Source organism: Taudactylus pleione, unplaced genomic scaffold, assembly GCF_031769625.1.
Source record: "Taudactylus pleione unplaced genomic scaffold, aTauple2 ptg001654l, whole genome shotgun sequence".
In the NCBI taxonomy this organism is placed as follows: Eukaryota; Metazoa; Chordata; class Amphibia; order Anura; family Myobatrachidae; genus Taudactylus; species Taudactylus pleione.
In genome coordinates this window covers 42,788-186,966 of record NW_028286051.1, presented here as the reverse complement: position 1 = coordinate 186,966, position 144,179 = coordinate 42,788, and positions in this window count along the sequence as shown.

The window sequence follows — 144,179 nt, the reverse complement described above, 5'->3', positions numbered from 1 at the left end:
TCAGTTATTCTATATTATTATACAGAAATATAAATATATTACAGTGACATTGTAAGTAAAATGTAATGTGCTCTATGATAGTTACTGAGATGCAAAGATTAGTATATGAGTGAAATCCATAACTAGATATTATGGCAGAGGAGTATATAGATATTGTGGTGTCCTGTGTGAGAAGGAGCATCAGTGGCCCCTCCACCATGTCATCATTTCATATTACTGTTAGTTTGCAACACTGGAGGGGCCATGGCAAATGATACTGTACCAGTCTGGTCCTGGGGCTCTTGGCTGTTAATATTGTTTGTCCCCATTCTGTGTGTATAATAGCTGGAAGGTATGTACGGTACATAGGGCCTGATTCAGCTTGGATCTCAGTTGCTAATACACCTGCAATTGGCCGATTGTTGCGTTCTGCACATGTGTACGCATCGCAGTGTGTGAGCTGGACACTGCATTCGCAGAGGCTATGCAGACCATCACAGAGTGACTGACAGGAAGTGCTGTTTGTGGGTGGTGATGGGGGGGTGGTCAGGCGTGCCAGCGCATTTGCACACCGTTTCAAGTGCATGTATAAATGAGTCACTGCGAAGCCATACACAGCCTGAGGCCTCATAGTGTGCTTGGCTGTTAGCAATTTCTGGGTAAGGTCAGGGCTTGTGCAAGTGTTTGTATGGGTCCAATGGTACTCAATTGTACCAATGGTTTTGCTATTCTGCTGAGTATTATGGATGTGCGTATGGTAAAGTGGTTGCCCTTATGTAGTGCTGAGTATTATGGATGTGCATATGGTAAAGTGGGCGCCCTTACGTAGTGCTGAGTATTATGGAAGTGTGTATGGTAAAGTGGGCGTCCTTATGTAGTGCTGAGTATTATGGATGTGTATATGGTAAAGTGGGCGTCTTTATGTAGTGCTGAGTATTATGGATGTGTGTATGGTAAAGTGGGCGTCCTTATGTAGTGCTGAGTATTATGGATGTGTATATGGTAAAGTGGGTACCTTATGTAGTGCTGAGTATTATGGATGTTGGTATGGTAAAGTGGGCATCCTTATGTAGTGCTGAGTATTATGGATGTGTGTATGGTAAAGTGGGCGTCTTTATGTAGTGCTGAGTATTATGGATGTGCGTATGGTAAAGTGGGCATCCTTATATAGTGCTGAGTATTATGGATGTGCGTATGGTAAAGTGGGCATCCTTATGTAGTGCTGAGTATTATGGATGTGTGTATGGTAAAGTGGGTGTCTTTATGTAGTGCTGAGTATTATGGATGTGCGTATGGTAAAGTGGGCATCCTTATATAGTGCTGAGTTTGCATTGTGATCACGGTAGATTAGCTTGTTATCGCAGTTGAACTGTGTGTGTACGCAGTATTGCGATCTGTAGTGAATTAAGCTCATAGATGGAAGAACACAATATATTATTCTCTGTAGGACACCATTTCCTAATAGTAGAGGCTGGTAGTAGTGTCCTTACATTATATTACTGACAGGAAATCTGTAGATGAAATATATCCCCATGGTGTAAAGTAATATAGTATAATATATGAGGTTCCAGTGAGTCCCTGAAACTGCTGCATACATACTATATATTTGTTTTATTAGCTTTTGCTATAGTTAAAATGGTGTAACTGTCAGTAGTCAGTATGAGGGTACTTTGATATGTGTAACCTATTTACCTGCTGTGACTGTGCACTGGAGTCCAGTGTGTCAAAGTGACACTCACACTGGGCCCTTCTATGTAGGATACTGGTGCCGAACCTGTCACGCTGCCTGCCACTGCCGCCCTCTCCTGCACTCCCATGCTCCAACTTCCAACAAACAGCTTCTCTTGGAGCTGAGGAGAGACGTCATGACATCTCTCCCATCCCTGCAGATGGATCAGGAGGCGGAGCAACCTGAGAGTGACAGGCAGGGCTGCAGCTACAGTAATGTAGCCGGGTGCACAGCTACTAATACATAGCAGTGGGTGCCCAGTGGCATATAGAGATTGCGTCAGGTTCCTGCCTCAGGGCATGTTGCACTCTGTGCAGAGGCAGCAGCCGCACCACCCTAGTTACGGCCTTGTTATGGTATATGATGAACATTTAACTATAACTAGCTAAAAATATTTCAGAATAATCGATTCTTATCTATAAATGACACTATTTGTCATTATGTGAAATTTTTAGCCATAATTCCCATTGTTACATGTTGTTCATGCGATATCAGCACAAAGTACTTACGTGCATCTCATAAGAACAATGTCCCTGGAACTGAGCTGCTTGTCCTTCTAGTATGGTCCTATGGAAAAGAATACAGAAATAATACAGTTACTATTATGGCTGGTATATGATTTGCATCAGTTAGTCAATGGATTATAGGAGCTCATTCAGACCCGCTCGCTAAGATGCAAACGCTCGCTGCTGACGATGGTATGCAGTGTGTATGCAGTGTGCGCAAACCTTAGCGAAAGTTCCCAATGTGTTCGCTCGCTGCGCATAGACAGCACAGCAGAGAGAGTGACAGGAGAAGCCGTTTGTAGGTGGTAACGGGCTGGCCATTAAAAACGGGGGAGTGGAAGTGCAAACGTAGGCGTTCCTGAGCATCTCAATGACGTGTTAGAGGTGTGCATAATTATAAGAAAGCATCAAAGTACACGTCACCTGGCTTGTTTTTACACTGAAGTGCTCACAGTGCTTGCGGCAGGGTATGGTCAACCTCAAGCACTGCGATCGCATCCGATGTTACCCGATGTACCGATGGTTGCATACACTTCCTGGACATGACGTGCACAAGTGGGCGTCTTAAGACAGGCTGGTGGGTGTCTACATACACTATGTGATCGCTCCCTAAGAAATATTGGGCGTACTAATGCATTGCTGTGGGATAGTACTGCCTACGCAATCTGCATACACATCATGCGAGCGATCGCATCTAGCGAGCGGCTCTGAATCAGCTCCATAGCTAGTAAGTATAAACCTCTATTTGTTCCTATTGTTCCCAGATCAGTCACTTCCTTTGCCTAATCTGCATGCCAGGCCTATGCCATATAAGCCATATACACAACTCCATAACAGCATACCCCAAGGCAGCCATTTTTATTTTTTTTAAATACTGCACAGCTGTAAAGACCAGCATATGTACACTCGTCCCAACTGTCCCAGCATGGTAACTTGTGTGGTAAATACAATTTGTATTGCTGCGATAAGCTGTGATGCAGATTGTTAGTCAACAACTATGATAAACAGACCCCTTAAACTTTTAATTACATGGTACAAGAATACCTGGAGGACGAGTCTCAGCTGAACATTGATTGCTCTGGCACCTTCAGGGATCTTGTGGGCCAGACTCAGATGGTGCGCCTTCACCTGCAGGAGAAAGGGAGGACAGCAGAGAGTTAGTTACTGGGCACTGGCACACTCAGAGTACACAGGGAGAAAGGAGCATATGGATAAGTAACCTACATGTCCTCACACAGACATGTAATACCACAGGTGTAGCCAGGGGCGTTTATACAGAGGCTATTAATCATTGCTTTGAATTGAATCGTGACCATGGACTTGTCCACTACCAATTATTTTTATTTCATTTACAATTATGGACTAAGGGTCTGATTCACCTTTGGGAATAGAGTGAGCAATAGCACTTAACTGTGAACCTGGACAAACCATATTGCAATGCATGGGGTGTAAATACATACATTTTTTTGCATGCAGGGTAAATACTGGCTGCTTCTGAATGTAGCCTACAAATACTGCACAGCTTTATTATTACGCCACAATTTACATGTCAGTTTGGACACCTCCATCCCAAATCTAAATATCTCTGCACATTTTAAATTTGCCCCACCTGCAGTGCAGCATGGTTTCACCAATATGATCAGTTGAGTGAGATATCAAACTCTATTTCCAGTTTTTGCAAGATCATTTGTATTACAAGAAACCTATTTTTCCTTTCTCATATTGTGCATTGTGTATGTAAATGTCAGTGTAATAAGCAATACATTGTATGACAAAGAGATATTTACATACTAGGACATAAGGAAAAGGTTAGTAACCACAATGACACTGAGAGCACTTACCTCAGGTATTGCCAGGTGTTTTCTTGGCTGAGGGACAATGGCCTCAGGTACTGCCAGGAGCTTTCTTGGCCTAGGGACAATGGCCTCAGGTATTGCCAGGAGCTTTCTTGGCCTAGGGACAATGGCCTCAGGTATTGTCAGGTGTTTTCTTGGCTGAGGGACAATGGCCTCAGGTACTACCAGGTGTTTTCTTGGCTGAGGGACAACGTACTCCGGTACTGCCAGGTGTTTTCTTGGCCGAGGGACAACGGCCTCAGGTACTGCCATGTGTTTTCTTGGCCTAGGGAGAACAGCCTCAGGTACTGCCAGGTGTTTTCTTGGCATAGGGAGAACAGCCTCAGGTACTGCCAGGTGTTTTTTTGGCATAGGGACCACAGGGTGTGATATATGCAGCAAAGCCCTAAAAAGAGAAAACAGACGCATTTGCAAGATTAGTCTAATATAATAATGTACCCAGAGCTACATATTATGGTGTATTATGATTAACATTTATATAGTAATATCTAAAAAAATACTTCATAGATCACAATCTATTTATTTCTATAAATTACACTAATTTTCATAATTTCTATCCATAAATCACATTGTTACATATTGTTCATGTGATATCTGCACAAAGTACTTACTCAGAGTGTCTCATAGGACCAGTGTTACTGGAACTGGGTGCTTTGTCCTTATGGTCCTTATGGGCTGGCTCTATGGAAAAGAATACAGTAATAGTACAGTTACTACTATGTCTGGTATATGTTTTGCTTCAGTAATACCTCTTTTCCACCAAATACCCGGGTCCGACCTAGGTTTTGAGACATGGTTCCAACCCAGGTCAGACACCGTTTACACAGCACCATCGATCTGGGTTACTTTCAGGTCAGCCCCGTTCACACTGAACCTGGGTCTGCCCTGCTTAACTTGTGAGATCATAAAAAGTGGGAGGTGACTTCTCCACAACCACCAATCAGCTCATTTTAGGCATGACCCAGGTCGCATAACACGGGTTGCGCCGTTTACACTGCACCATTAGCCAGGTCCATTCTGGGTCTGACCCTGGTAGTTACCTGGGTTGAATTGCCAGGTTACTTACCCCGGGTTATTCTTCAGGGACCCTTTTACACTGAGCTGCGACCCGGGTAGACCCAGCAAAAACCCAGGTTTTTGGTCTGGTATAAAAGGGGTATTAGTCAATGGAATATAGTTTAGAAGTGTAAACCCCTATTTGTTTCTATTGTTCCAGGGTCAGTTGCTTCCTTTGCCTAATCTGTAGCTGTAATGACCAGCGTATGTACATACCTCCCAGCATGTAACTACAATCTGTTGCTGGGATAAGTGATGATGCAGATTGTTAGACCTCAACTATGATAAACCGACCTCTTAATCTTTTCATTATAAGATAAAAAAATACCTGGAGGATGAGGGTCTTTCAGCTGCACTTTGTCTTCTCTTGTAGCCTCAAGGATTTTGTTGGGGGCACACACACGGTTTCTCTCCACCTGCAGGAGGAAGGGTAATCAGCAGAGAGTTAGTTACTGGGCACCAGCACACTCAGAGAATACAGGGAGACAGGGGATTATGGATGGGTAACCTACGTGTCCTCACACAGGGTCCTATTCATGATGTTAATTATTGGGGTCCAAACGACCCCGATAATTAACATTCTAACACCGTGGCTGCCGCAGAAATTCATCATTGCTCCAGCGTGGTGACAGCTAATACGAAACCTGTTGTCCCTGCGAGTGGCTTCACTGCTCCTTTTCGGAGCAGTGACGGGACTGCGCATGCACGACCTACAGGATATGCATGTGCACAAGAGCCCCGACGTCCGGCAGAAGGAGCCAACAGGGGTGTAGTGAGTAACAATTTGCTGGGACAGCCCATTATCGCTTCAGCTGTCCCGGCAGCAAACTTTATATAGTAGGAAAATGCGATAGAAAGTAAAAAGTATGGAGAGAGAAAATTCAGTTTATTAAATATACCCCTAAATCCCTTGTTCTACCACAGTTATACCCAGTAACATAGATAAATATGTACAACTGTAAAGTCCAGCATATGTACACACCTCCCAGCCACCCCAGCATTGTAACTTGTGGGGTAACTACAATTTGTATTGCTGCAATAAGCTGTGATGCAGATTGTTAGTCCACAACTATGATAAACAAATCCCTTCAATTTTTAATTACATGGTACAAGAATACCTGGTGGACAAGTCTCAGTTGAACATTGATTTTTCTGGCGCCGTCAGGGATCTTGTGGGCCAGACTCAGATGGTGCGCCTTCACCTGCAGGAGGAAGGGTGACAGCAGAGAGTTAGTTACTGGGCACCGGCACACTCAGAGTACAGAGGGAGAAAGGAGATTATGGATGGGTAACATACGTGTCCTCACACAGACATGTAATACCACAGGTGTAGCTTTTATGACTGAGCCTGTAGTAGATATTTCTAACATATTTTAATTGGCATCTGAATATCTAATAGAATTTCAGTATTTAATTCTATAATACTACAATGGATGACTACATGTATTATACATAATTAGAATAAATTTGTTTTACTAGTTTTATCTGGAGGTTTTTCATGCCTTTGTTCACATTTCTTAGTTTTATACATTTAGCTTATCTTATTGGCCGCGATACAATTCAGCGCGTTGTTAATTCGGAAAATAGCTGTTAATTCGGAAACATGGGTGTTTAGTCGCGAGAACTGGCATTCTTCTACCAAAGTTCCGGCTGCGAGGCTGTTAGCGCACTTTTTTGGATTTCTCCTCGCACCCCTAGGAGGGTGCGAGAAGAAATCCTTAGTCGGGCCAAACATCAGGCTGAATGGAATAGCTCTGGGAGCTCCCTCCCGTGGCTACTCATCATTGCTTTGAATTGAATCATGGACATGGACTTGTCCTCCATCAATTACTTTTATTTAATTTACAATTATAATGGACTATGGCCCTGATTCAGAGCCGCTCGTAAGCGGCCGCTCGTTCGTTCTGACCGATGTTCGCACATCTGCGCATGCGTACGGATTTTAATACGCATGCGCGAACCAGTCAGTGCGGCCGAAAATCATTTGTTCGCTATATAGCTAATGCCTGCTATTTTGAGTGACAGAGGGAGGTGTATGTGGGTGGTAACAGGGGAAGGTGCTTGAAAACGGGGGTGTTTAATTAGATCGCAGGCGTGCTTAAAGGTCAAAACGGGCATTTTAAGGGAGTGCATAATTAATACAGCAGCGTCATTGACCACATCACTTGGTTTTTTTTTACTCCGAACTGCTCGCAAAATAGCAGTTGAAAAAACCAGCCACAATAATAGCGAGCAGTTCATACGCTGTTCGATGTACTCGATTAATCTAATAAATAGCGGACATGACGTAGGATGCGAGCGGCCAGGGGGCGTATTTTTCAAAATTACAACTGCAAGTTTTGCTTGCTCGTTCAGACTTAGAGGCGTGAACAGACCGCAATTAACGAACGGTTCATTTGAATAGCCACCCCTTGTTTTAGAAGGAACGACCGCAAATAGCGAGCGGCTCTGAATGAGGGCCTATGTTTTTGCAAGATCATTTGTATTACAAGAAACCTATTTTTCTCATATTGTGTATAAATTGTGACACTTGTGGAGTAATATAAGATGTAAATGTCAGTGTAATAAGCATTACATTGTATGACAAAGAGATATACAAATACTAGGACATAAGAAAAAGGTAAGTAACCACAATCACACTGAAAGCACTTACCTCAGGTATTGCCAGGTGTTTTCTTGGCATATGCACCACAGCCTCAGGTACTGCCAGGTGTTTTTTTGGCATGGGGATCATGGCCTCAGGTACTGCCAGGTGTTTTCTTGGCATAGGGACCACAGCCTCAGGTACTGCCAGGTGTTTTCTTGGCATAGGGATCACAGCCTCTGGTACTGCCAGGTGTTTATCTGGCATAGGGACCATGGCCTCAGGTACTGCCAGGTGTTTTTCTGGCATAGGGACAATGGCCTCAGGTACTGCCAGGTGTTTATCTGGCAAAGGGACCACAGCCTCAGGTACTGCCAGGTGTTTATCTGGCATAGGGACCACAGCCTCAGGTACTGCCAGGTGTTTATCTGGCATAGGGACCATGGCCTCAGGTACTGCCAGGTGTTTATCTGGCATAGGGACCACAGCCTCAGGTACTGCCAGGTGTTTCTCTGGCATAGGGACCATGGTCTGAGGTACTACCAGGTCTATTCTTGGGAACACTGATGACAATTTAAGCAGCAAAGCCCTAAGAAGAGAAAACAAACACATTTGCACCTAAAGGACTCCAAGAGAATGTAACAATAGCTAAGGTTAGTATAATATAATAATCTACCTGTAGCTACATATTATGGTGTATAACATTTATATAGTAATAGCTAAAAAAATACTTCATAACAATCTATTCTTATCTATAAATTACACTAATTATCATCACTTTATATTTCTATCCTTAAATCACATTGTTACATATTGTTCATGTAATATCTGCACAAGGTACTTACTCAGAGCGTCTCATAGGACCAGTGTTACTGGAACTGGGGGCTTTGTCCTTATGGTTCTTATGGGCTGGCTCTGTAGAAAAGAATATAGAAATAGTACAGTTACTACTATGTCTGGTATATGTTTTGCTTTAGTTAGTCAATGGATTATAGTTTGGAAGTGTAAACCCCTATTTGTTCCTATTGTTCCTGGGTCAGTTGCTTCCTTTGCCTAATCTGTAACTGTAATGACCAGCATATGAACATACCTCCCACCTCCCAGCATGGTAACTTGTGGTGTAACTACAATCTGTATTGCTGCGATAAGTGGGTGATGCAGATTGTTCATGCACAACTATGATAAACCGACCTCTTAATCTTTTCATTATAAGATACAAAAATACCTGGAGGACGAGGGTCTTTCAGCTGCACTTTGTCGTCTCTTGTAGCCTCAGGGATTTTGTGGGGGGCACAAACACGGTTCCTCTCCACCTGCAGGAGAAGGGTAAACAGCAGAGAGTTAGTTACTGGGCACCGGTACACTCAGAGAAAACAGGGAGACAGTAGATTATGGATGGGTAACCTACATGCCCTCACACAGACATGTAATACCCCAGGTGTAGCTTTTATGACTCATTGAGCCTGTAGTAGATATTTTTAACATATTTTAATCGGTAGCTGAATTTCCAATAGAAAGTAAATGATCACATTCCAACCAATCTTCTAATAAAACTGATTTTGAATGTTCATAATATTTGTTTTATTTAATAATAAATCCTTTATTGAACCACAGTTATACCCAGTAACATAGATAAATATGCCGTTACCCCTTGGGGCTGCTCACCAGTGTTTTGATGTGCTTGGCCTTGCTCCCGTAGGTGAGTGTGCTGCGAGAGTCTTCATAGGCAGCATCCGCAGGGCTGATGTGTGTGATCATCACCATTCTGCTCCTGCCACTCAGTGCGCCCTGTGATAGAGAAAGCTCTGGTTATAGGAGAGATCACTGAGTAATCCTTGTACATTGTAATGAGCAGCTTATAGATCTACTACTATTGTTTTATACTATGTTTGTGAGAAACAAATGATTGCACTAAATACTAATATCATGGTTGATTGCAGCCATTGTCTGAGATAACACAAAGCAATGATGTTTTATGAACAATATTCCAGATGACTGGGGTTCAGGCATAGATGCTGTGGCCACATTCCCTGTACACAGGACCTCAGCATTTACAATAAGCTGTGGCCACACCCCCATACACTATACCACATGGCCCTATTTGATAACTCACATTCATATTCCTTAATGCTTGTATCCCAACAAGATATCTAAGAGGTGACTAATGCTACTTATACATCAGCCATGGGTGTATCCAGGGGCGTATTAAGAGATAGTTCTCTGACAGCAGCCGGGGGAAGAGGAGGGGGCCCCAGACGCGGAGTGAGCATGGACCCCCTCCTCTCTCCATAGCCCCCTTCTCTCTCATCAGCTGCCATCAGTGAACTGACAGCAGCAGTAGGTGTGCCCGGAGTCTACTACGCATGCGTAAGTCATCGGGAAAATGGTGCGACAGCCATTTTCCTGGTGACTTCCTACTGCACATGCAAAAAACACCAGGAAAAAGGCAGCAGCGGTTATTTTCAAAGCATTTTGTGTAGCGCTACTCAGTGGGAGTGGTAAGTATAAATAAAAAAATATGGGTGCAGGGTGTGCGGTGCAGGCCCCCCTGAACTACACACCCTGTACCCATTATAAATACACCCCGGGGTGTGTCTATAATGGGTGCAGGGTATACGGTACACATGTCCACACCCTGCACCCATAACCTATACTGTAATCACTAATGTAGACACCGAGAGAATGACATGGGTGCCATATTGCCAAAGTCCTGCACATGCCCAGTAGAGAAAGTGCAGTGTCAGAGTATAATTAGTGCATGTGCCTGTAAGAGAAGGGGGAGGCTGGCATGGAGACTGCACACTGGGCCCTTCTCTCTCCTGACATCAATTACAGTTGTATGGTCCTATGTATGTAGGAAATCTCATAGTAATAACTAGGGGTGAGCGGGTTCAGATTTCTGAAATCCGAACCCCCCCGAGCCCCCCCGATCCGAGTCCGATCCGAATCAGGCTCGACTTTTCCCGCCTGACTCGGATCTGAAATCGAGGCAAAACGTCATCATCCCGCCTTCCGAGTCTCGCGGGTTTTGGATCCTATATAAGGTACCCACGTCGGCGCCATTTTCTCACTCGGCTGTGGACAGTGAAGAGGGAGGGTGGGAGTTAGGGCTGTGTAGTGTAGTGCTGCTGTTGTCCACTACTTCAAAGTCCATAGGGGCTGGCTGTGTTGTGCTGTGCTGCTGTTGTTAATAGGGGCTGTGTCCACTACTTCAAAGTCCATAGGGGCTGGCTGGACTGTGTTGTGCAGTCAGTTCTCCATAGGGGCTGTGTCCACTCCAAAGTCCTGTGCAGTGTCCCAGTCCTAAAGGAGTGCTGCAGTGTTGTCCAGGGGGTGCTCTGTCCATCAGGGGTGCTCCCCCCAAGTGCTAAAAAAATAATATATTTTCTGTGTTTGTGAATTGTGTGCGCAGTAGCCGCACGTGCATCAACAAAGTAGTGCCAAGCGTGCGCCTGTGTCATAAGTAAAGGGCCGGCTGGCTTGACTGTTAAGGGTGCTGTAACCCCCGAAAGTACACTCCAGTCCAAACCAAAAAAAAAATTATTTTCTGTGTTTGTGAATTGTGTGCGCAGTAGCCGCACGTGCATCAACAAAGTAGTGCCAAGCGTGCGCCTGTGTCATAAGTAAAGGGCCGGCTGGCTTGACCGTTAAGGGTGCTGTAACCCCCGAAAGTACACTCCAGTCCAAACCAAAAAAAAAATTATTTTCTGTGTTTGTGAATTGTGTGCGCAGTAGCCGCACGTGCATCAACAAAGTAGTGCCAAGCGTGCGCCTGTGTCATAAGTAAAGGGCCGGCTGGCTTGACCGTTAAGGGTGCTGTAACCCCCGAAAGTACACTCCAGTCCAAACCAAAAAAAAAATTATTTTCTGTGTTTGTGAATTGTGTGCGCAGTAGCCGCACGTGCATCAACAAAGTAGTGCCAAGCGTGCGCCTGTGTCATAAGTAAAGGGCCGGCTGGCTTGACCGTTAAGGGTGCTGTAACCCCCGAAAGTACACTCCAGTCCAAACCAAAAAAAAAATTATTTTCTGTGTTTGTGAATTGTGTGCGCAGTAGCCGCACGTGCATCAACAAAGTAGTGCCAAGCGTGCGCCTGTGTCATAAGTAAAGGGCCGGCTGGCTTGACCGTTAAGGGTGCTGTAACCCCCGAAAGTACACTCCAGTCCAAACCAAAAAAAAAATTATTTTCTGTGTTTGTGAATTGTGTGCACTGTGGCTGCACGTGCATCAACAAAGGAGCAGCGCCAAGCGTGCGCCTGTGTCCCATAAGTAAAGAGCCGGCTGGCTCATTTCTTAAAGGGTGGTGTAACCCACAAAGTGCACTACTCTCCAGCAAAAATAAAATAATATTTTCTGTGTTTGTGTGCGCTTTAGCCGCACGTATATATATCAATATAACATAAATGGAGGACCAAACTTTCTCCGATAAAAATAAAATAGGGAAAGATCAAGAACCACTTCCTCCTAGTGCTGTTGCTGCTGCTGGGAGTTGTTCATCATCCCAGAGAGGAAGTAGGAACATCACTACTTTTACTAAACAATTGACCCTCCAACAGTCCCTAGCGATGAGGATGAAGTACGACAGCAGTCATCCTGAAGCAAAACGTATAACTGAGGCCTTGACTGCTATGTTGGTGTTAGACGTGCGTCCGGTATCCGACATTAGTGCAGTGGGATTTAGACAATTGATGGAGGTAGTGTGTCCTCGGTTCCAAATCCCGTCTAGATTCCACCTGCATCCTCAAAGCAGCAGCGACAAGCGTGCGTCTGTCTGTTAAAGGGTGGTGACACCCTCAAAGTGTGTACACAAACAATTAAAATATTGTTCTTTTTTTTTGGTCTTTGTGAAATGTGTGGGCTGTAGCCGCACCTGCATCCTTAAAGCAGCAGCGACAAGCGTGCGTCTGTCTGTTAAAGGGTGGTGACACCCTCAAAGTGTGCTACACAAACAATTAAAATATTGTTCTTTTTTTTTCTGTCTTTGTGAATTGTGTGGGCTGTAGCCGCACCTGCATCCTTAAAGCAGCAGCGACAAGCGTGCGTCTGTCTGTTAAAGGGTGGTGACACCCTCAAAGTGTTCTACACAAACAATTAAAATATTGTTCTTTTTTTTTCGGTCTTTGTGAATTGTGTGGGCTGTAGCCGCACCTGCATCCTTAAAGCAGCAGCAACAAGCGTGCGTCTGTCTGTTAAAGGGTGGTGTAACTCTCAAAGTGTTCCAAAAAATAAAAAACTATTTTTTTAATGTGTTTGTGACTTGTGTGCGATGTAGCCACACTTGCATCCTCAAAGCAGCAGCGACAAGCGTGCGTCTGTCTGTTAAAGGGTGGTGACACCCTCAAAGTGTGCTACACAAACAATTAAAATATTGTTCTTTTTTTTTCTGTCTATGTGAATTGTGTGGGCTGTAGCCGCACCTGCATCCTTAAAGCAGCAGCGACAAGCGTGCATCTGTCTGTTAAAGGGTGGTGACACCCTCAAAGTGTGCTACACAAACAATTAAAATATTGTTCTTTTTTTTTCTGTCTTTGTGAATTGTGTGGGCTGTAGCCGCACCTGCATCCTTAAAGCAGCAGCGACAAGCGTGCATCTGTCTGTTAAAGGGTGGTGACACCCTCAAAGTGTTCTACACAAACAATTAAAATATTGTTCTTTTTTTTTCGGTCTTTGTGAATTGTGTGGGCTGTAGCCGCACCTGCATCCTTAAAGCAGCAGCAACAAGCGTGCGTCTGTCTGTTAAAGGGTGGTGTAACTCTCAAAGTGTTCCAAAAAATAAAAAACTATTTTTTTAATGTGTTTGTGACTTGTGTGCGATGTAGCCACACTTGCATCCTCAAAGCAGCAGCGACAAGCGTGCGTCTGTCTGTTAAAGGGTGGTGACACCCTCAAAGTGTGCTACACAAACAATTAAAATATTGTTCTTTTTTTTTCTGTCTATGTGAATTGTGTGGGCTGTAGCCGCACCTGCATCCTTAAAGCAGCAGCGACAAGCGTGCGTCTGTCTGTTAAACGGTGGTGACACCTCAAAGTGTTCTACACAAACAATTAAAATATTGTTCTTTTTTTTTTGGTCTTTGTGAAATGTGTGGGCTGTAGCCGCACCTGCATCCTTAAAGCAGCAGCGACAAGCGTGCGTCTGTCTGTTAAAGGGTGGTGACACCTCAAAGTGTTCTACACAAACAATTAAAATATTCTTCTTTTTTCTGTCTTTGTGAATTGTGTGGGCTGTAGCCGCACTTGCATCCTCAAAGCAGCAGCGACAAGCGTGCGTCTGTCTGTTAAAGGGTGGTGTAACCCTCAAAGTGTGCTCCACAGACAATAAAAATATTCTTTTTTTTTTCTGTCTTTGTGAATTGTGTGGGCTGTAGCCGCACTTGAATCCTCAAAGCAGCAGCGACAAGCGTGCGTCTGTCTGTTAAAGGATTACATCGGTGACAGCATCCAAGTAGGCATGTCAGACAGTCCGTACCTGTACTGGCAGGAAAAAGAAGCAATTTGGAGGTCCCTGTACAAACTGGCTCTATTTTACCTGAGTTGCCCCCCCTCCAGTGTGTACTCCGAAAGAGTGTTTAGTGCAGCCGGGAACCTTGTCAGCGAAAGGCGTAGGAGGTTGCTTCCACAAAATGTGGAGAAGATGATGTTCATAAAATGAATTATCAACTCTTCCAGGGAGACCAGCCTCCAGAATGTACAGAGGGACCTGTGGTTCCAGCAGGGACGAATTAATACTCTGTGAGGATGAGGATGTACACACTGAAGAGGGTGAGGAATCGGTGGATGAGGAGGATGAGGATGACATCTTGCCTCCGTAGAGCCAGTTTGTGCAGGGACAGACTAATTGCCAGCTTGTTTTGTGGGGGCCCAAACGAACCAATCATTTCAGCCACAGTTGTGTGGCAGACCCTGGCGCTGAAATGATTGGTTTGTTAAAGTGTGCATGTCCTGTTTATACAACATAAGGGTGGGTGGGAGGGCCCAAGGACAATTCCATCTTGCACCTCTTTTTTTTCTTTGCATTATGTACAGTTTGGGGCCTAGTTTTTCAATGCCATCCTGTCTGCCACTGCAGTTTCACGCCTAGATGGGTCACGTGTTTGTGCCGCCCACTTGTGTCGCTTAGCATAGTCATCCAGCTACCTCGGTGCAACCTTTTGGACATAAAAACACTATTGTGAGGTGTGAGGTATTCAGAATAGACTGGAAATGAGTGGAAATTAAGGTTATTGAGGTTAATAATAGCATAGGAGCAGAAAAACCTACAAATTCTGTGATTTTAGCTGTTTTTATGCTTTTTTTCAAAAAAATACAGATCCAAAACACAAAACCCAGAACCCAAAACACGCAAGGGTGGTTTTGGCAAAACCAATCCAGATCCAAAACACGAAGAAAGATCCAGATCCAAAACCAAAACACAAAACACGAAAAGTGGCCGGTGCACACCCCTAGTAATAACATACCTTTAGCAGCCAGGTCAATTTGCTGTCCCGATAATTGATATGGCCGCCTGGTCTCTTGCGTAGTGCCATAATGCAGATCCTTAGGGCCAGAAGCGAGCAGTTTATATAGCCACTTTCTCTCAGGGTTTGGCCAGTGTTCTTAGTCTGATATAGAAACAGAAAAGATAATGAGAACACATCTGGCTTCAGTCACAGTGTGGATGTGGTATAAACACATAAACTATTGTATGATAAAACTAATTACACAATTTACTTCATTTGTGTCCTAAGACAGTGACTCCCTTTCACCTTAGTTTTAGTTAGTGATATTGGCTGAAATGCTTTTCTTACTGCATGTAATTTACCCCAAGCTACTTAAAAAATATGTAATTCCATTATTAGTATCATTAATTTAATACTAGATTATGTTATTAATTAAAAAATTACTATAGTCAATAATTTATATACTTTGATAAGAGTAAGGTCTTAGTGGGTGGGGGTCACTGACATAAATGTATGTAACAAAGGGGGTGGTGGGCAGTAACAGATTGGGAATCACCGCTCTAAGGGGAGAAAGACCTCTTTTAGGGAGTACTTAGTGGCGTCACAAGGGGGGTGCGGGCCGCACCCGGGTGTCACCCGCCGAGGGGTGACACCAAAGTGCAGACTCCCCCTGACGACTAGTGGTGAAGCATGAACACTGCAGAAGGATAGCAAACTCTTACCATATTTACCCCTTTGGCATTGCAGGGGAAATACAAAGAAATGATAATGAGATGTAAAATACAAGTGATACCTGGCATGCTCGCTCTGATCCCGCCAGGTCTACCATGTACAGCCGGCCCGTGCACACTCCATCACTGCTCGTCTGCTTTACGGTGACTTGTACAACAGCATGGGAGCGGGATGAGTTCTTATTGGCAGCTGTGGCTGCCTTAGAGCGGCGCTTATTCCCTTTCATCAGTAATGCGATGGCCTGAAAAAGAAAGTAATATAGATGGACCAACACTCTTGTGGTTACACAAAACAACGCATAAAGTTACACTTGCCCATGTGTTATAGATACAGCAGGGTCACTACACCAGCGACCACATAGTCATGGGCTCTGCTTATTCATTCACACATTAATAGGTTCTTTACAGACAGCAAACATGTTTGTATTAGTCTGTACTTATATAACCTATTGTCATATGTATCCCCCTTGTTCAGTGCTGCAGAACCCTTGTGGTGCCTTATAACTAAAAGATGATAATAATAATAATATAGACAGGGATGATTAGTGGTGGAGCATGGATGCTGCATAAGGGTAGCACAGACTAATGATAGTCACCTCCTCAGGACTGCTGGGGAAGAACTCTGCAATCCCTTCTATCTTGGTGTTACCATAGGGATCCTCTCTAAGGTTCAGACATCCAGAGGACGGTCTTAGCAGATCCCGAACGGTTTCATTGTAGACCTGAAAATGTAATGAAGGAATAATCACTCTCTGCAATACAAGCACAAGTGTGTAATCCACATTTACTCTCTGGAAAGGGCTTGTGTTACTTGTGGTTCTCCAGATGCTGTATATCATAAAGAAAGTTTTTGTAAGGAATGTACATATAGGGCAGGGGCCCATCTTAGCTTTCAGTTCTGCACCAGTCCCATGAATTTTCAAAAAAAACAGAATAGAGGGTCTTAGTAGCCCCCTCAAACTTTGTTACGGCCTGGTGATTACTACTTATGCCCAATTACACATGTAGGGGGATCATTTATAGTTGGCCGCATATGTGCGCAGAATGTACATAAAGAGGACACAGAAAAAGCTTATTTCATGCATTTGTTGTTCCAAAATTATCTCAAGATGCTTCCAGCTAAAATACAGCATTAGCTGCAGGTGTATGTCAGGTGTGTGTATAGCGCACAATAACACAGAGATGGGGTAGAGATGCGGGTTATTAGTATATTATTAACCTCCTCCTATCTGACCTGCCTAACTCCTATCTCTCTCCTCTGCAATCTGTCCTCAATGCTGCTGCCCAGCTCATCTTCCTCTCCAAATATACTACATCTGCCTCCCCTCTCCTACAAGCCCTTCCCTTTCATACTACATCTGCCTCCCCTCTCCTACAAGCCCTTCCCTTTCATACTACATCTGCCTCCCCTCTCCTACAAGCCCTTTCCTTTCATACTACATCTGCCTCCCCTCTCCTACAAGCCCTTTCCTCTCATACTACATCTGCCTCCCCTCTCCTACAAGCCCTTTCCTTTCATACTACATCTGCCTCCCCTCTCCTACAAGCCCTTCCCTTTCATACTACATCTGCCTCCCCTCTCCTACAAGCCCTTCCCTTTCATTCTACATCTGCCTCCCCTTTCCTACAAGCCCTTTCCTTTCATACCACATCTGCCTCCCCTCTCCTACAAGCCCTTCCCTATCATACTACATCTGCCTCCCCTCTCCTACAAGCCCTTTCCTTTCATACTACATCTGCCTCCCCTCTCCTACAAGCCCTTCCCTTTCATACTACATCTGCCTCCCCTCTCCTACAAGCCCTTTCCTTTCATACTACATCTGACTCCCCTCTCCTACAAGCCCTTCCCTTTCAGAACCCAATTCAAGCTCCTCACACTCACTTACAAAGCCATTACCAATCCTCTCCCAGTTACATCTCTGACCTAATTTCCCTTCATACTCCTGTCTGCCCTCTTTACTCCACTAATGAATGCTGCTTCTCCTATCATCTGATTGCTTCTTCCTATGACTGCCTCCAAGATTTTGCACATGTTGCTCCCTACCTCTGGAATTCTCTACGTCTCCCTGTCAGACTCTTCACCTCTCTACAAAACTTCAAACAGACTCTCAAGACGCACATCTCCATCAAAGCCTTCCATCTCTCATCCTAACACTCTGTCCCATGCTCACTGTCTATCCATCTGTGTCACCCCTGTCTGTCTGCCCCTACCGTATAGAATGTAAGCTTCCACGAGCAGGGCCCTCTTCCCAATGTGCTTTTCCTTCCCTTACTATTATTTACAGCACCTAACCCTTGACTTCTGCAACCATGCTACTTATTTCAGTGTTATTATCACTGTTGCAGCAATAGTTATATACAATGTATTTGTCCAGCATTGTCTTGTACTGTAAGTCACTGTTTTCTTGTCTGCTCAGCTGTTAATGTACTTTGTTAATAATTTAGGCTAATAATAATAATAATAATACAAACATCTGTTGTTACCTCAATCTAAACTCAAATGAGATGATTGTGTCCTGCAGTAGTCCTAGTGGTATCAATTAAGTAATGTGAATATATTGCCGTGACTCCATATAACATAGCTGGGATTCTAATGAATCTACTACTATCAGCTGATGGGGTAGATACACAATCAGCCAATCAGAGGATAGCGCTGCTAACAGCAATCATCACTCTGTGTAGTTGCATCCAGCCCTCCAGCACCGGCATAATCCAAAATCTGCCTTTGCATCATGTCTAATTGTGCTGCAATTTACTTGGCCTATGTATGCTCACCGCTGCCCGTACATGCGCAGTATGTAAATGCATATCTTATGCAAACCCCCAGAGTTCCATCCACCTCTAAATGAAACACATATGGCCGTATTCAATTTGAGGCAAAATGTCCATGTCAAATAGGCGTCATTTTCGCCTATTTGAATTACCCCCGTATTCAATTACATTGACTTTTCGCCGGTGCGGAAAGTCAATGATAAAAAAAACAGGGATAAGTTTTCACCAGCATTTTGCTGGCGAAAAAAAGTGCAGAATTGGGGTTTAGGGGTGCAGGCTTACAAAAAATAGCCTGCACCCCTGGGAGTGTCATTTAAAAAAAACTGCATCAAAAAAAGTTTAAAAATAATCGGGACACCTCAAAAAAATAAAGTTTCATTTTGGGGATTAAAAATAAAAATAGGGGTACAAAGTGCCAAACTATCTAAATTAATTCAGGTCGGGTCCCCATGTATGCGGCAGGTGTTTTCTTCATTGCAGGGACAAACGGCAGGTGCACTTTTGCAGAATTTTAAAAATAACTTTCATGTACCCCAAATTTGATAGGAATAGTTATTTTCCCCCAAACAAAATCTAAGTGCTATTCTTCACCACTTCTTCATAGCCGCAAAAATGCACCTGCCGCGGCTATTACAAACTCCGACTTCCTTCAGCAGGCAAAAATGGGGGTACCCATAGTGATCCCCCATGTCTGGACATCTTTAGGGGGGTCCCAGGCATATTTCCTGAAAATTCACGTTTTTTTTCGTAGATGGTGCGAAAAGTCATTTTAAAAAAACAGGGATAATTTTTCAATTACCTTTAGCAGGTGAAAAAAAAGTGCAGATTTGGGGTTTAGGGGCACAGGCTTAAAAAAAAATAGCCTGCACCCTTGGGAATGCCCTCTTAAAACGAAATGTGCAAAAAAAAGTAAAAAAAAAAAATCGGGACACCCCCAAAAAAATTACTTTTTTGGGGGGTGATAAAAAAAACAACCTAAAAACCACTTCTAAAATAGACAAATTAAATCCACAGGGGTTCCCTTATATGCGGCTGGTGTTTTCTTCATTGCGCAGAGTAGCGGCAGGTGCATTTTTGCAGAATTTAAAAAAATTTAGTTTAGGAACTTAAAAATATGCTAGTACCCATTTTCATGTACCCCAAATTTGATGGGACCACTTTTAAAAATGAAAGAAAAAAGCTAAGTGCTCTTCTGCATCACTTCTGCAATGTTGGGAAAAAACACCTGCTGCGGCTATTTAAAAATGCAGATGTTATTCTGCAGGGCTAATCGGGGGTACCCAGACTGAACCCCCATATCTGGACATCTTTAGGGGGGGTCCCTAGAATATTTCCAGAAAATTCCCGTTTTTTTTCGACGATCCAAATTCACCGGGTCCCGTTTTCGCTATTTTTAAATTGAATAGGGGATAAAGCGAGCACTTGCCCGATACTTTATCCCCAGAAAATCAGCGATGTGGAGCGAAAAGTCCAGCACGGGCTTTTCGCTCTCAAATTGAATACGGGCCATAGAGTATAAACCAAGCACATATTCCTCATATATTTACCTCAGCATAGGACACTGACACTGAGAACTTATTCTGCCCTCTCTGCACCTCGATGGTCTTATATAGATCTTTCAGAGCGCGAAATATCACTCCGGGCTCATGACCATTGCCCATCATAGTAAAGGTCTTCCCGGTGCCTGTGATAAATATAAAGGTATTAGGCATACACTCACTGACATTACAAGAAAGAATGGCAGATATGTCATTATATACAATGTGTCATGTCAGTAATGAACAGCGACAGACATCATGTGACTAAGCCAATATTCATCAGGATGCTGCTCATCAGGTCACTCTCTCAGGGATGTCACTGCTTGTTAGTGAATGGATAGGCTGTGCACTATTCTATATTTGTTCTGCCTCCATATTTGGTGATGGGTGCACCTATCCCCCTGGTCAGTGAGAGTTAGGAGCAGTGGTAACCACAGCCTATCACAAGCTGACAATGTAACTGGAAACATCATTTAAGATGCTATATAAAAATCTAATATATGCACATTTTGGGGCATTTTATTAAACACAAAACAACATTGTAACATAGTTATATGATCCAATACCATTTTACCAGTACAGCTATAGTGTAATATATTGTTAGACTATATACCAAATCTATAACAATATTCTAACTACCACACCTGTAACCATTCTCATGCTATCACCATGCCCCAAATAGAAGAGTTATCCTTAAGAACTATGACGTGCCATTATTGGATGTTTTCAGTTCAAATATTCATCTATTATCCTGTATCTGTCATCACTATACTGAATATTCAGTGCTCAGACCCGGATTGTGCCATGTACAACCACCTGGAACCACCTGGATAACTGCACAGTCTGTAAGGAAACTACTAGCTCACAATTACTAACAGTACAGATGGTCACATGTTTTACCACCACTCATTTCACCAGCTCACTACATTTACACATACAATATAAACAAGTAGACTTATGTATTAATAACATTAATATTACCTGTTGGGCCGTATGCAAATATAGCAGCACTGTACCCCGAGATGATATCATCCACTAGGTTCTTCATTGTGGACTGATAGACATGCTCCTGAAATGAGACACATTTATTGATGCTACATAAGCAATCATGAAAATAATGTAACAATATGCCCTATAGTGAATAAGTGAATAAGGAGAAATGACAGCTGTACAAGCATTACTGGCTGATGCTATAGTCACATATGATGATAAATTGTTCTCATGCGCTATTTTACTCCCTTACAAGATGCAGCATGAGCAGCGCTGCCATATGTATAATGTATGTGTAGGGTGTGTGGTGCACATGGGCACCTGAATCCAGGGAGGCCCACACTGCACTCCATGCACCCACTGTATGTACTTACCATGCAGCTGCCTCAAAAGAAATATGGTTTGGGGGGGACCCGTTCAGAGACAGAACACAGGAACCCTCCTCTCATAAGATGTCTCTGATTACTGTATTATATATATTATTAACTTATTATTCATTGTAAATATCTCAGGATTACAATCACCTGGGTAGCTGCCTGGTCAAACACCTCATTAAAGGTGAACGTCCTCTCCCTGGTCCTGCAGCAACGCAGGACATCATCAGGATCCTCGCCAGGGTCCTGCAGTAGTACTGTCTGTAAGGAAAGAGAAGACACATGGTCAGTATATGTCACCAGGCCCTACAAGCACCTCTGCGTCTGGAGCCAAAGAACTTAAGTCCAGTTTATATTAATGGAAAAAAGTAAAATCACACATATTATACTAACATATTGGATTGTGTCTCAAATGGTTTGCTACCTATTGTGGAACTACAAGTCTCAGCATAACCTCTTTATTGGAGGGAATTGCATGACATCTTTTTTCCCTACTGAACCGAGAGCCCTGGATTGGTTAGATTGGGCAGATAGGGTGAGATGGAAGATGTTATCCGGCATCTCTGCAGTATAAACATAGATACATCTTCTCCTCACACTATCTTCAGAGGATATAGCAATAGCTGGTGCAGCCTAGAGGGGTGTGACCACACTGACCAATAGGAAGCCACAAGCAGAGAGCTCACCACTTCCTACTGGTCTGAGGGGTCACACCCCTGTCTGACAAACATATTCAGCTGGTTACTAATAGGGAGGAGCAGCTTAGGAGCCCTGCAATGGTGTTTTGCAGCAGGCCCAGCATTTGCATAGTCCAGCAATGGTCCATGATTTGCTCATTTCTTGTGCACAGAGAGGTAACACCTGGCACTATCTGTGCAGCAGCTCATTACTCTGATTTGCTTATGGGTATATGGGGACTGTGATAGCGTTCCACCTCTGATACATGAAGCAAAACATTTTCTTATCATATTGCTAAACACAGATATAAATATATATATATATATATAAATCGTGAAAAATCATATAAATAAATGTGCTATATAAAGTCAAATTTAAACAACAAATAAATGTAAGAATAATGTATTGGTAAGGAAACAATTGTATAATTAAATGTGTTTAATGTTAAATAATTCAGTTGGTTAAACTAAATTAATGTTATTAGCATTTTCTTACCTGCGGCCCGAGCTGGTGTACAATGCATCGGGCGCTGCTCTTGGCCTCTGTCCTATTAAATGGACGAATGCGCAGAGCGACCTGTGAAATAATGAAACAGACATAAGAACAATGCAGGATTTTTAATGCCCAGGTAATCTCCCTATAGCGGCAAAAACACTAATATAAAGCAAACCAAACAGTGATACAGATGCACATCCCCTTGTATAACAGCATTTCTCAATATTTTTGCTTTTATTTTCATTAACAACATTAACATAATATTAGAAAGTCTGGAAAGCTACTAAGCAAAACACATGAATACTCTATAGTAAATAATATAAATACAGAGAAAATGGGAGCTTTTAAAACTAATGTATCTAACGCTTCCCTGAACTTATATGAAATCATATGACAGTGACCTATTACCATTACCCATCAGTAATAAAGTGAGTCCATGGCTCTATAAGAGATACTTACAGTCATTTGATGGTTCTTAGGATGGTTATTTCCCGCCTTCTTCATCGGAAAATCATTTTATCCACTCAGAAATGAGAAGAGAAATATCTGTACTGTCACTAGTCCAGCAATATCAGATATAACACAGGAAGCATCCAGCTGCCTTGTTATACCCATCACACCTCCAATAGTGACATCATCAGCTGCCACTATGACATCACTAGGTGCCCTGGCAGGGGGCACTGCTATGTATCTCAGGCAGGGCATTGGGGGTTAATAGTAAATACAATGTGATGACTACATGTCAGTAAATAAAAACATAATTGGGATGAGCAGAATGTAATCATTACACACTGCAGTGATGTGTATTATCTGTGCGCTGTGATACATTCAGGCCCATACTATGCATCTGTGGAAACATATAGAGTGAGGCTCATGTAGTGCTGGATGTACAGCTATTGTGTTGAGTCAGATATGCATTTTCACACTGCATCTACATACTATAAAATGTGCATATACGTCTGTATTCTGATTTTGGCACCTCTTAAGCATACTTGCCTGCTTTTGAAAAAGCATTTCAGGGAGATTGCGAAAGTAGCACCTATAAGCACATGGTAAAGTGGGCGTGTACTGCTACATCTGAGGGGCGTGTCATAAAATCAATGTACATCCAAATGTAAATGAGCCCAAAAGCAGTTAGTAAGTTCTACTTGTTGATGAAAACACTGATACTTTTTAGAAAGTGCACGGGGATCATTGTGCCTTTTAACCAGGGCCGGATTAACAATGGGGTGGGTGGAGCTCTCAGCTACAGGCCTCCCATTGAAAATAGGCCCACAGAATACACTGCAGTGTAGATAGGAAAAATAATGTTTTTCCTGTCACCACCACCAACAGCCCAGTTCCCTCACCTCCCGGCCGCCCGTTACCACCTAACAGCTCATTGATAAATAGCACCCTCTCCTCTCGGCTGGTCAGTTGGCCCAAAGCTCCACCCACTTCTATCCCACTGAAGCCCCACCCCCAAGTAATCTGAAACTCCGCCCCCCTATACCGCCCTAGTCCTACTCCGAAGCTGTGTATGGCAGGCTGAGGTTCCTAACTACAGAAGGGAAACAGCCGAGCATGTCATGATCACACAGGTCAGTGTAATATCTGGCCCCTGAGTATATGTGTGTATATATATATATTATTTTTTTCGAAATAGATTATCTATCTAATAGGTGTTAAGGTGGGAACAGGAGCATATATATTTATATATATATATATATATGATTATATATAAAATGTAATATGTGTGTATGTATAAATATATACACATATGTAAGTGTATGTTTGTGTGTGTGTGTATATATATATATATATATATATATACTAGGGGTGTGCACCGGCCACTTTTCGTGTTTTGGTTTTGGATCTGGATCTTTCTTCGTGTTTTGGATCTGGATTGGTTTTGCCAAAACCACCCTTCCGTGTTTTGGGTTCTGGGTTTTGTGTTTTGGATCTGTATTTTTTTGAAAAAAAGCATAAAAACAGCTAAAATCACAGAATATGTAGGTTTTTCTGCTCCTATGCTATTATTAACCTCAATAACCTTAATTTCCACTCATTTCCAGTCTATTCTGAACACCTCACACCTCACAATAGTGTTTTTATGTCCAAAAGGTTGCACCGAGGTAGCTGGATGACTATGCTAAGCGACGCGAGTGGGTGGCACAAACACGTGACCCATCTAGGCGTGAAACTGCAGTGGCAGACAGGATGGCAGTTTGAAAAACTAGGCCCCAAACTGTACATAATGCAAAGAAAAAAAAGAGGTTCAAGATGGAATTGTCCTTGGGCCCTCCCACCCACCATTATGTTGTATAAACAGGACATGCACACTTTAACAAAGCAATCATTTCAGCGCCAGGGTCTGCCACACAACTGTGGCTGAAATGATTGGTTCGTTTGGGCCCCCACAAAACAAGCTGGCAATTAGTCTGTGCCTGCACAAACTGGCTCTATGGAGGCAAGATGTCATCCTCATCCACCGATTCCTCACCCCCTTCAGTGTGTACATACTCATCCTCACAGAGTATTAATTCGTCCCCGCTGGAATCCACAACCACAGGTCCCTCTGTACATTCTGGAGGCTGGTCTCCCTGGAAGAGTTGATAATTCATTTTATGAACATCATCTTCTCCACATTTTGTGGAAGCAACCTTCTACGCCTTTCGCTGACAAGGTTCCCGGCTGCACTAAACACTCTTTCGGAGTACACACTGGAGGGGGGGCAACTCAGGTAAAATAGAGCCAGTTTGTACAGGGACCTCCAAATTGCTTCTTTTTCCTGCCAGTACAGGTACGGACTGTCTGACATGCCTACTTGGATGCTGTCACTGATGTAATCCTTTAATAGACAGATGCACGCTTGTCGCTGCTGCTTTGAGGATGCAAGTGCGGCTACAGCCCACACAATTCACAAAGACAGAAAAAAAAAAGAATATTTTTATTGTTTGTGGAGCGCACTTTGAGGGTTACACCACCCTTTAACAGACAGACGCACACTTGTCGCTGCTGCTTTGAGGATGCAAGTGCGGCTACAGCCCACACATTTCACAAAGACCGAAAAAAAGAACAATATTTTAATTGTTTGTGTAGCACACTTTGAGGGTGTCACCACCCTTTTACAGACAGACACATGCTTGTCGCTGCTGCTTTGAGGATGCAGGTGGAATCTAGACGGGATTTGGAACCGGGGACACACTACCTCCATCAATTGTCTAAATCCCACTGCACTAATGGCGGATACCGGACGCACGTCTAACACCAATATAGCAGTCAAGGCCTCAGTTATACGTTTTGCTTCAGGATGACTGCTGTCCTACTTCATCCTCATCGCTAGGGACTGTTGGAGGGTCAATTGTTTAGTAAAAGTAGTGATGTTCCTATTTCCTCTCTGGGATGATGAACAATTCCCAGCAGCAACAGCAATAGCACTAGGAGGAAGTGGTTCTTGATCTTACCCTATTTTATTTTTATCGGAGAAAGTTTGGTCCTCCATTTATGTTATATTGATATATACGTGCGGCTAAAGCGCACACAAACACAGAAAATATTTTTTTTTTATTTTTGCTGGAGAGTAGTGCACTTTGTGGGTTACACCACCCTTTAAGAAATGAGCCAGCCGGCCCTTTACTTATGACACAGGCGCACGCTTGGCACTACTTTGTTGATGCACGTGCGGCTACTGCGCACACAATTCACAAACACAGAAAATAATTTTTTTTTTGGTTTGGACTGTAGTGTACTTTGGGGGTTACAGCACCCTTTAACGGTCAAGCCAGCCGGCCCTTTACTTATGACACAGGCGCACGCTTGGCACTACTTTGTTGATGCACGTGTGGCTACTGCGCACACAATTCACAAACAGAAAATATATATTTTTTTGGTTTGGACTGGAGTGTACTTTGGGGGTTACAGCACCCTTTAACGGTCAAGCCAGCCGGCCCTTTACTTATGACACAGGCGCATGCTTGGCACTACTTTGTTGATGCACGTGCGGCTACTGCGCACACAATTCACAAACACAGAAAATATATATTTTTTTGGTTTGGACTGGAGTGTACTTTGGGAGTTACAGCACCCTTTAACGGTCAAGCCAGCCGGCCCTTTACTTATGACACAGGCACACGCTTGGCACTACTTTGTTGATGCACGTGCGGCTACTGTGCACACAATTCACAAACACAGAAAATAATTTTTTTTTTGGTTTGGACTGGAGTGTACTTTGGGGGTTACAGCACCCTTTAAAGGTCAAGCCAGCCGGCCCTTTACTTATGACACAGGCGCACGCTTGGCACTACTTTGTTGATGCACGTGCGGCTACTGCGCACACAATTCACAAACACAGAAAATAATTATTTTTTTTGGTTTGGACTGGAGTGTACTTTGGGGGTTACAGTACCCTTTAACGGTCAAGCCAGCTGGCCCTTTACTTATGACACAGGCGCACGCTTGGCACTACTTTGTTGATGCACGTGCGGCTACTGCGCACACAATTCACAAACACAGAAAATATATTATTTTTTTAGCACTTGGGGGGAGCACCCCTGATGGACAGAGCACCCCCTAGACAACACTACAGCACCCCTTTAGGACTGGGACACTGCACAGGACTTTGGAGTGGACACAGCCCCTAGGGAGAACTGACTGCACAACACAGTCCAGCCAGCCCCTATGGACTTTGAAGTAGTGGACACAGCCCCTATTAACAACAGCAGCACAGCACAACACAGCCAGCCCCTATGGACTTTGAAGTAGTGGACAACAGCAGCACTACACTACACTACACAGCCCAGCCAGCCCTAACTCCCACCCTCCCTCTTCACTGTCCACAGCCGAGTGAGAAAATGGCGCCGACGTGGGTACCTTATATAGGATCCAAAACCCGCGAGACTCGGAAGGCGGGATGATGACGTTTTGCCTCGATTTCAGATCCGAGTCAGGCGGGAAAAGTCGAGCCTGACTCGGATCGGACTCGGATCGGGGGGGCTCGGGGGGTTCGGATTTCAGAAATCCGAACCCGCTCACCCCTAATATATACACAATGTATTTACACACACACAGTGGTAAGTAGGGTCAGGAGCTTGAGGCACACTTAAGGGGACTGAAGCGGGTGTGGTATGATATATCAACATAATGAACATATCACTCCTGTTGGCCCAGCAGTCTCTAACCTGCTCTTGACAGCTGCAGCTGTCTTCCCTCTGCAGTCTAATGCTGGGTACACACTAGGCGATACTGTATGTCGTCGGATTTGACGGATCAGACCGACATATTAGGCACACATACCTCCCAACATGACCCTCTCCAGGAGGGACACAATGCTCTGGTCCTGGACTTCCCTGGTAAGAGGTGAGGCTGCAGCACAGTTCAAAATTCAAATAGGGGAGACACACCAACTGTCATTTCACACACTGCCCAACATCACTGGGACTCACTGACTGTTGGTGTGACTCCCCTATTTGAATTTTGGACTGTGGAGAGGGTCATGTTGGGAGGTATGGGCACATCATTTAGTGTGTACCTACTATGATGCTCGCTCTGGCACGTCGTCAGCGACATCCTCTGTTGGCCCTACATGCAGGGCCAACGGGGGATGTCGTTAGCAAGGGCCATGCTGCCGAATGCAGTATAGCTCTCGCCGTTTCTGCCCGCATCGGCAAGTGTGTATGCACTTACCGATGCCGGCTCCCCCGATCAGGCTGGGTACACAATGTCTAGGCTGTACCCAGGCTAACTGTAACCTCCCCCTAGTACAACCCCTCCCTGCAGTGCCTACCCTATACTCCTCCACCCCCCACAGCCTAACCCTAACCATCCCCTAGATGAATGTTGACATTATGGGGTAAATTTACTAAAGTGAGAGTTTTTAGAAGTGAGTTTTAAAAGTGATGTTGCCCATAGCAACCAATCAGATTCTAGCTATTATCTTCCAGAAGGTGCTAGTTAAATGTTAAGTAGAATCTGATTGGTTGCTATATATATATCAGTTGAATGGACAGCACTCTGGACGGCTTATCTAGAACACACTAAAGTCCATTTAGGTTATCAACAACTCAGAACTTGTATTCATACTTCCGTCAGGATTACCTAAGGGACAAATACAAGTTCTGAATTGTTAATAACCTAAATGGATTTTAGTGTGATTTGTACAAGCCGTCCAGAGCTGCACATTCATCTGCTACATGGTCCTCTCCCTTCACAGGTAATTAGGAGGGCACCAGCCACCATAGCACCATACTTTGCCTATGAGTGCCACGCACTCCTGCATTTATAGGCAGCACTCCATGGATTTAAAGAAGCTTATTCACACGCAAGTTTGAGTGTGAATAAGCTTTATATTCCGCCTATCAATGCAGGAGTATATTACACACAGTCATCGGCATAGCAGAGCTAGCTCATGGAGCGCCCTTTGCCATCCACTATGTAAACCACACCTACATCACTATGGTCACCACCCCACATCACTACTCACACTGCTGCAGCACTTGTTACTCCCCTTGCAGCTCCACACAATAGGCCCATCATACATTTCAGCTCCTGGCCCATGCGGACATTATTCTGGCACTGGTAATGCAGGGAAATTATACTAATGATCCCATTTGAATGTATATACAGGTTGAGTCTCCAATATCTAAATGCTTGGGATCAGGGGTATTTTGGATAACGGAATATTCTGTATTTTGGAATATTTGCATATCATAATGGGACCCAAATATACACACAGAATGCATTTATGTGTTATATACACCTTATACACACAGCCTGATGGTAATTTTATACAATATTTTCAGTAATTTTGTGGCTCAAACAAAGTTTGTGTACATACATGAAATTCATTTACAGTATGTTTCATATACACCCTATACACACAGCCTGTAGGTATCCGACCACCAGATATGCTGGCTCCCCCCTCCTCACCTGCATAGCAATGCAGGGGATCGCACATCGCATCCCCAGATCAATTGATCCTGCAAGAAGATTTGGGGATGCGTTGTATGACCCCACGGGAGCGCGCTTTGTCCGATATCATGCCCATACAGTGCGATATAGCAGCCGAATCGTACCAATCCATCGGATCGGCTGCTTTATTGCACCGTGTATGGGGGGTCTTAAGAAATCATAAGTGTAAAGCTAGGACGATATCAGCCCGTTATGTTGTTTCCAGATGACCGCAATCATACATTAAGTGGGAAGTCCAGGAGCAGAGCATATTGTACCTAATGGAATGGATCATGTTGGAGGGTAGGCAGATGTCAGATCCCCTGTCGCCTCGCACGGTGCCATCGCACCCTGTATGAGCGCCTTTAGATCCTGGAGAAGAGGAAGGGAATGAAAGGGGGCGTGTTCTTATAGTTATGACTGCAGCAGACCTGAAGGCAGATACACCTGCCTAGAGATGTATCTCTTGCGGTGGCTGGAGTGCTGGTGCAACCAAACACAATGATGACAACCAGCAGCACCAGCTAGTCACTTCTGATTGGCTAATTGTGTGCACTGAGCTCTCCAGCTGATAGAACTTTAAACATTAGCATCTCAGCTGTTATATCAGGTCATCAATTTGCATTACTTATGCTGGGCATACACTATATAATTATCTATCAGCTATCTGTCCAAACTGGCTGGTTGGAATAAAAATCTAGTAATGTACTGGAGCAAATGACAATTGACCATTTGCTCACAAACGGGATACGTTTGTCAACCCGACCGCCGGGATACCGCAGGTAAGTACAGGGTTGAGTGGAGAGTTAGGTTTAGGGGTTAGGCACTTGGGGGAGGGTTATGGTTAGGCAATAAGAGGGGAGGGTTAGGTTTAGGGTGCAGGGAGGGGGAGGTTAGGATTAGGCACTAGGGGGGAGGTTAGGGTCAGGCACCAGGGAGGGTGGGTTAGGGTATCGAGAGGCGGAGAGTTAGCGTTTTCTAGACCATATGGTTGATTGCCATTTGATTCTTTGATAGTCATCCGCATAGCAATACCACCGCTGGCTAAATTATTGGCTGTGATACATTTATGCAGGGCCGTAGCTAGGGCAGTGTGGCTGGTGCCATCGCACAGGGCATCACAGGTCAGGGGGCGCTGTTTGGGCCTGTCAAATTTCTGTATATTATCATTCTTGCTTGTAGCTTCCTCTTATTTCATCCCCAGCATCCCCTGGCCTCCCCATCTCTTCCCTGGACCTTCCCCATGAAGCCATGGCCCTTTTTTGAGTGCATTATGTCCCTTTGAAAAATGAGGGTGGCGCCAATATTCTTTCAGGCACAGGACACCAAAAAGTCTAGTTACGGCTCTGCATTTATGCATTTCATATCTGGTATTATAATGCAGTTTGGCTGGTGCAGCAGTATAGGGGATTGCAATCCTCAGTCCTTAGGACCCTATTTTAATTTTCGGCCTCCAAACTGCAGGATAATAAATATTGTGGTTTAAATCTTAAAACCTCATCGAATTTATTGTAATTGTCAAACCACACAATAAACTGCAGCTTAGTAAATGAATCCCTAGGTCTACTAAAATGCCATTTTCAGTGCCGTGACCAGCATGGAGGAGCCTCATGTACAGTATGGGCCGAAAGCTGAGATGTCATTGCTCTGTGTACATCATGACATCGGCATGTGTACAGGGGCGTAGCCAAAACTTTGAGGGCCCCATAGCAACATTTCGTATGTGCCCCCAGCCCAATACTCCAAGAGAGACACCTCATTCCACATCAATTGTTAATGTTATGCCCCATAGTAATGCCAAGTTCATTATATGGCTCATAGTAGTGCCCAATTTTATTTTATGCCTCATAATGCCCTACTGTAGATAATTTATTATTATATTATTAAATTTTTATCCCATCATAGTGCCTAGTAACGTTAATACAATAGTAGTGTCCTAGGGCCTGATTCACTATGGAACGCAACTGCTAATGCAATAACGATTACGCACTCAGTTCAGCTGCGATAGTATGCTAATCCATAGCGATCACAATGCCATACTCAGCGATGCCCACCTTATCTTATACATTCGGAATGTTTAGCAAGACTGTGAAACCATAGATACAATCGAGTACCATCGCAGCCTCACGCACTTTCAGAAGCACTGACTTTTCTCAGAAATTGCTAACTTCTGCGCACTCTGGGCCTCATTCAGACCTGCATGCAATTGCTGAGCGCTTGCAAGAGGGTCGATGTTGAGGCCCTGCGGTCTCGCAGCGGCCGCACTGAGCGTGCGCAAGCCCCAGAGTGAGAGAGAAATTCTCTCACTCTGGGGCTTACTACAAAAGGGGTGGCTGTTGATGGTGATCAACAGCTCGCACCGTTTTGTAGGCGGTGTGGGGGGTGGCTGGCCAAATGGAGGCGTTCCCCTGCCATTTGGGGTCGGCCCCACTGATATAACTCGTGATGTCAGTGGTGAGCTTCCGGCTCTATTAGAGCCGAAAGTTCACTGGGGCTTGCGGCAGACGAGACCCTACCACAAGGGTCTCGTCGCAAGCCCCGATGGTCGCGATGGTCTTGACCATCGCGACCATCAACCTGGCCTCTTGCTAAAACTGTGGGTGGTCACCAACAGCTTAGCGAGCAGCCAGCAGGCCGGATTTTAAAAAGGAAGCAGCCACCGTCATTCAGAGCGAGCACTCATATTTGCAAGCGGCTCTGAATGAGGTCCTATATCAGTAGGCCATCGCAGTGGATAATTTAAGCACGCCCCTGCAACGGCGTTGAAACAAGAGATGAGCGGGTTCGGATCTCAGAGATCAGAACCCACCCGAACTTAGAGATCCGGGGTGACCAGATCTCAAACCGAGGCAAAACCTCAGAGACTAAATCTTGCAGCTCACGAGCTTTCATCTCTGCTATATAAGGAGGAGCCCTCGTCGGTGCCATGTCGCTCCGGCTATGGAGAGTGAACACGGAGGGTGGGTAGTGTAGGGCTGGCTGAGCAGTAAAAACCCACAAATTCTGTGATTTTAGCTGTTTTTATGCTTTTTTTAAAAAAAATACAGATCCAAAACCCAAAACACGGAAGGGTGGTTTTGGCAAAACCAATCCAGATCCAAAACACGAAGAAAGATCCAGATCCAAAAGCAAAACACAAAACACGAAAAATGGCCGGTGCACACCCCTAGTTAAGACCATAAGCAGTCCAGGGACACCTAAATCCCTTTGTCCTGTTGTATCCAAGCCCCTGCAAACCACACCAGCAACTCCCTCCTCATCAATTTCCTTCTCAATCAGGATCGGAAGTAAATGGAGGTAGTGTGTCCCCGGTACCAAATCCCATCTAGATTCCACTTCAGGCAATACCGAGAATGTACAGAGACATCAGAAAAAGTGTCCTCAGTGTCCTAAAAAATGCGGTTGTACCCAATGTCCACTTAACCATGGACATGTGGACAAGTGGAACAGGGCAAACTAAGGACTATATGACTGTGACAGCCCACTGGGTAGATGTATCGCCTTACGCAGCAACAACAGCAGCGTCACCAGTAGCAGTATCTCCGGTTTCAGTAAGAGGCACACCGCCGACAACCTCTTAGAGAAACTGAGGGAAATCACCGCCCAATGGTTTACCCCACATAGACTCTCCTGGGGATTTGTGATATCTGACCACGCCACCAATGTGCGGGAATTACATCTGGGCAAATTCCAGCATGTCCCATGTTTTGCTCACACAATAAATTTGGTGGTGCAGAATTTTTTGATAAATAACAGGGGCGTGCAGGAGACGCTTTGGGTAGGCCGAAAAATTTTGGGCCACTTTCGCCATTCAGCGACTGCGAGTCTGGAGCACAAGCAAACACTCTTGAACCTGCCCTGCCATCACCTGAAGCAAGAGTTTGTAATGCAGTGGAACTCAACCCTCTATATGCTTCAGAGGATGGAGGAGCAGCAAAAGGCCATTCAAGCCTATACATCCACCTAAGACATAGGCAAAGGAGGGGGTATGCACCTGACTCAAGCGCAGTGGAGAATGATTTCCGTGTTGTGCAAGGTTCTCCTTCCCTTTGAACTTGCCACACGTGAAGTCAGTTCAGACACTGCCAGCTTGAGTCAGGTCATTCCCCTCATCAGGCTTTTGCAGAAGCAGCTGGAGAAAGTGAAGGAGGAGCTAAGACGGAGAAATTCTGCTCAGTATGTGGGACTTCTGGATGAAGCCCTTCACTCGCTTTGCCAGGATTCCAGGGTGGTCAATGTGTTGAAATCAGACCACTACATTTTGGCCACCATGCTCAAACCGAGATTTAAAGCCTACATGGTGTCTCTCTTTTAGGCGGACACAAGCCTACAGAGGTGCAAAGACCTGCTGGAGAAAAACACTGTCAGCTGAAGGCAACAGCTCCTTCTTCATTTTCTCCCGCAACTGGGGCTGCCAGGAAACAACTTAGATATCCTAACCAACCCGCTGGCGGTGATGCAGGGCAGGCAGGACCAAGTTTGGACATCTGGTCCAGACTGAAGGACCTGGCAACAATTTCTGACATGTCTACTGTCACTGCATATGATGCTGTCACCATTGAAAGAATGGTGGAGGATTACATTGGTGACAGCATCCAAGTAGGCATGTCAGATAGTCTGTACCTGTACTGGTAGGAAAAAGAGGCAATTTGGAGGTCCCTGTACAAAAGGGCTCTATTTTACCTAAGTTGCCCCCCTCCAGTGTGTACTTCGAAAGAGTTTTTAGTGCAGCCGGGAACCTTGTCAGCGAAAGGCGTAGGAGGTTGTTTCCACAAAATGTGGAGTAGATGATGTTCATCAAAATAAATTATCAATTCTTCCGGGAAGACCAGCCTCCAGAAAGCACAGAGGGACCTGCGGTGGTGGATTCCAGTGGGGATGAATTAATACTCTGTGAGGATGAGGATGTACACAATACTGAAGAGGGTGAGGAATCGGTGGATGAGGATGAGGACGACATCTTGCCTCTGTACAGCAGAGCCAGTTTGTGCAGGGACAGATTAATTGCCAGATTGTTTTGTGTGGGCCCAAACAAACCAATCATTTCAGCCACAGTCATGAGGCAGACCCTGGTGCTGAAATGATTGGTTTGTTAAAGTGTGCATGTTTATTCAACATAAGGGTGGTTCGGAGGGCCTAAGGACAATTCCATCTTGCACCTTTTTTTTTTCTCTTTGCATTATGTACTGTTTGGGGCCTAGTTTTTCAAACTGCCATTCTGTCTGCCACTGCAGTGTCACTCCTAGATTGGCCGCGTGTTTGTGCCGCCCACTTGTGTCGCTTAGCATAGTCATCCAGCTACCTCGGTGCAACTTTTTGGCCTACAAACAATATTGTGAGGTGTGAGGTGCTCTAATAGTCTGGAAATGAGTGGAAATTAATGTTATTGAGGTTAATAATAGCATAGGAACAGAAAACCCCACAAAGTCTGTGATTTTAGCTGTTTTTATTCTTTTTTCCAAAAAAATACAGATCCAAAAAACAAAACCCAGAACTCAAAACACGAAAGGGTGGTTTTTTTCTTTGCATTATGTACTGTTTTTGGCCTAGTTTTTCAAACTGCCATCCTGTCTGCCACTGCAGTGCCACTTCTAGATGGGCCACGTGTTTGTGCCGCCCACTTGTGTCGCTTAGCATAGTCATCCATCTACCTCGGTGCAACCTTTTGGCCTAAAAACATTATTGTGTGGTGTGAGGTGTTCAGAATAGACTGGAAATGAGTGGAAATTAATGTTATTGAGGTTAATAATAGCATTGGTACAAAAAAAACCTAATTCTGTGATTTTAGCTGTTTTTATGCTTTTTTCCAAAAAAATACAGATCCAAAACCAAAACCCTGAAGGGTGGTTTTAGCAAAACCAATCCAGATCCAAAACACAAAGAAAGATCCAGATCCAAAACCAAAACATGAATAGTGGCCGGTGCACACCCTAATTTGGACCAAAAGTGTTCTTCATCATCATCATCTTCACCATTATGATCATCGCTCTATTGAGGACTATAAATTATACATAACTTACAATTGCAGGACCCCATTTAGGGAACCATTTAGTAAAAAGTTTTATTACCAGCAGCATATTTCGAATATGTCACTAGAATTCAACATTACTTACCCTTCCAGTGAGATCCAGCAACGCCCACTCTTCAACGGCATCCTCCCCTCTGTTGCTGGCAGCTTACCACTGCTAGTGACGGGCTGCTGTGTCATATGCATGAGTGATGGCCAGTCTGCCCATGCTCATGACACTTTCACCCGGCTGGGACACAGCAATGCCTGGAAGGCGATAGATGGTGTAAGCGATATGGTGACAAATAGCAGTAATCTTAGTTACTAGCGAGTGCTAAAGAGGTTATATCTCATTGTTAAAATGTGCCCAGTCAACAAATGGTCTGGCCTGGTCAAGTTGTAAGAGGGAGACTCATAGGGCAATGTGAGACAAATCCTGGTGACCATATGGATGAAATGCCTGGGAGAATCCAGCCTGCAAAAAACACCTACACTTTCTCCATTAGCTGAATAGTACTGGGACTACATATTCCTGCCATTCTTGTGGTGGTGAGTACCATGGTATGTTCCACCCAATTAAAAAAAGTGATGGAAGAAATATATAACTATATAAATAAACGGTATGCGACCGACGGCTTCCCGACTGTCATAACCAGGCAAGGTACTAATGATAGGCATCAAAATCCCGATGCCTATCATTAGCCCTACGCTGGGATCCCGACGCCCGGCATACCGAATGAAGGTAAGCCGGGCAGCGGGAGCGGATAGCCGCGCAGGGGGGAGGGTTAGGTTAGGGGCTCCTGGGGGCGGACTTAGGGTTAGGCACCCCCCAGGAGGGTTAGGTTAAGGGAAGGGGGCTTAGGGTTAGGCACCCCCGGGGGGAGATTAGGGTTAGGCACCCCCCGGAACAGTTAGGTTTAGGGTGCGGGAGGTTTAGGCACCCCTGGGGAGAGGTTTGTTTTAGGTACTAGGGGGGGGGGTAGGGTCAGGCACCGCTAAGGGAGGGTTAGTGTTAGGGGGGGAGAGAGCTAGCGATAGCCCCAATACTTTCCTCTCTTGTCTTGTCCTCTCTAGCTTCCGGCATCTGTATTATATCCGCCGGGCTTACGTCCGGCGGGATATAATACAGATTCCAACTAAACTACAGTAAAACAAATATATGTGTTAACCCCGGGTCTCATCAAGCACTAATACAGTACATGAACCAGCTCATATGCTGGATTTAGACCACACTGTAATACATGCAGTGGCGTAACTAGGGCAGGGCGGGCGGGGTTCGTGCCCTGGGCGCCGTTGGACCGGCGGCGCGGGGGGGCGCCGCCGGCCACAGTACCGGCCCACACACCCTAGTTAGCCAGTGTAGCGTTGACCGCAGTGAGTGCGGTCAGCTCTACATATTTACACAGGACCGGCGCTAGGCTTCCAGCGCCAGTCCTGTGCTGCACGCCTGAGCCCATTCCCTACCCCTGAGTACTTGCCCAATAGCGCCAGGAGGCGGGCTCAGGCTGTGCATAACACACGCATCGCCACCAGCGCTGGTGGCGATGCGTGTGTTAAACAGCAGCCAATGAGAGTCAGATAGATTCTCATTGACTGCTGCAGCACCCACTGCAAGAGCCGGACTTCCGTCCAGCTCCTGCAGTGGGTAATGGGACTGACGTCATGACGTCTGTCCCATAATGCTGAGCGCGCCCACCCGGGCAGGAGCGGCATCGAGAGCAGGAGCAGGAGCAGAGATTCAGGTAAGTATATATTTTTATATATATATATATATTTTATTTTTTTTTAACCTATCTGCACAACGGGGGAGGGGGGTGGCTACTACTGGGGGGACCTCTACTGGGGTAGGGGTGGCTACTACTGGGGGGACCTCTACTGGGGGAGGGGTGGCTACTACTGGGGGGACCTCTACTGGGGGAGTGGTGGCTACTACTGGGGGCACCATTGGGAGGACCTACTCTACTGGAGACTACTACTTGGGGGGGAACTACCACTGGGGGCATTATAAAAGGGGCCTACTAGAGGCACTGCACTCGGGGGACCACTACTGGGGGAAGTAATAGGAAGGGCCACTACAGGGGGCACTGGATAGGGGGGATCACTACAGGGTGCCTGCATAAGGGGACCACTACTGGGAAAACTGCATTGGGGGGGGACTACTGCTGGGTCACTATATATAGGGCACTGCATAGGGGGGGACTACTACTGGGGGCACCATATGAAGGGCACTGCATAAGGGGATACTGCTACTGGGCGCACTGCATTGTGGGGACTGCTACTGGGGGCACTGCATAAGGGGGAACACTACGTGGGGCACTGCATTTGGGGGCCCACTACTGGGGGTACTGAGTAAGGGGAACTAATTGGGGGCTGTATAAGCTGGACCACTACTGGGGATACTGTATAAGGGGCACTACTATTGGCCTGCATAAGAGGGACCACAACTGCATACTGGGGGTACTGTATAAGGGGTACTACTGGGGTTAAGGTGCATATGGATAGGAATGTTCAGCGTGAAAATAAAGGGGTGTGTCATGTTAACACGCCCCATTTTTAAGTGACCACGCCCATTTTTTCCACGCGCGCCTGAGTTTTTCCTAACCCTAGTTACGCCACTGAATACATGTGTAGTATATATTTTTCCTATTGCTAGGCTGACCTTTAATAGGGATCTTGATACTGTAGATTACTGATTCCCATTTCAAGGAAGGTAAAAGGTGACAGAGATTTATGTCTTGAAATTTTTGAGGGTTATTGAAATAGCAGCCGAGGTCTGATTCAGATGTAGAGGCTAATGTATTAGCAGCTATGAATTTGTACACAGCTGCCATGTGATAATATGCTAATGCTACAGCCAACTGAAATACACTGAGATGACTGCCGGCAGCATCGCAGAAGGGTGGGGGAAGGGGGTGTGGCCTAATCGCAGGAGTCATTGTCATGTCCCCTTAGGAAAAGAAAAACTGTTTCTCTGTGCGCCAGGGTGGGGGGCACTGTGAGCCCCTCAGCATGGCACTAATCCAAGAGGGAGTGAGATAGCTCTCCTGCAGGCAGAGGAGACTGCTGCAACACAGCAGTGTGTGCTGGGCTGCTGACAGGTGGGAGGGAGAGGGGTCCCCATGGGCCCCTCCAACAAACTCTGGCCAGGGTAATTAGTATCCACTGCCCCCCCCTCTGCTTCACTGGGTGTTCGCAGATTCTTTGATAATCGAGCATCTGAGTTAACCTAGGGTTGCGCAGAATGGCTGCGGGAACTGAGACCTTGGTGCCATATTTTCTGTGTACGGGATCCCGGATGGAGGCAGTTACACGCCCAATATCTGTCACAACATGCCCACGTTTTTGCCGCCACTCCCTGTTACCTCCCACAAAATGGCCCCTGTCTGTCAATCAGTTGCGGATAAATCCACGCTACAACTGTAGTTGCATTTCATCACAATTCAATCGCCACGCGTGCGTATTGTGGCTAAGATGTATGCGCAGTCCATCGATAATCGCTCAACTGCGTGAACATCCAGATACCATCCACATCTGAATCGGGCCATATGTTCAGCTCCACTGTGCCTCAGAGACACAACCTGTCACTCAGCACTAACGCTGATCAGCCCGTGTGTTGCTGGCTTATAACATGCACTTATAAATACATGTTACATATAGTAAATAGTTCATTCACTTTTGAAAAGCCAATGTCTGACTCCTAATACTTGTGTGATTTGTATATTACATATATTACACATTAGTTATACACTACAGTGTCTCTTTTACACTAAGACTCTGGGACATCGCTAGAGTCTATTGGTGCCCAAAATCTACTGTCCGGCACAGGGCGCTGCCAACCACTGGGTAGAAAGGAGGGGGGCCCTGAACGGAGACAGCACATGGGCCCCCTCCTCTCTTAATACACCCCTGGGGCCAAATGTAATAGCCTGTGCGTTGTGGCTAGTACTGACATGTTAGGAAGTTACTGTATCTCTGTGTTTTTAAGAGGCAACTTTTTAAACAGTAAAACCAAGTTGATTTTGCTTTCAAAAAATTTGCCACATTAATTCTCACAGCTAAATCAAGGAAATATCTCTGCTTGCCGCAACTCACAGGATATTACAGAATGTGACCCTACAGATCTGTCCTCACTCGTCTTTGCTGCAGTCACGTCTTGACACGTCCGGTCCCATGAGACTCTGCCAGGCATCTTTTTTCTGTCTTTTCTTTTTGCCAATGTGATGCAACTAGGACCCACCAAGAGACTGTGCTGATTACATTGATATGTGACACTCCTATACAGCAGAGTAGAAAATATAGATATATATATATATATATATATATATATATATACTGTATATATACACACAGTGCATCCGGAAAGTTTCCAGACACACAGTATATATATATATTTTAGATTCATACGAAAAAATTGTAATTTTCATCTATTTTTTTCCAGCTGGAGTGAATGTAATAATCTGTGGTTAATGGTTAGTGCAGAGGGGTTATATTATGTAGGGTAGTGTTGCTGGTAGCATTGCTGTACGGAACTATTGGCTCTATTCAGACCCGCTCACTAAGCTGCGTTCGCACGCTGCTGGCCAGTTTTCGCTATCTGCGTATGCATTGCAACGCGCGAGCCAGTCATAGCGATCGGGAAGCGATCGCTTGGAATACACAGACGGCCCTCTAGTTTGAGAGACAGAAAGTGCAGTCTGTGGGTGGTAAATGGGGAAGGTCCTTGAAAACCGGGGAGATGGTGGTGCGAACGCAGGTGTGTCTGAGCGTCAAAACGCTGCTCCTAGGGCGTGCATAATTAAAAGGCAGCATCATTGTACACGTCACCTGGCTGTTTAAAACACTGAAGCACTCGCAGTGCTTGCGGTAGGGTAGGGTTAACCATAAGCTTTGCGTATGCCTCCGATGGTTCTCAATGTTACCGATATATACACTTCCTGGAGATGACGTGTGCTGCGAAGGGAAAGTGGGCGGCATTAGACCTGCTTGCGATTGCATTGCCGCCACACACTAAGACATAGTGGGCGTCCTGATGTCTTCCTGTGCAAATGCAGGATTTGCATATTCGGCCCCCTGACGGCTGCGTGCGAACGCGTCTGAATCAGGCCCTATGCTTTAAGGTATGTAACCTGTTTTAACTTTCTCAATTGATTTGTACCATTCACATACAGTAGGAGTGTATTTGATCACTTAGTATACTCGTCTCATGGTTTGTCTGCTTATGTGGCCATGATGAAGTTTATTTTTTACGTTTACGTGTTTTTGTGTGTTTTACTTTTTGAGATTTTTTTCCCCAACACTTTAAGTTTGGTTTAATAAATAGTTTTCTACAGTTAATGATATTTATGTTGGAATAATGTATGACCAGCCTGATAATATTTTCTCAGAGGCGAGAAATCCCTCAGCAGTAAACGGGATAAACAGTTTCTGTTGATTATAAAAACAGCGCTGTGAAAATGAAATAAATATCCACAAATAAATATATATTTTCAGAAAACACGTTTATAGACTCTTATAGCGAAAGATATAAATATATGAAAACATATACACAGTAAGGTCATAATGAAACTTATAGCAATATTTGAAATGCAACAACAGTAGCAATAGTAGTCTTCTAAATTGTATCCAAATCCCCACAGCTCCAATTTATACTGCATAAAATGTAAAAGATCCTCACAGCTGCGTCCAGTATATATAAAAGTCTCTGGGCCTGATTCAGAGCCGGACGCTCTAACCACAGCGCTTGCTCTGAAGCAGGGCCAGCCTACCTTAAATTGGAGCGGCCTCCTGGCCGCTCGCATAGCTGTGGGTGACCACCCACAGCTTATGCGAGCGGTCAAAAAGATGGTCGCGATGGTCAAGACCATCGCGACCATCGGGCTTGCGATGAGACCCTTGCGGTAGGGTCTCGTCTGCCGCAAGCCGGAGTGCTTTTGGCTCTATCAGAGCCAAAAACACTCCCACTGACATCACTATTGATGTCAGTGGGGCCGGACCCAGACGGTAGGCGTTCCCATGGGAACGCCTCCGTCTGGGCAGCCATGCCCCCGGCACGCCCTCCAAAGGGGGCGTGCTGTCACTCACCATCGACAGCACGCCCCCTTCGGTGCGAGACCCCAAGCGACGGCTTCACCGTCGCTCGCCGGGTCTCGCGCATGCGCACGACGGAGCAGCCTCCGTCGTGCGCATGCGCATTTGGGAAACATCGACCCGCTTGCGAGCATACAACGCTCACGAGCGGGTCTGAATGAGACCCTCTGTGTGAAATAAATAAAAAATCCACACACCTTTAAGTTATAAATGATGTTTGAAAAACAGCTAAATATATAATCGCTTTATAAAAGATGTATTGAGTCAGCACAATGTTCAGAAAACCACCGAAATGATGACAAATCTCCACTCTAAACGGGGAAGGTCCTTGAAAACCAGGGAGATGGTGGTGCGTGCATAATTAAAAGGCAGCATCATTGTACACGTCACCTGGCTGTTTAAAACACTGAAGCACTCGCAGTGCTTGCGGTAGGGTAGGGTTAACCATAAGCTTTGCGTATGCCTCCGATGGTTCTCAATGTTACCGATATATACACTTCCTGGAGATGACGTGTGCTGCGAAGGGAAAGTGGGCGGCATTAGACCTGCTTGCGATTGCATTGCCGCCACACACTAAGACATAGTGGGCGTCCTGATGTCTTCCTGTGCAAATGCAGGATTTGCATATTCGGCCCCCTGACGGCTGCGTGCGAACGCGTCTGAATCAGGCCCTATGCTTTAAGGTATGTAACCTGTTTTAACTTTCTCAATTGATTTGTACCATTCACATACAGTAGGAGTGTATTTGATCACTTAGTATACTCGTCTCATGGTTTGTCTGCTTATGTGGCCATGATGAAGTTTATTTTTTACGTTTACGTGTTTTTGTGTGTTTTACTTTTTGAGATTTTTTTCCCCAACACTTTAAGTTTGGTTTAATAAATAGTTTTCTACAGTTAATGATATTTATGTTGGAATAATGTATGACCAGCCTGATAATATTTTCTCAGAGGCGAGAAATCCCTCAGCAGTAAACGGGATAAACAGTTTCTGTTGATTATAAAAACAGCGCTGTGAAAATGAAATAAATATCCACAAATAAATATATATTTTCAGAAAACACGTTTATAGACTCTTATAGCGAAAGATATAAATATATGAAAACATATACACAGTAAGGTCATAATGAAACTTATAGCAATATTTGAAATGCAACAACAGTAGCAATAGTAGTCTTCTAAATTGTATCCAAATCCCCACAGCTCCAATTTATACTGCATAAAATGTAAAAGATCCTCACAGCTGCGTCCAGTATATATAAAAGTCTCTGGGCCTGATTCAGAGCCGGACGCTCTAACCACAGCGCTTGCTCTGAAGCAGGGCCAGCCTACCTTAAATTGGAGCGGCCTCCTGGCCGCTCGCATAGCTGTGGGTGACCACCCACAGCTTATGCGAGCGGTCAAAAAGATGGTCGCGATGGTCAAGACCATCGCGACCATCGGGCTTGCGATGAGACCCTTGCGGTAGGGTCTCGTCTGCCGCAAGCCGGAGTGCTTTTGGCTCTATCAGAGCCAAAAACACTCCCACTGACATCACTATTGATGTCAGTGGGGCCGGACCCAGACGGTAGGCGTTCCCATGGGAACGCCTCCGTCTGGGCAGCCATGCCCCCGGCACGCCCTCCAAAGGGGGCGTGCTGTCACTCACCATCGACAGCACGCCCCCTTCGGTGCGAGACCCCAAGCGACGGCTTCACCGTCGCTCGCCGGGTCTCGCGCATGCGCACGACGGAGCAGCCTCCGTCGTGCGCATGCGCATTTGGGAAACATCGACCCGCTTGCGAGCATACAACGCTCACGAGCGGGTCTGAATGAGACCCTCTGTGTGAAATAAATAAAAAATCCACACACCTTTAAGTTATAAATGATGTTTGAAAAACAGCTAAATATATAATCGCTTTATAAAAGATGTATTGAGTCAGCACAATGTTCAGAAAACCACCGAAATGATGACAAATCTCCACTCTAAACGGGGAAGGTCCTTGAAAACCAGGGAGATGGTGGTGCGAACGCAGGTGTGTCTGAGCGTCAAAACGACGCTCATAGGGTATACCTATAATGTTAATAGTCGATATAGCCGACAATAAGCTCAGTCACTTGCCGGTACTTGTAGTAAGCCGCTGGTGAAACAGCCTCCTCGGTGTATCAACTAACACGGCCTATTGTATAACTCCATAGGAATATTAGCCAGGGGAGCGGGGCGATAGGTAGCTTGTGGTGTGGCCGCCGCAGCAGGGCAAACCCAACGCAGCGCCTTGATGAATCCCCCGCTCTCTGAGGGGAATTCAATTAGAGGCAAAGTTTTCGGCTATCCGACTCATTCGCCTGTTTCAGAGGCGAATTCATTCCGTGCTCGTCCCAGCTTTTCGCCTAATTCAATTGCAAAACATGCGAAAACAGAAATAGGCGAATGCGGAACAGGCGAAAAGTACTGAAAGAATTCGGGAAATCAGTCTGTACCCCAGAAAAAGATACATTAACATAGAGAATCAATATAGATGTGTACTAATAGCCCTAATAAAACTATTTTGGGTACTTAAGTTGTGTAAATTGCTTGCTATTAGCGTCTTTGTAAAAGTGGTGAAGAATGGCATAAAGCTGTATTTTTGGTGAAAATAAGTATTCCTGTCAAATTTGGGGTACTTGAAAACGGGTGCTAGCATGTTTTTATTCGTCTCTAAAGTTAACTTTTTAAAAACATGAAAAATCCACCTGCTGCATGCACCTGCAATCCCAAAAACACCTGACCCATACTTGGGGACCCCCAAGAAGTCTATTTCACTACTTTTTATGTTTATCCCCCCACTTTTTAAATTTTCACCCCAAAAATTACATGTCTTTTTTGGGGTGTTCTTAGGTTTTTGGTTTTTTGTACACTTGTCCTTTGGGGGGCTATCCCAAGGGTTCTGAGTCATTTCCCCATGTTTGCACCCCAAAATACAGATTTTGCATTTCTTTTCACCTGCTATTGATTGGAGAATCTTTTTTGGAGAATTGTTTCCGCTTAGGCGAAATTGTCCTGGAATTTAATTTGGCAAATTTTTTTTAGGCAAAATGTTCTCAAAAAAACAGGCAAAAATGGCTTTTCGCCTCTAATTGAATATAGTCCTCTGTCTCCTGCTGTCTCCGCCGCCAATCAACGTATCTCACTCACAGTGGGGCACAATCAACAGTCTGCCCATTCTCTGTCTCCTGGTGTGGTCAGCAGCACGCCGTCAATCAATGTGTCACGCTTACAGTGGGGTACAACCAGCGGTCTGCCCGTATAAATTGACGAGTAAAAACAGGCATACAATACAGGTGCTGGTCTTTGTGGAGAAGCTGTGCTTGTAAAAACTGTGCTATAGGGGTAATTTCCAATACCTAACGTGTTTCTTCCCGCATTGTCACAAGCCGCCCCTGCACCTTGTCTGACAATGGTGCTCTGGGTTATTTTCTCAGGCCCATTGCTAGCAGACAAGATTGCCATGCTGCTGCTCCACAAGATCTTTCTACCTGACTGTTCTTTCTCCACCTCCCTGCACTGATTGGACCACCTTTCTTCTTTACCTCTGCTGGTGCTCTACTCTGATGCCAGCTATAGCGTTTGTTGTGGCTTCCGATTCCAGTGAGAGGTTATCCTTCTGTGTGTTCCAGCTCCTCATGTTCAGTGTCTATGATCTCCCTGCAAGTTACATCTAAGCAGTGGCTGACGCTTCTCATCATGTGTGTAATTATCTGCAAGTGACATCAGAGCAGTACCTGCCACACCTCAGTGTCTGTGTGCTCCCTGCAAATTACATCTAAGCAGTGGCTGCCATTTCCCCGCGTGTGTGATTAACTTGCACATGACTACGGGAGCAGTACCTGCCACACCTCAGTGTCTGTGTGGATTCTCAGCAAGTACATTATAGCAGTGTCAGCTGCACTTCAGTATTGTGATCTTTTATTTATTCATTCCAGCTCTCTCAGCAGCCTCTCTGTGTCTGTGTGGTCAATCAGCTAATAACATCTAGCTGTCTGCACTACTATTCAGTGTTATGTGCACTATCTCCAATTTACAACTCCTCAATTTCAGTTGCAATTCAATGTCTGTATATTCAAGCAAGACATAACTTTTGAAGAAATTCATGATATCCCTCAGTGCATACCAGCTATTCAGGCTGCAACTAGCCAAGTGCATACCAGCTATTCAGGCTGTTACTATCCAAGTGCATACCAGTCCTCAAGACTGCAACTAACCAAGTGCATACCAGCTATTCAGACTGCAACTAGCCAAGTGCATACAAGCTATTCAGGCTGCAACTAGCCACGTGCATACCAGTCCTCAAGACTGCAACTAGCCAAGCGCATACCAGCTATTCAGGCTGCAACTAGCCAAGTGCATACCAGTCATCAAGACTGCTACTAGCCAAGTGCATTTCAATTAGGAGCCATGTTGTCCTCATAATCAACTCTTTTATCAATTGACTCTTGATCAATCAGCTCACAACATCTTATTGAGCTTCCTTTTCCTGAAAATTTTTTCACAGTGAATCACCCAGAGGTTCATAACACATATGGGATTCTTCTGAAGACAGTCTCTACTTAAGTAACATCCAAGAACAACAGGAGCCCCCAAAAAATATCTACCATACAATCGAAATAATATTTCATATTCAGGAAATAATCCATATAAATTAGTAAGGCAGTCATTCCATCAAGGAATTCAATAAGCTCAAAGAGAAGAAACATCAAATTACCAAACCCTCATGACCAATACTGAAAGAAGATAAAATGAAAAAGAGTCAATTGTGAGAAAGAAATTCCAAAGAGAAATTATCTTATTATCAGACGAAGAAGATGAGATTGATTTTTAGAAGCAACCTGGAACACAGAAGAACCACCAGAGCACAAGAAATCATCACAGAAAAAATGGAGTAAATGACAAAATGAAGACAGAGAGGAACAAGAGGTGAAAGTAGAAAAAAATAAACCAAACCTCAATACCTTACCTACAGACGAAAAGAAATTAATAAACAATCTCAGTTGAAAAGAATTCACTCTGGAACAAGAAAATGTACTTAAAAAAGGTTTAAAATTCACACCTCATTCTACAATCAATACGTTTGATCAATACATTGATTCTAAAAAAAATATCAGAAAACTATGCCTGATGAAATGGTATATGAAAAGCCCTTTGATAAGACAAACCACCAACATTACCCAACAATATATATACACATCACTGAAACCAGCATCGACATTTCATCTGACTCATGTAAAAGGTTCCCATATGTTTAAGAAGTTGATGGAAGTAGAAATTGAAAGCCTTTCAGAAAGAATGAAAATAATTCTGAACTTATCATAAGAAAGGAAAGCACTTAGAGAACTTGAAACTCTTTTCAGATGAGGAAACATGAAAAACTCAAAAAAGATCCAACAAAGAATTTCCAAAAAAGCTAATTGAACATCTCAATGAAGCCCTCAAGATGGGAATATTAACAAAGAAAGAATATGATTATATAACAAATCTATTCCAAAAATTTCCCACTTTTTACCATCTACCAAAGATCCACAAAAGCCAGACAATAATTTTGGGTATCAATTCTCTTACGTCCCACCTTTCAAAATATATTGGTGTTTATCTGCAAGATCTAGTAGAACTAGAAAAAAAAGTACCATAGGGACTTAATGTATAAACACAGTGGAAAAACACCTATATTATATGCACTAGTTACGTCAAGTCACTCTCTACATGCATACATCATGACAAAGAATGCGAAGCTGCATGCCAGTTCCTCTCTGAACAAACAGAAATACCCAATACATATTAATTTCATAATGGAGAGCATAGATTTAATTTTGTGACATAATTATTTTTTGTATGACAACAATTTATTTTTACAGAAAAAAGGTACAGTGTACATTATAGGGTAAAGGGTACATTATTTGCACCCAGCTATGCCAACATATCTGTGGCTTGGTGGGAAGAATGACAAATCTAGAATAACAACAAACACATCATAAATTGGAAATAATACATCAATGATGTGTTCTTTATATGGGACGGACCAGAAGATCAACTAAAAAACGTTATTTAACATATCAAAAACAACTTAACTTAGAATTTACCACCATAAATTATATAGCACTGAGATGGTTGTCTTTTTAGATCTAGAAATCTATATAAAAGAAGAAAAAATTAATACCAGAACACACATCAAAGAATTCAGCGACAATTATATGCTACTTATTAACAGCAACCACCATGTCAACTGGATTAAAAACATAGTGGGAGGTCAATTCCAAAGGATAAGAAGGAATTATAACCAATTATATTTCAAAATCAATGTGGAATTATGAAAAAAACAATTTGAAAATAAAGGTTACAAAGAGACATTATTACTACAACAAATTGAAAACCACAGCAATGTAAAAAAAAGACCTTAAGTACCAAACAAAAACAAAGAAAGAAGATCCACAAGTCACATTCATAACCCAATACAACAGTAATTTATAAAGAAATAGAAAAAATTGTGGCAAAATTCTGGCATATACAGATGCACCCAGTTACATTGTGGCTGATCGCACCAAAAACGTGTGTGTGCATCACACCATCCAATTCCCCAATCATACATATGCTACAGTTTGCTATGGTGCACACTGCGATCGTACCATTAATTTCTATGAAGGCACGGTTGCATATGCAGTACGCGTACCCAATCACAGGCCGCCAATTTGCGAGGCCATCTGCAACACTATTGCTGGGCATATCTGTACTCCACCTGGATAATGAAATCAGATCAATCATACCTCCAAAGCTCAGAATAATATATAGAAAAGCAAAAAAATTCAAACAGTAGCTCACCAAAAGTTTCTTAAAAACTGACCAAGAAAAAGATGAAAATAAAAAAGGATTCTTCCACTGTTTGAAATGCAAAGGATGTAAAAATCAGAAATGCAGTACCAAACCAATAAAAAGATTCCAGTGCAATCAAACAAAAAAGGAGTATAAAATAAAAAATAGTATCAGCTATGAAACTGAGGGAGCAATATACTTTTTGGAATGTCTTTGTAAAAACCCAATACATAGGGCAAACCAAAAGAAAACTTAAAACACGAATAGCAGAACACATTTACAATATACTTAAAGGACTATAAACTCAGTGTGTCTGCTCATTTAAGATGTTCTTATTTTTTTTTGTAGGTATCCAACAAGTTCAAACCCTGCGGAGAGGTGGCGATCTGACCACCACATTAAAACAGAAGAAAACAAAGCCATATTGGCTACATACTGATATAGAATTAGCATATTTTTAATAAATTCTTAAACTTTTCGAAAAAAATCTTAATTTTGTTCCTTTATGAATTTTCTATGGATTTTTTATGATTTTATAAACCCCCTTTTATAATCACTAACCTTGTGTTTTCTAACATGCACACTTATCATGTTTAACATACTTATCATTTACAACCTAACTACATATGAAATAGCAATCCTGAAAAAAACAATATGAGATGAGCGAGTGTGCACCATACAGTATGTATACCCATTGTGGTTATATGCTTTGTAAAGTTCTTTTAAATGTGAGTGTGATGTCAGAATAAAAGTTTTTACATTTTTTTGGCTATATTGCACTATGTTTTGTGTTTTTCTCTTTTATATCTGAGCCATTGAGGAATTATTTGGAGAAGTGAAGTTTTCCTGTGTATATGGAGAAAACATGTCCTTAAAAACCATTGAAACTACCTCATCCAGATACAATGAAACTTTTAGATGTAAGGGCTGATTTATTTTATTGCATGTGTTTCTGCACCATCTGAGATGAGGCTATTTCTCTACAATTTAACCACTTGAGGATTTGTGAAGAGTCTTCCATTCCCCTTAGGGGCTGCATTACATGGTTTTGCGCTGTCATTATTATTATTTATAATGTGTAAGGGGCATTACTACTTTGGGCATAATGTGTAAGGGGCATTACTACTTTGGGCATAATGAGTAAGGGGCATTACTACTTTGGGCATAATGTGTAAGGGGCATTACTACTTTGGGCATAATGTGTAAGGGGCATTACTACTTTGGGCATAATGCGTAAGGGGCATTACTACTTTGGGCATAATGTGTAAAGGGCATTACTACTTTGGGCATAATGTGTAAGGGGCATTACTATTTTTGGCATAATGTGTAAGGGGCATTACTACTTTGTGGATAATGTGTAAGGGGCATTACTACTTTGGGCATAATGTGTAAGGGGCATTACTACTTTGGGCATAATGCATAAGGGGCATTACTACTTTGGGCATAATGTGTAAAGGGCATTACTACTTTGGGCATAATGTGTAAGGGGCATTACTATTTTTGGCATAATGTGTAAGGAGCATTACTACTGTGTGGTTATAATGTGTAAGGGGCATTACTACTGTGTGGTTATAATGTGTAAGGGGCATTACTACTTTGTGGATAATGTGTAAGGGGCATTACTACTTTGTTGATAATGTGTAAGGGGCATTACTACTTTGGGCATAATGTGTAAGGGGCATTACTACTTTGTGGATAATGTGTAAGGGGCATTACTACTGTGTGGTTATAATGTGTAAGGGGCATTGCTACTGTGTGTTCATTATGTGTAAGGAGTATTACTACTGTGTGGTCATAATGTGTAAGGGGCATTACTACTGTGTGGTCATAATGTCTAAGGGGCATTACTACTGTGTGTTCATAATGTGTAAGGGTCATTACTACTGTGTGTTCATAATGTGTAAGGGTCATTACTACTGTGTGGTCATAATGTGTAAGGAGCATTACTACTGTGTGGTTATAATGTGTAAGGGGCATTACTACTGTGTGGTCATAATGTGTAAGGAGCATTACTACTGTGTGGTTATAATGTGTAAGGGGCATTACTACTGTGTGGTCATAATGTGTATGGGGCATTACTACTGTGTGGTTATAATGTGTAAGGGGCACTACTAATTTGTGGATAATGTGAAATGGGCATAACAACTGTGTGGTCATAATGTATAAGGGGCATTAAAACTGTGTTACTTAATGTGTAATGGCACCTACTACTGTGTGGTCATAATGTGTAAGGGGCATTACTATTGTTGTTGTGTAGCGTAACGTCTATAAGGGACACTGCTATCTAGTGTAATGTGAATAAGGGGCACTACTGTGTCTGGTAATGTGAATTGGGGGTATTATAGAGTGGCCACGACCTTTCCCTACAAGACCACAACCTTTTTTGTGCCGCATGCCTGCGGTGTGCACTGTGCCTGTTTAGACAAAGAGGGGGGAGGTTCACCAATGCTATTTCTGGCACAGGGCATCAAAATTATTACTTACGGCTCTGGGCATCCCTATTCATAGATAAAAAACCCAACCCTGAAGTAGCACATCATTTTTTTTTTTCAACAAAAAAACTAGAAAAGGGGCTTTATTTGCCCCAGATATTGCCAAAACAATACAGAAGAATAACAAACATAAAACAACACTTTATTCTTATATAGCTATAGAGTATAGCTTATTGTGTATTAATATGGATTGTGTATAAAATCTGTATGTTTTACAACTGGATTTACAGGGAATTCTTCATACATCAGTCCAACGCTGACAGAGGGTGACACTATAGAAAAAATCAATGCACTTGTGGTAAGGGAATATTTCTGGTTGTATAGTGCAGAGTCTTCAGTAGGAGGGACATTCGGTCTTGTCCTGTTTGATTGATTTATTGTTCTTCTTTTCTACATTTTTTAACATTTTAATTTTGCAAGTGTTCATACATAAGAATAAGATATAGAAGAATATTATGAAATACAGTACAAAGTCTTTTTATTTGTACCTATGAACATATTCACACCCATATTATGTACAATGATCAGCATTTACATACTTACTAAAACTTCAGATAATACATGATATCCTGGTCCCATAATGAATATTATTTGCACAGGAAGTATCTCTCAGTAAGATGAACTGTGCATAAACTGCTATGTATGTGGCATGAAGACAAGTTTTCAGGACAATTTATAACAATTCTTTTGTGCTGCTACACAAATACATGAAATATATTGCTGGGTCTGTCCACCATTTTGTCAGGTGAGCTATGAAGGACCTCAGCTGCCCGACCAGAAGAAGATGTACCTTCGTATACATCTCTTACCCCCAGGGAGGTGCGAATGAAAAACTGCGAGTTTACTCTGTACTTTCAGGTAAAAATTATCATTAATGTACAATAGTTTTTCTCATGCCGGGTATATTACACGCTGGAACAAAGTTTTTAACAAAATACAAAACAAATTACCTATTGTGTTTATGATTATGTTTGTTAGCTTAGTCAATTTTAAACTCAATCAGATTTCACAAAAACAAATTCTTGAACCCTTGTAACACAGGCATGGGCATAACTATCATAGGTGCAAGGGGTGTAGCTGGTATGTGGCCCAGAGCTGAGGGGGACCCATCTTCCTTGTCAGGGCTACATGTGTTATATACATTTAATCATTTGGTGGTACATAGGGGCCCTTACAAACGTTTGCTATGGAGCCTTCAAATACCTGCAAATTTCTAATCCTAACAATCTTAGGTATCAGTAAGAAATACCGGCGGCTGTTTAGCCTGGAGAAGCCTGACAGAAGGAGATCCCAAAGCCGGCCGGTAAGTACCCTAACCAACCCCTCTCCCCCCATAACCCTAACCCTCCCCTAGGAGTGCTTAACCCTAAAACTCCCAGGGTGGTGCCTAACCCTAAGTCCCCCTCGTGGGTGCCTAAACCTAATGCCCCCTTCCTGCACCCTAAACCTAACCCTCCCGGGGGGTGCCTAATCCTAACCTACCCCCGGGGGTGCCTAACCCTAACCCTCTCCTCTAGAGGTGCCTAATCCTAACCTTCCCCCCAAAAAAACCAACCTTAACCCCGCTACACTCCCTAAACCTAACTCTCTCCTCCCCCCCACACAGCTAACACTAAGGATGCCTCGGACTTACCTCATTCAGGCTGTCATCCTTCGGTGTTCCGACATCGGTATTAAGATAGTCCTCCGTTGGGCTTCTCCTGTTGGGATATAGACCGGCGGCATTTAGTTCGCCGGTCTATAAACTGCATCCCCAATCTCATATTTAATTTAATGTAGTATTTATCCTGCTGTTATCAAGATATTACAGATCCACATTTGAACTAAGGGCACAAGAGTAGTAACTCATGAGGTAATTTATAAGGATATTATAAGTCATCAACAGTTCCATGACCATATAAAGGCATAAGGCAAAATATTTATTTCTTACTGAAATTGAGGCCTTAAGTAGTTGCATCTAAGGGGTATTTACTAAGGTGAAACTTTTTAGATGTGGAGATATTGCCCATAGCAAAAAATCAGATTCTACTTAACATTTAACTAGCACCTTCTGGAAGATAATAGCTAGAATCTGATTGGTTGCTATGGGCAACATCTCCAATTCTAAAAACTCTCACTTTAGTAAATTTACCCCTTAGAACAGTGTAAAGCTAAGTCCATGGATACAATACAGTTTAATCTATGGATACATAACAGACACAATATAGTCAGCAACATAAACTGACACAGACGTTCTACAGCAAGTCCATAATCTGCGTTTATTTTGAGACATGAATTATATAGTATGTTATCAGTCTTTCCAACATCACAGCGATCTCTTCAAGGTGAGAACAATATATTGTGACACTGACCAGCCATAGACAGCTCATGTTCCGCTATCACAGACTGAGCTACTTCCTGACATTGCCAGACCAACATCTTATCCTTCAGACAGCGTCACAAGAAGATGATCACTCCTAAAATCCTGATGCAGAGCTGACGTGTGATAAAATGAATGAATTGTAGAAATAATGGAATACTGTTTCCCGTTCGGGGAAGAGGTCACTGTAATCTTATTTCGGAGTATACAATGTTCTCAGCTGGAGGCTGCCCCTGTGAACTCCCATTTTCATACAATGCTCCTGATGGAGGCTAAAAGAAAAAAATACATGGACAGGTTATTAAATGAGTAAATTGTTTTTAAAATATTATTCACTGTATATAATGTACAGGCAGGATGTACTGACCGCCAATGTACATACATAGAGATAGCAGCAACTGCATTCACCACATAGGCAAATTAGGCAGTTGCCTAAAGGTAGCACTGTTCTGTGTAGTTACATTATATGCTTATATGATATTGTATATTTTTTATTCGGTTACAAGTATAATTAATCTAATGAGCATCATATAAATATTTTTTGTTAATTACATTTAATTATTTTTTTCTAATTTTCCCTTTTGCTACTTGATTGCAATCACGTTAAATAATGGAGGAGCTCAGGTAGATATTGGACATAGGGGTACAAAGACGCAGCACGCACACTTACTAGTTGTGAATGTCACAAATACTTGTGATGTAAAGATTGAAACTGAAATGCTTTTACTTATTATCCAGTGAATGTTTTAATATGAAAAATTTAGGAAGATAGGTTCACTTGCAATGCAATCTGGGAAAACTCACTGATTCCCTAGTACTCTTAAAACAGGTAACTATGAGCAACCAACACCCAAATTTATCAACGAGTAAAATGTTTGTTATCATTTGATTCTAATCTTAAATAGTGCTCCAACCAATCAGCTCCTAACTGTCATTTTTTAAATACATGACAGTTAGGATTAGTAACGATATCATTATCGTTCAATAACATTCCGTGTGTAAGCATGACATCGCTAACTATGAGTTCTCCCGCGGATTGTTAACGATGTCTGCTGTCGCCCGAAAATGCAGGCCAACCTGATGATATCGTCAGGCCCTGCATGTTCAGGGACTGTGGCCGGTGACATCACTGACTGATATTGTTAATGATATCATTCAGCGTGTATGCTCAATGTTGGGAACTACATTGAGCCCGGTAGATGAGGGGACAACACTGAATGATATCGCTCATAGAGCATATCGTTCCTTGTGTACCTGACTTAACTGTCATGTTACAGACTGTGTTTGAAAAATGACAGGAAGGAGCTGGTTGGTTGGTACTTTATCTCCTTCCACTTTATCTCCATCCAAAGCTTAGTAAATAGACCGTCTTTCTCCAAGGCTTGATACATCTCCCACTATAGTCTTAATACAATCTACTGGGCTCTAAGTACTGTAACTAATGTACTTGAAGCCTCAGTTCTCTGCTGCCATATGTAATAAATAAGCTGTTATGTATATATTGAAACGTTGCTCAAAGAGCAGAGGGACCGGAGGATGTAGGCACAGGGAGGGTAAATGGGGGCATCACAACAGGCTGTCCCATGACCACATTACCATATGGTGTCACATATATAATCCCTATCCGATCCTCTCTAGTAGAGTATATATAGAGCTTGATTCAGATGTGGACGCAATACTGATATTTAATGCAGATTGAGCGATTGCACATAGGCATGTCGGGACCATTTAAACAGTGTTTTCTGGGTGTGCATAAATTAGGCTCTGCGTCCTTGCTGGCAGCAGGAGAGCCCTCTGTGTGTCTGGAGACCCACTGTGTCTGCGACAGCTTAGACCTACTCAGAAGGCTGATGGCCACCTGATCTGTATCCCATGTATCTGGTTTTGTGCATGAGAGGTGGATGTGAGATGCTGTCAGTGGGCGTCAAGCGCTGGGCGGTTAGAGGCTCATTAGTATAATTTTGCAATTATGATCCGTGAGAGATTGCAGCTGCAATGGCATTTGTATCTATCTCTGGATCAAGCCCATAGCTCTTGCCTATCCTGCATCTCCTGCCATGGGCTGTAGTAAAGCTGTACTGAGGGCCTGATTCAGAGTTGGGAATAGAGAGAGATATAGCACTTAACTGTGAACCTGGACAAACCATATTGCAATGCAAGGGGTGTAAATACATAGATTTTTAACATGTGGGATAAATACTGGCTGATTTTGCATGTAGCCCACAAATACTGCACAGCTTTATTACTGTACAGTTTAGAAATCAGTTTGGACACCTCCCTCCCAAATCTAAATCTCTCTGCACATTTTAAATCTGCCCCACCTGCAGTGCAGCATGGTTTCACCAAGATGATCAGTTGAGCGATATCTCTCTCTATTCCCAACTCTGAATCAGGCCCTGAGCCCTCTGCCTACAGCCGCCCCTCTCACAATGTAAAATGAACATATATACTGTATTCATGCAGTTAAACCTGAACAGTGAAAATTACTATTTGTGCTACTCTGTTAAAAGCTGACTATGATGATAATAATAATAATATAACGATAGCTACCGTAACATTACATAATATAACATTACCATTATATACTATTACAATGGCAAGTAAGTGTTAGGGAGGGGGCTTCACCTGTTGTTTTCTTGGATCTTTGTTCTTGAATGCAATATCGGCATATTGTAGCTCTGGCTGTTCCTGTAATAAAATATTAATACGGGTTAGAAAAAGTCTGATTTTTCCAGGTTGTCATTTGCTAACATATAATGGTGGCAGTCTGCCCTTCTATACGTCTAGCTGTGCTTCTCCTTTTGTATAGCAGTATCACTAATACATGCTCCTACCTTGCCAATATGGTGCTGGTTACTCTACATGTCCTCTAAGCTGATCAACTGCTCTGATGTAGGCACGGTCATCCCAAAGCGATGACTCAAACTATTTGAGTTGATGCTGCTCTACTTAGCAATGCTTAAAATCATTTGCTCAATTTCTAGGTATCTTTAGATGATAATGGCCTTACTATGTGGAGTTTGTATATTCTCCCTATGATGGCGTGGGTTTCTTCTGGGTGCTCTGGTTTCCTTCCACAATCCAAATATATACTGATAGGTTCACTGGCTCTTGACAAAAAAAATAACCCTAGTGTGTAAGTGTGATAGGGAATATAATATGTGATAATATGTGATAGGGGATATAATATGTGATAGGGAATATAATATGTGATAATATGTGATAGGGGATATAATATGTGATAAGGACTGATGTGAATGGCCAAAAATTGTCTGTAAAGCACTGCGGAATATGTGTGCGCAATATAAATAACTGGTAATAATAATAATCTACACCACTATTATAATAATAATAATAATAATAATAATAATAATAGTAAATTACAGTAATGTGATTACTAACCATAGATGGAGAGCCACTATGACCTAAATGGAAAAAAAAGTACATTTAATTATTAATTACATTATTTTATTTGTTACATTATCTCTTCACATAAATGAGACCATAAACAACAGTAATGGAGTTTGTGAGTCTGCATTTGTTCTCAGCAAGTGGGACGGTAGGGGGATAAACCCTCAAATTAGAACTGTTCCACCTAAATTGGGTAGTTGGGAGGTATGAAACCCATAGAATCAAAACAGGCAGTGAAAGCAGGGCCGCAACTAGGGGGGGGGGCTGGAGGTGCACGTGCACCGGGTGCGCCGCTGTACCCGGTGCCAGTGACCTCCAGCCCGGCTCTGCAGAGAGGCTCCAAGCCGGGCGCCCACTGGTAATATTTATTACCAGCGGGCGCCCGGCTCCTTCTCTGCAGCGGCGCGGTGTAGCCGGAGCCGGAGGCTGGAGTTCTCTCCCGAACTCCAGCTTCCGGCTCTCCCCATGGGCACTATGGGGGAGACGTCATGATGTTTCCCCCATAGTTCCGAGGAGCAGCCGGCGGACCGGACGCGATGCTGGATGCAGGAGCAGGGTTCAAGGTAAGTATTTTTTTTTTTAATAAGCTGCACTACAGGGGCATTATTATGGGGGCAGGGGCATTACTATGGGGCATGGGCAATAATGGGCATTACTAATGGGGCATGAGCACTACAGGGGCTTTACTATTGGGGCATGGGCACTACAGAGGCATTACCACAGGGGCATTACTGTGGGGGCATGAGCACTACAGGGCATTACTGTAAAGGCACTACAGGGATATTACTATGGGGGCATGGGCACTACAGGGGCATTACTATGATAGCATGGACACTACAGGGGCATTACAACAAGGGCATTAATATGGGAGCATGGGCACTACAGGGGCATTACTATGGGGGTATTAACATATGGGCATTACAATATGGGCACTACTACAGGGGCATTGCTATGGGGGCATTACTATGGGGGCATTATCATATGGGCACTACTACAGGGGCATTACTATATGGGCACTACTACAGGGGCATTACCTCAGGGGGCATTACTATAGGGGCACTACTGCAGAGGGAATTACCAGGGGGGGCGCCAAATTACTGTCTTGCCCCTGGTGACAAAAATCCTAGTTCGGCCCTGGTGAAAATTGCATCAGGTCAGCAGCATAAGGGGAAATGAAATGTACACTCACTCAGTTATGGAAAAATTCCAGGCACAAATATTGAAAAGCTGGGACGTCCCTTGGAAAATAGGCGCTACCAAGTTATTAAAACACACTGGATCTAATGCTGTAGTCCAATTAACCTTCTGTGAGGGTTAAAAAGATAATATAGCCAATATGATACAAAGAACTGCGCAATGGAAACAGTTACTAAATTGTCACAGTATAAACCATGTTTATTTTACTTATAAAAAATGTATCATCCAGACAATACAATACAATGTATCAATATGTAGCAAACATCACATTAGGCTTAAAAAGAGGAGAAAGATAATAATAATTAAAAAGTAAAGATAAAAAAAAATAAAAAAATCTCACAAGATTTCAATATATATGTCCCTTAATGGATACCTGTCGAAATAAAAAAAATTGGCACACCTCACAGTCTGATTCAGCTGTGCCAGTGTCCCAAAAAACAGATGATCAATAAACGAGGCCTCCATTATATACGGGCTTGCGTGCTTGGGGATCTAAGGAAAATGAGGAGTCACAAATTGATTTAGCCAGGGTGCTGTGTACTACCTTGCGCAAGGAGTTAGTTTATGGGGGGTTAGGGTTGGGCACTAAGGAGAGGTTAGAGTTAAATTATGAGGGGTAAAGGTTAGACTCTAGGGGAAGGTTAGCGTTAGATTATGGGGGTTAGGGTTATGCACTAGGAGGAGAGTTAGGATTAGGCTACAGATGCAGGGAGGTTAGGGTTAGGTACTAGGGAGAGGTTACAGTTAGATTATAGGGTGTTAGGGTTAGGCACTATGGAGAGGTTAGAGTTAAATTATTGGGGTTTAGGGTTAGGCTCTAGGGTAAGGTTAGAGTTAGATTAGGGGGCTAGGGTTAGATACAAGGAGGAGAGTTAGGGTTAGGCTACAGATGTAGGGAGGTTAGGGTTAGGCTCTAGGGGAAGGTTATAGTTAGATTATGGGAGGATTAGGGTTAGGCACTAGGAGGAGTGTAAGGGTTAGATTATGGGGGGTTAGAGTTAGGCACTAGGGAGAGGTTGGAATTAGATTATGGGAGTAAGGGTTAAACACTAGAGAAACCATACAAATGTGTGATCTGTAGATTGAGACTGCTCCTAATCACTAATAATATGTATGAAGCAATACAGCAGGGAGTGAGAAAGCTCACACCATTTGCATTAAACGCTATGAGCGTGGCTTCACTTTTTTGTATACCTGTAACTTCCCTGTTCTGAGTTTGCGTAAGAACTTGTAGAGTACAGTACGTAAAAACCTAAATCATTATTTGCCAGCCTAGCCACACAAAGGCACTCAGCCGGTTTATTTTTATTTTGGCTTTGTAAGCCTAATGCAAATATTAAGAGCTGAGCATGTAATAATGATGTTGTGTTTGCAGAATGGGAAGTTGCAGAATGGGAACAGGCTTATAGGCAGGAGTACAGAGATGAGGGGCAGGGCACTATGTAAGCTACACAGGTTGGGCATGAGATGGCAGAGGTACAGGGCGGGAATTCTACATTGCATAGCATTATTGGAACCTTAATTTGTATAGCTTAAGTTATACAGACTCCATTACAGCTGATCTATTTTAATTGATTGTATACAGATGCAGTGGGAGCTATCACCATGGAAATCTACAGTAAGTTCAATGGCATAGGTGGTGGTGTAGGTGGTGGTGTAGGTGATGGTGTAGGTTAGGGGTGGGCAATAAGCAGTCCTCCAGGTGTTGTAGAATCAAATCCCAGCATGCCCTGCCACATTTTTGCTATTTAGCCATGCTAAAACTATTGCAAGGCATGCTGGGATTTGCCACTTATTGTCCACCCCTGGTATAGGTGGTGGTAGGGGATGGGTATGGGATAGATCAGTGAGATGGAACACATTTGATGAATGGGGTAAGAGCTGGGTAAGTAGGGTAGGTAAGGACACAGAGCAGGGATTGTGAATAAGGATTAGGGAAGGAGGAGCTGGGAGTGGGGCTTGGGAACAACAATAGCTTATCTGTCTTGCAGATCAGGAAGGTCTGAGCTGGACTGGTGAGTCTATTAATATAGGGGTATATCTGGGAGAGTGCATTGTGATTGGTGGCTCTCTTTAGGGCACGTCTGTTTACCCAAGAAAAGCTATGTGCTGTACTGTACATGATTAGGGCATTCACTTTTGGGCTTTGCTTTTAGCATTTCGCTTACCTAAAGAAAACACTTTTCTAGAAAGCGGATGACAGAAACTAGATGTAAATCAGGAAGGAATCACCTCATACTAATTTCTATTGAACTTTCATCATTTACATCTACATTCCACTTCCTCATCTCATGGTCTGCACTTCCAAAATAACATTATCATAACACACTGAGTGAACATGAATCCTCTTCCCCTATAGGTTAGACACACAAACCTGTCTTCTCCACAGGACGGCACTGTGATCACAGACAAGGTTACACAATACCACATGTTCCTATTTTTGAGAAGCAGAACTCAGAGGCTGCTTTCTTATTCTTACTGTTTGTTAATGATATGCAGTAGTTTTGTCTTCCCATGAAATACAGGATAATTACATATATTTGGAATATAATAATATAGATGCATATAAATGGTGTTTGCATAATATGTTCTGCAGACGCTTATTAAAACACACAATTGTGAAGTCAGGCATACAGTATGTGGCTGGCTGTGGGGGTGGGGTGGGGGGTTTGAGGCATTACCAGAAGTCTTTAGGTAACTGCTTAAGTTGTGGGAAGGAGATAGAAGCATTTCACTTTTTGCTACAGTATGTCGCAGCACAATGTAACAATGTATTTAATCATAAATACATGTATGCAACAATCTTTAATAAGTATATAATCACACAGCATGAAGTAATAAAATGTCTATAAGCTAGAACATCCTTGAATCTTTGGAAACTTCTTTATATTTATTAAAAGGTTCTAACGTCCAGACTGAATCAATCCTAGTATAGCTATAATATTAAAAGCCCTTATTCTATAGTCACAGCAGAGCGTACTTGGAATAGATTACCAAAGGTGAAGATAACTTGACTCTCACTTGCGGGACGTTGGGACTCAAGAAGAGTTTCCTGGTGTGGTAGCAGTCCCTCCAAGTAAACTGGAATGGGTAATAGTGTGATGTAAATCGTGTGACTCTTCCATGACCCCAAGTTAGCAGGTGCAGTTCTCAGAAATGTTTGAGCAATAAGATAGCTATGTGGGCTTGTAACAAAATGTCCAGTGGTTAGTAGGTCTAACGCATTTCACCACTATCAGCACCTTATCAAAAAGGTGGCCTCTGGTATTTACTCCTGATGTTCATCTCTGGTGTTTAAATGGTGTTAAGTGCTCTAGAGTCTATACTGGGTTTGCAACTTATATTTGGACTGAGTCAAAGCAGTGCAATTGTATATAACATAGGTTGTGATTCAGCATCGGATGGCATTGCAAAGCTGCACGCAGGCAGGCTTTGCAATTCCGTTCTTACTAATATGGAAATGAAGCAGGAGGTGTATGACACCCCCTGCGGCATTTGTGATCGCAGCCCTGCAACTGAGGTTGCAAGCTGGGATCACCATTGTGACCATCGGCACCATGCTGTTGGCTAGCTGAGTAAACCTCAGCTTACTCAGGCTGGCAGGCTTGCGAGGCCAGGAAGCTGCATCCGTCAATGCAGTACCTGGCCTAGCCACTCCCGGAAAATGGGGTGGACACGACCCCTGTTTCCAGAAATGCCGGCCAACTTTGCCCCTGCACCACCCCTTAAATGCCATGCAGGGTCCGATTACGCAGGACCCATTCTGAAACAGCATACACTATTGTCCTTTCCTATATATATACATAGATATATATTTTTATTTTATTTTTTGTTTACATTCTCATGATAGAATATAGCAGAAGACAAGAACACTGTTGGAATAATACACACTATATTCTGGAGATATATATATATATGTGGGGCAGCACAGACGGTGTAATGGTTAGCATTACTGCATCACAGCACTGAGGTCATGGGTTCAATTCCCACCATGGCCCTAACTGTGCGGAGCTTATATATTCTCCCTGTGCTTGCGTGGGTTTCCTCCGGGTACTCTGGTTTCCTCCCACACTCCAAAAATATACCGGTAGGTTAATTAGCTCAAAACAAAAATTAACCCTAGTATGTGTGTGTGCATGTGATAGGGAACATAGATTGTAAGCTCCACTGGGGCAGGGACTGATGTGAATGGCCAACTATTCTCTGTAAAGCGCTGCGGAATATGTGTGTGCCATATAAATAACTGGTAATAAATAAATATATACATATATAAGATAAAGAAGATTTTATATGAAGGTAAATCATCAGTGAATATACTGGCTTAATTCTAAGTCAGGTGTGCGTCTGTGCGTCTTTTGCCGATATTGCTTCTGTGACTTTATGCAAATACTGCTACAAGCCCTTCCCCAGTGTACAGTCAGGAGTCTGCATGTGTGAGGACAGATACGCCCACTTAGAGCTGCCACTTGGTGTGTCTGTAGATGTAACCGTCAGTCGCTCCATTGTTACTTGTACCAGCCCCATGCTACTATAGGAGCAGATTGTCTGTCAGAGTATTGTCTCCTGTGTGAAGGATTAAGCATCTGTGTACATAACAACTTCTGCAACATGCTCACGACACTTACATAACACGCCCAGAAGACTGACAATCTCCATGCTTCTGCAGAGCCAGCTTCCTGTCACCTTCCAGTCACTGCCCAAGAATGCAAAATACATTTCATAGACATTTCTGAGGCTGTGCATCTTAATCACAGCTGCAAGCCTGTGCGCAAGTGCTCTGGAGGGATGCGCCCTGCCACTTACTGTAGACACATGTGCAGTATAAAAAAGAATGCTCAGCTGCGTCCATCATCGACATTGCCTCTGACCCAGAATCAGGCCTTTTATGTTCTAATTCATGATATTGGCAGAATTGCCTGATATCGGCTGAGCTATTGCTGCATTTGTGGGCGTCTTACACTTTATACACTAAAGACAGATATGGTTGATGCAACTTACCATTGCTAGTTGGCATTTCCATCACTGAATTCATGTTACTTGAAGGCCTGAAAAATAGCAGTGATTTCATCAAAGACTATAGATGCACTCCTCAGTGTGACAATACTAAAAAGAGAGACTTGCCAGGTAGAATATCTAAATCCTGGGACTATCCTTGGTAGGGCTGGATTAAGGGGCCTAGAGGGGAGGGAGGGGGCAACATAGGGCGGTCGCCCTGGGTCTCCCACACACAGGGGGGCCACCGAGCATGGTTGGTCTGACCCTAAAATTGTCAAGAGCATGTGCCCAGCACCTGTTCCTGGCACGTGTGGTGAGGTCAATGGCTGGGGAGGCACACATGGAGATGGGTCTGGGTGCTGGGAGGCTGTCTCACCCCCTACTCACTGTAACTCTCCTCTAACTACACTAAGTTTCAGTATCCATTGATTCTCCTACCTGCGTCACTGTGTCTTCTCTTGTTTCTGCTGACTGAGCTGAGTGAGCTCCATTCTCTAAACACTGCAGTGCACTTCCTGGTCACATGACACATATTCAGAGGCATGCCACTATTAGCTCTCTTTCTGTGCAGCTTACTGTCCATGGTTTGGCCCCGTCCCCAGCTCTTGAAGCAGTGTCTGACTATACAGAAGCGAGGCTGAGCTGTTGCTGCTTCATCTCTTGTCACCCTGCAGTACCAGGGTGCTTTACAGAGATGGTGAGTATTAACTAAAAAAATTATTACAGTAAACAAAGAATATGTTTATGTTATAAAGATCTTCTTTCTATTATTCTAATAATTTTTATACCAAGTCTCTGCCTCCCCTGCCTACCCTCACTGAACGTCCCTGGTTCCTGGACAGGGGCAAATGTGTTCTGCATGCACAGTACATACAGAGGAGAGTGGCTCCTGAGTCTCCTCATCAGCCTCATGTGACACATCACATCTGTGAAACTGATGATGGGACTCGGGAGATGCTTTGAGCTGTATGCATTGTGCATGCAGAGCACAGAGCTGGAAATATTCAAGTGGAGCCTGGCCATGCCATGGGAAGTGAGTACTCAGGGGCACTGGGGAGGTGTGGGGTGGCACTGTGTAGCAAAAATGGGGCACTGTGGGGCAGGGTTAGGGGCATAGTAGCAGTGGGGTGTAAATTTTATTGATGGGGCTCCTACAACTTAGTTACCCCGTGGCACCACAAGCCTTAATCCAGCCCTGAACCTTGAAAAAAAAAGACCTATTTGGTAACTATGACAAAGGTGATAGACCAGAGGTTCCCAAATGCAGTGCTCAAGGCTCCCCAACAGTTCAGGTTTTAGAGATATCCATGGTTGAACACAGGTGGTTAAATCAAATTGACTGAGGTACTAATAAAGTCACCTGTGCTCAGCCATGGATAGCTCTAAAAATCTGAACTGTTGAGGAGCGTTGAGGACCGCTTTTTGGGAACTTCTGTGATAGAGTGAACAATGAGATACAGTACAATGAAGAACAACATAGAGGAGGAACAAACAACAATAATTCTGCAAGAGCTACAAGGACCTAGGTTATCTACTCCAGCTGACTATTAGGAATTGAGATGTTGTTTTATGTTAGTTACTTACTTTTTGCGCCGTTTACGTACAATGAACAGATAATATAACGCAGCAACAAGAGCCACCACTAACAGAACTGCAACCAGAATTCCTATGATAAGTCCTACATTTGTGCCAGGTGGGAATTCTGTAAAAAGAATGTAGTACAGTACAAATTAGATTTGTAGGAAAAGCTGAGAGCAAATAAAATTAACATCTTAGGCTATAAGGTGACAGCTCTGCAAGTAGAAACCTTTCATCTGTGTTACTGTATAAAACTTTGTATACTGAAGGTGAGTACAAGAAATAGGGTGCTAGTATAGTAAATATTAAAGGGGTTCTAGTGGCAAGTGCAACTACAATACAACATCTCATGCACAGATTTTGGGGGCAGGAAGGGGTGAGTGTCAGGGACAAAGAGGCCTGTCTAGTGAATGAGTCTGCCTTATATACATTTCTAAAACCCACCATGCAACAAATCTCCTCCAACAATCATAGATTCCCTTACAATTGTCAATCACCCAGCCCCCAGTTAAAGACCTTCAAGGGGGTTGTAGTATCAAGCAGTGTGAAGAGTGGAGAAGTGGACCAGGGGAGTAGTTGCCCATAGCAACTACAGATGTATGCAGACCCCCTTATTTTGGTTCTAAATCATAGTCGTGTTTTGGTAAAACCAACCTCAAGTGTTATGGTTTTGGTTTTGCATTCCTTTAAAAAATTATAAAAACAGCTAATCTCTTGTAATTTGGACCTGCTTTTGTTCCTATAGTACTATTAACATCATTAACATTCTTTTCCATTCATGTTTTGACCACCACACAGCACCTGAAATCACGATTTATATGCAATCCAAAATACGCAAGATCCAGTTTTTTTAGATCCGAGTTTCAAACTTGCGAGAAGACCCGAGTCAGGACTCAGAACCCCCAAAGTGATCTAAGCTGGGACTCTGTTAGGCTCAGAACCCCAACTTCTGTATTTAACGGCCATCAGGTTAAAAAACAGCCTTTAGTTTCCTGGTTTGTATTGAGTCTCTGATGTACAGTGCTTAAACACAAATTACCTTCCACGGAAACATTTTTACATAATTTCATCAATAAACAAATGAATTGTGAAAGTAATTTAAGTGTTGATTGCCCATAGCAACCAATCAGATTCTACTTAACATTAATCTAACACCTTCTAGAAGATAATAGCTAAAATCTGATTGGCTGCTATGGGCAACATCTCCACTTCTAAAAACCCGTACTTTAGTAAATATACCCCCAGGTGTCTACAATTTCCTTCTAGGTTAAAATACATGTTATGGAGCGTACACACGGTCAGATTTGTCAGACTTGTCAGATTTGTCAGATGAACGACTGAACGATTTGAACGATTTTACCAAAGTTTTGAACGATTTGAATGATTGAACGATTTTTGACTGCATTAAAATGAATGGAATCGTCCAAGTCTGACTGCAAACACATCAGATGTCAGATATCGTTATCTGACAAACGGGAACGCGCATCGTTGATCGTACCATCGTTCAGGCATGTCAGATATGAACGATTTTCCTTCAGATATGAACGACTGAACGATTTTTAAATCGTTATCGTTCATATCTGAAGGAAAAATCTGATCGTGTGTATGCACCATTACTCTACAGGAGATTTCCAATTGCATGATATTAATCATTAAGGAGTCTATTTACTAATACGCTGCGTTAATGCCAATCCTGCTTCGCCTGCTACCGCTGTGAAGCAGGAGATGGCTAACGCAGCACTTACTAAAAATAGACCAGCCGTGGAGGGTGAACGTTTAGTCACCCCCTCAGTGGTAACAGCTGACACTCCCTTCCCCTGACAGCCCTGTGTGTGACTCACCATCTCCAGGCTCCGGCCGCCAGCAGCAGCAACAGCAGTGACTTTTTTTTTTTTCAACACACTTTATTTAAAAATGGCCAACCTGACACAGCTGAAGTCCTGCTTCTCCAGTGAGGAGTAGCAGATATCAGCAGCTACAGGAGGCGATATCAGCGCTGGGGAAGTCAGATGACGGTAAATGACATCTCCTCTTAGTAATACCTGGGACATAGGTGTTTATGGCAGCGCTAAGTGCCCTAGGTCCAGTGTGATATTGTAGCCTGCACTTAGCGCTGGCAGGCTATAGGCAGAGAAAATTCCTTTAGTACATACTGAGAAGCGGTATGTACAGGGATTTTCTCTGCCTTTAGCATTTTTACCCCTTTTCTCCCTTTAGTACATAGACCCCTGAATCACATAACAGGAGAAAATAGAGAAACCATATATTAAATATTGTATGCAGCTTCCAGTCAGCAGGAACTAATAGGATCAAAAGAATGGAAGAAAGATGATAATTTAAGAATACCTTTCAATACTAAGTATAGTAGCCAACATCAGGAACTAGAAAGAATAATAAAGAAACATTGGGGACTATTACTTAAGGATCCCATTATTGTTAAGTATCTTCAAGAGAAACCTAAATTTGTCTACCGTAAGGCGTACAATATATGAAAACACATAGGGGTAAATTTACTAAGATGGGAGTTCTATTAAGAAGTGATGTTGCCAATAGCAACCAATCAGATTCTAGGTATTATCTACTAGAAGGTGTTAGATAAATGAGAAGTAGAATCTGATTGGTTGCTATGGGCAACATCTCCACTTCTTAAATAGAACTCCCATCTTAGCAAATTTACCCCATAGTGAGGAGTTCTCTGGACACACAACCGATGATTAAGCCTATTAAGTCTAAGGGGTCAATTTACTAAGCAGTGTTAGGAGACAGAGTGAAAACTGAGAAGGTGCCAGCCAATCAGCTCCCAACTGTCATTTTTCAAACACAGCCTGTGAGATGGCAGTTAGGAGCTGATTGGCTGGCACCTTATCACTGATCACTCTGTCTCCTAACACTGCTTAGTAAATAGACCCCTAAAGGTTTTTATCGATGTGGCCAGTGCCCCATGTGCAAAAATTGTAAAAGCACGTATTCAGTTATTACAAAATACATTTCCAGTTATAATAAAAAAGAATTTGAAATTATAGCATTATAACTTGTCACAGCAAAAGTGTAGTTTATTTATTAAGGTGTGATTGAGACAAACAATATGTAGGGCGGACTACGCATAAACTAAAAGAGAGAATGGCTGAACTTCTCCGAAACATTAAAAAGGGCCTTATAACACATGGAGTTTCAGCACATTTTAAAGATCAACATGAATGCAATCCATCTAAGTTCATTTCTTTCTGTGGTATACAATTGGTGCCCAATTATTGGAGGAAAACAATATGGAAGAACGCTTAGCCAGGACAGAGATGAGTACTATCTTCAGTTTAGGCACTTTTACACCTAAAGGTTTAAACTTAGAGTTCAAAACAAAATGGTTTCTATAAGATATTTAAATCCCATACTGTCCGTTTGACATCTCCTGTATGAATTTTAGTGTACTAGTGAACATTCTCGTTTTATGTTGATGTAACATTTTTGTATCTGTTTTTATGGAACATGTAATTATTTATTATGTAATTTATCACATTGTTTAATCATTTTGGGCTTGATTCTGGCCCGCTCGCGAGCGCTGAGCACTCGCAAGCGGGTCGATGGTGCGCATGACGGAGGCGGCTCCGTCGTGCGCATGCGCAGACCCGAATAACGACGGCCAAGCCGTCGTTATGGGTCTCGCACCAAAGGGGGCGTGCTATCGATGGTGAGTGACAGCACGCCCCCTTTGGTGGGCGTGCCAGGGGGCCTAAAGGCCGCTCCAATAATAGGTAGGACGGCCCTGATTCAGAGCGAGCGCTCTTGTCAGAGCATCCGGCTCTGAATCAGGCCCTTTGTGTCATAATGCTATTTTAAAAAAATTTTCAAAGTATTATGAAAGCATTTTATATGTATTTTTAAACATATATGTATATTTATTATTTCTTACAATTATATTTACACAGATATTTTAGATATATTATATGTATGTGTATATATATATTTCTTACATATGCATTCTAGATATCCTATACAAGACGTTTATTTATGCTCTTTTTTATTTCAGCGGTATTAGGTTTACCACGTGTCAGTGTAAGCTATCCACACTTAGTGCAAAATTTATTAAGTGGGGAGGATTCTAAACCACGAGGGTTTGGTGGCGGTTTGACGGCGGGTTCTATTCTGTTCGAAACCCCAGGGGTTTGGTGGCGGTTTTTCAGCAGTTTCTAAATGACAGCACTGTTCTATTCTATTCTAAAATGTGTTTAGATGGCAGTTTTGCAGCGATTTTGGTCTTAGTAAATCTACATATAGCAAAACTGCCGCCAAACCAGTCAAAACACATTTTAGAACCCGCCGCTTAGTAAATTTTGCCCTTAGTGTAAACATATGATGAGATCATATTTTGGCTGACACACACAGCCATGTTTTCCATTAGAAGATGCTTCCCCCCTGGAACGCACGGCCATGTTAGATTATGCGCAGTGGTTACATCACGTGTCCCTCTGCATAGATGTCAGCGTGGGCATAGGCGCAGCGTTATGTTGCGTCACCATGAGATGAGCTAGTCCCATCACGCTTGATGGTGATAGATGTAATACCACTTCCAGTGGACACACTGTGCTTTCCAGACTATGGAACACACAAGCCGTGGTCCCGGAAGTAAGTAAGGAAGACCTCCTTGATCCTTATAAGGACCATGAGAATAATGGACACGAAAATCCCGGTAATAGAATATAAGGTATGTATAATGTATATTATACAGTATAGATACCTTTATGGTTATAGTGTTTATAAAGATGACCACACCCCCTATTTAAAGGGATTTCCGGTTTGGGGGTATTTAAGTCTGCTCCATGGCCCTAGCAGTGACACCTTAAAAAAGACATTGAGCACACCCCTGCCGGGGACACACTAAACGATGTCGCTCATGGAGTGAACCATCTAGTGTGTTTGCCCCTTAAATTATTTGTCCTAGTGATGGTGAAGCTATGTATGTACAGTACAACATACATCCTACACTTTCTCTTAGTAAAATAATATAAATCAGCAAGAACAGGTTGGGATAACTTTCTTACACTTTTGTCACTATTTTATTATTAGAGCACGAGTTATTGTTTTTCAATTCTGTACACTACTCCTTCACACTTCTTATCACCTCCCTTCTTTTATCATTATTTATTTATTTTCACTTTTCCCATTACAAATTATCACTTATGCATATCACATTTTTACACCATGCAGAATGATTCATTTTTTTAGCATATTTTTAATCTCGATCATTTTTTATTTTTTATTTTCTTCATTTCACACATCAATAATTTTTGTACATTAAGTATAAATTTAATTTTATCATATAATGTGGCCATTTTTTATGTATCTACACTGATAATATCTATTAGTTTCTATAGTGCAGTATTTAATCTTTAATTTTTAATTTTATCATCTTTCTCACATATTGTACAGTGCATATTGTATGCAAATAGGCTGTTTTTGTGATGAGAGGAGATTACTTTTTCTGAACCCCCCCCCTTTTTTAAGTACTTTCCATTTATCTCTGATTATAAGTTATACTATACTTATCTTGATTTGTTACTGGAATAAGTATCTCTTATCATAAGTTATACCATACTTATCTGGTTTCGTTATTAACATCAAATCCTGACCAATATTCATTTATATATTTTTCTTAAATGTAATAATGCCGTGTAGTACTGTTTCCATGAGTCAACATTAAGTAAATTAATTGATTATAGTAGGGACGGTTTGTGTCGCTATGTTTTCTTTATAGACACTAAACCAGCCCTCAGATGTGTTATTTACTGCGCTATTGGAACATTATTTCCGCAGTTGGCATTGGAGGATTACTCTGTCTATCAGAGCATCCTATCCAATCATGAGATGGCCAGTGGGATTTATTTCCGGCCACAACATCAACACGTGAGCCCTCTTGACAAAGTCTCTCAGGCGAAACGCGCGTCGGGGGCCGGGAGTCCCTGTGCACACAGGCACTCTGGATCACACGGACGGCAGCTCAGGCATTATTTTTCTCTTCCTCTCCCCGCTGATTGCGCTACCAGGTATTTTCTGTACTATCCTCCTTTCACCAGACTCTCATCAGTTGCCGGCTATGTTGTTCCCACCCTGCAATACTGCGGCAACAGGGGGATCCCACTGCCTGCACTGACAGCAGAGAGAGTGCTTTCTATATTTCACTGTGCTTTGGGACGGGGACTCTCATTCCCAGTCCTATGCTTATGTAAGGCTGGCAATAGCAGATCCACAATTCCCTGTAAATGCACAGATACTTTCTTTTCAATTTCCTGCGATCTGCCATGGGGATGATTTTTGAATAATGAGGGACGCCTCAGATTTTCTGTCAATTACCAAACTGTCAGGTCCGTGTTATCACTGCATTCATTGAAATAGGCAATGATTTATGTATTAATTATTGACATTTATATTTATTTTTATTATCGCCTTCTACACTCTTTTTAACTAATATAGAGGGTTGTCTCATCATGTCCTTGTGATTCACACACGTATGCACTTTTGCACTTTGTATTGATGCACCTATAGTATTAACGATGCATGATATGAGAAATGGTCATTGTTCATGCATGCAATGAATATTCTGATTTAATAACTGTTTGACAAATTTGTTTCATATTCTTTTCATATTTATATTAATTTAAATGACATTGTTGTGTTTATGTTTTTTCTACAACATCTACTTGACTTGTGTAGGTTTGCATTTTTGCACTGTACATCAATCATAGTGGTACCACAAAGTTATAGCATGGGAATAATTAGTGATCATATACACAATGAAGATATTGATTGGATGAATTGGTTTATACCAAACTTATATTTTTTCATTGTTATTCTCATGTGTATTGTCGAAGCTGAGTAATTGGCTGAGACAAGTTCAGTTTAAAATTGAATCGCGGTGATGCCATCTTGCGACTGGCCGCAAGACGCCATCTTGGAAATCAGATTGCAAGACGCCATTTTGCGAATGGCCGCCCAAGCGCCATTTTAGATAAACTCACAATTAAGTACATATGGCGAGATTACTATTAGCACCATGCGATTGCATCTTCCATCATTTCTCATATACACAGTAATACGCACAATTGCGCTGTTAACTAGTCGCATATTAGTGAATGCATAAGAAAAACACTGTTTAGTAGCTAAATGCGCACGCATCTGTACCCAGTTAACTAGCGTCTTCATATCAAACCCCGTACACTCACACATTACATATCCACTTACAAGGTTCCATTAGCTTTAAGGTATAAGATTTAAGTTTGTTCAGTTAGTATAAATGCTGTGAAATAAAGATATTTGGTAACTAAGGTTTTATACATGCTAAATAAGCCGTGTTTGGTTTCGTACTGATGCATACTCTTTCCACAGTATTCCGGTGTTATCGGTGGGGAGATCGCATCATGCATTCTCAACTTATGGACCACAGAGACTTCAAGCAACAAAATGTATATTATATGAACAACTGTTAGGATGATTGCATGGGGTGGGAGGGCAGAGACCCCCAGTTGTTAGAGGCTGGGATGAGTCTATTTGAATCAGCCTGTTAAATGCTCCGTAACAGATGGATCCCCCTTGGGAACCAATAGCATCAGCAACAAACTTCTCTATTTTTTTGTCTATCCCTGGGGGGTATAAATATATGTGCTCCAACACTGGGTCTTTTAGTGCTGAATGCTGATAGATGAGGGGTTTCTTGCTGATGCCTGACATCTGGTACCAGAAGCGCTGCGTATGTGTACTGTACTTGGGTCTGTATAATTCCTTTGCGCCTGAATTGTGTCTGGATCAATAGCGTGTAACTGACTGTACTTTTACTTGAATAATACTTGTGCTTTGGAACCACAGATTCCAGGTCTTAAGTCTTTATTTACTGTATGACTGCGTACGCAAATTAGCGTCATCCTTAGAAGGTATGGGCAGGATATTAGAAGGTATAGGCAGGATATTAGAAGGTATAGGAAGTTGTGTATAGAGGTTCTGATCCAGTATCGTTAGTGGGGGGCTCGTAGTGAAGTCACTTACCTGCTCACGCGGTACATATGGCTATCGATATTTCAGCAAAGGGTGGAGTGGCCACATGCAGGGTTTTCCTGCAACCGCTTTGTGCTGAAAGATCGCTATCCATCTCCATGTGAATCAAGGAAGCTGACTAGAATCCAGGGACAAGAGAGGAAAAGTTTGTTTGAGTACGCGGCTAAGTCGCAGGTTTGCGCACAGCAAAGACGCACTTTTTTTTACGCAGCTAAAGGTTGTCATACGGTTGTGTGGTAGTCACATTATTGTGTATGCGACTGGTCGCACAATAGCGTATACGTACTTCCGGTTGTGCTGCCACGTGGGTTAACGTGTATTTCTCAGCGCAGGAAAAAGTGTGTAACAGTGAGTGTTTTGTTGGTAAGGGTAACTTGTTCCCTACAGTTAAAGGTACCGTATGACCTTTAAGGGTTAAGTGCTAGTCGCTCTGTAAGCAGCTTTACCGTTCTATACACAGTAGCAGATGTACATGTTGTCTTTGTTGTAGAGAGGTGCGTGGAAGTGGCCGACATATAAACTTCCATAGTTGTGGAAGTTGCCTTACTAAATCTTATCTGGGTGTGGAAGTTGCCTTTTTCAAATCTTATCCAGATGTGTGGGCGCCGCCGACTTAAATCGTCCACAGGTAAGTGAAAGTATCTTGATTGTCTTTCACCAGTTTAAATCTTCATTGAAAAGCGTAGGATTTTGTCTCAGAATGGGAGCCGCGCAAACAGTAGAGATGTTAGAAAATGATGTGCTGCTAATGGAGGCGCCTATCGGATCGGCTCATCGTATTATGCATACTAAGTACGGTACTTATGCAATAAGGTATTGTGATGTATGGTTTAAAATGACGATGAAGAGTGTTAGACCGTTTCCCAGAATTGGTAGTTTTGATAAAAATGTACTAGATAATGTCCGGGATCACATCAGTCTGATGCGCTCCCGAGAGAAAAATGTTAAATATTATGAATGTTTAAAACTGTGGCAGCATGAAGGGGATGTGCACGTGCGGCAAGGTAGCATTGTGGAGAGTATTGCCAGCAGTTCATGCTCACCTCCCCCACCTTATGTGGATGGAGGTGCAAGTACAGTTACCAAAAATACCCATAAAAACGTAACAAGCAATTTGTACCCTCTCTTAAGCAACCATAAAGAAAATGTTTATGATGTGGATGATGAGCCTATTGTAATGTCTGCCATTTCCCATGCTGTGCAGATGATAGATGCTGCATCACCACAATCACGAGCGGTGCCGCCATCTCCATCGGTAACAGCAAGGGAAGTGTTAACACCCTCTGCACCCGTAGAGGAAGTTGTTCATACCATACGTAGCAGCAGCAGACTAAACCCCCAGCCAGGTAACCAGGTCAAAGGTACTAGCGCTACCGATCTGCATCCAATTCGGACAATAACCGTTCCAAATGGAAATGCAGATGCGAACGGTATAGTGCCCACGAGGGAAGTAGTAATGCATTGTCCTTGGACAAGAGCAGAACTAAATTCCATCATAAATGATTTCCCCGATCCCAAAAAAGGAACTAGCCAAATGTCAAAGATTTTTGCGAAATTTGGGTAGTTCACATGAGCCCACTAATAAAGATTGGAGTGTGGTGTTAAGGGCCTGCCTACCACGCAATACAGACGTGACAAAATTTATCACGGATTGTGTATTGGATGGTGACGTTCCCTTAACGGACCAAGTAAACCAAGGTAACATTTCCCGCATTGTAACTCAATTGGGTATATATTTTCCGGTAGTAGTTAACTGGGATAAAATTTTCACCATTAAGCAAAAGGAGAGTGAAACTGCAGAAGATTATTGCGATCGGGCTCTGCAGGCTATCACCCAGTACACTGGGATAGAAGATATTAAAGATAGCACTCACCACAGGGGAATGATAGTCACGGTACTCGTGGATGGTCTGAAAGAGAGTTTAAAAACCCAGGTTCAGACCTCACAGCCTGGCTGGCGGGGACTCACAATAGATACCCTCATAGAAACCGCCATCGAACATGATAAAAACATCTCAAAGAAGAGAGAAGCCCAGAGTGAAAAACTAATGGCTGTCAGTATACAAGCTCTGGAGGGAATGACGGTAACATCACAGCCAACCGACACACTTGCACATACACTTACATCGGAACAAGCATGTGCCCTCACTAACCCCATGCAACAACAAACACAACTCTATCCCACCAACCCGATACAACCACAGGTCCCATACTACTCACAAACTTCTTATCCCCCACAATACCTTTACCCTCCCTATCCTTACCCATATCCACCACCTTTAGCCTCTGCTCAAACTTCACAACAACACATGTCTTCACCCGATCCACGAACATGTTTTAACTGTAAACAACCAGGACACTTAAGTAGAAACTGTACAGTAAAAAGAATAGGAACCCCAAATCAGGGAAGACCTGGATATCCCCATAAGGGATATGCACGGAGGCCAGTAAATGTCCAGCAGGCACCAGCTCCAATTGTGGCCGTAAATGCTTTATTGGAGAATGGTAGCCAACGCTAGGGGTCAGGTCATACCTGTAGACTACAGATAGTCAGGTTAACGGGAAGTACTAGGGAAGAACCGGTCATGATGGTTGATGTAGCTGGTACTGAATATCCTTTTCTTGTAGACACAGGGGCGACCAGGTCAGTGATAAAATCTCCCGTTAATTTACAGGTGACCAACGAGACAGTACCAACCATGGGTGTAACAGGAAAAGTGGAACATTATCCTTTAACAAAGTCCACAGAGGTTACTATTGGGCCTTTGCATACCAGGCATTCTTTTCTCCTGGCTGCTGCGGCTCCTACTAACCTTCTGGGTAGAGACTTGTTATGTAAGATGGGATGTGTTATATATTGCACCTCTGATGGTGTATTTTTAGACATCCCAGAGAGAGTTGCACATGAGGTGCGGGATATGTTGGACACTCCCCAAAGGATAAGGTATCACTCTACTAGTTTAAATGAAAATCCATCTCAGATAAATGAAATGTTGTCCCTAATTCCAGATTCCCTTTGGACTAAAGATGGACAGGACACTGGATTAATGGCAAACATAAGTCCCGTAATGGTAAACTTAACAAGCGGTAGGCAAGCTCCAAAAATTCCCCAGTACCCACTTAAACAGGAGGTAGAATTAGGGGTTTATCCAATAATTGAGCGATTATTGCAACAGGGAATTTTAGTTCGTACAGCTAGTGTAGCCAACAGTCCCATCTTTCCAGTGAAGAAGAGTGGTGGGAGGGGCTATAGGCTAGTACAAGACCTTAGAGGTGTTAATAAGGTAGTAGAGAGCCAATTCCCTGTAGTGCCAAATCCAGCTGTCATTCTGATGCAGATCCCACCAAATGCAACCCATTTCACTGTCATTGACCTCTGTTCTGCTTTCTTCTCTGTGCTTCTCCATCCCGACTGTCAGTATCTATTCGCATTTACATACAGAGGTGTACAATACACATGTGTGGGGAGTGGGAGCAGGGTTAGGGGTAGTGCAGTTTGTGTGGGAAGTGGCAGCAGGATTAGGGGTAGTATACTGTATGCGGGGAGTGGGAGCAGGGTTAGGGGTATTGTAGTGTGTGTGGGGAGTGGCAGCAAGGTTGTCGGTAGTGTAGTTTGTGCGGGGAGTGGGAGCAGGGTTAGGGGTAGTGTAGTGTATGCGGGGAGTGGGAGCAGGGTTAGGGGTAGTGTATTGTGTTCGGTGAGTGGGAGCAGGGTTAGGGGTAGTGTATTGTGTGCGGGGGATTGGGAGCATGGTTAGGGGTAGTGTAGCTTGTGCGGGGAGTGGGAGCAAGGTTAGGGGTAGTGTATTGTGTGCTGGGAGTGGGAGCAGGGTTAGGGGTAGTGTAGTGTGTGTGGGGAGTGGGAGTAGGGTTAGGGGTAGTGTAGTGTGTGCGGTGAGCGGGAGCAAGGATGGGGGATGTGTAGTGTGTGCGGGGAGTGGGAGAAGGGTTAGGGGTAGTGTAGTGTGTGCGGGGAGCGGCAGCAGGGTTAGGGGTAGTGTAGTGTGTGTGGGGAGAGGAAGCAGGGTTAGGGGTAGTGTAGTGTGTGCAGGGAGCGGCAGCAGGGTTAGGGGTAGTGTAGTGCGTGTGGGGAGTGGGAGCAGGGTTAGGGGTAGTGTAGGGTGTGCGGGGAGTGGGAGTAGGGTTAGGGGTTTTGTAGTGTGTGTGGGGAGTGGCAGCAAGGTTGTCGGTAGTCTAGTTTGTGCGGGGAGTGGGAGCAGGGTTAGGGGAAGTGTAGTATGTGCGGGGAGTGGGATCAGGGTTAGGGGTAGTGTAGTATGAGCGGGGAGTGGGAGCAGGGTTAGGGGTAGTGTAGTTTTCTTCTCTGTGCTTCTCCATCCCGACTGTCAGTATCTATTCGCATTTACATACAGAGGTGTACAATACACATGTGTGGGGAGTGGGAGCAGGGTTAGGGGTAGTGCAGTTTGTGTGGGGAGTGGCAGCAGGATTAGGGGTAGTATACTGTATGCGGGGAGTGGGAGCAGGGTTAGGGGTATTGTAGTGTGTGTGGGGAGTGGCAGCAAGGTTGTCGGTAGTGTAGTTTGTGCGGGGAGTGGGAGCAGGGTTAGGGGTAGTGTAGTGTGTGCGGGGAGTGGGAGCAGGGTTAGGGGTAGTGTATTGTGTTCGTGGAGTGGGAGCAGGGTTAGGGGTAGTGTATTGTGTGCGGGGGATTGGGAGCATGGTTAGGGGTAGGGTAGCTTGTGCGGGGAGTGGGAGCAAGGTTAGGGGTAGTGTATTGTGTGCTGGGAGTGGGAGCAGGGTTAGGGGTAGTGTAGTGTGTGTGGGGAGTGGGAGTAGGGTTAGGGGTAGTGTAGTGTGTGCGGTGAGCGGGAGCAAGGATGGGGGATGTGTAGTGTGTGCGGGGAGTGGGAGAAGGGTTAGGGGTAGTGTAGTGTGTGCGGGGAGCGGCAGCAGGGTTAGGGGTAGTGTAGTGTGTGTGGGGAGAGGAAGCAGGGTTAAGGGTAGAGTAGTGTGTGCAGGGAGCGGCAGCAGGGTTAGGGGTAGTGTAGTGCGTGTGGGGAGTGGGAGCAGGGTTAGGGGTAGTGTAGGGTGTGCGGGGAGTGGGAGTAGGGTTAGGGGTATTGTAGTGTGTGTGGGGAGTGGCAGCAAGGTTGTCGGTAGTCTAGTTTGTGCGGGGAGTGGGAGCAGGGTTAGGGGAAGTGTAGTATGTGCGGGGAGTGGGATCAGGGTTAGGGGTAGTGTAGTATGAGCAGGGAGTGGGAGCAGGGTTAGGGGTAGTGTAGTTTTTGCAGTGAGCGGCAGCAGGGGTAGGGGTAGTGTAGTGTTTGCGGGGAGTATGAGCAGAGTTAGGGGTAGTGTAGTGTGTGAGGGGAGTGGGATCAGGTTTAGGGGTAGTGTATTGTGTGCAGGGGATTGGGAGCATGGTTAGGGGTAGTGTAGTGTGTGCGTGGAGTGGGAGCAGGGTTAGGGGTAGTGTAGTGTGTGTGGGGAGAGGGAGCAGGGTTAGGGGTAGTGTAGTGCATGTGGGGAGTGGGAGCAGGGTTAGGGGTAGTGTAGTGTGTGCGGGGAGCGGCATCAGGGTTAGGGGTAGTGTAGTGCGTGTGGGGAGTGGGAGCAGGGTTAGGGGTAGTGTAGGGTGTGCGGGGAGTGGGAGCAGGGTTAGGGGTATTGTAGTGTGTGTGGGGAGTGGCAGCAAGGTTGTCGGTAGTCTAGTTTGAGCGGGGAGTGGGAGCAGGGATAGGGGAAGTGTAGTGTGTGTGGGGAGTGGGAGCAGGGTTAGGGGTAGTGTAGTGTGTTCAGTGAGCGGAGGCAGGGTTAGGGGTAGTGTAGTGTGTGCGGGGAGTGGGAGCAGGGTTAGGGGTAGTGTAGTATGTGCGGGGAGTGGGAGCAGGGTTGGGGGTAGTGTAGTGTGTGCAGTGAGCGGCAGCATGGTTAGGGGTAGTGTAGTGTGCGCGGGGAGTGGGAGCAGGGTTAGGGGTAGGGCAGTGTGTAAGGGGAGTGGGAGCAGGTTTAGGGGTAGTGTAGTGTGTGTGGGGAGCGGCAGCAGGGTTAGGGGTAGTGTATTGTGTGCAGGGAATTGGGAGCATGGTTAGGGGTAGCGTAGTGTGTGCGTGGAGTGGGAGCAGGGTTAGGGGTAGTGTATTGTGTGCTGGGAGTGGGAGCAGGGTTAGGGGTAGTGTAGTGTGTGTGGAGAGTGGGAGTAGGGCTAGGGGTAGTGTGTGCGGGGAGCGGAGGCATGGTTGGGGGATGTGTATTGTGTGCGTGAAGTAGCAGCAGGGCTAGGGGTAGTTTAATGTGTGCTGGGAGCGGCAGCATGTTAGGGGTAGTGTAGTGTGTGTGGGGAGAGGGAGCAGGATTAGGGGTAGTGTAGTGTGTGCGGGGAGCGGCATCAGGGTTAGGGGTAGTGTAGTGCGTGTGGGGAGTGGGAGCAGTGTTAGGGGTAGTGTAGTGTGTGCTGGGAGCGGCATCAGGGTTAGGGGTAGTGTAGTGCGTGTGGGGAGTGGGAGCAGGGTTAGGGGTAGTGTAGGGTGTGCGGGGAGTGGGAGTAGGGTTAGGGGTATTGTAGTGTGTGTGGGGAGTGGCAGCAAGGTTGTCGGTAGTCTAGTTTGTGCGGGGAGTGGGAGCAGGGTTAGGGGAAGTGTAGTGTGTGCGGGGAGTGGGAGCAGGGTTGGGGGTAGTGTAGCGTGTGCAGTGAGCGGCAGCATGGTTAGGGGTAGTGTAGTGTGCGCGGGGAGTGGGAGCAGGGTTAGGGGTAGTGCAGTGTGTAAGGGGAGTGGGAGCAGGTTTAGGGGTAGTGTAGTGTGTGTGGGGAGCGGCAGCAGGGTTAGGGGTAGTGTATTGTGTGCAGGGGATTGGGAGCATGGTTAGGGGTAGTGTAGTGTGTGCGTGGAGTGGGAGCAGGGTTAGAGGTAGTGTATTGTGTGCTGGGAGTGGGAGCAGGGTTAGGGGTAGTGTAGTGTGTGTGGGGAGTGGGAGTAGGGCTAGTGGTAGTGTGTGCGGGGAGCGGAGGCATGGTTGGGGGATGTGTATTGTGTGTGTGAAGTAGCAGCAGGGCTAGGGGTAGTTTAATGTGTGCTGGGAGCGGGAGCATGTTAGGGGTAGTGTAGTGTGTGTGGGGAGTGGGAGCAGGATTAGGGGTAGTGTAGTGTGTTCGGGGAATGGGAGCAGGGTCATGGGTAGTGTAGTGTGTGTGGAGAGGGAGCAGGGTTAGGGGTAGTGTAGTGTGTGCAGGGAGCGGCAGCAGGTTTAGGGGTGGAGTGGGAGCAGGGTTAGGGGTAGTGGAGGGTGTGCGGGGAGAGGGAGTAGGGTTAGGGGTATTGTAGTGTGTGTGGGGAGTGGCAGCAAGGTTGTCGGTAGTGTAGTTTGTGCGGGGAGTGGGAGCAGGATTAAGGGAAGTGTAGTGTGTTTGAGGGGAGTGGGAGCAGGGTTAGGGGTAGTGTAGTGTGTGCGGGGAGCGGCAGCAGGGTTAGGGGTAGTGTAGTGTGTGTGGGGAGAGGAAGCAGGGTTAGGGGTAGTGTAGTGTGTGCAGGGAGCGGCATCAGGGTTAGGGGTAGTGTAGTGCGTGTGAGGAGTGGGAGCAGCGTTAGGGGTAGTGTAGGGTGTCTGGGGAGTGGGAGTAGGGTTAGGGGTATTGTAGTGTGTGTGGGGAGTTGCAGCAAGGTTGTCGGTAGTCTAGTTTGTGCGGGGAGTGGGAGCAGGGTTAGAGGAAGTGTAGTGTGTGCGGGGAGTGGGAGCAGGGTTAGGGGTAGTGTAGTATGAGCGGGGAGTGGGAGCAGGGTTAGGGGTAGTGTAGTGTTTGCAGTGAGCGGCAGCAGGGTTAGGGGTAGTATAGTGTGTGCGGGAAGCAGCAGCAGGGCTAGGGATAGTTTAGTGTGTGCTGGGAGCGGGAGCATGTTAGGGGTAGTGTAGTGGTAGTGTAGTGCGTGTGGGGAGTGGGAGCAGGGTTAGGGGTAGTGTAGTGTGTGCAAGTAGCGGAAGCAGGGTTAGGGGTAGTGTAGTGCGTGTGGGGAATGGGATCAGGGTTAGGGGTAGTGTAGGGTGTGTGGGGAGTGGGATCAGGGTTAGGGGTAGTGTAGGGTGTGTGGGGAGTGGGAGCAGGGTTAGGGGTAGTGCAGTTTGTGTGGGGAGTGGCAGCAGGATTAGGGGTAGTATACTGTGTGCGGGGAGTGGGAGCAGGGTTAGGGGTATTGTAGTGTGTGTGGGGACGGGCAGCAAGGTTGTCGGTAGTGTAGTTTGTGCGGGGAGTGGGAGCAGGGTTAGGGGTAGTGTAGTGTGTCCGGGGAGTGGGAGCAGGATTAGGGGTAGTGTATTGTGTTCGGGGAGTGGGAGCAGGGTTAGGGGTAGTGTATTGTGTGCAGGGGATTGGGAGCATGGTTTGGGGTAGTGTAGCTTGTGCGGGGAGTGGGAGCAGGGTTAAGGGTAGTGTATTGTGTGCTGGGAGAGGGAGCAGGGTTAGGGGTAGTGTAGTGTGTGTGGGGAGTGGGAGTAGGGTTAGGGGTAGTGTTGTGTGCGCGGTGAGCGGGAGCAAGGATGGGGATGTGTAGTGTGTGCGGGGAGTGGGAGAAGGGTTAGGGGTAGTGTAGTGTGTGCAGGGAGCGGCAGCAGGGTTAGGGGTAGTGTAGTGTGTGTGGGGAGAGGAAGCAGGGTTAGGGGTAGTGTAGTGTGTGCAGGGAGCGGCAGCAGGGTTAGGGGTAGTGTAGTGCGTGTGGGGAGTGGGAGCAGGGTTAGGGGTAGTGTAGGGTGTGCGGGGAGTGGGAGTAGGGTTAGGGGTATTGTAGTGTGTGTGGGGAGTGGCAGCAAGGTTGTCGGTAGTCTAGTTTGTGCGGGGAGTGGGAGCAGGGCTAGGGGAAGTGTAGTATGTGCGGGGAGTGGGATCAGAGTTAGGGGTAGTGTAGTATGAGCGGTGAGTGGGAGCAGGTTTAGGGGTAGTGTAGTGTTTGCAGTGAGTGGCAGCAGGGGTAGGGGTAGTGTAGTGTTTGCGGGGAGTGGGAGCAGAGTTAGGGGTAGTGTAGTGTGTGAGGGGAGTGGGATCAGGTTTAGGGGTAGTGTATTGTGTGCTGGGAGTGGGAGCAAGGATGGGGGATGTGTAGTGTGTGCGGGGAGTGGGAGAAGGGTTAGGGGTAGTGTAGTGTGTGCAGGGAGCGGCAGCAGGGTTAGGGGTAGTGTAGTGTGTGTGGGGAGAGGAAGCAGGGTTAGGGGTAGTGTAGTGTGTGCAGGGAGCGGCAGCAGGGTTAGGGTAGTGTAGTGCGTGTGGGGAGTGGGAGCAAGGTTAGGGGTAGTGTAGCGTGTGCAGTGAGCGGCAGCAGGGTTAGGGGTAGTGTAGTATGTGCAGGGAGTGGGAGCAGGGTTAGGGGTAGTGTAGTGTGTGTGTGGAGTGGGAGCAGGGTTAGGGGTAGTGTATTGTGTGCTGGGAGTGGGAGCAGGGTCAGGGATAGTGTAGTGTGCGGGGGGAGAGGGAGCATGGTTGGGGGATGTGTAGTGTGTGCGTGAAGTAGCAGCAGGGCTAGGGGTAGTTTAATGTGTGTGGGGAGAGGGAGCAGGGTTAGGGGTAGTGTAGTGTGTGCAGGGAGCGGCAGCAGGGTTGGGGTAGTGTAGTGTGTGCGGGGAGTGGGAGCAGGGTTAGGGGTAGTGTAGTGTGTGCGGGGAGTGGGAGCAGGGTTAGGGGTAGTGTAGTGTGTGAGGGGAGTGGGAGCAGGTTTAGGGGTAGTGTATTGTGTGCAGGGGATTGGGAGCATGGTTAGGGGTAGTGTAGTGTGTGCGTGGAGTGGGAGCAGGGTTAGGGGTAGTGTATTGTGTGCTGGGAGTGGGAGCAGGGTTAGGGGTAGTGTAGTGTGTGTGGGGAGAGGGAGCAGGGTTAGGGGTAGTGTAGTGCGTGTGGGGAGTGGGAGCAGGGTTAGGGCTAGTGTAGTGCGTGTGGGGAGTGGGAGCAGGGGTAGGGGTAGTGTAGGGTGTGCGGGGTGTGGGAGTAGGGGTAGGGGTATTGTAGTGTGTGTGGGGAGTGGCAGCAAGGTTGTCGGTAGTCTAGTTTGTGCGGGGAGTGGGAGCAGGGTTAGGGGAAGTGTAGTGTGTGCGGGGAGTGGGAGCAGGGTTAGGGGTAGTGTAGTGTGTGCATTGAGCGGCAGCAGGGTTAGGGGTAGTGTAGTGTGTGCGGGGAGTGGGAGCAGGGTTAGGGATAGTGTAGTATGTACGGGGAGTGGAGGCATGGTTGGGGGATGTGTAGTGTGTGCGTGAAGTAGCAGCAGGGCTAGGGGTAGTTTAATGTGTGTGGGGAGAGGGAGCAGGGTTAGGGGTAGTGTATTGTGTTCGGGGAGTGGGAGCAGGGTTAGGGGTAGTGTATTGTGTACAGTGAGCGGCCGCAGGGTTAGGGGTAGTGTAGTGTGTGCGTGGAGTGGGAGCAGGGTTAGGGGTAGTGTAGTATGTGCGGGGACTGGGAGCAGGGTTAGGGGCAGTGTAGTGTGTGCAGTGAGCGGTAGCAGGGTTAGGGGTAGTGTAGTGGGTGCGGGGAGAGGGAGCAGGGTTAGGGGTAGTGCTGTGTGTGAGGGGAATGGGAGCAGGTTTAGGGGTAGTGTAGTGTGTGTGGGGAGCGGCAGCAAGGATAGGGGAGGTGTATTGTGTTCGGCGAGTGTGAGCAGGGTTAGGGTTAGTGTAGTGTGTGCGGGGGATTGGGAGCAGGGTTAGGGGATGTGTCGTGTGTGAGGGAAGCAGCAGCAGGGCTAGGGATAGTTTAGTGTGTGCTAGGAGCGGGAGCAGGTTTAGGGATAGTGTATTGTGTGCAGGGGATTGGGAGCATGGTTAGGGGTAGTGTAGTGTGTGCGTGGAGTGGGAGCAGGGTTAGGGGTAGTGTATTGTGTGCTGGGAGTGGGTGCAGGGTTAGGGGTAGTGTAGTGTGTGTGGTGAGAGGGAGCAGGGTTAGGGGTAGTGTAGTGTGTGTGGGAAGCAGCAGCAGGGCTAGGGATTGTTTAGTGTGTGCTGGGAGCCGGAGCATGTTAGGGGTAGTGTAGTGGTAGTGTAGTGCGTGTGGGGAGTGGGAGCAGGGTTAGCGGTAGTGTAGTGTGTGCAATTAGCGGCAGCAGGGTTAGGGGTAGTGCAGTGCGTGTGGGGAATGGGATCAGGGTTAGGGGTACTGTAGGGTGTGTGGGGAGTGGGATCAGGGTTAGGGGTAGTGTAGGTTGTGTGGGGAGTGGGAGCAGGGATAGGGGTAGTGTAGTTTGTGTGGGGAGTGGCAGCAGGATTAGGGGTAGTATACTGTATGCGGGTAGCGGGAGCAAGGTTAGGGGTATTGTAGTGTGTGTGGGGAGTGGCAGCAAGGTTGTCGGTAGAGTAGTTTGTGCGGGGAGTGGGAGCAGGGTTAGGGGTAGTGTAGTGTGTGCGGGGAGTGGGAGCAGGGTTATGTGTAGTGTATTGTGTTCGGAGAGTGGGAGCAGGGTTAGGGGTAGTGTATTGTGTGCGGGGGATTGGATGCATGGTTAGGGGTAGTGTAGCTTGTGCGGGGAGTGGGAGCAGGGTTAGGGGTAGTGTATTGTGTGCTGGGAGTGGGAGCAGGGTTAGGGGTAGTGTAGTGTGTGTGGGGAGTGGGAGTAGGGTTAGGGGTAGTGTAGTGTGTGCGGGGAGCGGGAGCAAGGATGGGGAATGTGTAGTGTGTGCGGGGAGTGGGACCAGGGTTAGGGGTAGTGTAGTGTGTGCGGGGAGCGGCAGCAGGGTTAGGGGTAGTGTAGTGTGTGCGGGGAGTGGGAGCAGGGTTAGGGGTAGTGCTGTGTGTGAGGGGAGTGGGAGCAGGTTTAGGGGTAGTGTAGTGTGTGTGGGGAGCGGCAGCAGGGATAGGGGAGGTGTATTGTGTTCGGCGAGTGTGAGCAGGGTTAGGGTTAGTGTAGTGTGTGCGGGGGATTGGGAGCAGGGTTAGGGGATGTGTAGTGTGTGAGGGAAGCAGCAGCAGGGCTAGGGATAGTTTAGTGTGTGCTGGGAGCGGGAGCAGGTTTAGGGATAGTGTATTGTGTGCAGGGGATTGGGAGCATGGTTAGGGGTAGTGTAGTTTGTGTGGGGAGTGGCAGCAGGATTAGGGGTAGTATACTGTATGCGGGTAGCGGGAGCAAGGTTAGGGGTATTGTAGTGTGTGTGGGGAGTGGCAGCAAGGTTGTCGGTAGTGTAGTTTGTGCGGGGAGTGGGAGCAGGGTTAGGGGTAGTGTAGTGTGTGCGGGGAGTGGGAGCAGGGTTATGTGTAGTTTATTGTGTTCGGAGAGTGGGAGCAGGGTTAGGGGTAGTGTATTGTTTGCGGGGGATTGGATGCATGGTTAGGGGTAGTGTAGCTTGTGCGGGGAGTGGGAGCAGGGTTAGGGGTAGTATATTGTGTGCTGGGAGTGGGAGCAGGGTTAGGGGTAGTGTAGTGTGTGTGGGGAGTGGGAGTAGGGTTAGGGGTAGTGTAGTGTGTGCGGGGAGCTGGAGCAAGGATGGGGAATGTGTAGTGTGTGCGGGGAGTGGGAGCAGGGTTAGGGGTAGTGTAGTGTGTGCGGGGAGCGGCAGCAGGGTTAGGGGTAGTGTAGTGTGTGTGGGGAGAGGGAGCAAGGTTAGGGGTAGTGTAGTGTGTGCAGGGAGTGGCAGCAGGGTTAGGGGTAGTGTATTGTGTGCAGGGGATTGGGAGCATGGTTAGGGGTAGTGTAGTGTGTGCATGGAGTGGGAGCAGGGTTAGGGGTAGTGTATTGTGTGCTGGGAGTGGGAGCAGGGTTAGGGGTAGTGTAGTGTGTGTGGGGAGTGGGAGTAGGGCTAGGGGTAGTGTGTGCGGGGAGTGGAGGCATTGTTGGGGGATGTGTAGTGTGTGCGTGAAGTAGCAGCAGGGCTAGGGGTAGTTTAATGTGTGTGGGGAGAGGGAGCAGGGTTAGGGGTAGTGTAGTGTGTGCGGGGAGTGGGAGCAGGGTTAGGGGTAGTGTAGTGTGTGCGGGGAGTGGGAGCAGGGTTAGTGGTAGTGTAGTGTGTGAGGGGAGTTGGAGCAGGTTTAGGGGTAGTGTATTGTGTGCAGGGGATTGGGAGCATGGTTAGGGGTAGTGTAGTGTGTGCGTGGAGTGGGAGCAGGGTTAGGGTAGTGTATTGTGTGCTGGGAGTGGGAGCAGGGTTAGGTGTAGTGTAGTGTGTGCGGGGAGCGGCAGCAGGGTTAGGGGTAGTGTAGTGCGTGTGGGGAGTGGGAGCAGGGGTAGGGGTAGTGTAGGGTGTGCGGGGAGTGGGAGTTGGGTTAGGGGTAGTGTATTGTGTGCAGGGGATTGGGAGCATGGTTAGGGGTAGTGTAGTGTGTGCATGGAGTGGGAGCAGGGTTAGGGGTAGTGTATTGTGTGCTGGGAGTGGGAGCAGGGTTTGGGGTAGTGTAGTGTGTGTGGGGAGTGGGAGTAGGGCTAGGGGTAGTGTGTGCGGGGAGTGGAGGCATGGTTCGGGGATGTGTAGAGTGTGCGTGAAGTAGCAGCAGGGCTAGGGGTAGTTTAATGTGTGTGGGGAGAGGGAGCAGGGTTAGGGGTAGTGTAGTGTGTGCAGGGAGCAGCAGCAGGGTTAGGGGTAGTGTAGTGTGTGAGGGGAGTGGGAGCAGGTTTAGGGGTAGTGTATTGTGTGCAGGGGATTGGGAGCATGGTTAGGGGTAGTGTAGTGTGTGCGTGGAGTGGGAGCAGGGTTAGGGGTAGTGTATTGTGTGCTGGGAGTGGGAGCAGGGTTAGGGGTAGTGTAGTGTGTGTGGGGAGAGGGAGCAGAGTTAGGGGTAGTGTAGTGCGTGTGGGGAGTGGGAGCAGGGTTAGGGGTAGTGTAGTGTGTGCGGGGAGCGGCAGCAGGGTTAGGGGTAGTGTAGTGCGTGTGGGGAGTGGGAGCAGGGGTAGGGGTAGTGTAGTGTGTGCGGGGAGTGGGAGTAGGGTTAGGGGTATTGTAGTGTGTGTGGGGAGTGGCAGCAAGGTTGTCGGTAGTCTAGTTTGTGCGGGGAGTGGGAGCAGGGTTAGGGGAAGTGTAGTGTGTGCGTGAAGTAGCAGCAGGGCTAGGGGTAGTTTAATGTGTGCTGGGAGCGGGAGCATGTTAGGGGTAGTGTAGTGTGTGTGGGGAGTGGGAGCAGGATTAGGGGCAGTGTAGTGTGGGCGGGGAATGGGAGCAGGGTTAGGGGTAGTGTAGTGTGTGTGGAGAGGAAGCAGGGTTAGGGGTAGTGTAGTGTGTGCAGGTAGCGGCAGCAGGGTTAGGGGTGGAGTGGGAGCAGGGTTAGGGGTAGTGTAGGGTGTGCGGGGAGAGGGAGTAGGGTTAGGGGTATTGTAGTGTGTGTGGGGAGTGGGAGCAGGGTTAAGGGAAAGGGAAGTATAGTCTGTGAGGGGAGTGGGAGCAGGGTAAGGGGTAGTGTAGTGTGTGCAGGGAGTGGGAGCAGGGTTAGGGGTAGTGTATTGTGTGCGGGGGATTGGGAGCGTGATTAGGGGTAGTGTAGTGTGTGCGGGGAGTGGGAGCAGGGTTAGGGGTAGTGTATTGTGTGCTGGGAACGGCTGCACGGTTAGGAGTAGTGTAGTGTGTGCGGGGAGCGGGAGCATGGTTGGTGGATGTGTAGTGTGTGTGCGGGGAGTGGGAGCAGTGTTAGGGGTAGTGTAGTGTGTGCAGTGAGCGGCAGCAGGGTTAGGGGTAGTGTAGTGTGTGCGGGGAGAGGGAGCAAGGTTAGGGGTAGTGTAGTATGTGCGGGGAGTGGGAGCAGGGTTAGGGGCAGTGTAGTGTGTGCAGTGAGCGGCAGCAGGGTTAGGGGTAGTGTAGTGTGTGCGGGGAGTGGGAGGAGGGTTAGGGGTAGTGTAGTGTGTGTGGAGAGCAGTAGCATGGTTAGGGGTAGTGTAGTGTGTGAGTGGAGTGGGAGCAGGGTTAGGGGTAGTGTAGTGTGTACTGTGAGTAGGAGCAGGGTAAGGGTTAGTGTAGTGTGCAGGGAGCAGTAGCATGGTTAGGGGTAGTGTGGGGAGTGGGAGCAGGGTTAGGCTTAGTGTAGGGTGTGCGGGGAGTGGGAGTAGGGTTAGGGGTATTGTAGTGTGTGTGGGGAGTGGCAGCAAGGTTGTCGGTAGTGTAGTTTGTGCGGGGAGTGGGAGCAGGGTTAAGGGAAGTGTAGTGTGTGAGGGGAATGGGAGCAGGGTTAAGGGAAGTGTAGTGTGTGCAGTGAGCGGCAGCAGGGTTAGGGGTAGTGTAGTGTGTTCGCGGAGTGGGAGCAGGGTTAGGGGTAGTTTAATGTGTTCGGGGAGTGGGAGCAGGGTTAGGGGTAGTGTATTGTGTGCAGGGGATTGGGAGCGTGGTTAGGGTTAGTGTAGTGTGTGCGGGGAGTGGGAGCAGGGTTAGGGGTAGTGTATTGTGTGCTGGGAACGGCAGCACGGTTAGGAGTAGTGTAGTGTGTGCGGGGAGCGGGACAATGGTTGGGGGATGTGTAGTGTGTGTGCGGGGAGTGGGAGCAGGGTTAGGGGTAGTGTAGTGTGTGCAGTGAGCGGCAGCAGGGTTAGGGGTAGTGTAGTGTGTGCGGGGAGTGGGAGCAGGGTTAGGGGTAGTGTAGTATGTGCGGGGAGTGGGAGCAGGGTTAGGGGCAGTGTAGTGTGTGCAGTGAGCGGCAGCAGGGTTAGGGGTAGTGTAGTGTGTGCGGGGAATGGGAGCAGGGTTAGGGGTAGTGCAGTGTGTGAGTGGAGTGGGAGCATGGTTTAGGGGTAGTGTAGTGTGTGTGGGGAGCGGCAGCAGGGTTAGGGGTAGGGTATTGTGTTCGATGAGTGGGAGCAGGGTTAGGGATAGTGTAGTGTGTGCGGGGGATTGGGAGCAGGGTTAGGGGATGTGTAGTGTGTGGGGGAAGCAGCAGCAGGGCTAGGGATAGTTTAGTGTGTGCTGGGAGCGGGAGCAGGTTTAGGGATAGTGTATTGTGTGCAGGGGATTGGGAGCATGGTTAGGGGTAGTGTTGTGTGTGCATGGAGTGGGAGCAGGGTTAGGGGTAGTGAATTGTGTGCTGGGAGTGGGAGCAGGGTTAGGGGTAGTGTAGTGTGTGTGGGGAGAGGGAGCAGGGTTAAGGGTATTGTAGTGCGTGTGGGGAGTGGCAGCAGGGTTAGGGGTAGTGTAGTGCGTGTGGGGAGTGGGAGCAGGGTTAGGGGTAGTGTAGTGTGTGCGGGGAGCGGCATCAGGGTTAGGGGTAGTGTAGTGCGTGTGGGGAGTGGGAGCAGGGTTAGGGGTAGAGTAGGGTGTGCAGTGAGCGGCAGCAGGGTTAGGGGTAGTGTAGTGTGTGCAGGGAGTGGGAGCAGGGTTAGGGGTAGTGTAGTGTGTGCGTGGAGAGGGAGCAGGGTTAGGGGTAGTGTATTGTGTGCTGGGAGTGGGAGCAGGGTTAGGGGTAGTGTAGTGTGTGGGGGGAGAGGGAGCAGGGTTAGGGGTAGTGTAGTGCGTGTGGGGAGTGGGAGCAAGGTTAGGGGTAGTGTAGTGTGTGCGGGGAGCGGCAGCAGGGTTAGGGGTAGTGTAGTGCGTGTGGGGAGTGGGAGCAGGGTTAGGGGTAGTGTTGAGTGTGCGGGGAGTGGGAGTAGGGTTAGGGGTATTGTAGTGTGTGTGGGGAGTGGCAGCAAGGTTGTCGGTAGTCTAGTTTGTGCGGGGAGTGGGAGCAGGGTTAGGGGAAGTGTAGTGTGTGCTGGGAGCGGAAGCAGGGTTAGGGTTAGTGTAGTGTGTGCAGTGAGCGGCAGCAGGGTTGGGGGTAGTGTAGTGTGTGCGGGGAGTGGGAGCAGGGTTAGGGGTAGTGTAGTGGGTGCAGTGAGCAGCAGCAGTGTTAGGGGTAGTGTAGTGTGTGCAGGGAGTGGGAGCAGGGTTAGGGGTAGTGTGCAGTGAGTGAGGGGAGCGAGAGCATGTTTAAGGGTAGTGTATTGTGTGTGGGGAGCGGCAGCAGGGTTAGGGGTAGTGTATTGTGTTCGGGGAGTGGGAGCAGGGTTAGGGGTAGTGTATTGTGTGCAGGGGATTGGGAGCAGGGTTAGGGGTAGTGTATTGTGTGCTGGGAGCAGCAGAATGGCTAGGAGTAGTGTAGTCTGTGCGGGGAGTGGGAGCAGGGTTAGGGGTAGTGTAGTGTGTGAGGGGAGTGGGACCAGGGTTAGGGATAGTGTAGTGTGTGCGGGGGATTGGGAGCAGGGTTAGGGGATGTGTAGTGTGTGTGGGAAGCAGCAGCAGGGCTAGGGATAGTTTAGTGTGTGCTGGGAGCCGGAGCATGTTAGGGGTAGTGTAGTGGTAGTGTAGTGCGTGTGCGGAGTGGGAGCAGGGTTAGGGGTAGTGTACTGTGTGCAAGTAGCGGCAGCAGGGTTAGGGGTAGAGTAGTGCGTGTGGGGAATGGGATCAGGGTTAGAGGTAGTGTAGGGTGTGTGGGGAGTGGGATCAGGGTTAGGGTTAGTGTAGGTTGTGTGGGGAGAGGGAGCAGGGTTAGGGGTAGTGTAGTTTGTGTGGGGGGTGGCAGCAGGTTTAGGGGTAGTATACTGTATGCGGGGAGTGGGAGCAGGGTTAGGGGTATTGTAGTGTGCGTGGGGAGTGGCAGCAAGGTTGTCGGTAGTATAGTTTGTGCGGGGAGTGGGAGCAGGGTTAGGGGTAGTGTAGTGTGTGCGGGGAGTGGGAGCAAGGTTATGGGTAGTGTATTGTGTTCGGGGAGTGGGAGCAGGGTTAGGGGTAGTGTATTGTGTGCGGGGGATTGGGAGCATGGTTAGGGGTAGTGTAGCTTTTGCGGTGAGTGGGAGCAGGGTTAGGGGTAGTGTATTGTGTGCTGGGAGTGGGAGCAGGGTTAGGGGTAGTGTAGTGTGTGTGGGGAGTGGGAGTAGGGTTAGGGGTAGTGTAGTGTGTGCGGGGAGCGGGAGCAAGGATGGGGAATGTGTAGTGTGTGCGGGGAGTGGGAGCAGGGTTAGGGGTAGTGTAGTGTGTGCAGGGAGCGGCAGCAGGGTTAGGGGTAGTGTAGTGTGTGTGGGGAGAGGGAGCAGGGTTAGGGGTAGTGTAGTGTGCAGGGAGCGGCAGCAGGGTTAGGGGTAGTGTAGTGCGTGTGTGGAGTGGGAGCAGGGTTAGGGGTAGTGTAGGGTGTGCGGGGAGTGGGAGTAGGGTTAGGGGTATTGTAGTGTGTGTGGGGAGTGGCAGCAAGGTTGTCGGTAGTCTAGTTTTTGCGGGGAGTGGGAGCAGGGTTAGGGGAAGTGTAGTGTGTGCGGGGAGTGGGAGCAGGGTTAGGGGTAGTGTAGTATGTGCGGGGAGTGGGAGCAGGGTTAGGGGTAGTGTATTGTGTGCAGTGAGCGGCAGCAGGGTTAGGGGTAGTGTAGTGTGTGCGGGGAGTGGGAGCAGGGTTAGGGGTAGTGTAGTGTGTGAGGGGAGTGGGACCAGGTTTAGGGGTAGTGTATTGTGTGCAGGGGATTGGGAGCATGGTTAGGGGTAGTGTAGTGTGTATGTGGAGTGGGAGCAAGGATGGGGAATGTGTAGTGTGTGCGGGGAGCGGCAGCAGGGTTAGGGGTAGTGTAGTGTGTGTGGGGAGAGGGAGCAGGGTTAGGGGTAGAGTAGTGTGTGCAGGGAGCGGCTGCAGGGTTAGAGGTAGTGTAGTGCGTGTGGGGAGTGGGAGCAGGGTTAGGGGTAGTGTAGGGTGTGCGGGGAGTGGGAGTAGGGTTAGGGGTATTGTAGTGTGTGTGGGGAGTCGCAGCAAGGTTGTCGGTAGTCTAGTTTGTGCTGGGAGTGGGAGCAGGGTTAGGGGAAGTGTAGTGTGTGCGGGGAGTGGGAGCAGGGTTAGGGGTAGTGTAGTATGTGCGGGGAGTGGGAGCAGGGATAGGGGTAGTGTAGTGTGTGCAGTGAGCGGCAGCAAGGTTAGGGGTAGTGTAGTGTGTGCGGGGAGTGGGAGCAGGGTTAGGGGTAGTGTAGTGTGTGAGGGGAGTGGGACCAGGGTTAGGGATAGTGTAGTGTGTGCGGGGGATTGGGAGCAGGGTTAGGGGATGTGTAGTGTGTGTGGGAAGCAGCAGCAGGGCTAGGGATAGTTTAGTGTGTGCTGGGAGCCGGAGCATGTTAGGGGTAGTGTAGTGGTAGTGTAGTGCGTGTGCGGAGTGGGAGCAGGGTTAGGGGTAGTGTACTGTGTGCAAGTAGCGGCAGCAGGGTTAGGGGTAGAGTAGTGCGTGTGGGGAATGGGATCAGGGTTAGAGGTAGTGTAGGGTGTGTGGGGAGTGGGATCAGGGTTAGGGTTAGTGTAGGTTGTGTGGGGAGAGGGAGCAGGGTTAGGGGTAGTGTAGTTTGTGTGGGGGGTGGCAGCAGGTTTAGGGGTAGTATACTGTATGCGGGGAGTGGGAGCAGGGTTAGGGGTATTGTAGTGTGCGTGGGGAGTGGCAGCAAGGTTGTCGGTAGTATAGTTTGTGCGGGGAGTGGGAGCAGGGTTAGGGGTAGTGTAGTGTGTGCGGGGAGTGGGAGCAAGGTTATGGGTAGTGTATTGTGTTCGGGGAGTGGGAGCAGGGTTAGGGGTAGTGTATTGTGTGCGGGGGATTGGGAGCATGGTTAGGGGTAGTGTAGCTTTTGCGGTGAGTGGGAGCAGGGTTAGGGGTAGTGTATTGTGTGCTGGGAGTGGGAGCAGGGTTAGGGGTAGTGTAGTGTGTGTGGGGAGTGGGAGTAGGGTTAGGGGTAGTGTAGTGTGTGCGGGGAGCGGGAGCAAGGATGGGGAATGTGTAGTGTGTGCGGGGAGTGGGAGCAGGGTTAGGGGTAGTGTAGTGTGTGCAGGGAGCGGCAGCAGGGTTAGGGGTAGTGTAGTGTGTGTGGGGAGAGGGAGCAGGGTTAGGGGTAGTGTAGTGTGCAGGGAGCGGCAGCAGGGTTAGGGGTAGTGTAGTGCGTGTGTGGAGTGGGAGCAGGGTTAGGGGTAGTGTAGGGTGTGCGGGGAGTGGGAGTAGGGTTAGGGGTATTGTAGTGTGTGTGGGGAGTGGCAGCAAGGTTGTCGGTAGTCTAGTTTTTGCGGGGAGTGGGAGCAGGGTTAGGGGAAGTGTAGTGTGTGCGGGGAGTGGGAGCAGGGTTAGGGGTAGTGTAGTATGTGCGGGGAGTGGGAGCAGGGTTAGGGGTAGTGTATTGTGTGCAGTGAGCGGCAGCAGGGTTAGGGGTAGTGTAGTGTGTGCGGGGAGTGGGAGCAGGGTTAGGGGTAGTGTAGTGTGTGAGGGGAGTGGGACCAGGTTTAGGGGTAGTGTATTGTGTGCAGGGGATTGGGAGCATGGTTAGGGGTAGTGTAGTGTGTATGTGGAGTGGGAGCAAGGATGGGGAATGTGTAGTGTGTGCGGGGAGCGGCAGCAGGGTTAGGGGTAGTGTAGTGTGTGTGGGGAGAGGGAGCAGGGTTAGGGGTAGAGTAGTGTGTGCAGGGAGCGGCTGCAGGGTTAGAGGTAGTGTAGTGCGTGTGGGGAGTGGGAGCAGGGTTAGGGGTAGTGTAGGGTGTGCGGGGAGTGGGAGTAGGGTTAGGGGTATTGTAGTGTGTGTGGGGAGTCGCAGCAAGGTTGTCGGTAGTCTAGTTTGTGCTGGGAGTGGGAGCAGGGTTAGGGGAAGTGTAGTGTGTGCGGGGAGTGGGAGCAGGGTTAGGGGTAGTGTAGTATGTGCGGGGAGTGGGAGCAGGGATAGGGGTAGTGTAGTGTGTGCAGTGAGCGGCAGCAAGGTTAGGGGTAGTGTAGTGTGTGCGGGGAGTGGGAGCAGGGTTAGGGGTAGTGTAGTGTGTGAGGGGAGTGGGAGCAGGTTTAGGGGTAGTGTATTGTGTGCAGGGGATTGGGAGCATGGTTAGGGGTATTGTAGTGTGTGTGGGGAGTGGCAGCAAGGTTGTCGGTAGTCTAGTTTGTCCGGGGAGTGGGAGCAGGGTTAGGGGTAGTGTAGTGTGTGCGGGGAGTGGGAGCAGGGTTAGGGGTAGTGTAGTGTGTGCATTGAGCGGCAGCAGGGTTAGGAGTAGTGTAGTGTGTGCGGGGAGTGGGAGCAGGGTTAGGGGTAGTGTAGTATGTGCTGGGAGTGGGAGCAGGGTTGGGGGTAGTGTAGTGTGTGCAGTGAGCGGCAGCAGGGTTAGGGGTAGTGTAGTGTGTGCGGGGAGTGGGAGCAGGGTTAGGGGTAGTGCAGTGTGTAAGGGGAGTGGGAGCCGGTTTAGGGTTAGTGTAGTGTGTGTGGGGAGCGGCAGCAGGGTTAGGTGTAGTGTATTGTGTTCGGGGAGTGGGAGCAGGGTTAGGGGTAGTGTATTGTGTGCAGGGGATTGGGAGCATGGTTAGGGGTAGTGTAGTGTGTGCGTGGAGTGGGAGCAGGGTTATGGGTAGTGTAGTGTGTGTGGGGAGTGGGAGTAGGGCTAGGGGTAGTGTGTGCGGGGAGCGGAGGCATGGTCGGGGGATGTGTAGTGTGTGCGTGAAGTAGCAGCAGGGCTAGGGGTAGTTTAATGTGTGCTGGGAGCGGGAGCATGTTAGGGGTAGTGTAGTGTGTGTGGGGAGTGGGAGCAGGATTAGGGGTAGTGTAGTGTGTGCGGGGAATGGGAGCAGGGTTAGGGGTAGTGTAGTGTGTGTGGAGAGGGAGCAGGGTTAGGGGTAGTGTAGTGTGTGCAGGGAGCGGCAGCAGGGTTAGGGGTGGAGTGGGAGCAGGGTTAGGGGTAGTGTAGGGTGTGCGGGGAGAGGGAGTAGGGTTAGGGGTATTGTAGTGTGTGTGGGGAGTGGCAGCAAGGTTGTCGTTAGTGTAGTTTGTGCGGGGAGTGGGAGCAGGTTTAAGGGAAGTATAGTGTGTGAGGGGAGTGGGAGCAGGGTTAGGGGTAGTGTAGTGTGTGCTGGGAGTGGGAACAGGGTTAGGGGTAGTGTAGTGTGTGTGTGTGGAGAGGGAGCAGGGTTAGGGGTAGTGTAGTGTGTGTGTGTGGAGAGGGAGCAGGGTTAGGGGTAGTGTAGTGCGTGCAGGGAGCGGCAGCAGGGTTAGGGGTAGTGTGGGGAGTGGGTGCAGGGTTAGGCTTAGTGTAGGGTGTGCGGGGAGTGGGAGTAGGGTTAGGGGAATTGTAGTGTGTGTGGGGAGTGGCAGCAAGGTTGTCGGTAGTCTAGTTTGTGAGGGGAGTGGGAGCAGGGTTAGGGGTAATGTAGTGTGTGCAGTGAGCGGCAGCAAGGTTACGGGTAGTGTAGTGTGTGCGGGGAGTGGGAGCAGGGTTAGGGGTAGTGTATTGTGTTCGGGGAGAGGGAGCAGGGTTAGGGGTAGTGTATTGTGTGCGGGGGATTGGAGGCGTGGTTAGGGGTAGTGTAGTGTGTGCGGGGAGTGGGAGCAGGGTTAGGGGTAGTGTATTGTGTGCTGGGAACGGCAGCACGGTTAGGAGTAGTGTAGTGTGTGCGGGGAGCGGGAGCATGGTTGGGGGATGTGTAGTGTGTGTGCGGGAAGCTGCAGCAGGGCTAGGGGTAGTTTAGTGTGTGCGGGGAGTGGGAGCAGGGCTAGGGGTAGTGTAGTGTGTGCGGGGAGCAGTAGCATGGTTAGGGTTAGTGTAGTGTGTGAGGGGAGTGGCAGCAGGGTTAGGGGTTGTGTAGTTCGTGTTGGGAGTGGGACCAGGGCTAGGGTTAGTATAGTGTGTGCGGGGAGTGGGTGCAGGGCTAGGGGTAGTGTAGTGTGTGCTGGGACCAGCAGCAGGGTTAGGGATAGTGTAGTGCGTGTGGGGAGTGGGAGCAGGGCAAGGGGTAGTGTAGTGTGTGCGGGGAATGGGAGCAGGGTTAGGGGTAGTATAGTGTGTGCGGGGAGTGGGAGCAGGGCTAAGGGTAGTGTAGTGTGTGCTGGGAGCAGCAGCAGGGTTACGGGTAGTGTAGTGCGTGTGGAGAGTGGGAGCAGAGCTAGGGGTAGTGTAGTGTGTGCGGGGAGTGCGAGCAGGGCTAGGGGTAGTATAGTGTGTGCGGGGACTGGGAGAAAGGCATACTTGCTTACTTTTTGAAAACTAGTTTCAGAGAGATTATAGTCGGTCGCTGTTGAGGGTGTGCCATGCTCCTCCCAAAGGAGTGTCTAGCTTCATCGATGTTATCGGTGGTTGTCATTGATGGTATGAAACTATCGCCTGAACCATCAATGTTTTCATCTACCGATGGTCATCCCTGTTTTAAAACGGGCAGCGGGCCAATCAGGGAGAGGGGCTTTGTGGGCCGTGTCGGGCGGCGGAGCTAAGCTCCAGTGTACCATCGATGGCAAAACCATCAACCAACGGTGGTCAACCATCAATGTTTTTTTAACCATCGATAGTTGACTGCCATCCCATTTCAACAGTGGGTGCTCCAGACAGGGCGTGCAATCAGAATGCCGGCCGCTGAGATTCCGGCGGTGAGAATGCACTTGTCAGAATACCAGCGCCGACATCCCGACTGCCTGCATCCTGAAGGTACGTACTGGGGTTAGGGGGAGGGTTAGACTTTGGGTAAGGGGATAGGATTAGGCACTGGGGGAGGTTAGGTTTAGGCTATAGGGAGGAAGGGTTAGAGTTAGGGGTTAACTTAGACTTACTTATCTGGGGGCGTCGGCATTCTAAACTTGTCAGAATGCCGGTGTCGGGGTTTCTGACCGCCGAGTGCCAGCATCCCGTACCCAATCCCTTAACTAGGACACATTGGCCAAATGAAATAGGGTGAGAGTTTAGATAATGTGAGAGTTTAACAGTAACTCTCACATTGGTCGAGTTTTATCTTCAAAATGGGAAAATATCTGGATGAGAGTTTAAATCGTGAGAGTTTTTCGAGTCTAAAAACATGTGAGTTTATAATGGCTGAGTTTAAAAAGTGTGAGAGCTTACTGCTAAACTCTCACATTTTCTAAATTCTCACTCTAATACATTTAGCCCATGAACTGGTTTCTGTGTTCTTTACATTTTTTTTACTTTGAAGTACAAATAAAAAAATAATTTCCCATTGGATTTACAAAGAATGTCAATTTTGTCCTCTGTCATTCTCTTAAATAATAATATATAATTATAATAATATATATTTTAATTTAATTTGTTTTTAATGATGCAGTTATGTGGATTATATTTATACAATACGGTAGCTACATGATATTAATTCACTTTTAGATATGATACTGTGGGCTTTATTTAACAACGAGTTTTATCACTCACGAGTGATAAAACTCGCTGCATATGATAAATGGTGCTCCAGCCAATCAGCTACACACAACTTGTGGTGGCCAGCGGCTAGTATTCAGATTCCAGACATCGCGCATCATGTAGTCCTATCATCCGGTCCCTATCTCATCATGACTTGTGCATGCCCAGACCGCATTCCCTATGGGGAATCCAGGGTGCTGTCAAACCATCTGGGGTAGCGGGAGACTCTGCAGTGATGCAGGGGAGTAGGTGTGGTACCCTGTATTCTGTACTAGTATGCCCCTCCATATGTGTAAATACATATGTTAAAATTGTACAATTATTTTAATTCAGATATAGTAGTGGCTGTTATATGTTCTTTATATTACTGTATTTTGTCCCAGTGCTGTGTCCCCTCTTTGTGTGCTTTCACCAACATCCCACCCCCCAGAGTCCAGCGGGAATACAGCCGGCACAAGGGGAGATTATAAAAGGGACTGCACTGTGGACTGTTAGGGTGGGGAAACCTGCACTGAGGGGCTGCCAGCTGCTGTTGTCAGCGCAGTGTTTTCGGAGGCAGCAGCAGAGCAGTGTGAGGGACCTCCAGAGTGTGAGTTACAGCGGCCGGTGAGGAGCTGGGTTGGATCAGGGGAGACCAGCGGGCCCATTCATTCAACACATATATAGAAAGCAGGCAGGCTGGAGGTGGGTGTGAGGGCGAATCACGGCTGAACAGAGGATACAAGTGCCAGCCTTCACTGCATATCCCTCAGTGCCAATGGGAGGTCCGGAGGCAGGAGCGGAGGTGGATCTAGTTGGATTTATCCAAGGAGGTGGGGCAGCTAGTATTCAGACTGGATTCCCTACGAGACAGTGGGGAATCCGGGGTTTTGTTAAACAGGGTTAGGGGTAGTTTCGTGTAGAACCCAGAGGCTTCTATAGGCAACACAATCTATAGCTGGCTTTGCAATCCTGGGAGGAAATTCAAGTGAAAAAAACAAGAGCATAACAGACATGTTTTGAGTGTAGTATTTTAGGATCAAATATATCAGTTTAAATGATATGATACAAATAAAGGCATTCTACTAACAATGAGAGTGTCTTCCAAGCACTAAAGTACATCATATGCATGGTAAGGGGTGTTAATCTATTATATTAGTGTTAGTTACCTCTGTCTTTGCAGACAGTTACGGACAGTTAAGAACAAATTAAAGAAAAATCATTACATCATAATAAGAGGAATATTTAATTATTTTCAAAGTTGCAGTTAAGGAGCATGAGAAGTCACTGCCGTCAGTGGGATTGCCGGCTGGCTGGATCTGGCGTCTACACATTGATGGAAATGTTCCATGACTTTAATCTCAGCATTCAGAACTTTGCAATTGTGGAATTCAGAGCAGTACTGATATTATCTTACATTGTGCAGTTTCATAGATAATAGTTGTCTGCCTTTGTCCTCATTGGGAAATCCAGAAGCCTCATTGCAGTGTGGTGGGAAAACGCTTGTGATCAGCTAATGGGACTCACTCTCATTTCAGGCCATAGTCATTCAGCATTAGGGATAGCCAATGGTAGGTTAACCATCAATGGACTTCATTGATGTTACAATTGGTGGTTGATATCAATGGTATGAAAATATCGCCTGACCATCAATGTTTTCATCTACCGATGGTCATCCCTGTTTTAATACGGGCAGCGGGCCAATGAGGGAGAGGGGCTTTGTGGGCCGTGTCAGGCGGCGTAGCTAAGCTCCAGTGTACCATCCATGGCAAAACCATCAACCAGCGGTGGTCAACCATCAATGTTTTTTTAACCATTGATAGTCGACTGCCATCCCAATTCAGCAGTGGGTGCTCCAGGCGGGGGTGCGGTCAGAATCCTGGCTGCTGAGATTCCGGCGGTGAGAATGCACTTGTCAGACATCCCGACTGTCTGCATCCCAAAGGTACGTACTGGGGTTAGGGGGAGGGTTATAGTTTGGGAAAGGGGATAGGGTTAGGCACTAGGGGGAGGTTAGGTTTAGGCTGTGGGGAGGAAGGGTTAGGTTTAGGGGTAGAGTTAGGGGTTAACTTAGACTTACTTACCTGGGGGCGTCGGCATTCTAACCTGGTCAGGATGCTGGTGTCGGGGGTTCTGACCGCCGAGATCCCGAGTGCAAGCATCCCGTGCCCAATCCCTGAACGAGGACACAAATGGCCAAATGTAATAGGGTGAGAGTTTAGATAATGTGAGAGTTTAGCAGTAACTCTCACATTGGTCGAGTTTTATCTACAAAATGGGAAAACATCTCGATGAGAGTTTAAATCGTGAGAGTTTTTCGAGTCTAAAAACATGTGAGTTTATAATTGCCGAGTTTAAAAAGTGTGAGAGTTTACTGCTAAACTCTCACATTTTCTAAATTCTCACTCTATTACATTTAGCCCAGGGATGGGGAACCTCTTGCCCGGGGACCTTTTAAGGCCCTCGGAATCAGGGGTGTATCTAGCTATTGGCCGGGATGGCACTTGCCAGGGGCGCCTGCTGGAGGAGGGGCGCCACCTGACAGTGCCACCCTCTGCCGGGATAGAATCACTACACTCCATCCCACCATAACACTTTAATGTCACCCTAATGTGCAGCGCGGCACCCTAAAGTAAGAAGACTACATGTCCCAGGGTGCAGCACAGCGGTCAAAGCCACGTGTGTGTTGAGAAAGTGGTGGATTGGCTGCAGCAGTGCTCTGGGCTGGCGGCGGTATGGAGACTGCGCCGGCGGTGGTATGGAGATTGATGCGCCCTCATCTTCATAAAATACTTTGTCCATGTGACTTCCCCAACCTTGGTGTCTGGGGGAGCTCCCGGGTCTCTGTAACCTGTACACCATCCTCTTTCATCACTGCACGGCGGCAGCTGGCGCTGAGCGATCCCTGTGCTCCCTCCACACCCTTTGATGCCAGTTTCCCCTCCTGTGCGTCTCACGTTCTGCGTAAGTTTGTCACCTATGTGTATCATCTCCTGTGTGTGTCACCTCCTATGTGTGTGTATCATCTCCTGTGTGTGTCACCTCCTATGTGTATCATCTCCTGTGTGTGTCACCTCCTATGTGTGTGTATCACCTTCTCTGTGTATCATCTCCTGTGTGTCTCACCTCCTATATGTGTGTGTCACCTCGTGTGTGTGTGTGTCTCACCACCTGTGTGTGTGTCTTACCTCCTATGTGTGTGTGTCACCTCGTGTGTGTGTGTGTGAGTCACGTCCTTTATATGTCACTTCCTATGTGTGTTTGTGTCACCTCTGTGTGTCACCTCCAGTTTGTGTGTCACCTTCTGTGTGTCATCTCCTGTGTGTGTGTGTGTGTGTGTGTGTGTGTGTGTGTGTCACCTCCTGTTTGTGTGTGTCACCTTCTGTGTGTCATCTCCTGTGTGTGTGTCACCTCCTGTGTGTGTCACCTATATGTGTATGTCACCTCCTGTGTGTGTGAGCTCCTGTATGTGTCACCTTCTCTGCGTCACCTCCGATGTGTGTGTATCACCTTCTGTGTGTGTGTGTGTCACCTTCAGTGTGTGTCATCCAGGGTTGTATCTACCCCTAGACCAGGATGCCACTCACCATGTTTGCTGGCAGTAATCTTTATTTTGTCTTTTGTTTTTCCGAAAATATGGGTCCGTGGGGAAGGAGGGCGGCAGTCCCTTTCTTTGCCAGGGGCGCTTGGACCCCTAGATACACCCCTGCTCGGAATCATTTGGTCTGGCCCTCTGAGCTTTTTTCTGCTAGCCTCATTTGGTTAGCATGGTGCCAAGAATGGCACCCTGCACCCAGAATCTATGCAGCAGTGCCACCTGGAGAGTCCTTAAGATGCTTCAGACAGTCACACCGCTGCCCTTACAGCTCCCAGGAACATCCTCAGAATGCTCCAGGCATTGCTGTAATCACAGGCGATTGTGGCCCCGCCCCTGTGTGACCATGCGGAGGGGGCATGGCCTGAACCAGGCCAGCAAATAATATTATATATATGTCAAAATGGCCCTCGGCAGAAAAAAGGTTCCCCACCCCTGATTTAGCCCATGAACTGGTTTCTGTGTTCTTTACATTTTATTTTACATTGAAGTACAAATAAAAAAATAATTTCCCATTGGATTTACAAAGAATGTCAATTTGTCCTCTGTCATTCTCATAAATTATAATATATAATTATAATAATGTATATTTTAATTTAATTTGTTTTTCATGATGCAGTTATGTGGATTATATTTATACAATACGGTAGCTACATGATATTAATTCACTTTTAGATATGATACTTTATTTATCAACGAGTTTTATCACTCACGAGTGATAAAACTCGCTGCATATGATAAATGGTGCTCCAGCCAATCAGCTGATTGGCTGGAGAACCATTTATCATATGTAACGAGCATTATCACTCGTTGTGAGTAATAAAACTCGTTGATACACGAGGCCCACGTAAGAGGTCAATTGATTTAGAGTAGGGGTGTGCATCGGCCACTTTTCGTGTTTTGTGTGTTTTCGAGGTAGCTGGATGACTATGCTAAGTGACACAAGTGGGCGGCACAAACATGTGGCCCATCTAGGAGTGGCACTGGAGTGGCAGGCTGGATGGCAGTTTGAAAAACTAGGCCCCAAAAAGTACATAATGCAAATAAAAAGTGAGGCGCAAGATAGAATTGTCTTTGGGATTATGTTGTATAAACAGGACATGCACACTTTGACAAACCAATCATTTCAGCGCCAGGGTCTGCCACACAACTGTGGCTGAAATGATTGGTTCATTTGGGCACCCACAAAACAAGCTGACAATTAATCTGTCCCTGCACAAACTGGCTCTGCAGAGGCAAGATGTCGTCCTCATCCTCATCCACCGATTCCTCATCTTCGTCAGTATTGTGGACATCCTCATCCTCACAGAGAATTAATTTGTCCCTGCTGGAATCTACCACCACAGGTCCCTCTGTACTTTCTGGAGGCTGGTCTTCCCGAAACAATCGATAATCATTTTGATGAACATCATCTTTTCCACGTTTTGTGGAAGCAACCTCTTACGCCTTTCACTGACAAGATTCCCGGATGCACTAAAAACTCTTTCGGAGTACACACTGGAGGGGGGTCAACTTTAGTAAAATAGAGTCAGTTTGTACAGGGGCCTCCAAATTGCCTCTTTTTCCTGCTAGTACAGGTACGGACTGACTGACATGCCTACTTGGATGCTGTCACCGATGTAATCCTCCACCATTCTTTCAATGGTGACAGTATTGTATGCAGTGACAGTAGACATGTCAGAAATTGTTGGCAGATCCTTCAGTCCAGACCAAATGTCCAAACTTGGTCCTGTCTGCCCTGTGTCACCGCCAGCGGGTTGGTTAGGATATCTAAGTTGTTTCCTGGCAGCCCCAGTTGCGAGAGAAAATGAAGGAGCTGTTGCCGTGTCATGAAAGAGAGACACCACGTAGGCTTTAAACCTAGGATCGAGCACGGTGGCCAAAATGTAGTGGTCTGATTGCAACAGATTGACCACCCTCGAATCCTGGGAAAGTGAATGAAGGGCTTCATCCACAAGTCCCACATACCGAGCAGAATTGCTCTGTCTTAGCTCCTCCTTCACTTTCTCCAGCTGCTTCTGCAAAAGCCTGATGAGGGGAATGACCTGACTCAAGCTGGCAGTGTCTGAACTGACTTCACGTGTGGCAATTTCAAAGGCCTGGAGAACCTTGCACAACACGGATATCATTCTCCACTGCGCTTGAGTCAGGTGCATACCCCCTCCTTTGCCTATGTCATAGGTGGATGTAAAGGCTTGAATGGCCTTTTGCTGCTCCTACATCCTCTGAAGCATATAGAGGGTTGAGTTCCACCGTGTTACAACCTCTTGCTTCAGGTGATGGCAGGGCAGGTTCAAGAGTGTTTGCTGGCGCTCCAGTCTTCGGCACACAGTCGCTGAATGGCGAAAGTGGCCAGAAATTTTTCGTGCCACCCAAAGCGTCTCCTGCATGCCCCTTTCGTTTTTTTTTTAATTCTGCAACACCAAATTTATTGTGTGAGCAAAACATGGGACGTGCTGGAAGTTGCCCAGATGTAATGCCGGCACAATATTGGTGGCGTTGTCAGATATCACAAATTCCCAGGAGAGTCTAAGTGGGGTAAGCCATTGGGCGATGATTTACCTCAGTTTCTCTAAGAGGTTGTCGGCGGTGTGCCTCTTACTGAAACCGGTGATGCACAGCGTAGCCTGCCTTGGAACGAGCTGGTGTTTCTGAGATGCTGCTACTGGTGACACTGCTGTTGTTGCTGCGTAAGGCGATACATTTACCCAGTGGGCTGTCACAGTCATATACTCCTTAGTCTGCCCTGTTCCACTTGTCCACATGTCCGTGGTTAAGTGGACATAGGGTACAATTTTTTAGGACACTGAGGACACTTTTTCTGAGGTCTCTGTACATTCTCGGTATCACCTGCCTAGTGAAGTGGAATCTAGACGTGATTTGGTACCAGGGACACACTATCTCCATCAATTGTCTAAATCCCACTGCACTAATGGCGGATACCGGACGCACGTCTAACACCAACATAACTGACAAGTAACTTTTTATGAACGTGATGCCTGTTTACGTAAAAATATAACCCATGTCATCATCATAACCAGATAATATATACTGTAGTAGCAGAAGTTTTTGTGCAGGAAAAATATGAATTTCCCTGATCAAACTTCTGTGTCTCTCCAGGCTCCCCTGTGTTACTCCAGACTAGGGATGTGCAAGCAAAGATAAATTCAGATTTTCCAAGTTCGGATTTTTCCTGCCAAAAATCGGGTCTCAGAAAAAGGCAAAACGTCATCTTTCATGGACATACACAGGGCCGACTCGAGTGGTGTTCGACCAGTGTGGTCACACAGGGGCGCCACCCATAGAGGGTGCACCCCTCTCCAACATCCCGATTTCAGCGGGACAGTACTATCCTGCTGTTCTACCCGTGGGCCGAAGTGGCCCACGGGTGGTCAAATGAGGAGGCTGGGGACCCCCACCGCTGCAGCTGTGCGGCGGTTCCGGACCCCCGGAGTGTGAATGGATGCACAGCGCATGTGAGCGGCATCCATTCAGTGACGGGAGAGGGCAGGGGGGAGCCCAGCCAGTGATGGAGGGCTGGGCTTTACCCCCAGCCTGACATTATTTGGAGGCGTGTCATGCGGGCATGCCGCCAAATAACATCACTTAGGGGGCGTGACCTATGGTAATGAGGCCACACCCCAATTTCAGTCGCGCGCAGCTTCACCACGCGTGATTTGCAGGGCGCTACGTACCGGGCAGGCATAGGGTGCTCAGACCCCTCGAGCCGGCCCTGGACAAACATCATTTTTCATGGACTGTTGTCCAGGAATGATGATGTTTGTCCATCAAAGATGACGTTTTGCCTCTTTCCAAGGCTCGAATTTTGGCAGGAAAAATCCGAACTGCGCAGGAAAATCCAAACTAATCCAAGCCTGAACATCCCTACTCCAGACCCCCTCAATGTCTCCATCCCTAGGCCAACCTGTGGTTCTCCAGGCTGTGTCTTTATCTCCAGTCCTCCATGTCTCTCTATCTCCAGTCCTCCATGTCTCTCTATCTCCAGGCCCCCTTGTCTCTCACCAAGAACCCGTGCCGTACCTCCTGGGCCTCTTCATCCCCAGGACCCTCTGCATCTTTCCATCCTCAGTCCCACCTGTGGCTCTCAGCCTCATTCCCCCAGCCCCAGTGTGCATCTCTCAGCCCCATTACCCTGACCCCAATGTGCGTCTATGAACAGACAAAAGAAGGAAAAACTCTCTTTTTGGGGGCACTCTGTGTGATTATATCAGTTATGACAGATAAATACTTAACTTTTAATGAGTATGCATTAAAAACATATTTTGATCAACTCAGCCATACAGTTCACGTGTGGCTTGATATCCGACATACATATATCAATGTGACAATACATACAATTAACATTAAAACACACGAACATATATAATGGATTTATTCTAGGAAAGCTAAGCGAAAATATTCCAAAATAATAACAGAGAACTATGCGACGCCAAGACCCTCAATAAGCATATGATATTCAATGGTACAATGACCGATCAGTATCAATGTTCTCTATATTTTTATTTGTCAAGATGCCATCATTATCCTTGGCATTATTGTGGTATCATGATCAATCATAGTGTCAGCAGACATACAAAAATTAATTGATTAAAGATATAGTGAGCTTAATCTTCAGGTATTGGTGGGCTAATCACTGATCATATAGCCATATATTTAGTGGGCTAATCAATTAAACAGATATTTGTGACTCGTTATGCTCATATACTAAACACCATGCGTATTCAATTAAGACACATGACATTTGAACATGTAGAACGAGAGCATGCTAGTATGGATTCCTGAAGTCACCAGATAATAGTATGAGGTACCATAAGAGAATATAGAGTGATATAGATAATAAATAGAATAGTCTACACCCTTCTAATGGATATATAAACAGCAGCTGCTGCACGTCATCATGTGTGAAAATAGCGGATGGCGTGTGAGCGTGCTTTTTAATACCACAGGGGTAGGAATAAGTATATTGGGCATCTGCTATTAGAGCCAGTCAGAAATAGAAGGATCCTGATATAATATGGAGCAGGAACCTAATCTGACTGGACCACAATGAGAGTACCCATAGTGAAAAGAGATGATACTGTGTTGTTATTAGTAGATGTAAATACCATAGTACATGATCGGGGCTGGTGCTGCTGCCACTCACTTACCTCTAGGGCTGTGGTGAATGGTGAGAAGCCCAGCTACTGGCTGAGCAGCGCTCTGTCTGCCTTCAGGTGTTGCAGAGCTACCTGCTCTCGCCAAGTATGGTGGTCATATAGTGTGTTTGGAGAAAGTAGGGGTGAAAGGTACCTGATTCTGTATCAGAGTGGTTTGGATTGTAGGTGGTTGGATCGCATGCAGAGCCCGCTTGTGTGCTGCTGACACGTGTCCCGCTTGTACTTCGCGGGAATCGGGATCTGAGACGCGCGTTTCGCTTCCGCTTCTTCCGTCAGATGTGCGTCTCTCAGACCCATTCCCATGGCCCCAGTGTGTATCTCTCAGCCCCATTCTCCTGGCCCCAGTGTGCGTCTCTCAGACCCATTCCGCCAGCCCCAGTGTGCATCTCTCAGCCCCATTCCCCCGGCCTCAGTGTGCAACTCTCAACCCCATTCCCCGGGCCCCAGTGTGCATCTCTCAGCCCCATTCCCCCGGCCCAGTGTGCATCTCTCAGCCCCATTCCCCCGGCCCCAGTGTGCGTCTCTCAGCCCCTTTCCCCCGGCCTCAGTGTGCATCTCTCAACCCCATTCCCTGGGCCCCAGTGTGCATCTCTCAGCCCCATTCCCCCGGCCCAGTGTGCATCTCTCAGCCCCATTCCCCCGGCCCCAGTGTGCGTCTCTCAGCCCCATTCCCCTGGCCCCAGTGCGCGCCTCTCAGCCCCTTTCCCCCGGCCTCAGTGTGCATCTCTCAACCCCATTCCCTGGGCCCCAGTGTGCATCTCTCAGCCCCATTCCCCCGGCCCAGTGTGCATCTCTCAGCCCCATTCCCCCGGCCCCAGTGTGCGTCTCTCAGACTCATTCTCCCAGCCCCCGTGTGCATCTCTCTGCCCCATTCCCCCAGCCCCAGTGTGCGATAGCGTCATTCCCCAGCCCATGTCACCCCAGCCCTGTACAGTCAGCTCCAACCTTCCCCCCAGTCCCCTGTGCAGTTAGCTCCAACTCCCACCCAGCCCCCTGTGCAGTCAGCTCCAACCTCCCCCCCGCCCCCTGTGCAGTCAGCTCCAATCCCTCCCAGCCTTATGTGCAGTCAGCTCCAACATCCCGTCCCCCAAAACCCCTGTGCAGTCAGCTCCAACCTTCCCCCCAGTCCCCTGTGCAGTTAGCTCCAACTCCCACCCAGCCCCCTGTGCAGTCAGATCAAACCCAATCCCCTGTGCAGTCAGCTCCAACCTCCCCCCGCCCCCTGTGCAGTCAGCTCCAATCCCTCCCAGCCTTCTGTGCAGTCAGCTCCAACGTCCCGTCCCCCAATACCCCTGTGCAGTCAGCTCCAATCCTCTCCCCTCCCTGCAGTTGCATCCACTGATAGCACTTACCTGCTCTGTGCTGCTCCGTTCTCTGGCTGCGCCACTGCTTGTGGAAGAGCTGCTGCTGGGCATGCGCAGCAGCTCCCCCGGTGGCCATTTTTTTGTTTAAGGTAAGCTCCTGCACATGCGCATGCTCCAATTGTGGCAGAGGGTGTGAGAGAGTGCAGGGCGGCTGCCGGCCACTGCCCTGGATGGCGGTGGGTGAGCAGCGGCGGTTCAGTGAAGTGGGCTAATGGGTGGTCCTGTGCACCCCCAGACCACCCCCCAGTTTCACCTATGGTCACAGTTAATTGATAGGACAAGTGACACAGCAGCTGCTGCACCCACTGAAGGTCTGCCCCCCTTTATATACTGCAGCCTAAGGCATGGACAACACAGCAGCAGCATTCAGCCCAAGACCCCGACAGGACACACACACTGAGTGACTGACAGTGACTGCACATCTGCTAGCTTCTCTCTCCACAGCCGGAGTGAAAATGGAGCAGATTGCGGGGACCTTTATATAATCCAAAACCCGCGAGAATCCGACAGTGAGAGGATGACGTTTTGCCTCATTTTGAGATCCGAGTCAGGCGGGAAAACCCGAGCCGGTCTTGGATCCGACTCGGAATTGCAATGTTCGGGTGGGTCTGGTTCTTTGAGAACCGGACCCGTTCATCTCTAGACTTAGGCGGCACTAGGCAAAGGCGCGGAGGGCATTGTAAGCATAGGCCCATTGGTTAAGTAGACATTAGGCCCCATTAGTGAGAATGTCTGCTGGTATGTAATCTTGTCATTTAGTCATTGTAGCTCCCGCAGCCAGGCCCCCATTAAAGGTAGGCTGTTAGTAAGGTACCTGCTTGTGTATTTGGTTCTGTAACTGTGAATAGGAATACTGTAGGCCTATGCTAATTCTTTGACATTGCATATATAAATGATATTGTTCTAATGTTATATAGGAATTTATATTGTACGTTCATAATGACATTTGAGATATAATGATTTCCAAATTTTGAATATCTATATATGTTTCTTGTAGGACTATCAGCATTGCAAGAAAGTTTGTCTAAAATGGGTATTGAGCTCTCCACTGTTTTACTTACAATTATTTGTTTTCTAATATTTGTATCTATATAGTTATTAGTATTTTAACTATTCCAATGTTATTATGAACACTGATCCAGAACCTTTCCTCTGAATTTAGGAATTGCAGTCTTATCACAGACAGCCTCAGAAGGATTAATTACAGGTGAATTGGATTATCTAATGACCCTTTGGTGAATAAATAGGATCACCCATGAAGCAGTGCTATATCCTCTGATGAAATGACCAGATGGAGAAGAAACGCGTTAGTAGCCTGCCCTGACTTGTCATTGATTACTGATTTGAGCAGACATCCAGCAGCTCTCTCTATTCACCACCTTACACAGCACATGAGTACATGCTGACAGCTATTAGAAATGAGGTGGCCTTGCTGGTGACCAGAACAGGCTTTTGCACCACCTTCTAGCCACCCCTCCACACACTATAGAAATGTTTTTAATTCAAATTCAATAAACTTAATGTGCAGAGGTCTGAGGCACATTTAAGGATCCTGTGGAGTGTTAGATTGGCCTGATTCTGAATCGGACACAGCGGTGATGTATGTGAATGCATCCCGATTCTGTACATATAGAGTCGCAGTACAGATGTGGCCTCATACATTGTTTCTGCAGTCACACCAAACAGCCCCTCTTGGAGCGCCAGGTCCCGTACGACTCTGCTTTTGCCAAGCGTCTTGTTTGCCTCATTTTTTTGCCTGAATTACGCACGCAGGTCTGTTGCGAAAATATTCTAATGACTTAAATCACAAAGCTATTATAGAGATGCCCAATGCCAGCATAGAGATGCCAACTACCGCTTTCGCACATCCATAATACCTTGCAGTCCTGCGTATACATCAGGAACATTGAGTAACATCGGCCCCTCAGGTCTGACCTTACTCAGACATTGCTAACCTCGTCGCATGCAGTGAGTACACAAGCTGTGTATGCTGTCGCAGTGGCTAATTTATGCACGCCCATGCAACAACGTTCAAACATAAAGGCACGCCTGCATTTCTCCAACCACTCCCCCGTCACCACCCCCAAATGCTGATGTCCCGTCCCTCTGTCTGCGATGGCTTTGTATCTGCATGATCGATCGCTGCATTATCGCAATGCTAACTCGTGCACGCACACTGCATACACATGCGCAGTTTGCACCATCAACCGATCTGCGTACACAGTTGCAATTGTGATCCATGATAAATCAGGCCCTGTGACAACTAAGTTTAAACAATAAGCTCATGATACAGCACTAGTTCACTTGCAAATTAACTGACTCCAGTAATATATACACGTCCTTTATCAAGTCATGGAGATGATATATCAGTCAGTAAGAAGAGTGGAGAAGTTGTCCATAGCAACCAATCAGCATCTTATTCTCACCTGTTGAGGGTGTGGAAAGAGTTATTAAGCTCTGTATTTTCATTGTAATATAGTAATTCTGTCTTTCTTCCTTTATTCCCATGAACACCAATGGAGACATTAATGGATTAGAACTGAATGTATTTGTTTAGCACCACTGTAATACATAACATTGTTTTTTATAGTGTTTCATGTGTATTAGTCCATATCTGCTGCAGAACCCCCATCATACAGCCAGTGGATGCTGCCATTTTTGTGGGCATCCCTCTACAGTTTTCAGAGGATTTCCCATAAAATGTGTTTAATAAATAAATATGCCCTTGAGTCTGAATCTTATCTATAGTTATACTGAGACAGCACAGGATTTGGGGCAAGCACTGCATGACCGTTACTATAGATCCCTAATGAGTCATATAACCTAGTAGCATCACAAGGGGGGTGCGGTGGGTGCGGGCTGCACCCGGGTGTTAACCACCGAGGAGTGACACCAAGGTGCTGGCTCCTCCTCAGTGACAGGAGCTGGGTGCTGCACTGTAGCATTAAGTGCAGCACTCGGCACCTGTCACAGTGAGGGAACCGGCGCTCCGCACCTACGGCACCCCACACCACCCCAGTGATGATAACCACAGGCCGGGGACAGGGTTTGGGCCGTGAGGCCACAATCCCTATAAGTGAGGCCATGCCCCCTGCCCACAAGACCATGCCTCCTTTGCGGTGGCACCGGGAGCATGGCATTCCTCCCTGCATCTGGTGTCACCGCAGGGAGGCACGGCACTGATATAACCGGCATGAGGTAAGTTTCCCTTTACACTTACACATATCAGTGCTGTCTACCTGAGAAACCTTCAACCATTATATTCTAATTTGGATCTGATGCCCTTACACGTTGCTAGGAGCCAATGACATCACAGAGGCAAGTGCAAACAGTTACATGTTACATCGTGCAGGACAAATAAATAACTATTTTGTGCCATTTATACAGAGTTGTTGCACTCGCATCTAAATATCTCACAGGTGTCTGTCCAATGCCTGGTCCTTACAGTCACTACTTGTGCACCTGGATCAAACATGTTGCATTTCTGGTCCCACCCTGCTTCGTAAACTCACTAACGTGTATTATCGTGTTACCATATAACAACCTTATTAAATTCAATGTAACTTAACTTCTAAAATAAAGACACAGACAACAGTGTTGGCGTTTAAATATTTTGTCAAATTTATTTTTGACAAGTCATTACATTTTTAGACTATAAGTTAATAATAATAATGAAACAAAAAGAACGCACAGGACAATAACAACAAAACCGTTCAAACAAACACACACACAAGCCAAGCATTGGTGATCATCTCTCCTTTAACTTCAACCACCGGTCCAGGTGGTATAGCCATTTCCCGTCCAGTACAATTGGCTGTTGCCTTACTCCACTTCAATGAGAGCGCACCCACTAAGCCTAAGTGTCATTCTTTTCCTCCAAGCGAGGCCTAAACCGATGCGCCGCCACCATAACTCAACCCTGTAACAATAAACACCTCAACCAGCAGAAAATTAGCCAATCCTGCAGGACTAAAAATGCACGCCATCTCCACGAAACAAATGTGCATCGCGGAATGAATAAACATCTGCTCCATTACACCACCACCATTCTCCACTACATCACTACCATTCTCCTACATGTACCTCATCACTGCAGTATTTTACCTCCTCCTACCCACATCCAACCGGGCACCAGAACCAGCACACCAACAAACACTCCTGTGGACAATGAAATACCACAACAACTGGCAGGAAGGCAGAGCTTCTGCTATCAAATGGCTCTAATGACAATAGAGCGCAAATCCAATGCAGTTCGCTGACTTAAATCATTCCCTAATGATGGGTAGAGAGGGAAAGAGTTGTCTGCAATGGATGCACAGAATTAAAATAGAACTTTTATTAGTCTTTAAAATATGTGAATCAATTATATAGTCCGTGAAATATTCAATGAAAGAAATTAAAGTGTTATATAGGTAAGAAAAATTTTAATTAAAATAGATTCTCCTTACCAATACAGGTGTGTATTTAATATTTTTCTGAAATATGGTAGTATCCTGGATATCTACTGTATATATTACCATTTATTTAATCTATTGCAATAAATAATTATTTAAACCAATTGCCACTCTGTCCGTATTATGTACATATATGTCCACATATCACAACACAAGTAGATACGTTCATTCACACACAGATGCAGAACCTTATAATACGGAAAGAAAAAACACAAACCAAGCAGTCGTACCACAGACACACCATACCGACAAGACATGGAAACGTAACAAGAGGGGGGATGGGGGAGAGGAACAACGTAGCTAACCAGACTTGAGGCAAAAAACATAAAAAACCCCGAAGTAAACTAACCATCACGCCATATCATATATAATTCAGAAGCCAATTGGGCCCCCGGGGAAAATAAAAAATTCCTCATAGACTCCCGCAGTAGGTCGGCGAGTGGTTAGGCCTCAGGTGAGCTACGTTGGAGTAAAAATTAGCTAAACCCAGATGACTATAACATCGGAACGCAGCAGAACGCCACCGACCAAGGGATTGTATATCCCTGTCGGAGAAGCCAGCAGAAGCCGCAGATGAAGCAGCTCCTATTCTAAATGAGTGAGTACTGAACTCGCCCAGCTCGAGTTCTGAAAAAGCTAAACAACGCTGCAAAATTATGACAAAACTGATATTTCGCAACCAGGTATACATCCTTGTGCATCAACCATGTCCCATCTCATTGCCATGCATCTGCTCAACGACGCGCGCCTGCGCCACCGGACATACTGCAGGAATGGGATATGGTTGAAGTGAAATCCAGCCCCCTCTACCAGTCTGGTCCATACTGGGGCACTGTATAAGGCCTAGCATCGCTTCCAGGCATACAATTGCGTCCGCAATAGTGAGTGGTGGGTCGGCCCTCTCAAAGGGGCAACTAATTCGCAGACCCAAAACGCTACATGAAGCGTCATGGCAAAAACCTAATTGTTTTTATTTTCAGCTTAGAATGCCCGCTGTTTCAAATGGAAGGGACTGCAGGAACCAAGTAAGCAACATGGACATATCAATGGGACAACTGCAGTCAACCGCTTAGGGGTTTTGACCTGGACCAACCCCTGCAGGCCCCTGAAATTATGAAGGACCTTAAGGGGCCGGGCCTTTCATACAACGCAGAGAAAAATAGACACACCTGCAAAAATATGCCGTACCACAGCGAGCGAGCGGCCTTGCGAATACAGATCCCAAATAAAAGTCAGCATGACTCTCTGCAAGCTCTTACATGCCTGAGCCAGGAAAAACGCTCGTATTCCAGCCAACCTACCTGATAATAGCGCAAAATCCTGGGGGACAATGACTCTCAAAGCTAATTCCTAAATTCCGGCCTGATGAACTGCCAAACCTGAGGAGGACACAGGTCACCGGCCAAAATGGCCTGAGGGGCTAATGCCTGAAACAGCAACAGTGTATCCGCAATCCAAATCTGTAAACCAGGCACATGACTGGCAACAAAATGGACATCAAGCAGCAGGCAACACAGAACAATTCATTCAAGCAAACGAACAACTGGAAGAGAGGGCGAACTCTGAGGTCAAGCGCATGCACCGTGCCCAGGGTGTCGCAACAAAATCATACTCACGTTACCCAAACAGTCCCTCTAGGGTTCTAAAGCAACCACAATGGGGAACAGCTAAAGCAACAGCATGCTCTTAGTAAACCCCTACGCAACCCACGTGAACGGCCAAGGTGAAGCGCACCACGGACCGTTGAGGTAAGCCAAAAGACCAGTCACGACAGCAGCATCAGTAAAATTGGAGCTGAGTGTTACTGCAGGAGTACTCAGCCACTTCCCTATGAGGATATAGCTGAGGGCGGGTTTTAGGGTAGCACGCCGCAAAGATAATGAAAACCCACCTGCCAATTATGGTAGGAGCAATAGGCCTCCTCACCCGTTCCCCCCTCACCCAGCGCAGCAAGCGCTGGCCAGCCAACGGGCCCAGCTGTGTCTGAACATGAAGAAGCAATGGAAAAGCAGCAATTGCTGATGACTGATCAATAGATGACCCAGGCGTGGAGACTAGGATGCTAGCAAAGGGGTCAAAAAATGCTGGCCCGAGATGACAGCTTATGGATGGCAGCAATAGCAGCAGCTGGGTCAGAGGGTGTGGGGTGGGGTGTGCCACAGCCACGGGAGATAATGCAGCTGGCGTGGGTGTAACAAACCAGGAGAGTGGCAAGGGTGGGTATACAGGAGCATGAAATGGACAGAGGGCACCATCCAGGGTTCCGCAATTCATGGGGAGCTACATAGTATGACGGCCGCCTGTTTTATCTCGGTTAGTTTGCACTATACCCTAAATAAGTTACGGATATTTATTTATTTTTATTAATTTATAAGGAGACCTGGAATAATAATAATGGTGGTAGAGAGAACATGATTAGTGGTACTCACATTAATATAGGTGCAATGTATATTTGGGAAGTAGGAGCATAGCTGAATATGGAGCTTCCCATAGATGTTCCCCCTCCAGTGATAGCTGCTTGGGGCAGTGATTGCAGTAATAAGCTGTGAACCCTGTGGAATCTCACTCTAGCACATGTACTCTGTCAATTTAAGTTAAGTGCTCAGAATAATAATACAGTCTCCTCTATTGACTGATAACAATGATTCAAAGGAGATAAAAGTTAGATCCTAGGTACCATACATAAATAAAGCAGTGACAAAGCAGCTACACCTTAATGTCAGATAGCGCATCACTAAAGCATTCTATTCCCCCAATGGGACCTCAATGCCCATCATAAAAACTGCCACTGTTTGCTGGGTTTCTCTTCACTCTAGTATTCCCCCGCAGGCTGGCCATACCCCACTAGCACAGTACAGTATAGCACCCTGAATCGGCGGAGCCAGGACTGCCTAGCTCTATACATGGGAGACTACCATAACTGCTGGCGTAACAGTAGGGGAATGGGCACCCCGGACCCGAGCACCCACAGCAGCTGATGCACTTGCTGCTGCTGCGGTAATGGAGAGCCCACCACTACTGGACCCATACGCGACCTCTTCGCTATAAAGGAGGGGCCTGCCTTCCCCCTTGGGCAATCCTAACAGCCCTTGTTTGTAAAGGGACAGGGCTCAGTGGCAAATGCAGAATCTCTACAGAGGGGGTTCCAAATGCTTGATTAGTACATTTTACCATTAAGAGGGCATAATCAGCACTTAAACCAGCTATAAAATACATCATACGTATGTACCGAATGAAAGAGTTCTGGCACATACAGGACCAGCAAACACAGTAAAGCAACTATATGTAGAAGTAGGGCCATCCTGTCTGAGCTGAATCTTTTTATTTCATATGTGAGCTCCATTACAGATCATTTGAGCAAGTTGGGGAATCTGCAAACTATACGTAATCAAAATACAAATTATCAATTTTAGAATATTAATTTAGATTAGATATTAATGTGTCAATGTATATGTGTATTTTGAAAACAACCAAAACAAAACTATTAGTCTAAATATAACATTTTAGTTAAAATTCTGGCCTCCACCACCCCTCACTAGCCAGCCAATCACTCGCCTTTGATGTTATTTATTATAAAAAATTGAAATGTAAAAATTATCAATTTAACATTAAATATTGAAAAAGAATAGATATTTGTCAATTAATTATGTTCATATTAATAATAAATTAAAGTATAAATACTATATAATCTCAATATATAAATTATCAATTTAAGATTAAATATTAAGTTAAATTAGACTAGATATTAATTTGTCAATTTATATGTATATTTATAAAAACAATCAAAACAAAAGTATTTGTCTAAATATAAAATGTTAATTAAAATTCTGGCCTCCACCACCCCTCACTAGCCAGCCAATCACTCACCTTTGATGTTATTTATTTAAAAAAATTAAATATATAATTATTTTAACATTAAGGGCCGGATTCAATTAGGTACGAATTTGGGTGATTTTATCGTTGGCGATAAAATTGGACGATTTCACCAGCAAAATCAGATGATTTTTGCCAAAAATCAGGCTAAAATGGGTAGGTGCAATAAAATAACAGGTGCAAACAGGCAAAAATGTGAGGACATGCAGGAAATTGAGTCTGTACCCCAAAAAAAGGCTGATGTACATCAGAAATTAATTTAGAAGTGTATTATTGGCTGTAATAAAAGTATTTAGGGTACTTTAGTTTGCGGTAAATTGCATATAGAAAAAAAATGATACAAAGCAATTTTTTCCAGGAAATTACTGTTTCATGTAAATTGGGGGTACGTTAAAATGGGTGCAAGTATATTTTCCGGTTGCAAAAGTGTGCTTTTAAAATGTAAAAAAAACGCCTGCTGCAACAATGTGCAATGTTTAAAACATTTGATGCATCCATATAGCCCCCCAAAATACCAAACCCAATATATTAAACCCATTTTAATTGATTTTTTTTTCACCCAAAATTTGACTGGTAATTTTTTTGCAAAATTACACAAATTGCAAGAAACTTTTGGGGTAATTTATGATTGGGGGTGTCCAAATGGTTCTAAAAGAAATCCCCACATTTTTAGGCAAAAATAGGGATTTTGCTAATATTTTCACCTGGTCTGAGATGGTGAAAACTTTTCGCCTGTTTTAGAGTATTCCATTCCCGTGGGTGTGATGATTCGCCACGAAATTAGCTGATTTTGTCGGCGAAATCTGAGGTTTTTATCCCCAGCGATAAAATTAGCCAATTTCGCAACTAATTGAATCCAGCCCTTAATATTATAATACTGTAGATTAGATGATCAATTTGAGATTAAATAATAAATTACATTCAATATTAATCTATAATTAAATTTATATTTACAAAACAACAAAAATATTGGTCTAAATATAAGATTTTAGTTAATATTCTGGCCTCCACCACCCCTTACTAGCCAGCCAATCACTCGCCTTTGATGTTATTTATTATAAAAAAATTTAATATATAAATGATCAGTTTAACATTAAATATTGAAATAGATTAGATATTTATATCAATTATATATTTATATTAATAAATGAAAATATAAATACTATATATTATTAATATATAAATGATCAATTTAAAATTAAATATTGAGTTAAATTAGATTAGATATTAATGTGTCGATTTATATGTATATTTATAAAAACAATTATCAAAACAAAAATATTGGTCCAAATATAAAATGTTAGTTAATATTCTGGCCTCCACCACCCCTCTCTAGCCAGCCAATCACTCATCTTTGATGTTATTTATTATAAACATTTTCAATATATAAATTATCAGTTTAACATTAAATATTGAAAGAGATTAGATATTTATATCAATTAATTATATGTTTAGATTAATTAATTGAAGTATAAATACTATATATTCTCAATATATAAGTTATCAGTTTAAGATTAAATATTGAGTTAAATTAGATTAGATATTAATGTATCGATTTATATGTATATTTATATGTATATTTATAAAAACAATTATCAAAACATAGGTATTGGTCTAAATATAATTTTTGTGTTAATATTCTGGCCTCCACCACCCCTTACTAGCCAGCCAATCACTCACCTTTGATGTTATTTATTATAAAAATGTTCAATATATAAATTATCAGTTTAACATTAAATATTAATATAGATTAGATATTTAGTGCCAATCCATTATATGTTCATATTTACAATAAATTATAGTACACACTCTATATGTTCTCAATATGTAAATCAATTTAAGAATAAATATAAAATTAGATTAGATATTAATATGTACATTTCTGTATATTAATAAAAAAGTATCAAAACAAAAATTATGTTATAAATATAAAATTTGAATTAAAATTCTGGCCTCCACCTCCCCTCAATAGCCAGCCATCACTCACCTTTGATGTTATTTATTATAAAAAATGTCAATATATAAATTATCAGTTTAAATATTAACATAGATTAGATATTTAGTGTCAATTATATGTTCATATTTACAATAAATTATAGTATACACTCTATAGGTTCTCAATATATAAATTAATTTAAGATCAAATATAAAATTAGATATTAATATGTAAATTTATATGTATATTAATAAAAAAGTATTAAAACAAAAATATTGTTATAAATATTAAATTTTAGTTAAAAATTCTGGCCTCCACCTCCCCTCACTAGCCAGCCATCACTCACCTTTGATGTTATTTATTATAAAAAAATATAGAAATTACCAAGTAAATATTAAATATTAAAATAAAGTAGATATTTGTGATATTGATGTTGATTAAATAAAATAATTATGATAAATAGTATATTTTCAAAATATAAATGATCAATTAAAGATTAAAAATTAAAGATTAGAAATGTATGTTTTAATTAAATAATATGTTCCTACTGAATAATAATAAAGATAATAAATGTAAAACTGCAATTCTTAAGAAATACTAATTTATATTAGACTATTTATATTGTAAAAATGCATAAAAAAATTCTACATAAAAGTATTTACTTACCTTGCTTACCTAACTTACCTTATAGGCTTTGTTGAGGATGATTGTCTCTATCTCCAGTACTTGCCGGGCATTGGAGGACATACTGTAGGTGTTTAATTGATGACGAGCGATCTTATGCCTTATATATAACTTGGGCTGACGGAGGGGCCAGGTGTTCTTATGCAGACTTGATGTTGTTCTGTGGCTACTGATGGAACCAAGGGCTGCCTGCTCCTGTGGAAGATGTTTATTCCTCCAGCATCTGGGGAGGTGATGGTACCTTCGCTGGTGGCTGCAGGTAGAAAACAATCACACATTTTTCATATGAAAAAGGTCTTTCTGTAAGGAGAGATACATAAAAAGACTTAAATAAATTTCTTCCTGTTTAATAGAGAATTTATATTTTGAGATACATCAGGAAGTAACTGAGACTTCCTAAACTCTTAGCTCTTGAACCAAATTTTAAAGGTGGCAGAAATGGGTATTCAATGGGGAATGTGAAATATAATTATGAGGGACTTTTGTCAATTTTAGTCAGACCCAGTTTTTTATTTTGATTAACCCATTCACAAACATGTCACACATGCTCAGGTTCGTCTTGTTATGACACACATGAATAAGAATATTAGGCAATAAAAGCACAGTGTATGGTCACATAGCATAATATCCACTCCTTTACCAATAAAAGGATTTATCCCATCCCTGCCATGGTCCCCATAATATAATGTGGATTACTGTATGATAAGCAGTGGGGTAAACATTACGAGATTCCTATATGTTACCTTCCAATTCTAAACACTTACTTTGCCGGGTATGAATGGGGGCTGCACTCGAAGATCTTCTAACTCCACCCAATCAATACCCTCAAAGAACGGATGATGACGTATCTCGCCGTTCACACCCAGACGCATCTGAGGGTCATCGCACAGGAGCTGAAAAGAGCAATGTGAGCATAATTATAGTGTCAGTCCAGCCACAGTTCACAAATTTGGCAGCAATATAATTTAGTCATGATTTTTTAGCATCACACAGGAAAAGCATTATTCTTTTACTGTAATCAGAATACATGCATCTAGTTTAGGATAAAACCAGGATAGAAGACACTGCTGGTGAAAAGATTTAGAACATCATAATTTTTCCAATTTGTATTGAAATTCACGCAGTTTAATGTCTCAGTGTATGCTCAAAATATAGCATAGAACAAAAACAATTGGAGATAAAAAAAGAAATCATAGAATCATTTTGTTTACCATAACAGAATCTAAAAATTTGACTCCTCAATGTAGCCACCCTTTGCAGATATAACCGATGAACACACTTGTGGTATTCTTTTGTAAATTGGAAATCAATATTGCTTGGATAATTCTTCCCAACACTGTTGCAGAAGTTCCCACAAATTTGTTGCACTTGTAGGTTGTTTTCACCCTTTCTGCCCAGTTCATCCAAAACAAGCTCAATTGTGTAGATGTCTGCAGATGGTGCTGGCCATTCTGTGATTTGAAGCCTACCGTCTTGTTCTTTTCTGTGAAAGTAGTTTTGACACTGCCTGGAGATATTTTAGGTCATTATTTTGCTATAGGATGAACCTGTGACCAGGTAGGTATAGACCAGAGGGTATTGCATTTGGCTGCAAACTGTTGTGGTAGATCTTTTGGTTCAGGGTACCAGTCACTCTGTTTAAGTTGTGAACTTAGGTTCCAGCAAAATAGCCCCAGACCATAACGCTTCCTTCTTCTTCTTTGAGAGATGATGTCACAGGGGTTTATTTACTAAGAGCTGGCTTGTAAAAGCAGCCATTTGAAATTTTGCGTTTAAATATGCTGGTAATATAGTAATTAAACCACATGCACTGAGGAACCATCCATTTGAATTCTCGACAGCATACGAAAACCCTGCCTAATGTAAAAAAGATTTCATATTTTTTATTCCAGTCTTAAGTAGTCCAGTGGTTGTGCTTCATAGCCCAGACAAGCCTTTTTCATTTGCTGCAGAATATCTGTAAATTCTTAACACACTTGTTCCCTGAAAGTCACACTATTTTTCAGTTTTTGCTGACCTAACTTTTTTCTTAACCACTTAACTGACGAATTTTGTTTCCAAAAACCGCTCCAAAATTGTCGGGTTTTGTTATGACTGAATTAGGTCAAGAACATGTTTTTAAAACTTATCCAACACGATTTTTTGAATTTTTTTTTCTATTTTTTTTTTTAAACACAGTATACCATAAATATAGCAAAATTTATGATATACTGTAGTGATGGTTATTGACAGCTGCACAATCGATGGCAGCCCCAACCGATGTTAAGGAAACATTGATGACTGCAGTTTTAAACAATCGATGATTATCTATCGATGTGGCAACCATCGATAAAAAAAATCATCACTTTTTTTTAGACTAAAGCCACCGATGTTTCCTTAACATTGGTTCAGGCTGCCATCGATGGTACAGTATCGATGATCATCAGCAATGGCACAACAACTTGTTGGTGGTCATAGACCATCGATAGTTTGTAAACCATCGATGGTCAGTGGCCATCCCTAGTATACTGTATAGTATACCATCCCTAATCAGAGGCCCTGTATCGAATCTTGATTGATACAGGACCACCATAATCAAAACAAAATTGCCTATAACACCAATATAAGCATAACATTTTTTTTTTAACAAAATATATATATTTACACACACATATATATATATATAAATATATATATATACACACACACACACACACATATATATATGCATATAATATGTATATATATATGTATATATACATATATACTGTGTGTGTATATATGTGTATATATATATATATATATATATATATATATAGGCAGGGCTCTTCTGTGTATATACATTGGTGGGAGGGTAAGTGGGAGGGACAGAACTATGCTTGCTGCCCCGCGGGACCTATATCCAGCGGCTAGAGCAGCTGCTGGTGTACGAGAGGGAGGAGGGAAAGGAGGAGGACAGCCTTGTGTATTTACCCGGCGGCTGCTCCATTCCCTCTCCAGCCGCCGGGTGCGGGTTCCAAAGGGGGGAGGATTTGCCCGGCGGATGTGCTGTTTCTTCAGCCGCTGAGCTGCCGCTATCTATACGGCGGCTGGAGAGGAGGATCTGCCCGGCGGCTGCTCCTTTCCCTCTGCAGCCACCGGGTATGGGTGTGATGCTGGGGAGAGGCTCACAGTGTGGGTGGCATACGGGGGAGGATTTGCCCGGCGGCAGAGCAGTTTCTTCAGCCGCCGGGCTGCCGCGATCTCTACAGCGGCGGGGGGAGAATTTTACCTTTAGCCGGCTGTGTGGTTAGGCGGAGGGGAGGATTTGCCCAGCGGCTGCTCCATCCTGGAGCACCGTGGGCTGTGAGTGTGATGTGCCCAGCGGCTGCTCCGTCTCCTCTACAGCCGCCGGGTAAAGGGGGCCATCGGCATGGGGCTGCCCGAGTACTGCTACAAGCAGTGATCAGGCATAAGGGTAGGAGCTAAGGGAGCAAAGGGACCGGGAGGTCCCTCTGAGATGGGCGGCTGCTGGAAGTTAACTTCCAGCAAGCCGCTCACTGGGTGTTTCTGACTGGTCGTATCAGATACGACCATGTCAGGGAAAGCCCAGTCTGGTATGGTCGTATCTGATCCGACCATGCCAGGCAAGTGGTTAAACCTCTAGCAGCTTATAGCTTTATATTGTATTATTGCAGGTTATTCACTGGAGTTGATTTACTTAAATTTTAAAAGAGTGGGAAAATGGGGATGTTGTAAAACGTGTTACTGATGGTGTATGTCAGTGGTAAAGTGACTCCTGCAGCACTGATTGGTCTGACTTGGAGTTTTCTTCAGCCATCACTTGTTTATGATTCTCAGAAAGGGGGAACCAAGAAAAGTAATGTGATGTATGTAATACAGATATTTTCCCCATATATATTTACCTGACAATTCATAGCAAGAACAAATACATGACAGATACTAGAGAATGGGAGTTTTATAGAAATAATGGAGGATAACCAATGGGACACACTGTTCATGTCATCCTTGTACCTAGTGCTGAATGCTAAGTGTCTTCTCACACTCACCTCTTCAATGATGTCTCTCGTATTCGGGCTTAGGTCACAGCCCGATAAAGCCAAGATCTTCAAGTCGTGCGGGAATTGAGCAGATGTCATGTTGAACAGTACTACCCCGAAGGAGTACCAGTCAACTCCCGCATCGTACTGTTGGCTTGAGACAATCTGTCAATAAAAGGTAAGCAATTTGCTACATTATACTGTTTTATAGACTGGAAAACACAACTGGGCACAATTTACCATCAGATGATAGATTGATAAATTATACCATACATGTGAGATGAATGAAAACTCAGATCATGTATACCACTCATAGGCATGATGGGGGACACATTTACCAGGATGGACACACTGACCACACATTTACCGGGACAGACACACTCACAGTATTTTCATGAGAATAGGGAAGGGGGGAATGAATACAAATAGAATGAATTGATATGGGGAAATGATGGGAAAATGGAAGTATATGATTATAATGGTGATAATGATGCTGAAACTGAAGGCATTAGTGGTTTTGAGGTGGGCTTAATAAATAATTAGGGGGATATAAGGTATCGACCACAATAGTGATCTTGGTATTAAATATAATTTTTCTGCTCTCAGTTTTATGTTGTGGTCAAAATAATTCTCTGTATTTTGTTATGGCCACAGGCAGGGGCGGATTGGGATGGAAAATCATTTAACCATTGTGGTTATCATTTTAATGCATTAACATGCATGGCCGGATCTAGACCATATATAGCCCAAGGCAAAAATTTCCTTTAGCGTCCCCTCTCACCCACCTTACCAAATAATGCCCCAAAATAGCAGGGTGGCAGAACCCAAGGGAAAGGTGCCATTGTAGGCAGTGGGGAAAAAATGACGGTATAAGTGAGGGAAGGAGAAGCATATAAGGGAAGAGGGCCCTGCTCATGAGAGCTTAGTGTACAGGTCAGCCCTCAGGTAGGCCAATTCAGCCTCACAAAGTAACTCACACATTCAAGGCAACAATCTGTAACTCAGTGGTAATGTAGAAGCAGACCTGGTGAGGATACACTGCACCGCCTGAGTGTACAGAAACAGGGAGCAATACTGTGACAACTCACACAGCAGCCTTGTATACACATCTCTGTATCATTCATTAATTTTCTATAACAGATTTCTCAGTCCATCATAAAGATGAGAGGAAACAAGACAACACACAATATAACCATACTGCCAATTTTATAACAAAGTGTTCTTTATACACAGCTGGTACATCTATTTTGCAGCTGGAATATACATATATATACACATACATACACACATACATACATGTATGCAGTTATATATTGTACTGTATGTGTGTGCATGTGCAGACACAATGGGACCATATAACAGGAGTTCCATAGTAGTCATATCATAGCACCGGGGCATTTTCTCACTCAGCTGTGGACAGTGAAGAGGGAGGGTGGGAGTTAGGGCTGTGTAGTGTAGTGTAGTGTAGTGTAATGCTGCTGTTGTCCACTACTTCAAAGTCTATAGGGGCTGGCTGTGTTGTGCTGTGCTGCTGTTGTTAATAGGGGCTGTGTCCACTACTTCAAAGTCCATAGGGTCTGGCTGGACTGTGTTGTGCAGTCAGTTCTCCATAGGGGCTGTGTCCACTCCAAAGTCCTGTGCAGTGTCCCAGTCCTAAAGGGGTGCTGTAGTGTTGTCCAGGGGGTGCTCTGTCCATCAGGGGTGCTCCCCCCAAGTGCTAAAAAAAGAAAATATTTTCTGTGTTTGTGAATTGTGTGCGCAGTAGCCGCACGTGCATCAACAAAGTAGTGCCAAGCGTGCGCCTGTGTCATAAGTAAAGGGCCGGCTGGCTTGACCATTAAAGGGTGCTGTAACCCCCGAAAGTACACTCCAGTCCAAACCAAAAAAAAAATTATTTTCTGTGTTTGTGAATTGTGTGCGCAGTAGCCGCACGTGCATCAACAAAGTAGTGCCAAGCGTGCGCCTGTGTCATAAGTAAAGGGCCGGCTGGCTTGACCGTTAAAGGGTGCTGTAACACCCGAAAGTACACTCCAGTCCAAACCAAAAAAAAATTATTTTCTGTGTTTGTGAATTGTGTGCGCAGTAGCAGCACGTGCATCAACAAAGTAGTGCCAAGCGTGCACCTGTGTAATAAGTAAAGGGCCAGCTGGCTTGACCGTTAAGGGTGCTGTAACCCCCGAAAGTACACTCCAGTCCAAACCAAAAAAAAAATTATTTTCTGTGTTTGTGAATTGTGTGCGCAGTAGCCGCACGTGCATAAACAAAGTAGTGCCAAGCGTGCGCCTGTGTCATAAGTAAAGGGCCGGCTGGCTTGACCGTTAAAGGGTGCTGTAACCCCCGAAAGTACACTCCAGTCCAAACCAAAAAAAAATTTATTTTCTCTGTTTGTGAATTGTGTGCGCAGTAGCCGCACGTGCATCAACAAAGTAGTGCCAAGCGTGCGCCTGTGTCTTAAGTAAAGGGCCGGCTGGCTTGACCATTAAAGGGTGCTGTAACCCCCGAAAGTAAACTCCAGTCCAAACCAAAAAAAAATTATTTTCTGTGTTTGTGAATTGTGTGCGCAGTAGCCGCACGTGCATCAACAAAGTAGCGCCAAGCGTGCGCCTGTGTCATAAGGAAAGGGCCGGCTGGCTTGACCGTTAAGGGTGCTGTAACCCCCAAAGTACACTCCAGTCTAAACCAAAAAAAAAATTATTTTCTGTGTTTGTGAATTGTGGGCGCAGTAGCCGCACGTGCATCAACAAAGTAGTGCCAAGCGTGCGCCTGTGTCATAAGTAAAGGGCCGGCTGGCTTGACCGTTAAGGGTGCTGTAACCCCCGAAAGTACACTCCAGTCCAAACCAAAAAAAAAATTATTTTCTGTTTGTGAATTGTGTGCGCAGTAGCCGCACGTGCATCAACAAAGTAGTGCCAAGCGTGCGCCTGTGTCATAAGTAAAGGGCCAGCTGGCTTGACCGTTAAAGGGTGCTGTAACCCCCAAAGTACACTCCAGTCCAAACCAAAAAAAAAATTATTTTCTGTGTTTGTGAATTGTGTGCGCAGTAGCCGCACGTGCATCAACAAAGTAGTGCCAAGCGTGCGCCTGTGTCATAAGTAAAGGGCCGGCTGGCTTGACCGTTAAGGGTGCTGTAACCCCCGAAAGTACACTCCAGTCCAAACCAAAAAAAAAATATTTTCTGTGTTTGTGAATTGTGTGCGCAGTAGCCGCACGTGCATCAACAAAGTAGTGCCAAGCGTGCACCTGTGTCATAAGAAAAGGGCCGGCTGGCTTGACCGTTAAAGGGTGCTGTAACCCCCGAAAGTACACTCCAGTCCAAACCCAAAAAAAATTTATTTTCTGTGTTTGTGAATTGTGTGCGCAGTAGCCGCACGTGCATCAACAAAGTTGTGCCAAGCGTGCGCCTGTGTCATAAGTAAAGGGCCGGCTGGCTTGACCGTTAAGGGTGCTGTAACCCCCGAAAGTACACTCCAGTCCAAACCAAAAAAAAAATTATTTTCTGTGTTTGTGAATTGTGTGCGCAGTAGCTGCACGTGCATCAACAAAGTAGTGCCAAGCGTGCGCCTGTGTCATAAGTAAAGGGCCGGCTGGCTTGACCGTTAAAGGGTGCTGTAACCCCCAAAGTACACTCCAGTCCAAACCAAAAAAAAAATTATTTTCTGTGTTTGTGAATTGTGGGCGCAGTAGCCGCACGTGCATCAACAAAGTAGTGCCAAGCGTGCGCCTGTGTCATAAGTAAAGGGCCGGCTGGCTTGACCGTTAAGGGTGCTGTAACCCCCGAAAGTACACTCCAGTCCAAACCAAAAAAAAAATTATTTTCTGTGTTTGTGAATTGTGTGCGCAGTAGCCGCACGTGCATCAACAAAGTAGTGCCAAGCGTGCGCCTGTGTCATAAGTAAAGGGCCAGCTGGCTTGACCGTTAAGGGTGCTGTAACCCCCGAAAGTACACTCCAGTCCAAACCAAAAATAAAAATATTTTCTGTGTTTGTGAATTGTGTGCGCAGTAGCCGCACGTGCATCAACAAAGTAGTGCCAAGCGTGCGCCTGTGTCATAAGTAAAGGGCCGGCTGGCTTGACCGTTAAGGGTGCTGTAACCCCCGAAAGTACACTCCAGTCCAAACCCCCAAAAAAATTATTTTCTGTGTTTGTGAATTGTGTGCGCAGTAGCCGCACGTGCATCAACAAAGTAGTGCCAAGCGTGCGCCTGTGTCATAAGTAAAGGGCCGGCTGGCTTGTCCGTTAAAGGGTGCTGTAACCCCCAAATTACACTCCAGTCCAAACCAAAAAAAAAATTATTTTCTGTGTTTAGCCGCACGTATATATCAAATCGATATACCATAAATGGAGAACCAAACTTTCTCCGATAAAAATAAAATAGAGAAAGATCAAGAACCACTTCCTCCTAGTGCTGAAGCTGCTGCCACTAGTCATGACATAGACGATAACATGCCATCAACGTCGTCTGCCAAGGCCGATGCCCAATGTCATAGTAGAGGGCACATACAATCCCAAATGACAAAGTTCAGGTAAATGACCTTGAAAAAAACATTTAAATCAGCTGAAGAGAAACGTAAACTTGCCAATATGCCATTTACGACACGGAGTGGCAAGGAACGGCTAAGGTCGATCCCTAGTATGTTCATGACTAGTGGTTCAGCTTCACATGACGATGGAAGCCCTCCTCCCACTAAAAAAATCAAAAGAGTTAAGCTGGCAAAAGCACAGCGAAGAACTGTGCTTTCTAAGAAGATATCACAAATCCCCAAGGAGAGTCCAAGTGTGGTGGTGGTTGCGATGCCTGACCTTCCCAGCACTGGACGGGAAGAGGTGGCTTTTTCCACCATTTGCACGCCCCCTGCAAGTGCTGAAAGGAGCACCCACAGTCCACTTGCTGATATGCAAATTGAAGATGTCACTGTTGAAGTACAACAGGATGAGGATACTGGTGTAGCTGGCGCTGAGGAGGAAGTTGGCGAGGAGGATTCTGATGGTGATGTGGTTTGTTTAAATCAGGCTCCGGGAGACAGTTGTTGTCCGTGGGATGAAAAAGCCCATCACGGTCATGCCTGGGCAGAAGACCAAACATTCCACCTCTTTGGTCTGGCAATATTTCTATCCAAATCCGGACAACAACTGTCTTGCCATATGTACCATATGTAAAGGTGAAATAAGTAGGGGTAGGGACGTCAACCACCTAGGAACATCCTCCCTTATACGGCACCTGCAGCGCATTCATAAAAAGTTACTGTCAAGTTCAGAAACTTTGGCTAAGACCGTAAGCAGTCCAGGGACACCTAAATCCCGTTGTCCTGTTGTATCCAAGCGCCTGCAAACCACACCGTCAACTCCCTCCTCGTCAATTTCCTCCTTAGTCAGGATCGGAAGTAGTCCTGCAGGCCATGTCACTGGCATGACTGACTCTCCTATCCGGGATTCCTCCGGAGGATCCTGCATTGCTACGCCTACTGCTGCCGCTGCTGCTGTTGCTGCTGTTGGGAGTCGTTCATCATCCCAGAGAGGAAGTAGGAACACCACTACTTTTACTAAACAATTGACCCTCCAACAGTCCTTAGTGAGGAGGATGAAGTACGACAGCAGTCATCCTGAAGCAAAACGTATAACTGAGGCCTTGACTGCTATGTTGGTGTTAGACGTGCGTCCGGTATCCGCCATTAGTGCAGTGGGATTTAGACAATTGATGGAGGTAGTGTGTCCCCGGTTCCAAATCCCGTCTAGATTCCACTTCACTAGGCAGGCGATACCGAGACTGTACAGAAACGTCAGAAAAAGTGTCCTCAGTGTCCTGAAAAATGCCGCTGTACACAATGTCCACTTAACCACGGACATGTGGACAAGTGGAACAGGGCAGACTAAGGACTATATGACTGTGACAGCCCACTGGGTAGATGTATCACCTTACGCAGCAACAGCAGCAGCGTCACCAGTAGCAGCATCTCAGAAACGCCAGCTCGTTACAAGGCAGGCTACGCTGTGTATCACCGGTTTCAGTAAGAGGCACACCGCCGACAACCTCTTAGAGAAACTGAGGGAAATCATCGCCCAGTGGCTTACCCCACTTAGACTCTCCTGGGGATTTGTGATATCTGACAACGCCACCAATATTGTGCGGGCATTACATCTGGGCAAATTCCAGCACGTCCCATGTTTTGCTCACACAATAAACTTGGTGGTGCAGAATTTTCTGAAAAGCGACAGGGGCGTGCAGGAGACGCTTTGGGTGGCCCGAAAAATTTCTGGCCACTTTCGCCATTCAGCGACTGCGTGCCGAAGACTGGAGCGCCAGCAAACACTTTTGAACCTGCCCCGCCATCACCTGAAGCAAGAGGTTGTGACGCGGTGGAACTCAACCCTCTATATGCTTCAGAGGATGGAGGAGCAGCAAAAGGCCATACAAGCCTATACATCCACCTATGTCATAGACAAAGGAGGGGGTATGCACCTGACTCAAGCGCAGTGGAGAATGATTTCCGTGTTGTGCAAGGTTCTCCAGCCCTTCGAACTTGCCACACGTGAAGTCAGTTCAGACACTGCCAGCTTGAGTCAGGTCATTCCCCTCATCAGGCTTTTGCAGAAGCAGCTGGAGAAAGTGAAGGAGGAGCTAAGACGGAGCGATTCCGCTCGGCATGTGGGACTTGTGGATGAAGCCCTTCATTCACTTTGCCAGGATTCCAGGGTGGTCAATCTGTTGAAATCAGACCACTACATTTTGGCCACCATGCTCGATCCTAGGTTTAAAGCCTATGTGGTGTCTCTCTTTCCGGCCGACACAAGCCTGCAGAGGTGCAAAGACCTGCTGGTGAACACACTGTCAGCTGAAGCGGAACGTGACACGTCAACGGCTCCTTCTTCATTTTCTCCCGCAACTGGGGCTGCCAGGAAAAAACTTAGGTATCCTAAGCAACCCGCTGGCGGTGATGCAGGGCAGGCAGGACCAAGTTTGGACATCTGGTCCGGACTGAAGGACCTGGCAACAATTTCTGACATGTCTACTGTCACTGCATATGATACTGTCACCATTGACAGAATGGTGGAGGATTACATCGGTGACAGCATCCAAGTAGGCATGTCAGACAGTCCATACCTGTACTGGCAGGAAAAAGAGGCAATTTGGAGGCCCCTGTACAAACTGGCTCTATTTTACCTGAGTTGCCCCCCCTCCAGTGTGTATTCCGAAAGAGTGTTTAGTGCAGCCGGGAACCTTGTCAGCGAAAGGCGTAGGAGGTTGCTTCCACAGAATGTGGAGAAGATGATGTTCATCAAAATTAATTATCAGCTCTTCCAGGGAGACCAGCCTCCAGAAGGTACAGAGGGACCTGTGGTGGTGGATTCAAGTGGGGACGAGTTAATACTTTGTGAGGATGAGGATGTACACACTGAAGAGGGTGAGGAATCGGTGGATGAGGAGGATGAGGATGACATCTTGCCTCCGTAGAGCCAGTTTGTGCAGGGACACATTAATTGCCAGCTTGTTTTGTGGGGGCCCAAACGAACCAATCATTTCAGCCACAGTTGTGTGGCAGACCCTGGCGCGAAATGATTGGTTTGTTAAAGTGTGCATGTCCTGTTTATACAACATAAGAGTGGGAGGGAGGGCCCAAGGACAATTCCATCTTGCACCTCTTTTTTTTCTTTGCATTATGTACAGTTTGGGGCCTAGTTTTTCTAACTGCCATCCTGTCTGCCACTGCAGTGTCACTCCTAGATGGGTCACGTGTTTGTGCCGCCCACTCGTGTCGCTTAGCATAGTCATCCAGCTACCTCGGTGCAACCTTTTGGACATAAAAACACTATTGTGAGGTGTGAGGTGTTCAGAATAGACTGGAAATGAGTGGAAATTAAGGTTATTGAAGTTAATAATAGCATAGGAGCAGAAAAACCTACAAATTCTGTGATTTTAGCTGTTTTTATGCTTTTTTTCAAAAAAATACAAAACCAAAACACCCAAAATACCCAAAACACGGAACGGTGGTTTTGGCAAAACCAATCCGGATCCAAAACACGAAGAAAGATCCAGATCCAAAACCAAAACACGAAAAGTGGCCGGCGCACACCCCTACTATGTATGTACCCTCAGCTATACCCAGGCATTTCACTGATCACACATATCAGCTGCCCCATTTATCTACAGCTATGCCCAGACACTATACACATCCAACCTCCAGCTATATGTACCCCCAGTGGCGTCCTCACCTTTAGTTGCACCCGGTGTGGGTGTACAAGCAGGAGCGTGGCGTAGCAGTACACTGGGGAAAAGGGGCGGGGTCTCAGGATAAGTGGGCGGGGCTTCACATGTGGGGCGGGGCTGCGCACCCGAACCATGGTTTTAGTGTCTCCGGGGGGTCCAGGAGGTGCGGGCTGCCCCCGGGGACCAGTGTGTTTGTAGTGCTGGCTCCTTCACTGTGACAGGAGCCGAGTGCTGCACGTAATTCTACAGTGCAGCACCCGGCTCCTGTCACCAGAGGGGGAGTCTGCACTTTGGTGTCACCCCTCGGCGGGGGACACCCGGGTGCGGCCCGCACACCCCGCACCCCCCTTGTGACGCCACTGTGTACCCCCAGCTATACATAATGTATGTGCCCCTAGCTATACCAGGCAGAGGACCTCCTCCCACACCCCATCCATCCTAGAACTACTGTTCTAACTGCTGTCTAATCCCCCACCCCCCCCCGCTGACACTTACTAACAGAGGACATATTCACCATGGCTGCAGCAGTGGCTGTCTCCAAAGCAGCATCCCCAGGGAGAAGTGGAGGCGGGGAAGGAGTCTCCGGGGGTGGGAGGGGGGCTACAGCTGCTTGCAGGGCTCTGGGAAGTTGGAGAACCTGGGTAGGGATAGCCCTCAGCAGCAATCTCCAGCAGGTCCGAGCTTCTTCTCCTCTAGTCAAGGGTTCAGTTAGCGGCAGCCTTGAGTGCGCCTCTAGTATAAGAAACGGCGCTAGCGTGTGACGGCTGCAGACATAGAGGGTGATGAAGGCGGGCCGCGGACGGGCTGGAGGCAGAGCTGTCAGTGGTGACTGACGGCTCTGCAAAGGCTTATGGGAGGAGCTGCTGCGGGCATATGCAGCAGCTCCCTAGTCAGCCATTTTCTTTAACTACAGGTACTGGGCAGTAACTTTGCCCGATCGGAGCTCTCAGCTCTAATCGCGGCAGCGGCCAGCAGAACAGAGTAGGAGTGAATGAAGGGCGGCCCAATCTGCCCCTGGTCACAGGAATGCTCACTGTATCCTATGGCAGCCACTAGGTTGTTCTCTGTGTTGTGGTCTTTGTATTGTATGGCAGGAGCAAGAATGCTCGCTATAGGGCAGCACTGTGGTGCAGTGGTTAGCTTGCTGTCTTACACTACTTAGGTGTTGGGCTTGATTCCTACTAAGGCCCTATCTGTGTGGAGTTTGTATGCTCTCCCAATGTTTTTGTGGGTTTCCTTTGGGAACTGCAGTTTGCACCCAAAATCCACCCTTAAAATGTAATGTCTTCTAACAAACATCTTAACCTTAAGTATATGTGTGTGTACAGGGAATATAGATTGTAAGCTCCACTGGGACAGGGAATAACTAGATGATTCCAGTGAAATATATGTGTAAATAAATACCTTAATAAATATATTCATTTGTATTGCATAAAATACTCTGGGCTCTATTTACTACAATCCGCGTATTGAATGCGGATTGTAGTGTGATATTACCGAGTGAATTCGCATTGCGAATTCTGGCAATATCACAGGGATTTACTATAAATCCCTTGCAGGGACAGAGCTTGCTATAAAGCTCTTTCCCTGCGGATCCCATCCGCACTCTAGTCGCAGTATTTTCTGAAAAAATACCGCGACTAAGAGCCCGCGCATGCGCCGACCCACCGTCGCTGCTACCCCCCACCGATGCTAAGCCCCGCCCCCGGCACTAAGCCCCACCCCCTGTGATCGCGGACCCCCCCTCCCTCACCCTGCGACCCCCCCCCTCCCTTCATTACACTTACCTGCATCCTCCTGGCCTCTGGTGATCTTCTCCGGGCTTCCCGATCAGGTGATCTCCCATACTGCACTGGGACCCGATCACCTGATGACCGGGCAGCAGTGCACTGTGGGAGACCAGCTAACCGGAGAGGAGCCATCACCGGAGGCCCGATCACCGGTCCCTGGATTCAGGTAAGTAAAAAAAAAATGTATAATTTTTTTTTTCAGCAATCATCGTGTAGTCTGTTTAGATCACACAGCTGATTACTGGTACCGGCGCCCACCTCTGCTCTCCCCGTTAGGTGGCGTTATTATCACAGGGCTTCCCCCGGTATTTTTTTACAATTTATTTTTAGTAACTATGGTCGGATCACATTTCCCATTACAATTATGGGAAATGCGATCTGCTTTACTAAAAATAAGTGATAATTAGGGGTTGGAGCAGAATTTTTTATATTATGTGGCAGTCACAAGTATGCTCTCTGTATAGTATATCAGTCACTAGGATGCTCTCTTTATTAATATAAAAAAATATGCTTGCATTGTATGATGGTAACTTGCATGCTTTCAGTATTATACACAAGTCCTTAGGATATTTTTAAGGGTAAGAACATACCTGCCACTATGGTTGGGTCACCTTAATTTTTTTTGTACATTTAGGCAGAGGCAATGATTAATTTTTTTTATTCTGCGTGTTGCATTGGCCTCATCTATCAGTGTTCTCCCCATGCTACTATATTTCTTTGGCAGTCCTTCCGGCACAATTTGTCAGAAAGTCGCGCTGCACTGACATTTCCTTTAGAAATGTCAGTGCAGAGCGACTGATTGGCCACGTCACAGTGTAGCTGATTGCTCGGACCCACCCCGCTGGTTGGAAGATGACGGCCACCCCCTCCACTTCGACCTCGTACCACCTTGTTGGAAAGCTGCCCCCGCCGGAAGCTGGCCGTCCCCTCCACTTCGATCCCCGCCCACCCTGCATGAAGGCAAGCATTGCCTCCTACCCAGTGCCTGCCAAACAGTAAGTGAGATGCCAGATGGGGGGAGGGTGCACAATAGGCTTCTGCTTACCTGCTGTGATAGGGTTCAGACCGCCCAGCCTTCCCCCACTTTGTCCCCCCACTCCCAAAATGCCTGAACACTGTATCAATAAGATGGCTAGGGCTAATGGTGTTCTGCTAACCCTATCTATTTTTATATTAGCCACACATACGATTTCTCCCTGTCTGCTTGAAGACACTATTAGATTTTTCCAGGACACTTTAAGTTCCTGACACATCCCAGGTGAAAAGTGGTGGGTCTTCCTGATTAGCCTTGCCTGTGTGGGTTATGGTAATACAATGACTGGTACCCCTAGGTAGAACTGTTGCCAAGCTTGTGATCCTAGCATAATGGACCGCTGTCCCATAGAGTGATGCCCATTATTCAAAAATACATAAACATACACACATTTCATATAAACTGTTATGGACTAAAATACTCCCCAAAACCAAAACCCTTATTCCCCACTTTTTAAAATCTAAAATAAAATATTTTCTTCTCTTTCTATCCACTGTAGCGCTCAAGGGAAATAGTTGTCTTTACTTCTTTCTTGTTGGATAATTGATTCATTAAAAGTATAGGACGAGACCCAATTATTATTAAATACTAAGGGCCTGATTCAGAGCCGGACGCAATTAGCGCTCGCTCGTCCTGAAAATAGGGGTGGCTATTCAAATGAACCGTTCGCTCTTTGCGGTCTGTTCACGCCTCTAGGTCTGAACGAGCGAACAAAACTTGCGGTCGTTTTTTGGGAAACTACGCCCCCTGGCCGCTCGCATCCTAAGTCATGTCCGCTATTTATTAGATTAATCGAGTACATCGACCAGGGTATGAGCTGCTCGCTATTCTTGTGGTTGGTTTTTGCTACCACAATTTTGCGAGCAGTTCTGGCTTAAAAAAAACCCAGTGACGTGGTCAATGACGCTGCAGTTTTAAATATGCACACCCATAAAACGCCCGTTTTGACCTTTAAGCACGCCTGCGATCGGATCTCCACTCCCCGTTTTCAAGCACCTTCCCCTGTTACCACCCACATACGCCTCATCCTGTCACTCAAATTAGCAGGCATTCGCTATTTTGCGAGCACATGAATTTCGGCCGCACTGACTGGTTCGCGCATGCGTATAACGATCCGTACGCATGCGCAGTTGGGCAAACATCGCTCGGAGCGAACGAGCTGCCGCTTACGAGTGGCTCTGAATCAGGCCCTAAATCTTCCTCCCTGATCCATCATAGTCTAAATTGAGAAAATAAACAAATTTTTAAATATCCCCATAAAAAGAGCCATCTGCTCGCTAAGAACAACCTCTGCAAAATAACCAAAGAGGAATTACCCTGGCTCCTCTTCTCAGCCAATCAGTCATAAACCGCCTGCGTGGGAAAACATCTGTGATTGGCTGGCAGTGAAGGGAAATACTGAGTGGACAGGAATTAAGGCCTTATTCAAAGCTGTATGCTGTTAAAATTGATTTCGCATTATAAAAATCCCTAAAGCTTTTAGGGTTCTAAGTGTTCCCCAGATTCCAGGTCATTCAAGTCAATATTCCATAGCCCCACTCACTGATTTTATTGCCGGCACTCTCCTGTAGCCGCATGTGTGTGTATCACATGTTGGGGGTGCCGGCTGGTGAAGGGGTGAAGGATCTCTAATAAATTACGGTGTACTTATTTACCTGCACTCATGTGTTTAAGTGAAATTGGTCTCTGTCAATGTGTGTGTCTGTGTGTGTAGTTGTGTCAGTATGTGTGTGCATGTCTGTGTCATTGTTTGTGTATTGCCGAACTGTCCATTAAATACATACAGTATATAAGGAATATTTATTGTGGTTAGATTTTTTATTTTATTGGAAACCCCCCTTTCAAAATCCTGCGTTTGCCACTGCGGGCCCTGTAGTGCAGACCGCAAGCACGGTACACACTACAGAGTAACAAACATACAGCCGACAGCGGCAGCTGTATATTTGTTATAGCAGCCGATGAGAGTCTGTCAGACTCTCATTGGCTGCTGCGTCGTCCACGGAGTGAGCCGGCTGGAGCTCACTCACGAGCTCCGCCTTCCGGCTCACCCCGCAGCAGGTTGTGAGAGACGTCATGACATCTCTCCCATAGTGCAGAGCGGCCAGGAGGAGTGGACAGCGGCGGTCATCGGCAGGAGCGTGGATCAGGTAAGTTGCATTTTTTTTTTCTTACGGGACACTGCATAGGGATGGTGGCCGCTACTGGTGACACTGTGGGGGCACTGCATAGTTTGGTTGGCCGCTACTGTGGGGGCACTGCATAGGTGGGGGTGGCCGCTACTGGGGCCACTTTATGGGGGGGCCACTACTGGGGCACTGTACAGGGTGGAGCCTCTACTAGGGGCAATGCATAGTGGGGACTACTACTGGGGTCACGGCATAAGGGGGACTACTATTGGGGGCACTGTATAGTGGGGACTACTACTGGGGGCAATGCATAGGGGGGACCACTTCTGGGGGCATACCATGGGGGGGTGGCCGCTACTGGGGGCACTGTACGGGGGTGTGTGGCCGCTACTGGGGCACTATATAAGGGGGGTGTTACTAGGGCACTGCATAGGGGGGCACTAATAAGGGCAATGCATAGTGGGGACTACTACTCCGGGCACTGCAGAGGGGGGACTACTACTGGGGGAACGGCATAGGGGGGACTACTGGGGGACTGCATAGGGTTGCCCAAAGCATATTCTTGCATCTGGGCCCACCACTCTCTAGTTCGGCCACTGCCGACGGTAGCTTTGCTTGTCCAGGGTTGTTTGGCTGCGGAGGGGTGGTCTTTCTGGGGTAGGTTGCCTGCAGAGGCGGGTTAGCTGCTTAATAATGTGGCTGTGGGAGGGTGGTTTGCCTGGGATACACCGTTAGTGGTGTGGCCATGGGGGTTGGTTGCTTGGGGCATAGGTGTTTGGTAATGCTGCCGTGGGTGAAGGGGGGGTCTGGCTCCTAAACTTTCATCCTGGCTCCTAGGTTTTAGAAAAATTTGTCAAACCCTGCTACACTACTCCTAACCCTGCTCCCACTCCCTGCACACACTCCTAACCCTGCTCCCACACCCTGCACACACTACAACACCCCTAACCCTGTTCCCCGTACACACTACACTACCCCTAACCCTGCTCCCACTCCCCATACACACTACACTACCCCTAACTCTGCTCCCACTCCCTGCACACACTACACTACCCCTAACCCTGCTCCCGGCACTCACTACTCTACCCCTAACCCTGCTCCGCTCCCCGTACACACTACACTACCCCTAACCCTGCTCCACTCCCCGTACACACTACACTACCCCTAATGTGCTCCCGCTCCCCGCACACACTACACTACCCCTAACCCTGCTCCAGCTCCCCGCACACACTACACTACCACTAACCTTCTCCCGCTCCCCATACACACTACACTACCCCATACATGCCTACCCTCCCGCTTTTAGCGGGCGCCTCCAGATTTTTACCTTATGTTCCTGCTGCCCCGCAAACATTACCATTAATCCCAGTTTTTCCATCCCCTTTAAAATAAGGACTGCGCATGTGCTAGGGGCGGAGCCTACAAATGGAGACATCACAACGTGTGACGTGAAGGCCGGCCATTGCGGGGTTATGGGTTGCGGTGGCCATCTATGTACACAGTACCTCTGAGCGATGGAGGCTTCAGCAGCAGACGCGGCAGTGGTGGACTTTTCTACCGCCATGCAAGGTGGTCCTCAAAGCATACTCCTAACAGTGGTCCTTTTCAGGGGCTGGCCCTTCTTCTGCCTGCGGCGTTCAGGCTGTCTCTCTGGCCCCCTCGGCGGGGTCTTTCTAATTATGGGCATCAGCAGCAACATGAAGTCCTCTGCGACGGTGGCTCCTTCCCTCCGGTCAGGGGCTGGCTGGCAACTTTCAGCCTAGGGGGCAAACACAAGCAAGTGGCCCCGAGTTTTCTACTAGTACATTGTGAAACACTCCCGAGCTTGGCCCCGTTAGGTTAATGCCATGTCCAGATAGTGTTACCCTATAGTAGCCTATGGGCTACAATTTATCAAATTCTTCTGGAGAGGGGTGCTCCGGATCCCTCTCCGTTGGCCCCTGGTGATATATGCACAGGCCGACTGCTGCAACATGCACAGACCAAAACCAGAAAGCTTCCAGCTCTTCACCAGGGCAGGCGTTTATCAGAGGATTTTAGTAAGTTTGAATGAAAACATTAATTTACACATTGAGCCTTTGGAGTAAAATATTTATCGCATCCGCATTAAAAATGCGTATTGTGATGAATATGCCCCTTAGTAACAGAAATTTGTGCTTGCCTGCCATCCTTAGGTTCAATTTTGTGGTGTTGAATGTGAACCGTCCATCCATACCAAATCTGATCGCACCCATGCGGTAAGGTGGAAGAGGCAATCATGCTGGTAGGGAGCATAGGCACAGATGAGGAGGGGGCACAGGTACAGATGAGAAAACGGGGACAGTGGGAGAGACTGCAAGGGAGAAAGGGACAGTGGAAGAGAGTGCAGGGGAGCAGGGGGAGGGGCTGCAGGGGTTAAGGGACCAGTGGGAGAGAGTACAGGGCAGAAGGGGGTACCTGTCAGAATAGCAAAGGAAGTGTTCCTGCCACTAGCTGCAGCAGCAGCAAAGGGGGATATAGAGGCTGGTGTATGTACAGTCTACAGTATGGACATCTCGCTTTAGTCCACATCTTAAAAAAAAAAGTCACCAAGCCAACAGGCGGCCCCCAGGGAACTTCCCGGTGATGCCTACGGCCAGTCTGTCACTTGCAGCATGCCATCGAGGGTCGTGTTGTGCTATGGGGCATGTCTAACACCACTCAGGGTAAATAACATTGAACTGGAATATATTGGATAATCCCAGTATTTATTTTATTTTATTGGTATTATGAAGGTTTACAAAAATATACTGAGCATTGTACAGTATACACAGCACAGTGCAATATTATGCTGCATACATTACACACAAAATTGAGCAATACTGCACTACACATCACTGTGCATTATGCTATACACATACATAGCACTCTACAATATACAGAGCTCACATATACTAAGCACTGCAAAGTATATATATATATATACACACACACACATACACACACATATACACATATATATATATATATATACATATACTAGGGGTGAGCGGGTTCGGATTTCTGAAATCCGAACCCCCCCGATCCGAGGCTGATCCGAGTCAGGCTTGACTTTTCCCGCCTGACTCGGATCTGAAATCGAGGCAAAACGTCATCATCCCGCCTTCCGAGTCTCGCGGGTTTTGGATCCTATATAAGGTACCCGCGTTGGCGCCATTTTCTCACTCGGCTGTGGACAGTGAAGAGGGAGGGTGGGAGTTAGGGTTTGCTGGGCTGTGTAGTGTAGTGTAGTGCAGAGTAGTGTTGTGCTGTGCTGTGTTGCGCTGTGCTGCTGTTGTCCACTACTTCAAAGTCCATAGGGGCTGGCTGTGTTGTGCTGTGCTGCTGTTGTTAATAGGGGCTGTGTCCAGTGGCGTCACAAGGGGGGTGCGGGGGGTGCGGGCCGCACCGAGTGTCACCCTCCAAGGGGATGACACCAAAAGCCACAAACTCATGTCCGCAGTGACTCCTGCCCGCACCCCACGCACGCGCTACCGCCACCACACACCTGAGTCCCGTCCTCATTCACCAGTATGTTCCCCGCTACCAACCCCCCCAGAAGGGGGTTGCGGTTTGACAGCTCCCCCTCCGAGAGAAATGAGTGTGCCTATCACCTACGAGTGGGAGCTCCCAAGCTCCGCCTACCTGCTTCCGCTGGATTCCGGGATTCCGCTGGTGTCTGGTCACATGCACGTCATGACGTGATGATGTCATGGCACATGCGCCTCTGAGTGACTGTCAGTGAAATTGGAACCTGTGAAGAGCCAGAGCGCCGAGGGGGACCAGCACCATCAGGCTGCATCTGTAGATGGAGAGTGACTGAGAGATCCGTGGTGACTGACAGCTGCCTGCCACTGATAAAGAGGGGATCAGTCAGCTTTAAGCACTACTTAAAGCTATAAGGTAAGTAATTAGTTTTTGCAGCTGCAGAAGAGGGTGAGGGAGGGGGGAGGCTCTCTGCATTGCATTTAATCTGCAATGAAGTATAAATGGTGGGAATATATATAGGTTTGTTGCAAGTTTCAGTGAACTTATATGGAAAAAGGTTTGCTTAAAAGGTATATATATATATATATATGTAACTATACACACCCATACTTGCAAGTAACAAAATTGGTTACCTCAGTATGGGCCTGATTCTGAGTTGGAAGCAGATGCTATCACAGCTATATCTTTTGCCGCAGGCGTGCCTGCGTTCTTACGCAAATGCCGGTACAAATTCACTGCTCTGTGTACTAGCGTGCATTTCATTGTGCATGGACTGAGATGCCCACTAGCAAAATCTATAGACGCCACATTACCGTCCAGTATATCTTTTAGACACATTATTGGCGTAACATCGGTCGCACCATCGAAATTTGCAATAGCCCTAGATCAGGTGCACTTTCTCCTGAGTATGGCCTCCTTTGTGAGCGGCCATGCTTCTCTGTATGTGCCCACTTTCAGCAACACACCTACCTCACTCCCATAAGATGCAATATTAGCATGTGTCTTTTTTTTACACCCCTCTTTTACCTCCCAAGAATGCACACTCAAATTCTCAAACCCTGATTCCAGATCTGTACTTTACAGAGCATCGGGGTGCATTCTCTGTGCATCTTAGATGCATTTGCAATATGAAAAAACATTGGCTGATTGCATCCATATCGGCAATGCTGCTGACTCAGAATCAAGAACTATGGGTTTCATTCAGAGGATGTTGAAGGGTCTGTGCAGGACCCATTCTGTGCATGTGGTGATCCTGCTCACAGATCCCCCAAGCGGCAGTATGATTGATCTGTGCCTGGGCACTGTTCCCGGAAACACGGGGACTGTCGCCTCCATTTTCCGGGAGGGATGAGGCCGGGGTCTGCGTTGGTGGGCGCAGATTCCTGGCCTCTTGCGTGAGCAGGCACCGGCTAGGCTGCAGGAGGCTTAAGATCCCACAGCCTGACCAAAAGAGCAATCATCACGACTATTGGTCGCAATGGTGATCCTAGCCTGCGACTACATTTGCATGTGAGATGGACGGATTTGCACTGCCGCTTGTGTTTAGCTGTGTAATTCCGTCCATCTCTCTGAATCAGGCCCTATGTTTTGATCATTGGCTATAATATATGATGATGAGACGGTATTAAGAATATATCCATACTCCATGAAAAAGCTACTTTTGGTATGTTTATATAATCTGATTTGCCTTCTATGACAAGTTATGGGGCCTATTCATCATTACTAAAAATATCGATGGAGGTAATTAGGTTTAGCGCTCGCATGGAGTTCTACCTAATTACTGGAGGGATTCATCATTCCTCCTCCCTATAACTATCTATTCCGAAAAGCTGTAATTTTTGCGATGACAGCTTTTCAGGAAATAGATACTTTTCCCTGCCTACACTACCTTACCGCAGCTGTAATCAGTGCTATGCATGCGCTGTTACATTCACAAAAGTGGCGCATGCGCAGCACTGATTACAGCTGCGGTAATTCTGTGTCATTAAAACCATTATTTTAGCGTTGATAAATAGGCCCCTATGAGTTGAAAACAACAAGGTGAATAAAACAAAGTAATTACTTGGGTAAAAAGCTCATTACACCCAAAATTTCAAATGTGCAGGTAAGATAACATGCTTAAAGGCTTAATAAATGTAAAAAGTTACTACAAGGTATATGGTTGATAATCTGTCACATATAAAAGGCTACCAGAATATATAAACATACCAAAATTGATTTGCACATGGTGCACTCATATATTCGCAATAACTTCTCATCATCACTTTTATAACTAGAGATCAAAACTTACGATGGTAACCAAATGTGATAAGAAAAATGGGAAAGGCCTATATACTGTGTGTGTATGTGTATATATATTACAGTGATCGCAAATACATGCTATAGTAGGCCTTTTACTCTGAAATGGCTGCCTAGGAATCTCAGGATTGGCCACACTAGTCTTGAGACAGAGTGGCAAACTGATAAGAAACAGTAACACAATTTCTACATAGGTGGGTATCCAATTAGTCCCGACGCCGGCACTTATCAGGGTTTTTTTTTCAGGACCTAAGGTGTCCCAAAAATAATCCACAATAAGTGCCGTTTTCCCCCCCCAAAAAAACGAGAACAAATAGGTCCGTGAGCTTATTGCGGCTCCTATGTGTTTACAGGAGAACTATCCTATTATTATGCCTAAAATAATAAGATAGGGTGAAAAAAAACATTGGCGAAAATCGTGGATAATCGGCGAAAAATGCCCGTGTTTTGCCGATCGCTGGTATCAATTAACGCTTGAACGATGTTCGGGGGCTAACTGTATACCGCCCATAGTGCTGGAACTGGGAAAACCCTACCAAATATGTAGTTTCATCTATGGGGAGGAGCAGGGTAACTGCTGGGCTGGTAAGGAGGGAGAGTTTGCGGAGCTGCGCACCTTGATCCCGATTTTTTTATTTTTTGGTGGATGGAGGGGGGGGTGTCACCATGCATTACAGCACCGGGTGACACCAACCCTAGTGACGCCTCTGGCTGTGTCCACTACTTCAAAGTCCATAGGGGCTGGCTGGACTGTGTTGTGCAGTCAGTTCTCCATAGGGGCTGTGTCCACTCCACAGTTCTGTGCAGTGTCCCAGTCCTAAAGGGGTGCTGTAGTGTTGTCCAGGACGTGCTCTGTCCATCAGTGGTGCTCCCCCCAAGTGCTAAAAAAATAATATTTTTTGTGTGTTTGTGAATTGTGTGCGCAGTAGCCGCACGTGCATCAACAAAGTAGTGCCAAGCGTGCGCCTGTGTCATAAGTAAAGGGCCGGCTGGCTTGACAGTTAAAGGGTGCTGTAACCCCCAAAGTACACTCCAGTCCAAACCAAAAAAAAAATTATTTTCTGTGTTTGTGAATTGTGTGCGCAGTAGCCGCACGTGCATCAACAAAGTAGTGCCAAGCGTGCGCCTGTGTCATAAGGAAAGGGCCGGCTGGCTTGACCATTAAAGGGTGCTGTAACCCCCAAAGTACACTCCAGTACAAACCAAAAAAATTATTATTTTCTGTGTTTGTGAATTGTGTGCGCAGTAGCCGCACGTGCATCAACAAAGTAGTGCCAAGTGTGCGCCTGTGTCATAAGTAAAGGGAGGGCTGGCTTGACCGTTAAAGGGTGCTGTAAACCCCAAAGTACACTCCAGTCCAAACCAAAAAAAAAATTATTTTCTGTGTTTGTGAATTGTGTGCGCAGTAGCCGCACGTGCATCAACAAAGTAGTGCCAAGCGTGCGCCTGTGTCATAAGTAAAGGGCCGGCTGGCTTGACCGTTAAAGGGTGCTGTAACCCCCAAAGTACACTCCAGTCCAAACCAAAAAAAAAATTATTTTCTGTGTTTGTGAATTGTGTGCGCAGTAGCCGCACGTGCATCAACAAAGTAGTGCCAAGCGTGCGCCTGTGTCATAAGTAAAGGGCCGGCTGGCTTGACCGTTAAAGGGTGCTGTAACCCCCCAAAGTACACTCCAGTCCAAACCAAAAAAAAATTATTTTCTGTGTTTGTGAATTGCGTGCGCAGTAGCCGCACGTGCATCAACAAAGTAGTGCCAAGCGTGCGCCTGTGTCATAAGTAAAGGGCCGGCTGGCTTGACCGTTTAAAGGTGCTGTAACCCCCAAAGTACACTCCAGTCCAAACCAAAAAAAAAATTATTTTCTGTGTTTGTGAATTGTGTGCGCAGTAGCCGCACGTGCATCAACAAAGTAGTGCCAAGCGTGCGCCTGTGTCATAAGTAAAGGGCTAGCTGGCTTGACCGTTAAAGGGTGCTGTAACCCCCAAAGTACACTCCAAACCAAAAAAAAAATTATTTTCTGTGTTTGTGAATTGTGTGCGCAGTAGCCGCACGTGCATCAACAAAGTAGTGCCAAGCGTGCGCCTGTGTCATAAGTAAAGGGCCGGCTGGCTTGACCGTTAAAGGGTGCTGTAACCCCCAAAGTACATTCCAGTCCAAACCAAAAAAAAAATTATTTTCTGTGTATGTGAATTGTGTGCGCAGTAGCCGCACGTGCATCAACAAAGTAGTGCCAAGCGTGCGCCTGTGTCATAAGTAAAGGGCCGGCTGGCGTGACCGTTAAAGGGTGCTGTAACCCCCAAAGTACACTCCAGTCCTAACCAAAAAAAAAATTATTTTCTGTGTTTGTGAATTGTGTGCGCAGTAGCCGCACGTGCATCAACAAAGTAGTGCCAAGCGTGCGCCTGTGTCATAAGTAAAGGGCCAGCTGGATTGACCGTTAAAGGGTGCTGTAACCCCCAAAGTACACTCCAGTCCAAACCAAAAAAAAAAATATTTTCTGTGTTTGTGAATTGTGTGCGCAGTAGCCGAACGTGCATCAACAAAGTAGTGCCAAGCGTGCGCCTGTGTCATAAGTAAAGGGCCGGCTGGCTTGACCGTTAAAGGGTGCTGTAACCCCCAAAGTACACTCCAAACCAAAAAGAAAATTATTTTCTGTGTTTGTGAATTGTGTGCACAGTAGCCGCACGTGCATCAACAAAGTAGTGCCAAGCGTGCGCCTGTGTCATAAGTAAAGGGCCGGCTGGCTTGACCGTTAAAGGGTGCTGTAACCCCCAAAGTACACTCCAGTCCAAACCAAAAAAAAAATTATTTTCTGTGTTTGTGAATTGTGTGCGCAGTAGCCGCACGTGCATCAACAAAGTAGTGCCAAGCGTGCGCCTGTGTCATAAGTAAAGGGCCGGCTGGCTTGACCGTTAAAGGGTGCTGTAACCCCCAAAGTACACTCCAGTCCAAACCAAAAAAATAATTATTTTCTGTGTTTGTGAATTGTGTGCGCAGTAGCCGCACGTGCATCAACAAAGTAGTGCCAAGCGTGCGCCTGTGTCATAAGTAAAGGGCCAGCTGGATTGACCGTTAAAGGGTGCTGTAACCCCCAAAGTACACTCCAGTCCAAACCAAAAAAAAAATTATTTTCTGTGTTTGTGAATTGTGTGCGCAGTATCCGAACGTGCATCAACAAAGTAGTGCCAAGCGTGCGCCTGTGTCATAAGTAAAGGGCCGGCTGGCTTGACCGTTAAAGGGTGCTGTAACCCCCAAAGTACACTCCAAACCAAAAAAAAAATTATTTTCTGTGGTTGTGAATTGTGTGCGCTGTGGCTGCACGTGCATCAACAAAGGAGCAGCGCCAAGCGTGCGCCTGTGTCCCATAAGTAAAGAGCCGGCTGGCTCATTTCTTAAAGGGTGGTGTAACCCACAAAGTGCACTACTCTCCAGCAAAAATAAAAAAATATTTTCTGTGTTTGTGTGCGCTTTAGCCGCACGTATATATCAATATAACATAAATGGAGGACCAAACTTTCTCCGATAAAAATAAAATAGGAAAGATCAAGAAC